The sequence below is a fragment of the Dendrobates tinctorius genome, unplaced genomic scaffold, assembly GCF_039654945.1.
Source record: "Dendrobates tinctorius isolate UK_male_01 unplaced genomic scaffold, ASM3965494v1 ptg000008l, whole genome shotgun sequence".
In the NCBI taxonomy this organism is placed as follows: domain Eukaryota; kingdom Metazoa; phylum Chordata; class Amphibia; order Anura; family Dendrobatidae; genus Dendrobates; species Dendrobates tinctorius.
The window spans coordinates 19,706,133-19,850,311 of record NW_027361676.1 but is presented as its reverse complement, the minus strand read 5'-3'; positions in this window follow the sequence as shown (position 1 = coordinate 19,850,311).

Below are 144,179 nucleotides of genomic sequence, written 5' to 3'. Positions count from 1 at the left end.
TGGATCAGCCTGTAATTTGATTTTCCACTTTGATTTTGAGTATCATTCCAAATCCAGACCTCCATGGGATATTCATTTTGATTCACATTGATAATTGTTACGTTTTATTGTTCTGAACACATTGTACTATGCAATGAATACAAATTTGCAACTGGAATATTTCATTCAGAGATATCTAGAATGTGGTATTTTAGTGTTCCCTTCACGCTCTCAGGTAGGCATTAAGTAGCAGGCAATGGAGTTTTGGTTCAAACAGTTTTTATTGTTTTTCCACAGGTTGCACAACACCAAAAACTTATCCAGATGCTGACTAAACAATAGCAGCTGGAATGTGTCATAAAATGTTTTGCAGTAACTGAGATATGTATTATGATGTTTTGTCACAGCTGAAGTGTGTAGTGTGAGGTTCTGCAGAAGCTGGAGTGTATAATATGAGGTTGTGCAGCAGCTGAGGCGTCCACTATCTATTCCAGACAATTTTGCTTTCCAAAATTCAAATGGCGCTCCTTTCATTCTGATCCCTGTTGTGCACCCAAATAATACTTTTTCACAACATATGGGGTATCTGCATACTCAGGAAGAATTGCAGAAAAAAATGGTGCAATTTTTCCTGTAACCCTTGTGAAAATGCAAAATTTTGGGCTAAAACAGCATTTTTGTGGGAAGAAATATTCATTTTTTCCTTCCCTGTTGCTTTAATTCCCGTGAAGCACCAAAAGGTTTAGTAAACTTCTTGAATGTGAATTTAAGTACCTTAAAGGGTGCAGTTTTTAGGATAGTTTCCCTTTTTGGTATTTTCTGTCATGTAGGCCCCTCAAAGTCACTTCAAATGTGAGGTGGTCCCTAAAAAATGGATATGGATTATAACTTCATAACAAAAATAAATTATGTTTCAAAAATTGTTCTGCTGTAAAGTAGACATGTGGTAAATGTTATTTGCTAACTATTTTGTGTGACATCGCACTCTGGTTTAAGGGCATAAAAATTCAAATTTTAAAATTTGCAAGCAATTTTCAATTTTATCCAAATTTTATTACTAACATGATGTACAATATGTCACTAAAAACAATCCCAGATAGTTTTAAGCACTCCATAATTATTACTTCTTAAATTGACTGTTGTAAAGATTTTTTCTCAAACAGCTCCAACTGTCATGGTGGCATCAGGATCTTTGGATTTCACAAATTCAGACAATATTCCTTGAGTCTCCATAGATAGTTATGGTCAGCACAGAGTGACTCAGGCATCGATTTCTAGAGCAACAGCTCCTAGGCAGGTTAGAAGGAGTTACATTTTTGCTGAACTTAACTTATTGATTGCCTCTGATCACATTCTGCAGGATAATTAGTCATGTCTGCTCTTTCCCTATTTAGTTGGCTCCATGAATCAATGGATGCCAGCAATAGTTTTCCCTCTACTGGTCTAGGAGAGGTGGGCACAGGTTGGTGTACTGGCATTACCAAAGTAATTGCGAGCGGTGTTTGGTTAACCCTTTCCTTTCCCCTTACAGTTTTTATATTACTTTGCTACCTCTCAGACTTTACACTTTATGTCCCTTTGTCTATTTCCCTGAGAGCTTACTGTGTGACTGTGTTTCAGGTATGCCCTGTCTGTCTTGTGTTGCATTTCCCCATACACGTTTTACACTATTGCTGCTTAGGATCAAAGTAAGGAATGAGGCTCAGGCATCTCCACCTTCAGGAGTAATCCTAAGTGCAGGGATAGTTAGAGGCCTCTATTCTGAGGGTCAGACTAGAAACACACTTAATATCCACCACCACCAGTCACACCATAACGATGGTCAGAATTTAAAAAAAATTGGCCTGGTCAGGATGGTAAAAAAAGGCTGGGAGTGAGGGGGTTAAAAATCCTAATTTTATTCATAAGATTATTGAATTTGTTTCTAATAAATAGTGGCAAAATATACACACAATTATAGAATTTATTATTGCCTCTCTTTCTGAAACTTTCTTAAGTTTGGAAATTGCAAGAACATTTTTGGTTCTGAAAATGATCTTGTCATTTCATGTGGTAAAGGTGATTGCTGTACAAAGATATTGAGATGGAAATATTAATGTTAGAGAAGAGTCTAATACAATCCTTAAGTGAAAGAGCATGATTTGTTTTGTGCTCAATGTCTACATAGAACAGTGAGGTAGAAGGTCATTTGTATCAACAATGAACATTGGTTAAATGTAGCACTGGGACATGTCCTTTTCCAGATAGTTCACAACGTAAAATGTTTAACTGTTTTCTTTGTTGGAAACTCTAAACTGGTATATAACAGACCACTGAAATCCCAAAATGTAGATAAAAAACATACAGATATTTACAAACTTAAACACTAACCATAACAATTGAGAAGCCATCCGAATAAGGCCCAGAATATGAGAGTTCTGTAACGCACTATAGAACATGCTTCATATAATTCTCCTTGCTTCCCAACTGGATTTTATGAGAAAAAGGTTCACAAAATCCCATTACACATGGGATTTGCACATTTTTTATGTCAAAACATGTCAGAGAACACCAAGCATTCTAATATTTATTTTTAATTTAGGAAATGTTATTTAATAGCTTTATTTAAAGGACCAAGTGAGGACCTATAGTAACCACAGAGATATTTGCTTTCTTTAATTAATCAGTTCTGGACAGCTAATTTTTGTTTAGTTGCTATGGTGACAAAGCAATGCACCAGTAATTAGTTATACATGACATATTTTAATAACAGAGAAGATAATTGATCCAATTTTAGTTTTTTGATTATCTTGTCTCCTTCTGCTCTGCAAATACTCTAAATTTTAACCCTTTGAAGCATTTGGACATGAATTATTGTTCCGGAAAGGGGTCTGCATATTTGTAGGGGAATCAGGAATTAAGCTCTCTCCGCACACAGCTGATGCTGGCTATACTGAAGTCTCCACATTCATACCTTCAGTATTTGGTGAGGTTTTTACCTCATTATTGGTAAGTCAAAACCAGGACACGGTAAAAAAAAATACAGAAGTAGTGACATGTTTCTATTATACTGCATTTCTCGGATTATAAGATGCACTTTTTTTCCCCAAAATTTGGGGTGCATCTTATAATGCAGATATACTTTATCGGCCCCAGTGGAACAAGGTCCCAGGGTTGCTGCTGGAGGAGGAAAGAGTGGCGCGTTCACAGGCTGGGATGAGGTGGTGTTCCGATGTGCGCCGCTGCGGGTGAAAATGACTGTGGTGCTCTGTGGTGTGAGAGGCTCCCCGGCATTTTGTGAAAGCCCGGAGCTCCCCGCATAACCATTACAGCGATGTGGTGGCCTCCGGGAAAATGGCCACTGGGTTCGGCGCATGCTGAGATTGAGATCTCGTTGCCAAGATCTCAATCTGAGAATGCGCCGCCCCCGGCAGCCATTTTCCCAGAGCCCCGTGCACATTCAGTACCGCAAAGCGGTGGCCTCCGGGAAAATGTCTGCCAGGGCGGCGCATGCTAAGATTGAGAACTCGGCAACGAGATCTTGGGAGACAAGATCTCGGCACCCAATATCTCGTTGCCGAGATCTTAATCTGAGCATGCGCTGCCCTGGCTGCCATTTTCCCGGTGGCCACCGCATCACAGTAATAGATATGGGGGAGCTTGGGCTTTCACAAAATATCAGTGGCGCACCCCACACCACAGAGCACTGCAGCCATTTTCACCCGCATCGGCGCACATCGGAACACCCTCTCATCCCAGACAGCAGCCTGCAGCAATGCACCACTCTTGCCTCCTCCAGCAGCGACCCTGGGATCCTGATTCACCTCAGCCACCACCCCCCATAAGCAATAAGACATGGATTACAAGAGGCACCAACATTTTAGTAAAAAAAATTTAATTTCCTATTTTCCTCTTCAAAATTTGGGGTGCATCTTATAATCCGCAAAATATGGTACTTTACCTTTGATTGTTCCACTCCTGGTTTTGGCTTACAAATACAGATGTAAAATACTGACCAAATACTGAACGTGTGACCGTGGCCTACTGTTTGCAGCAGGAGCCGAGCTATGGCCGTGGCTGTTAACCATTTAAATACCTCTTTGAACCTTTAACAACGACGAATAAGTGGAATGCTGGCCAGTTCAAATTCCCTAAGGGGACAAAAAAATAATGTAAAAAATCCAAAAAAAGTTTAAAAATATATGACAATTCAACCTCCCTTTCTCCAATTAAAATAAAGAAAGAAAAAAATAAACCATTTTTGCCACATTTGTAACAGTGTCAACTATCGGAAAATGGAATAAAGATCTCCTACAGTAAACACTCTATAGAACTAAAAATAAAAAAGCCAGAATTGCATTTTTTTGGTCACCTCTAGGGATGAGCGAGTATACTCGTTAGGATTCGGTACTCGGCGAGTAATGCGGTACTTGCGGTACTTGCGGTACTCGAATCCTGGTGAGTATTTAACTACTCGCCTCACAATATTCGGCACAGCCGTCAAAGTCCCCGCACAGCGCAGCACAGTCCCGCACAGCCTGGCAGAGTCCCCGCACAGCCCAGCACAGTCCCCGCACAGTCCAGCACAGTCCCACACGGGACAGCACAGTCCCACACAGCCCAGCATAGTCCATGCACAGTACCTGCAAAGCCCAGCACAGTACCACACAGGCCAGCACAGTCCCACACAGCCCGGCATAGTCCCCGTACAGTACCTACAAAGCCCAGCACAGTCCTGCACAGGTCAGCACAGTCCCACACAGCCTGGCATAGTCCCCACACAATACCTGCAAAACCCAGCACAGTCCCACACAGCCCAGCATAGTCCCCGCAAGTACCTGCAAAGCCCAGCACAGTCCCACACAGCCCGTCACAGTCTTCGCACAGGCCAGCACAGTCCCGCACAGCCCGGCATAGTCCCCACACAGTACCTGCAAAGCCCAGCGCAGTCCCACACAGCCCGGCATAGTCCCTGCACAGTACCTGCAAAGCACAGCACAGTCCCGCACAGCCTGGCACAATCTTCACACAGGCCAGCACAGTCCCGCACAGCCCGGCATAGTCCCCACTCAGTACCTGCAAAGCCCAGCGCAGTCCCACACAGCCCGGCATAGTACCCGCACAGTACCTGCAAAGCCCAGCACAGTCCCGCACAGCCCGGCACAGTCTTTGCACAGGCCAGCTGTTATGCTGGAGAACTGAGGGGAACCGGAAGTGAACCCGCAGGACCGCGACGACGAACCTCCTCGAGGCGAGCTGGCCAAGTGGACCACCCCCTATACAGGGAGCGTCTGGGACAAGCCTCGGAGAGACTATCGCCGCGGAAGCTGGTACCCGGGGACACAGTAGGGAGAGAACAGGGATAGCCACAAGGTTAGGTTAGGCAGGTACGGATCCAGGCAGACAGAGGTAGGCCCTGCGGCGGGAGCTGGAGACCGGTGACGAAGCAGACACTAGGGAAACAAAACAGAAGGAGCAATCACAAGGGGAGACTGGGCACAGAGGAAACAGGACAAGGCGCTAGGCAGGAGAAGTGCAGAGCAGAGGGGACCTGAATAAGCCATGCTAGGCACAATGGATAGTCAGGCACCGAACAGGAGGCGGAACTGCTAGATATAGGGCGGCAAGCAGCGCTTCCGGGTCAGGAGGGGACAGGGGGTGGAGCAGTGAAAGCAGGGTTAGTGGCGCGCAGTGCGCAGGCGCACCCGGCGGGCACGAAAGGCCGGCAGCGGCGGCGGAGGAGAGGACGCAGGAGGATGCGCGCGCCTACCGGGAGCGCGCCGGGAGCGGAGAGCGCGCCGGCGGTCGTGAGGCGGAGCAGAGGACGCGGCCACGAGCGTCACAGGAGGAGCAGCGGGGAGCGTGGCAGCAGGTGATGTAACAGTACCCCCCTCTTTACGCCCCCTCTTCTTGAGACTGGCAAGGAACCTGGCAAGAATGCGGGGAGCCTGGATGTTTTGCCGGGGTTCCCAAGACCTCTCCTCGGGACCAAAACCTTTCCAATCAACTAAGAAGAGGGTCTTCCCTCTGGATCTCTTTACGGCCAGGATGTCCTGGACCTCAAAGACATCCTGGCCAGAGACTGGCTGGGGAGAATGACCAACAGAGGCATGAAACTGGTTAAAAATGACAGGTTTCAGGAGGGACACGTGAAAAGAATTGGGGATTCGCAGTGAGGCGGGAAGTTTTAGTTTGTAGGCAACGTTATTAATGCGAGCCATGACCTCAAAAGGCCCGATATACCGAGGGCCTAGCTTATATGAGGGGACCTTGAGGCGAACAAACTTGGAGGACAGCCACACTTTATCTCCGGGATGGTACAACGGAGAATCCAGACGCCTTTTGTCTGCGTGTCTCTTCATTCTATCCTGCGCTAACTCGAGTGCAGACTTGGTTTCCTGCCAGACCCTGGAGAACTTCTCGGTCAGAAGATCGGCTGCCGGCACACCCGAGACAGGGGGTACCGGCAGAGGTACACTGGGATGTTGCCCGTAGACGATGAAGAAAGGAGACTTAGACGTAGACTCGTTGATGTGGTTATTGTAGGCAAATTCGGCCCACGGAAGCAGGTGGGACCAGTCGTTGTGGTGGGCGTTGGAGAAGTGGCGAAGATAGTTTATCAAAATCTGGTTCGTGCGCTCAGCCTGACCATTAGTTTGAGGATGGTAGGCCGAGGAGAAGTCCAAAGTGACATCCATGCGTTTACACAGGGCTCGCCAGAAGTGTGAAGTGAACTGAACTCCTCTATCCGAAACGATATGCTGAGGAAAACCGTGAATCCGGAAGACATGGGAAATGAAGATTCTCGCCAGTTCAGGAGCGGAGGGCAACCCAGGCAGGGAGATGAAATGTGCCATTTTGGAGAATCGATCCACAACCACGAGGATGACCGTGTGACCCGAAGACCGAGGTAGATCGGTAATAAAATCCAACGCGATGTGCTGCCAGGGAGCCGAAGGAACCGGGAGCGGGTGAAGAAGACCAGCGGGTAAGTGTCGGGGAACTTTATTCCTGGCACAAGACGGACAAGAAGCGACAAAACTTCGGGTATCTTGAGCAAGAGAGGGCCACCAGTAATAACGAGAGACGAAGGCGAGGGTTTTCTTGAGACCACCGTGGCCAGCTAGTTTGGAGGTATGACCCCACTGTAAGACTCGCCTCCTATTGTTCTCTTGAACAAACGTCTTACCCGGCGGCAATGAAGTTAGGTTTACAGGAGCAACCACCATGACCTTGCTAGGATCCACGATGTGCGAAGGCTCTTCGTCACAGTCGGTAACCAAAAAGGACCTGGATAGGGCATCTGCCTTGAGGTTCTTATCGCCGGGGCGAAAATGGAGTTCGAAATCGAACCGAGCAAAGAACAGAGACCACCTGGCTTGACGGGGATTGAGTCTTTGCGCAGTCCGGATGTACGCCAGGTTCTTGTGGTCAGTGTAGATCCTGACGGGGTGGACCGCTCCCTCGAGGAGGTACCGCCATTCCTCCAAGGCCAACTTGATGGCGAGCAGTTCTCTATCGCCAATGGTATAGTTTCTCTCCGGGGTGGAGAAGGACTTAGAAAAGAAGCCACAGGTGACCAATCGACCAGAGGGTGCCGTCTGGGAGAGAACTGCACCGGCTCCGATGGCAGAGGCATCTACTTCCAGAGTGAAGGGTTTGTTGACCTCTGGGCGATGGAGTACGGGAGCCGTTGCAAAAGCTTGTTTCAGGGAGCGGAATGCGTCTTCGGCCTCAGGAGACCAGAAGTGGGGATTAGCCCCCTTACGGATCAGAGCGGAGATAGGGCTGGTCAGGGAGGAAAAGTGTGGAATAAACTGCCGGTAGTAATTGGCGAACCCCAGGAATCGTTGGATGGCCTTCACTCCCTGGGGACGCGGCCAGTTTAATACGGCCGACAATTTTCCCGGATCCATCCGTAGACCGGTACTAGAAATGATGTAGCCCAAAAACGGTAGAGAAGACTGTTCAAAGGCGCATTTTTCAAGTTTGGCATAGAGACGATGCTCTCTTAGGCGCGACAAGACTTGACGGACGTCCTTTCTGTGAGAAGACAGGTCCGAGGAAAATACCAGAATATCATCCAGGTACACCACCACACAAGAATAGAGAAGGTCCCGGAAGACATCATTGACGAATTCTTGAAACACGGCGGGTGCATTGCATAAACCAAAGGGCATAACCAGATATTCATAGTGGCCATCGCGGGTGTTGAAAGCCGTTTTCCACTCATCTCCGGAACGGATGCGGATTAGGTTGTAGGCTCCCCGCAAATCCAATTTGGTAAAGATTTGCGCCCCTCGGAGACGATCAAACAGTTCCGGGATGAGAGGAAGCGGATATTTGTTTTTAATTGTAATATCGTTGAGTCCCCGATAGTCAATACAGGGACGCAGGGTTCCGTCCTTCTTCTTGACGAAGAAAAAACCCGCACCCGCGGGCGAGGAAGACGGGCGAATGAAGCCTTTGGCCAAGTTTTCTTGAACATATTCGGACATGGCTTGGGTCTCTGATGGTGACAGCGGATAAATCCGACCTCGGGGAGGAGTAGAGTCGGGAACGAGATCGATGGGACAGTCGTAGGAACGGTGAGGGGGCAGGGCCTCTGCCTCTTTCTTACTGAAGACATCCGCATAGGCCCAATAGGCCGAAGGTAAATCTGGAGATACCGAAGTTGGCCGAGAGGAGTCTCTTGGCTGGACGGAAAGCAAACACCCTCTGTGACAGAACTGTCCCCACCGTACGACGTCACCAGACCGCCAGTCTAAGGTTGGCTCGTGTTTTCTTAGCCAAGGAAGACCCAACAGGATAGTGTGTGATAGGGTCGGCAGCACATAGAAGGCAATCCTCTCCAGATGCAAGGCGCCGATCTGAAGGTCCAATTCTTCGGTGACCTGTGTAACGGACACCCGCAGGGGTTGGCCGTCAACCGATGCAATCTGCCGAGGAGTCTCCAGGGATCTGACCGGAATACGAAGCCTCCTGACTGCCTCAAGCTGAATGAAATTTCCAGCCGCACCTGAATCTATGTAAGCCCACTCGGAGAAACGCTTGGAACCAAGGTGCAAGAGAACAGAAAGAGTCAAGGGTAGAGAGGAGTCGTTGGTACCTAGGGAGGCCTCTCTTACCTGTCCTAGGCGGAGGCGTTTCCCGGACGCACAGGGCAGGAACGCAAGAAGTGTGATGCACTCCCACAATACAGGCAAAGACCCTGAGTGAACCTCTCCTGGCGGCGTTGCTCCACTGGCTTGAGGCGATCTATTTGCATAGGCTCAGGTGCGGGGGATGCCGACGCCAGGGCAGGGCGTGAGCGAGGTGGGCTGCGGGCAGCGGTTGGAACACGAGGAAACCTCCTATCCCTGGCGGCCTCTCGAGAACGCTCCTGGAAGCGCAAGTCGATGCGTATAGCCAGGGAAATTAGATCCTCCAACGAGGTTGGAGTGTCCCGTCCTGCTAATTCATCTTTAATTCGACCTGAGAGGCCCCGCCAAAAAGCTCCTACCAAGGCCTCATTGTTCCATCCAACCTCGGAGGCCAGGGTACGGAAGCGAATGGCGTATTGACCCACGGAGAGCGAGCCCTGTTGCAGGTTAAAAAGTGACTCGGTAGCAGAGGCTACGCGACCCGGCTCGTCGAACACCTTGCGAAAAGAGTCAAGGAAGGTGGAGAGTTGGGAGACCAAGGGGTCATCACGCTCCCAAAGGGGGTTTACCCAGGCTAAAGCCTCACCCTCCAAATGGGACACGACAAAGGCCACCTTGGCTCTGTCGGTGGGGTACTGTAGAGGCAATAGCTCAAAATGGAGCTGACACTGATTCAAAAAACCCCTGCACGACTTAGAATCGCCACTATAACGCGGGGGTTTTGCCAAACGGGGCGGCGGATGGGATACCGCTGCCTGGGCCGGAGTCGAGGCAACAGACTGCAGGGCAAGGAGACGATTATCTATGGAAGCCATATAATTCAATATATGGGCCTGGGTGTCTCGCTGCTGAGCCAGCTCCTGTTGGAGACTGCCCAGCTGGGAGGCGGTCCCAGGATCAGAGGCCTGTAGAGATGACAAGCGGGTCTCCATGGATTTAAGGAAGGACATTATCCTTGCCTGATTCTCCCTTAAGAATAGGAGCTCTTTTTGGGTTGGGGTCGGAGCACCAGCGGGGTCCATGGCCTGACTATACTGTTATGCTGGAGAACTGAGGGGAACTGGAAGTGAACCCGCAGGACCGCGACGACGAACCTCCTCGAGGCGAGCTGGCCAAGTGGACCACCCCCTATACAGGGAGCGTCTGGGACAAGCCTCGGAGAGACTATCGCCGCGGAAGCTGGTACCCGGGGACACAGTAGGGAGAGAACAGGGATAGCCACAAGGTTAGGTTAGGCAGGTACGGATCCAGGCAGACAGAGGTAGGCCCTGCGGCGGGAGCTGGAGACCGGTGACGAAGCAGACACTAGGGAAACAAAACAGAAGGAGCAATCACAAGGGGAGACTGGGCACAGAGGAAACAGGACAAGGCGCTAGGCAGGAGAAGTGCAGAGCAGAGGGGACCTGAATAAGCCGTGCTAGGCACAATGGATAGTCAGGCACCGAGCAGGAGGCGGAACTGCTAGATATAGGGCGGCAAGCAGCGCTTCCGGGTCAGGAGGGGACAGGGGGTGGAGCAGTGAAAGCAGGGTTAGTGGCGCGCAGTGCGCAGGCGCACCCGGCGGGCACGAAAGGCCGGCAGCGGCGGCGGAGGAGAGGACGCAGGAGGATGCGCGCGCCTACCGGGAGCGCGCCGGGAGCGGAGAGCGCGCCGGCGCTCGTGAGGCGGAGCAGAGGACGCGGCCACGAGCGGCACAGGAGGAGCAGCGGGGAGCGTGGCAGCAGGTCATGTAACACCAGCACAGTCCCGCACAGCCCGGCACAGTCTTTGCACAGGCCAGCACAGTCCCACACAGCCCGTCACAGTCCCGCACAGCCTGGCACAGTCTTCTCACAGGCCAGCGCAGTCCCGCATAGCCTGGCACAGTCTTCTCACAGGCCAGCACAGTCCCACGCAGCCCGGCACAGTCTTCTCACATGCCAGCATAGTCCCGCACAGCCTGGCACAGTCTTCTCACAGGCCAGCACAGTCCCGCGCAGCCCGGCACAATCTTCTCACAGGCCAGCACAGTCCTGCACAGCCCGGCACAGTCTTCGCACAGTCCACACCCAGCCCAGCACACACACACAGCCCATAACTCGTAATTCCCATAGACTTACATTGGACTTGCTACTCGTTACGAGTACCCGATTATTAGGAGGTACTCGTAACGAGTACAGCGAGTCTGAATACTTCACTAATCGCTCATCCTTGGTCACCTCACCTGCTTTAAAAAAAATTGCTCATCATGCAAAGACCTCACTTGTTACAGGTCTCAGAAACTGGTGACACAATGCAAAAATATTTTTTATAGTCTGAATTTATTTCAACACTTACAGAGGACCTTTTGCCAAATTTTATATGTTAAACTGGATGACACAGGGTGTAATAATAGCAGCTGCAGAGCGCAAATAAACATTTTTGTTTGTTTTTAATTTGTCTGTCTGTTGTGGAGATATTAGCAGTCACGGTATTTTGCACCTATTGAGTTAGCTTTAGCAAAGTGGGTGTTATGAGTGTTCACTGGAGGTGTATACTTCTTCTCCATGTTATGCCACGTTCACACGTTCAGTATTTGGTCAGCTTTTTACCTCAGTATTTGTAAGTAGTGTTGAGCGATACCGTTCGATACCCAAAAATATCGTATCGGATGGTATCGCCCGATACGAAAAAAATATCGGGTATCACCGATTCCGATACCGGAAGTTCCATTCAAGTCAATGGGACTTCTGGTATCGGAATTAAAAAAAGCCCTTTATTTCCTTGTTGGCTAATTCTACATAATTGAAAACAAATAAGAATCATGTAGAATGTATTGTGGGAGGTGGAGGAGACATTAAAAGCATAGTGGTTTATTCAAATCACATGGCATAGCATTAATTCCAATTTTTTTTTTCAATACGTTCGGAGTTAAAAAGATATTGACTATGTTAACCTTTTTTATATTTTGTCAGATATGTATGTTTCACAACTTCCATGCTCTTCACCTTCTTTTGTACTTCTCCCACACTTTCGCCTTCATGATCCGCAGCAGTAGCATTTTTTTCATCAACTTTTTCTTCACCTTATTCATCTTCATCTTCTTCATCTTCTACCCATTAATTTTTTTTTCCATTCTTCATATTCTTCTTATTCAGCTATTATTAATTTTAATATGCTATTTCTTCATCTTCTTCCTATTCTTCTTTGTCTTCATTTTCTTATGGTGACAGGCATTCCTGTAGTACTTATCTATAAAAGTTATAAGATTACACCTTACGTTCTGCCTGTCACAAAAGATTTACAACAGGCTTTGTCCGCGTTCAGTTTGGCCTGCAGCAGCAGGCATTTTCCAGGGGCACAACGAGGAAGAACGGACTCACCCCCATTTACTGCTTAGTCTTCTTCTGCTTATAATTTTGATTTCTTCTATGCTGATTTTTAGTCTTATGCTTAATGTTCTTCTGCTTTCTGTTCTTCTGCTTTTGCTTCTTCTGCTTCTTGTTCTTCTGTCTTTTGTTCTGTATCTTGGTGGTTGTCTTCATGTTCTTTGTCCTCTTGGTCTTATTATTTAGGGTCATATTTCTGGTCTTCTTTGGTGTGGTCTTCAGGGTCGTTGTCATCAGGGTCGTCGTCATGGAGATCAATAAGGATTACCAAAGACAATTTCAAAAAGCTTGATCTTGGAAATGTAGCAGAAGGTAGAAGAAGCCTGAGAAACTGGCGAGAACCAGCAGACAGTGCTGGCACCCGGATGGGTAACAGAAGGAACAAGAGCCAATGGCACTACCGAGGACCAACTGACGGTGCTGGACCACGGTTACTAAGCAGAAGGTACCTGTGCTAAAAAGCACTACCAAGGACCAGCTGACGGTGCTGGACCTCGGATACCGAGATGGAGGCACCTAGGCCAAAGGCTGTGGCGAGAACCAGCAGACAGTGCTGGCACCCGGATGGGTAGCAGAAGGAACAAGAGCCAATGGCACTACCGAGGACCAACTGACGGTGCTGGACCACGGTTACTAAGCAGAAGGTACCTGTGCTAAAAAGCACTACCAAGGACCAGCTGATGGTGCTGGACCTCGGATACCGAGATGGAGGCACCTAGGCCAAAGGCTGTGGCGAGAACCAGCAGACAGTGCCTACACCCGGATGGGTAGCAGAAGGAACAAGAGCCAATGGCACTACCGAGGACCAACTGACGGTGCTGGACCACGGTTACTAAGCAGAAGGTACCTGTGCTAAAAAGCACTACCAAGGACCAGCTGACCGTGCTGGACCTCGGATACCGAGATGGAGGCACCTAGGCCAAAGGCTGTGGCGAGAACCAGCAGACAGTGCTGGCACCCGGATGGGTAGCAGAAGGAACAAGAGCCAATGGCACTACCGAGGATCAACTGACGGTGCTGGACCACGGTTACTAAGCAGAAGGTACCTGTGCTAAAAAGCACTACCAAGGACCAGCTGACGGTGCTGGACTTCGGATACCGAGATGGAGGCACCTAGGCCAAAGGCTCTGGCAAGAACCAGCAGACAGTGCTGGAACCCGGGTGGGTAGCAGAAGGTACCCATTCAAAGCAAAGTAGCCAGGCCGCAAGCCGGCCACAGTTACCGAAACCCACAGTCCTACAGGGGGTCCATGTCCCATTGGCACTACGGATCCAGCCTTCAGTGCCAGTTCCCGCAGCCCACATAGGAGGCACCTAAACTGCAGGCACCGTAGAGTCGGCTAACCCGGCCGCAAGACGACAGGACAACGAATTGGTGGCATAGTGACCTTGACACTACCCGGAAACAGCAGGCATGCTGGAACCAGGCTGGGCAACAGGGAGTACCCATGCCAAAGACACTGCCGAGAACCAGCTGACTGTGCTGGAACCCAGATGGGTAGCAAAAGCTACAAGAGCCAATGGCACTACCGAGGAACAGCTGACGGTGCTGGACCACGGTTACTAGGTACCTGTGCTAGAAAGCACTACCAAGGACCAGCTGACGGTGCTGGACCTCGGATACCGAGATGGAGGCACCTAGGCCAAAGGCTCTGGCGAGAACCAGCAGACAGTGCTGGCACCCGGATGGGTAGCAGAAGGTACCCATTCAAAGCAAAGTAGCCAGGCCGCAAGCCGGCCGCAGTTACCGAAACCCACAGTCCTACAGGGGGTCCATGTCCTATTGGCACTACGGATCCAGCCTTCAGTGCCAGTTCCCGCAGCCCACATAGGAGTCACCTAAACTGCAGGCACCGTAGAGTCGGCTTACCCGGCCGCAAGACGACAGGACAACGGATTGGTGGCATAGTGACCTTGACACTACCCGGAAACAGCAGGCGTGCTGAAAACAGGCTGGGCAATAGGGAGTACCCATGCCAAAGACACTGCCGAGAACCAGCTAACGGTGCTGGAACCCAGATGGGTAGCAAAAGCTACAAGAGCCAATGGCACTACCGAGGAACAGCTGACGGTGCTGTACCACGGTTACTAGGTACCTGTGCTAGAAAGCACTGCCAAGGACCAGCTGACGGTGCTGGACTTCGGATACCGAGATGGAGGCACCTAGGCCAAAGGCTCTGGCGAGAACCAGCAGACAGTGCTGGAACCCGGGTGGGTAGCAGAAGGTACCCATTCAAAGCAAAGTAGCCAGGCCGCAAGCCGGCCACAGTTACTGAAACCCACAGTCCTACAGGGGGTCCATGTCCCATTGGCACTACGGATCCAGCCTTCAGTGCCAGTTCCCGCAGCCCACATAGGAGTCACCTAAACTGCAGGCACCGTAGAGTCGGCTAACCCGGCCGCAAGACGACAGGAAACGGATTGGTGGCATAGTGACCTTGACACTACCCGGAAACAGCAGGCGTGCTGGAACCAGGCTGGGCAACAGGGAGTCCCCGTGACAAAGACACTGACGAGCACCAACTAGCGCTGTTGGAGCCCAGGGACAATCATGGTGTAGGCCGAGGCCTACTTGGTGGTAGTATTAGATTGTTTGTAGGCTACAACAGACTGTCAACGTGCTCCAATTTGGCATCTGTCTCCACTCTGTTTCCAGGATTTCACGTGACCACCAACACCGCCAGTTTATGCGTACAGCAGCCGTCTACCCAATCAACACGTGTTCCTGAGTTACTGGGGTTCTGTAATGTCAGCATATCCCCTGATGAGTGTCTGCCACTGTCTCCTGCTCTGTCCACATTCCCACCGCTTGCAGTGGGAAGGTGGACAGTGCAGGAGACAGTGGCGGACACATATTGGGGGACCTGCTGACGTTACAGAACCCCAGTAACACAGGAACACGTGTGGAATGCGTGGACGGCAACTGTGAGCAGGAACTGGCAGTGTTGGAGGTCAGGGGAAATACTAGAGACAGAGTGGAGACAGAGGCCAAATCAGAGAATGTTTAAATCTGAAGTAGTTACAATTTGGAGGCAGCAGCACTTGACCCTCCACACAGCAGGGGATCAGCTGACGTTACCGACCCCCACTTTCACATGAACGAGTGTTTTTTTCTGTGTGGACAGCACTTCCGAGCAACAACTGACGATGTTGGAGCCCAGGGATAGTCATTTTGTAGGCTGAGGCCTACTTGGAGGCAGTTTAAGATAAGACGTTGTTTGAATTTGGAGGCAGCAGCAGTTTGCCCTCCACACAGCAGGGGATCAGCTGACGTTACTGACCCCCACTTTCACATGAACGAGTGTGTTTTTCTGTGTGGACAGCACTTCCGAGCACCAACTAGCGTTGTTGGAACCCAGGGATAGTCATTTTGTAGGCTGAGGCCTACTTGGAGGCAGTTTAAGATAAGACGTTGTTTGAATTTGGAGGCAGCAGCAGTTTGCCCTCCACACAGCAGGGGATCAGCTGACGTTACCGAACCCCACTTTCACATGAACGAGTGTTTTTTTCTGTGTGGACAGCACTTCCGAGCACCAACTAGCGTTGTTGGAGCCCAGGGAGAACCAGGGTGCAGGCCGAGGCCTACTTGGTGGCAGTTTTAGATTGTTTGTAGGCTACAACAGACTGTCAACGTGCTCCAATTAGGCATCTGTCTCCACTCTGTTTCCAGGATTTCACGTGACCACCAACACCGCCAGTTTATGCGTACAGCAGCTGTCTACCCAATCCACACGTGTTCCTGAGTTACTGGGGTTCTGTAATGTCAGCATATCCCCTGATGAGTGTCTGCCACTGTCTCCTGCTCTGTCCACATTCCCACCGCTTGCAGTGGGAAGGTGGACAGCGCAGGAGACAGTGGCGGACACATATTGGGGGATCTGCTGACGTTACAGAACCCCAGTAACACAGGAACACGTGTGGAATGCGTGGACGGCAACTGTGAGCAGGAACTGGCGGTGTTGGAGGTCAGGGGAAATACTAGAGACAGAGTGGAGACAGAGGCCAAATCAGAGAATGTTTAAATCTGAAGTAGTTACAATTTGGAGGCAGCAGCACTTTGCCCTCCACACAGCAGGGGATCAGCTGACGTTACCGACCCCCACTTTCACATGAACGAGTGTTTTTTTCTGTGTGGACAGCACTTCCGAGCAACAACTGACGATGTTGGAGACCAGGGATAGTCATTTTGTAGGCTGAGGCCTACTTGGAGGCAGTTTAAGATAAGTCGTTGTTTGAATTTGGAGGCAGCAGCAGTTTGCCCTCCACACAGCAGGGGATCAGCTGACGTTACTGACCCCCACTTTCACATGAACGAGTGTGTTTTTCTGTGTGGACAGCACTTCCGAGCACCAACTAGCGTTGTTGGAACCCAGGGATAGTCATTTTGTAGGCTGAGGCCTACTTGGAGGCAGTTTAAGATAAGACGTTGTTTGAATTTGGAGGCAGCAGCAGTTTGCCCTCCACACAGCAGGGGATCAGCTGACGTTACCGAACCCCACTTTCACATGAATGAGTGTTTTTTTCTGTGTGGACAGCACTTCCGAGCACCAACTAGCGTTGTTGGACCCCAGGGAGAACCAGGGTGCAGGCCGAGGCCTACTAGGAGCCAGGTGTAAATCGGAGTTATTTTGACTTTGGAGGAAGCAGCAGTTTGCCCTCAACACAGCAGGGGATCAGCTAACGTTACCGAACCCCACTTTCACATGAATGAGTGTTTTTTTCTGTGTGGACAGCACTTCCGAGCACCAACTAGCGTTGTTGGAGCCCAGGGAGAACCAGGGTGCAGGCCGAGGCCTACTTGGTGGCAGTTTTAGATTGTTTGTAGGCTACAACAGACTGTCAACGTGCTCCAATTAGGCATCTGTCTCCACTCTGTTTCCAGGATTTCACGTGACCACCAACACCGCCAGTTTATGCGTACAGCAGCTGTCTACCCAATCCACACGTGTTCCTGAGTTACTGGGGTTCTGTAATGTCAGCATATCCCCTGATGAGTGTCTGCCACTGTCTCCTGCTCTGTCCACATTCCCACTGCTTGCAGTGGGAAGGTGGACAGCGCAGGAGACAGTGGCGGGCACATATTGGGGGATCTGCTGACGTTACAGAACCCCAGTAACACAGAAACACGTGTGGAATGCGTGGACGGCAACTGTGAGCAGGAACTGGCGGTGTTGGAAGTCAGGGGAAATACTAGAGACAGAGGCCAAATCAGAGAATGTTTAAATCTGAAGTAGTTACAATTTGGAGGCAGCAGCACTTTGCCCTCCACACAGCAGGGGATCAGCTGACGTTACCGAACCCCACTTACACATGAGCGAGTGTTTTGTCTGTGCGGACAGCACTTCTGAGCACCAACTGGCGGTGTCGGAGCCCAGGGAAAATCAGGTAGTAGGCCGAGGCCTACTTGGAGCCAGGTGTAAATCTGAGTGTGTTTGACTGTGGAGGGAGCAGGACACTTTGCCATACACACAGCAGGGGATCAGCTGACGTTATCGAACCCCACTTACACATGAGCGAGTGTTTTGTCTGTGCAGACAGCACTTCTGAGCACCAACTAGCGGTGTCGGAGCCCAGGGAAAATCAGGTAGTAGGCCGAGGCCTATTTGGTGGCAGTTTGCGATTGTTTCTAGACTACTACTAACTGTCAACGTACTCCAATTAGGCCTGTGTCTTCACTCTGTTTCGAGTATTTCCTCTGGCTTCCAACCACGCCAGTTGCTGCTCCGAAATGCCGTCTGCACAACCCACACTTGTTCCTGTGTTACTGGGGTTCTCTAACAGCAGCTTCTCCCTAGAGGTGAGTCAGGCAATGTCTCCTGCTCTTTCCACTACAAGAGGCCCCAACACGAGCTGAAGAGGTGGTAGGTGCTGCTGAAGGTTGGCCTACATCTTCAGTGTGTCTGTGTAACTCCACCTCATGCTTGGTACGCACATGTTTCCACATATTTGTGGTATTGAGGTTGCTCACATTTTTCCCTCGTTTCACTTTCTGATGACACAGCTTGCATTTGACAAAGCAAATGTCATCTGCAACTGTGTCAAAAAAAGACCACGCACTGCAAGTCCTGGGAGCGCCCGTTTTTTGTTTTGGAAGAGGATTGCTCCTCACGGGTGCCAAAGTGGAGGCTACAGGCAACCAAGTCTGCCCCCGCCCTCTCCCTCCTCTTTTGGCCGTTCAGGGAATCTCTTCCCACCTCCCACCACCTTCCTGTGGCTGACGCCATGATGGGTCAAGGACCTCATCATCTCCACTCCCCTCTTCAAGCACCGGCTGGTCCTGGGTTGTCTGGCCAGCACCGTACGCACCAGAAATTGGCAACTGAGTCTCATCATCATAAGATGAGCACTGAGGTGTGCTGACAATAGGCACTGGCCCACCCGCCTCTTCAGATTCAGAGGGACAAAGCAGTTGCGCATCACTGCATACTCCCTCTTCTTCACGCTCTAGAATGCTGCTTGGCTGGCCACCTCTTTCCAAGCCAACAGATTCTGAGAACAGAAGTAAAGATTGAGATGGCTCCTGTCCAGGGCTCTCAGACTGCCTGGGCAATTTGGCAGGTGGTGAAGAGACAGATGGTTGCTCTTCAGTGCTCTGGCCTTGGGAGGATGCGGAAGTCATTGAAGTGGATGCGTTAGCTGCCATTCATCCGACAACGGCTTCAATTCGTTCGTCACGCAGCAGTGGGGTACGGCGAGGTCCTACAAAGCTGCGCATGAAGGACTGTTGCCTGGTAAAAGTGGGGGATGCCGGGTCACTGGTGGCCGCAGCAGACACCGAATCCCCACGTCCTCTCCCTGCTGAATCCCCCCGTCCTCTCCCTGCTGAAACTCCACGGCCACGACCACGTGCCTTACTCCCTGCCTTCTTCATCTTGGTAGACTGATAAAGATAGGCAGAAAAGTAAAAAAGGGGTGGCTTAGTGTTCTTATTCCTGAACACCTGCTAACCAGTATAAGAAACACTAATTTGGCTAAGAGTGTGTGTACTACATTTTAATATGATCTAATGTGGCCTAGACAACAGTAAAGTGGAGTGTTTGGTGAACTTTATTTCCTTTTTTTTTGGGGGGGGAGAAAAGGATGTAACCAAAGTTTGAAAGCTATAGTATCACAAACTTTTTGGAGCGATTACAATGCAGGAAGCTAACCTACAATGCAATTGATGAGGCTCCAAAAAATAGGGTGATACTAGTCTGGCTGGCCCTGAAGGGCACAAGCCAGCAAAAAGGCTCCTCTATCTAATCCCATATAGTGTTTGCAACCAACCAATGACAATGGATGCGGTTGGAAGCACCCTAATATAGGAGCAAAAATCTGGCTAAATTAGCAGCAAAAAAAGGACTATGTATGAGGCAGTGACGCACGCTGAGCGGACTACAGCTAGCGGTGGCTGTAGAACACACTGCAACGTGAGCTGCACTCACACACAGAGAGACCTATCAGACAGCCAAAAACAGTGCAGAGAAATGGGCTATAGCACTGAAAGGCTGCTGAAAGGCTCCGCTGTCCACTCCTTTAGTGTTTGCAACCAACGTATATGGATACGTATGGAAGCACACTATACAGGAGAAAAAAAAAGCAGCAATAAAAGAAAAATGTGTATGAGGCAGAGACACACGCTGGCCGGCCTACAAGCAGACGTGCCTGCAGGACACACTACACAGCGTGGGTCTGCACTCACACAGCCCTTGCAGACAGCTGTGAAAACAGCGCTGCTAGGGAAAAGCAAGCTACAGTGGTGGTTTATGTAGCCTGGGTTAAGCACTATATGTGTTTTGAGAATCGCTATTTCTAACTGTCCCTCACAGTCTTCAACAGCAGCCTGTCCCTAACTGAATTCACAGCAGAGTGACCAGAAATGGCGGCTGCAGCGGTTTTTATAGTGCATCATGACATCATTTCAGCAGCCAATCACAGCCATGCCAGTAGTTAACATGCCTACATGCCTAACAGGATGTGCCCACACTTCTGAGGATCCCCATTGGCTGAATCAAATCGAGCGGGCTCCTAGCATTATGGGAACTTCCGATTCCGGTATTCGATATGAAAAAAGTATCGGAACTAAGTATCGGAATTCCGATACAGCTAATATCGGCCGATACCCGATACTTGCGGTATCGGAATGCTCAACACTATTTGTAAGCTGAAACCAAGATTGGAACAGTTAAAGTAAAAGTATAATAGAAACATGTCTGTAATTTACTGAGGTAAAATACTCTGCAAATACTGAATGTGTGCACATGGCCTTAGATTTGCTGTCTGATAACACCCACTTGAACTTGACAAAAGTTAACTCATTATATGTAATTTCCTTGCAGAATTATTTTTAAAGTTCATGTTTAAGGCACAATAAATGCCGTAAAAAGAAAATCTGAAAAATCAAGGCAAAGCTGCAGTTATGTCACACAAAATACTTAATAAATAACATTTCCAACATGTCTACTTTACATCAGAGCAATGTTTGAAGCATAACTTTTTGTTAGGATTCTAGGAAGTTATAAGGTTAAAAAGCTGACAAGTGATTTGTCATTTTTCCAACAAAATTTACAAAACCAACTTTCTTAGGGACCACTTCACATTTGAAGTGACTTTGGGGGTCTATATGACAGAAAATACCCAAAATGACACCATTCTAAAAACTGCAACCCTCAAGCTGTTCAGCACCACATTCAAGAAGTGTATTAGCCCTTAAGGTGCTTCACAGGAACTGAAGCAATGTGGAAGGAAAAAATGAACATTTACCTTTTCTTCACAAAAATTTTACTTAGGATCCAATTTTTTTAATTTTCTCAAGGGTATAAGGAGAAAATGAACCCCATTATTTGTTGTACAATTTCTCCTGAGTATGCTGATACCCCATTTGTGGAGCAAGACAACTGTTTGAGCACACGGCTGGGCTGGGAAGGGAAGGAGCATCGTTTGACTTTTTGAACTTAAAATTTGTTGAAATCGAGATCGGACCCCATGTCAGGTTTGGAGAGCTCTTGATATGCCTAAACAGTAGAAACCCCTCCCAATTTTGGAAACTAGACCCATCCAGGAACTTATCTAGATGTGTGGTGAGCAGCTTGAACCCCACAGATTTTTATATCGTAGAGCTGTGAAAATAATAAAAAAAATTGCTTTTTTTTTCATAAAAGTGATCTTTTAGCACCAATATTTTTGTTTTCACAAGGGTAACAGGAGAAAATTGACTTCAAAATTTGTTGTCCAATTTCTCCTGAGTGGGTCAATACTCTATGTGTGTCACGCTGAGTGAGGAAGAAGAAAAGTGCACAACAACGGAGAGAGGGAGGGGGAAGCCCAAACACTAAGGAAGTGGGAGTGGAGACCCCTAGGCAGATCTAACAACATTCTGTCTGCCCTAAAAATCCCTAAATAGGTTCTGCACCTATTGACGAGCAGGAACCTAATCCCTGCCTGACCCTAGCAATAGGCCCTGGATGGGAGGGGATGTGCTGTCACTAGTCAGCTCCCACTGCAACTAAAGACAAAGAGATTGGACGAATGAGGGGATACACTTAGCGTGAGAAGATCATGAAGATGTCATGCCAGCAATTCTCCAAGAGTCCTCTGAGAAGACATAACCAACTGCTAGTACTTCCAACAAGACAGAGGCAAATTTGAGCTAACACCAGCACAATGCTGCAGAAACTGAATGTATTTAAACCTTCAACAAAGGTGTGTATTTAGCAGCAGAAGGTGGAGGTAACTGTTGGCTCCTAGAAGAAGAAGGATATTGCTCCATAACAGAGATGCAAAAATCAAGAAGGTTCTTGAGCTAATCGCAATGACGTTCTATAGCCAGATCAAGGATGACTGTCTGTCACATATGACACACCTGTTACAATGTGTGGGTGAAAGCTACTTGAGGCACAGTACAAAGCTCAGAAAAGACGAAGCACCATATTGGAGTTCAGATTTTGCTGGAATGGTTTGAGGGTGCCATGACACATTAGCAGAGCCCCTCAGGTGCCAGAACAGCAGAAACCACCCATAAGTTATGTCATTTACAAATTATACCTCTCAAAGAATTCATCTAAGGGTTCAGTGATCATATTGACACCACAGGTGTGTCACAGAAATTTATACTATTGGGTGGTGAAAAAAAATAATTACATTTCTTCTACTTAAAACATTGTTTTAGCCCCAAATTTTACAATTTTTCTATTGGCTAATAGGAAAAATGTACATCTCAATTTGTTGTGCAATTTCTCTTGAGTGCGCCAAAACTCTACATGTAATTGGGGGCTACTTTTGAGCCACAGGGCAAAGCTCAGAAGTGAAGGAGCGCCATACTATAGTGCAGATTTTACTATTATGGTTTGAGGGTGCCATGACCCACTGGCAGAGCCCCTGAGGTGCCAGAAAAGAAGAACTCCTCATAAGTGACTCCATTTTACAGAATTCTTGATGAATTAATTTAGGGGTGCAGTGATCATATTGACGCCACAGGTGTGTGACAGAATTTCATACATTTGGGCAGTGAAGAAAAATAATTACATTTTTACCACAAACATTTTGTTTTAACCCCAGATTTTACACTTTCATATGGGATAATGAGTAAAAATGGCACCAGAATTTGTCCTACAATTTCTGCTGAATGTAGAAATACCCCATATGTGGCATATAGTTTGCGGGCTCCGTATACACAGCCCCTACGTGCTAGAGAGCAGAATCCCCCCTCAAGTGATCCCATTTTGGAAATGATACCCCTGACAAACATGTGGACACTAAAGGTGGCTTATGCACTCTGGGGCTAGGGAGGGGGGGCATTTGGATTTGGGAGCGTAGAATTCGCTGAACTTGTTTTGAGGGGCAAGGAGCCATTTTGCTTTTCCAGAGCCTTTGCGCTAGGAGTAACGTGGAAGCCCCTATATTTCCATTAACAGATGATGGAGTTGAGTGTGGATGTGCTTCTTTTGTGGACTGAGTTGAAGCTTTCATTGGGTAAATGTCACGTTTGGGATCACATTTACCCTGCGCTCTATACTGAGCACTTACTTTGGGGTTTCCATCTAAATCTCCCAGTGACCTGATTCAAACGAAAGCCCTAGGGATCCAGTCACTATAATGAAGCATTGTCCCTCTTTTCATAGTTGCACAAAACTGTGGTAGGCCGTGCTTTTATGCACGCCTAAAAAGATGCACACTGCCGGATCTCAGGTCCTATGGCATCCACATTGCCTCCATCTGCCTCATTATAGGGAATCTTCCTATGGGAGTTCTGTCTAAATCACGTATTTCAGATATATACATGGAAACCCTGGTGTAAGTGTTCATGTACTCTTTGGGAGGCAGAATGAACAAATCCACAGCAGGTGAAGAATTGCTTATATTTATTTACTATGTTGTTCCCCCAGACACCTTAACTCGCTAAGCAGGGGAGTGTGGGCATGGCGTCTGCATTTCCATGCAAGTTCCCTGGCTTGTGCGTAACAGGAAAATTAAAGTCCTGGAGCGCTAAAAACCATCTAGTCACCCGGACATTCTTCCCTTTCCCTCATTCATCTCAGGGGAGCATGATCTGAGACTACGGTGAACTTTTTGCCTACCAAATAGTATCTCAGGTTGCCAATTGCCCACTTGATGGCCAAGCAGTCTTTTTCTACAATGGCATACTTTTTTTTCCCCAGAGAGTTTCCTACTCAGGTATAGGACTGGATGTTTGTCCCCATCTACGTCCTGGGACAACACTGCTCCCGCCTTGACATCAGAGGCGTCTGTCTGGAGCACAAACTTCTGTGAAATCCTGTGTGATAAAGACCAGCTGTCTGCACAGGGCGAGTTTCAACCCCTGGAATGCCATCTAAGCTTCAGAGGAGCATTTGACCATTGACGACTTTGTGCCCTTGATAAGATCCATCAGGGGGTCAGCTATCATGTTGAAATTCAGGATAAATCGCTGATAGTATCGCACAATTCCCAGAAATGCCCTGACCTGCTTTTTGGAGAACGGCTGTGGCCACTTGTGTATTGCCTCCACCTTGTCTACTTGCGGCTTTATCTCGCTCCTTCCCACGATGTACAGTAGTCCAAGTATTTTGCCTCTTCTTACCCCATGGTACACTTCTTTGGGTTTTTGCTAATCTTGTAACCTTGTCTTCAACTGTGGGGATCAACACCAACACCTGGTCTCCAGAGCTAAACTGTCTCAGTCTTGCCAACTGATTGCAGACCCTTGCTTGGGCCTCTTCGGTTGGAAGGAGGCTCTCCCTCCTACTTCGATGCGGTGTTACCCCTGCTTTGAAGGTCTCCTTTGCAATGTCCAGAAGTCCCCATGTGTGCCACCCATGCAACAGCTCAAATGGTGAGAACCCCATAGAGGCCTTTGGGATTTCACTAATGGAGAACAGTAGGTACGGTAACAGGCAATCCCATTCCCGGCCATCCTTTTCCACGACCTTCTTCAGCATAGACTTCAAGGTCTTGTTCAATCTTTCCACAAGGTTGTCCATCTGCAGATGGTATACAGATGTGCTGAGTTTGGTAATTTGGAGGGCTTTACAAAAATCTTTTATTAATAATAATAATAATAATAATAATAATAATCTGTATTTATATAACGCCAACATATTCCGCAGCGCTTTACAGTTTAACAGTTTTAAAGCACAAGCCATAAGTAACAACGTTAACAATACAATAATTAAAGCAAAATAAGACGACCCTGCTCGTGAGAGCTTACAATCTGCAATCAGGTGGGGGAGATACAAAGTACAGGTGTGTATTTACAGTGATGTATTTACAATGATGGTCCAGCCATCTTGAGGGAGTGAGGGATGGATGGAGATATTGAATGGGTTACTCATGCACACTTACACATAGAATGACTTTGATTAGTGAACGTGATAGGCCGCTCTGAACAAATGTGTTTTGAGGGAGCGCCTAAAACTATGCAAATTGTGGATAGTCCTAATTTCTTGGGGTAGAGCATTTCAGAGGATTGGCGCAGCATAGGAGAAGTCTTGGAGTCGGAAGTAGGAGGTACGGATTAGTGCAGAGATTAGTCGAAAGTCGTTTGCAGAGCACAGTGGTCTGTTAGGCCGATAGACAGAAATGAGGGAAGAGATGTAGGAGGGTGCTGCACTGTGGAGAGCTTTGTGGGTGAGAACAAGTACTTTGAATTGGATCCTATAATGAATGAGCAGCCAATGTAAGGACTGGCGAAGAGCAGACTCGTCCGAGTACCGATTAGCTAAATAGATGACCCTGGCTGCTGCATTAAGTATGGACTGGAGAGTGGATAGTCGAGTAACGGGGAGGCCAATTAATAGAGCGTTGCAGTAATCCAGGCGGGAGTGGATCAATTCGACAGTGAGGGTTTTTGTTGCTTCCATGGTGAGAAAAGGGCAGATTCTAGAGATGCTCTTTAGGTTTAGGCAGCAAGAGTGGGCAAGAGATTGTATATGGGATGTGAAGGAGAGATTGGTGTCAAACATAACACCCAGACAGCGCGCCTGCTGCCAGGTTGTTATTATAGTGCCACCCATGGAGAGGGAAATGTTAGATTTAGGGAGGTTAGTAGACGGTGGGAGCAGAAGAAGCTCAGTTTTGGAGAGGTTGAGTTCCAGATAGAGAGCAGACATGATGCTGGAGACTGCGGACAGACAGTCACTGGCGTTCTGTAGTACAGCGGGGGTAAGGTCGGGGAATGACGTATATAGTTGTGTGTCATCAGCATAAAGATGGTACTGAAAGCCAAATCTGTTTATAGTCTGTCCAATTGGGGCCGTGTAGAGAGCGAAGAGAAGGGGGCAAAGGACTGAGTCCTGAGGTACCCCGACAGCGAGAGGAAGAGGAGATGACGTGGAGCCAGAGAACAAAACACTGAAGGAGCGGTCATAAAGATAGGAAGAGAACCAGGAGAGAGCAGTGTCCTTAATGCTTAGTGACTGGAGCCTAGAGAGTAGGAGATGGTGCTCAACAGTGTCGAAAGCTGCAGATAGGTCAAGAAGAATTTTTTTTTACGTTTTGCTTTCAGAAGGGCGTTGGTCACTTTGAGTGCAGTTTCAGTCGAATGTAGGGGACAGAAGCCGGACTGTGAAGGGCCTAGGAGGGAGTGAGTGAAGAGGTAACGGGTAAGGCGTGAGTAAACTAGGTGCTCCAAAAGTTTGGAGATCAAGGGAAGATTGGAGACTGGTCTGTAGTTGTTTGTGCAGGATGGGTCGAGAGTGGGTTTCTTTAGAAATGGAGTAACGATGGTGTGTTTGAAGGAGGATGGGAAAATGCCCGAGGAGAGGGAGAGATTAAAGACTGTAATTAGGTGAGTTGTGACGACTGGCGAGAGAGACTGGAGGAGATGTGAGGGAATGGGGTCGGTAGTGCATGTGGTCGGATGAGAGGAAGAGAGGAGTCTGGAGACTTCTTCTTCTGCGATGGGATCAAATGTGGAAAGTGAGCCAGGGGAGATGCAGGAAGGGATGGGAGACACAGCACTTGGTGGTTGGGAGCAGATTTCCTGACGGATATTATCTATTTTTTCTGTAAAGTGGGAGGCCAGGTCATCTGCACAAATGTCTGTGATAGGGGCTTGTGCTTTTGGCCTGAGAAGGGAGTGAAAAGTGTCAAAAAGTTTCTTGGGGTTGTTGGCTAGTGAGGAGGTCAGGGTGGTGAAGTAGGTCTGTTTGGCGAGGTGAAGGGCAGCGTTATAGGTTCTTAACATGAATCTGAAGTGGATGAAGTCTTCTGGTGTGCGGGTTTTTCTCCATAGGCGTTCATCACTCTTAGAGCATCGCTGGAGAAGTTGAGTTTACAGTGTGAGCCAGGGCTGTTTTATTCTGTGGTTGGAGGTTCTGAGGGTGAGGGGAGCTACTAGGTCAAGGGTGCTTCTAACAGTGTCGTAGTGATGAACAGCCAGATCAGGACAGGAAAAAGAGGAGATTGGGGACAATGATGAGTGTAGGGAGTCTGAAAGTGTCTGAGGGTTAATGGCTTGTAGATTTCTAATTGTGTGGTAGGTAGGAGTGAGCTATGGTGGGCGAGGATTTGTGAAGGAGAGTATGTTGTGGTCAGAGAGTGTAAGTGGTGAGTTATTTAGGTGGGAGATTGAACAGAGCAGGACAAAGACCAGATCCAGGGTGTTACCGTCCTTGTGTGTCCAGAGGCTGAGAGCTGCGAAAGGCCTAGAGAGGTGGTTAGTGATAGAAGCTGTGATGCAGCTTTATTACCTTCCACATGAACGATGTTCCTTGGTCTGTCAGAATCTCCCTGCACAGGCCTGTCCGGGAGAAAATATGGACTAGCTCTCTGGCTGTATTCCTGGCTGAGGAGTTCCTCAGTGGTACCGCCTCCGGGTATTGTGTTGCATAATCTATGATCACCAAGATGTATTGTTGGCCTCGGGTGGACGTAACTATTAGTCCTACCAGGTCCATGAAAATCCAGTCAGTAGGGACCTTTATAGTGGGTAACGGAACTAGGGGACTGCAGAAGTGGAATACGGGAGCAGTTATCTGACAGGTAGGGCAGGACCGGCAGAAATTAACAATGTTTCTGTGACACCCAGGCCAGTAGAACATTTGAAGGACTCGCTCTTGTGTTTTATCTACAGCTAGATGTCCCCCCAAGACATGAGAAAGGGCCAGATCTAGTACCCTACATCTATAGGGTCCCTGGACTATCAGCTGCTCTAATACTTCCCCTTGCTTTTTAGTGACCCGATATAGCATCTCCTCATTAACTGCAAAGTACGGAAACCTGATGTCGGCCCCCGGCTCAGGGGCAACCCCATTTATCACAAACACATTTTCAAATGCCCTTTTAGGGTAAGATCCCGCATTTGAGCAGTTCCAAAAAAATTCCCCCAGAAACCCCCAGTTAATGAATATGGACCTCACTGGTAACCATCTCATTATTTTCACCAGCCAGAACACACAAAGGGAACTCATCTACCTCCGACTGCAATGTGGTTTAATCAGGGTTGAGCTGTCTCCTGTCTGCATCACTTGGTATCCCCTCCTTTCCCCACAAGTGCCGGAACAGGCTGAAGTCCTGCCCGATTATTATGGGGTGTAGCAAACCTTTGACTACCCAGACCTAATGGGACTCACTGCCTTAGCTCGATTTTATCACTCTGGTGATGGGGTAGTCTTTGACGTCCCATGGATACAGCAGACACTCACGGGTTTCCCTAAAATCAACTGAGGGGTGACTGTGGCCCTTATCAGGGTCACCAAGCTCCCTGAGTCTAAGAGTCCTAACACCAGCACCCCATTTATTGTCACTGGATATACCTGCAGCCCCAAAACTGGACTGATAATCGACACTGCAGGCGGGATAGGCATAGTACGAGAGTACGAGCAGCATCACCCTAGGCTGCCATCCATCACCTCGGAAAGCAAAGTACAATGAGTGACTATATGTCCCGAACTGCAACATCTCCAGCAGAGCATGTCTTTACCAACGGCTCTTGACAGTTTCTCAGCAACCCTTTGGGATCTAGGACTCACACAGTTGGTGGCTCTACTACCACTATTTTAGGACAAAGGCTCCCACTGGGTACCCCACTATTGGAATGCACCACCAGTTGGCTTTCTTAGGGTCCTCTTGACCACCTGGTATGACTCCATTAGGCCCACCAGTTTGTCCGCATTCCGGGGATCTCCCTGGGCAACCCAGGCCTGCACCAGCCTAGGAAGGGAGTGAATGAATCTATTCACGACAACTCACTCAACCATCTGGGCTGGAGTGGATTTTGGCTGCAGGAATTTTTGCCCAAGATGCAGTAGATCAAACATTTGGGATTGAGGCAGTTTTTCCACAAATACGCCCAGTGGTCAACCCTTTGTGCTCTGACTGACAGTCACTTCCGCTCATGTAAAAATTTCAGTTTTTAATTTTGTATACTTCTATGCATCCTGGACTGCCAAATCATAAAAAGCCTTTTGGGGCTGGCCAGTTATATAGGGGGACATCAACTCTGCCCACTGCTCTGGTGGTAACTTTTCACACTCTGCTACTCACTCAAACACAGTCAAAAATGCTTCCACATCATCAACCGGGGTCATATTTTGCATAGCTCTTCTGACCGCTTTCCAGGTGTATGTATCATCACCTGGACTTGGGGGAGGGGCTGACGGCCTTCCACAATCCGCCTCTGTGAGAAAAGTCAATCTGCTGCTGGTGCATCTGTTATATAAGCAGCTTACTTGTATACTGTTGTGCCATCTGTTGCTGCTGTAATTCCTGCTGATGCTGTTGATGCAGTTGCTTGTGCTATATGTTTGAGCAGGTCCTACATTTTGCTTGACATCATATGCTGGTTTGTGGCCATCACACATGTTCACTAGGAATGCTGCCTGCACTAACACCACCTGTGGTAGATCGACTCACTCGGCTGTACCCGTAGGTAGACACAGGAACACTGTCACTTTAGGAATGTCATTGGTTTAAGCCAAATCTAATAAATCAACATGAAGCATAAAGTAAACAAGTCCCTCTGGGCACAAAAGCATAACAAAACAAAAATGGTAGCACTAAGCACAGTCCTTGTATTAGCGGGTATCAACCAGCTCAGGGTTAGCAAGACCCATGGTTCAGGGATCAGCAGACCACAAACACCTCTCTGGAGTGTTCCTCTCCAGACATTGAACAACTGCTGCCTCTGGATGCCAGCTACTTAAGCCTCAGACCACAACCTGGGGTGAAGATAAAGTGGACATCCTCCCACCCACTCTGTGGATGTCCACATAAAATGCAGTCCATTATACAAATTACCTGCTAACACCTCACCACACTTAGTGAAGCTGGAGAAAAATATCTGGGTTTTATATCTCTGACACCATTAAGCATAGCACAACTTTGTTACAAGGCATTTCCACTGAAGTTGGATAGGCCTGAAATTTGATTTTCCACTTTAATTTTGAGTATTGCTCCAAATCCCGACCTCCATGGGATATTAATATTTATTTACATGAATAATTTTTATGTTTTATTGTTCTCAATGCATTCCACTATGTAATGAATAAAAATTTTGGAACTGGAATATTTCATTCAGTAATAACTACGAAGTGGTATTTTAGTATTATTTTTATTTTTTGAGCAGTTGTATTTAGCAAAAAATTTAGTACAGGGCTATTGGTGCAGTATATCATGATGCGGAACTCCACTTTGAATTTCACATAGGGCCCTAATTTGTCTAAACCTGTGTAACTAATAGTCCTTACTTCAGTTTGTCACTTATACTGTGAGACCATACCAATTAACCCTTTTCTATCTTATTAGTTTTCCTTTAATTTAAATTTTTCCTTATGGATGAATTGCATGACTGTGAGTATACATACCTTGCTGTATGTAAAGGTACACTAAAAATGCACAAAAAATGTATAAAATCCAGCACTTCACTAATATCCTCATTTTCATTGATCATATGTTGTCTAATATGATATATAACACTGAGAAGCACATTAAAAAATATTCTATGTGTCTCCGGAGCTCAGCCATGGCTTCTCCTCCTCCTTTTTCAAAGTTCAAATCACTACCCTTTCGCCCCATTCAAAATAAAACAATTTAAAAAAATACACAAATTTGGTATCGCCGCATTCAAAATCGCCCAAACTATCAATATATATATAAAGATTTCATCCGATCGGTAAATAATGTAAACAGTGTAAAGAGAAAAAAAAGCAAAACGCCAGAATTACGTTTTTTGGGTCACTGCAACATTGCAATAAAATGCAATAACGGGCGATCAAAAGATCATATGTACAGCAGAATGGTATTAATATACATGTCAGCTCCGCGCGCGGAAAATAAGCCCTCACATAGCCCCAGATCATGAAAAATGAAGACGCTACGGGTCTTGGAAAAATTTTTTATTTATTTTAACAAAATTTGGCTTTTTTTTCACCACTTAAATAAAAAAGGAACCGATACATGTATGTCATCTATGAACTTGTAATGACCTGAGAATCATAATGGAGGGTCAGTTTTAGCTTTTAATGAATTTGGTTAAAAAATAAAAACAAAAAACAGTATACTATTTGGTAAAACCGATCATGTCGTTCAAAAGTCCAACTCGTCCCGCAAAAAAACAAGCCCTCACATGGCCACATTAGCAGAAGAAATAAAAACGTTATGGATCTGAGAAGAAGGGGAGCAAAATCTGAGACGCAAAAATGGAAATACCCCTTGTCCTTAAGGGGTTAAGCAGCAGTTATTTAGGCGCGGTACCTTCTTTTTACATTTAGGCCGGGGTCACACTAACCAACGCAAAATACGGTCAGTATTTTACATGCGTAATACGGATGAATGGCCCCTAAACAGTGCTCCGTATGTCATCCGTAATCAAGGTGTGGTCGCGTATTTTGCGCATGTAAGCATCCGTATGTAATCCGTATGGCGAGATTTTCTCGCAGGCTTGCAAAATGGACATATAATGGAGCCCTATGACAGGGTTTCTAACAGAAACCAAAGAATAGATATAGACACATAGAATGCATATATATATATATTCTATATGTATTCTATGTGTCTATATCTATTCTTTTGTTTCTTTATTAAACCTGTCAGTGTGAGTTTACTGTATAGCGCACTGAATTGCCGGCTTTGCTAAAAGACACCGGGTGCGTATTTCTCGCAAGTCACATGTGTGGTCCCTGTGTAATCCGTATTTTTTGCGCACCCATAGACTTGCATTGGCGTACTACGGGCGTAGTACGCTGACAATCGCAGCATGCTGCAATTGGCACGGACCGTAGAATACGGATGAGAAATATACGCCTGGTGCGAGGGACCCCATAGAGAATCATTGGTCCGTGTCTAATGCGTGCTTTTAGCGCCTCTCACTCGGCCGTATTCCACGCCAGTGTGACCCCGGCCTTATTCACAGTCTATTTTGACAGTTTGAGCACAGATTCTGGCTAGTTACCAGCAGCCCGCTTCTTCTATTGGTCAGCGCCAGTGTATTTTTTTGTGATTCAGTTATTTAGGCTCCTCACTAATGTTAGAGGCAGGGGCCGCTGTATAACATACCATCAGCTATATACGAGGAGGTTCAGCTTCTGAGCCGGTTCTATACATCTGCACCTGACATGCACATCACATGAAGGGAAGGGGTTGATATGGTATGGTAGACAAACTGTAGCTGTTAGAAAAGATTTATTAGGAGGCCAGTTGTCTACAGAGAATTGTAAGGAGAAAGAGAAATGGCATTTTTACTGTGAGCAGTCGACAGCATCAGGATCGTTGAACCGAGATGGAAGCAACATAGAAGTGGTTGTCAATCCGGAGTGCAAATACTTTAATTTGACAGGAAAATAACGATACAATATAAGATGCAATAAAACCGCTAGAAAAATGATTGTGACTTAAAGATGTGCAGAATGTAAAGATTCAGGAATGTACAAGGACACGTATGCGCTTTACTAAATACATATGAGTATTCTAAACTACAGGACGTTGCGCAAACATGGTCACAGCAAGAAATGGGTTTTCTCTTTCCACTTTCGTTTCCAGGGCAAAAGTATCAGTTATTTCACTGCATCATATTTATTAGTGCTGAGCAGCATGCATCACCTAGTGAATGACTGGAAACAGTACACCCTTCCTAGAAGTAATTGTATTGTGAAGAATGACTTAAAATACAATCTCAGAGTTAGCCTTCGCATTCCTATATCGTTGGCAGGTTTGTTATTTTTTACTGCTGTAAGATTAGATGCGTATTATGTATGGATATGCATAAAACATTTAATTAAAGTATAATTAAATTCAAGTGATGATAAAATGTTATGCTTCCATCTTTCAAGAGGTCACATCAAGGGTGGACACACCATTGGTGCAATCTGCGAAGCTTCAACAGGGCCCAATAGGATTGGGGGCCCACTAACGTTCTAAAACAGTTTCCAATTATCAATTACATAAAGGCATGAGCTAATAAACCTCACAGCTCATCATTTTTTCTTTTTTATTGTTATAGAGAAATAATTCTGATTTATGATGAGCTATGGGATCAGAGGGCCCTTACAGTTCTTTACCATTGGAGTCTGCCCAAGATTGTCACATAATTCCATATTTACTGATATCAACAAAAGAAAGAAAGGCACACTATGCCGGCGATCACCCAAAAGAGTCCAATATATATTTCAAAAAAGTGCAAATATTTATTAAGAGCATATGCAGAAAAAACACACACTGTTTATTAACCGCTTCCTTGCCCCTGACGAAGCCACCTTGTATGTGGTGACACACGTTGGGCTCTTATGCCCCCGGACCTTCTTGGCACATCCATACAGTCTTTGGTATCTCCTTTGGTCATGCTCAATAGACGCTTTTGCATCTCTCCCCACTTGGATCATTTTTCCAGTGTGGTAGCTATTTTGCTCTGCAGCTTAACCCTTTGCTTTGTCTTATAGCTCCTAAATCTTGTCTGTGGGGTAGTATCTACTATATTTGTTGCACATTACTACATGGCTAATTTTTAGCCATTCTTGTAATTGGGCATATATTATTTCTTTACCCCATTGGTGAAACTTTATTCTTTATAAACGTTTAATATTGGTCTTACCATTACTATATTGCCTTATCATATGGTCTATAGGTTTTTGTAGGTGCTATTATCATATTGCCTTATTATATGGTGTATATTTTTTTGCAGGTGCCAAAAAATTGATAACAATATATACCCATTATGATTTGTATTTATTATGATATTTGAATCTAGGTCTGTGGGGCAAAACCCCATGTTTTCCTTTTTGGGCATTAGTTTTAATTGATTTTAATGGTGTGTTTTTTCTACATATGTTGTTAATAAGTATTTACACTTTTTTGAACTATATATTGGACTCTTTTGGGTGATCGCCGGCATAGCGTGCCTTTCGTTCTTTTGTTGATTGCAGTTATGTACATGCTATCGGCAGATCCCCTGCTTCTAATAGCTAATAATTCTTGATGGTGCCCTGCACTCTTTCTCTGATATATTTACATATTTACAGATATTTACAAAGTAACCCACTGGGTATTTTATTTTTATATGAATTAAACAACAAATTTACAGTTGCAAAAGGGCAATCTTGAGATCAGACGAAAGGTATTGCTGTAATTATTGAATGAAACCCATGTTTATGTTGGAATCTAGTTTTGATGTTTTGGTTCAGTTGGTATAAATGTCCTAGAGCAATTTCCAAGATTACCCAGAATGTACTCATTTTATAGCCACTCGGCCGCTACTGTATGCCCTAGAGAAAGGGTGTTCCGCACTGGACACAGACTGTCTAATTTAATACTTGAAAAGCAAAATAATACTGCCTGAAGGCCGTGTTTGGCACTACACTTGTAGACCTTATATTTGCCATATCTTACTACTGATTACTAGCCAAATTAACTTACTCATTGAATTTATAGTATTTTTACCAATCAGGTAACGAATCCCCTATGATGTCTTAACTGAACTGTTTACAGCCCTTATTGGATTCAGAGAAGCCAGGGCCACAAAACCATAGATTCTCTCACCTAAGAGAATCATGTTGATTATGTTAATGACACTCTGATCATACTCTGATCCGCATTTGATCAGAGTGTCAGCATAGTGTGATATGAATTTCTCAGATGAGAGTGTGGGGAGCAGATGGAGAACATTTCTCCATCATCTCTATTCTGTTAGTACACAGAACTACATCCGAGTAATCTCCGATGTTTTCCACACACCCATAAACTTGAATGGGTGAGTGTCTTCCTATTTCAGAGTGAAATCCCAGCATGCTACAGTGAAAAAAAAATTGGTCATCAGCGCTACCATTCAGTAACATTGGTCAAAGTGTTAACTACTAAAAAATTAGATAACTCCCGCAGGGCTGGCTCCAGGTTATTGTGGGCCCCTGGCAAAAAAGTCTCAGTGGGCCTCTTTAACACATACACTCCATAGTACTGTATGGAGGACTATACTGTTCAGGCTAAAATAATACATCTGCAGTTCTGCAGTCACTCTGTGTGCTGCAAGGACTCGCCAGTTTCTGAGCTATTGCAGAATTTACAATAGATATCACTCATATAATGTAAGAAGTGAGTTAAATCTTTGGCATTGTATTATGCATATACAGTTGTGGCCAAAAGTATTGACACCCCTGCAATTTTGTCAGATAATACTCAGTTTCTTCCTGAAACTGATTGCAAACACAAATTCTTTGCTATTATTATCTTCATTTAATTTGTCTTAAATGAAAAAGCACAAAAAGAATTGTCCTAAAGCCAAATTGGATATAATTCCACACCAAACATAAAAAAGAGGGTGGACAAAAGTATTGGCACTGTTCGAAAAATCATGTGATGCTTCTCTAATTTGTGTAATTAACAGCACCTGTAACTTACCTGTGGCACCTAACAGGTGTTGGCAATAACTAAATCACACTTGCAGCCAGTTGACATGGATTAAAGTTGACTCAACCTCTGTCCTGTGTCCTTGTGTGTACCACATTGAGCATGGAGAAATGAAAGAAGACCAAAAAACTGTCTGAGGACTTGAGAAACCAAATTGTGAGGAAGCATGAGCAATCTCAAGGCTACAAGTCCATCTCGAAAGAGCTGAATGTTCCTGTGTCTACAGTGCGCAGTGTCATCAAGAAGTTTAAAGCCCATGGCACTGTGGCTAATCTCCCTAGATGTGGACGGAAAAGAAAAATTGACAAGAGATTTCAACGCAAGATGTGCGGATGTTGGATAAAGAACCTCGACTAACATCCAAACAAGTTCAAGCTGCCCGGCAGTCCGAGGGTACAACAGTGTCAACCTGTACTATCCATCGGCGTCTGAATGAAAAGGGACTGTATGGTAGGAGACCCAGAAAGACCCCACTTCTTATCCCGAGACATAAATAATCCAGGCTGGAGTTTGCCAAAACTTACCTGAAAAAGCCTAAAACGTTTTGGAAGAATGTTCTCTGGTCTGATGAGACAAAAGTAGAGCTTTTTGGGCAAAGGCATCAACATAGAGTTTACAGGAGAAAAAAAGAGGCATTCAAAGAAAAGAACACGGTCCCTACAGTCAAACATGGAGGAGGTTACCTGATGTTTTGGGGTTGCTTTGCTGCCTCTGGCACTGGACTGCTTGACTGTGTACATTATGAAGTCTGAAGATTACCAACAAATTTTGCAGCATAATGTAGGGCCAGTGTGAGAAAGCTGGGTCTCCCTCAGAGGTCATGGGTCTTCCAGCAGGACAATGACCCAAAACACACTTCAAAAAGCACTAGAAAATGGTTTGAGAGAAAGCACTGGAGACTTCTAAGGTGGCCAGCAATGAGTCCAGACCTGAATCCCATAGAACAATTGTGGAGAGATCTAAAAATGGCAGTTTGGAGAAGGCACCCTTCAAATATCAGGGACCTGGAGCAGTTTGCCAAAGAAGAATGGTCTAAAATTCCAGCAGAGCATTGTAAGAAACTCATTGATGGTTACTGGAAGCGGTTGGTTGCAGTTATTTTGGCTAAAGGTTGTGCAACCAAGTATTAGGCTGAGGGTGCCAATACTTTTGTCTGGCCCATTTTTGGAGTTTTGTGTGAAATAATCAATGTTTTGCTTTTTACTTCATTCTCTTTTGTGTTTTTTCATTTAAGACAAATTAAATGAAGATAATAACACCAAAGAATTTGTGTTTGCAATCATTTTCAGGAAGAAACTGAGTATTATCTGACAGAATTGCAGGGGTGTCAATACTTTTGGCCACAATTGTATTTCTTATCTGTGCATCATGAATTGTGGTATGTGTTAAAGGGGTCCACTAAGACTACTTGGCCCGTGGCTAAAAAAAACCTGGAGCCGGCCAGGCTCTGAGGATCTTTTTCCATCAACTCGGCCGAAGCCACTGTACTCAGGTATTGGCTGCAAAGCTGTTGAGATGGCATCAACGCAGCAGACAATAACAAATGCCAGGAGCAGCAGTGGAGATTCAGAGTTGGAGACTGGGATTGGTGAGTAAAGCATATTTTTTTTAAACAAACTGCAGTCACAAGTCAGGTTTTTCTGAAACCAGAAAATTCTTTTAAATAAACAGGAGGATTTGCCTTCTTAAGCGTATGCAGATATCCTGACCACCCTGTGACTTAAAATGATGTAGGAAAGAAGAATTTCCACATACTTGATCTTTTAGTCTCATGGAGATAAGCCATCCCTAGAGATGCACATACTTTATCACTGTATATAAAATTTATAGTGCTTCAGCGTGAGTCTTTGCCTTGCTACATAATAAGTATGATTACACAATAAGTTAATAAATAGTTTTTTTATAGAAAATTGTAATATACAGTGTTTTTGTATTCATTTATCCTGTAATGCTTTTTTATGTTGATAGTAATATTATGTGTGTTGTAGCAGCTATTATTGATCACAGTGACTTCAACGTGTTTACAGGAACATCACTTCTTATTTGCATAGGCAACACCATGGTAGATTTCTTCTGTTAGCCCTATGTGGATATTTGAATCTAATGCCAACAGTGTGATGTGCGCAATCCTGCCTTTGCTTTAAGGTTTAATATGTTCAAGTTCTGTTTCTATAAAATTTTTATGGTAGAGGAAAATTTCAGATTTTATTAGCAAAATATTAATGTGATGTATGCATAACTAAGGCTACTTTCACACATCAGGTTTTCGGCGTCAGGCGCGATCCGGCGTCGTGCCGGAATGCCGGATCCGGCAAATGTTTTGTAAAACCTGATGTGCCGGATCCGGTTTTCTGCCGGATCCGTCTTGTTCTTGACAGACAAAACTGGATCCGTCTCATCCGGTTCATCCGTTTTTCTATCCGTTTTTCGACGGATTACGCCGGATCTGGTTTTTAAAATTGACCCTTGTGGCCTTCCGAACGGGATTGGCTACTGGAAAACTATATATAGCATGTTCCTACAGCCCTTCTTTGACAGGTTGTAGAGGAGAAAGTGCAGGTTGGAGAGAAGAGCAAGTTACTGGCGAAGATGGATGTTGTCATTGGAAATATTACCACTAGAAGTTCTGTGACGGTTTCAGTAATGAGGGACAATTTTGCACTATACTTTATGTCACCTCAAGGCAGAGTACACTGGCAGGATGACAGAGTGTGAAAGATTTGTGCCCTAACCAAAATTGTGTACCTTCTGGACCAACAGTATATACCTTTGCCAACCAAAGTTGGCTATCTTGTCATGGTCTTACTATTTTTACCTTTAGGCCACAGGTGTGTACCTGGTTGTGTTTTATGCAAAGTATTTCACCTTTTAACAAAAGTTGTGTACATTGTTAGGAAATCACCAACAATAAACACAACTTTTCAGGTGAAATACTTTGCTTCAAACACAACCAGGAACACAACTGTGGCAAAAAGCTAAAATTTACCCACAGTTATATACCTGGTTTTGAATACCTTTTTACCTTTTAAATACCCTGTATTTAACCTTTTTTTTAAACATATTTCGCCGCAGAAAGAAATGACAGACAACCAGTGTAAACAATAATTTAACTTTTATTTAAAATATTTTTTTTTGTGTAAACTGTTTTTAAAGTTAAAAAAACTTTTTTAATAAAGGTTTGAAACCAACCAAATGGGCATTTTTATTACAAAAAAAACATAACTCGGTGTAGTGTGGGGTGGAAATACTGCTGGAGGGGCTGCGGGACACTTCGACAATGGGAGTGTGGAGAGAGGACTGGGATCGTGGTGGGGAAGGAACAGTTAGAGGTGATGGTGTGGAAAAAGCTACAGAATGGGTGGACATGTGGGAGGCAGAAGAGGTGGTGGGCGGTGGAGTGGAGGGTTGGGCAGGGACTGTAGGAGCAGATGATGTTGATGGAAAGTTGTATGGGGAAGGAGTTTGGTACGGGGAAGGAGTTTGGTACGGGGAAGGAGTTTGGTACCGGGCAGGTTGCTGGAAGTGGGGAGATGTCTGGTACTGGGGAGGTTGCTGGTACTGGTGAGGTTGCTGGTATGTAATAGGAGGGGGAGGATGGAAAGTGGCTGGAGGGTGTGCAGATGTAATAGGAGGGGGAGGATGGAAAGTGGCTGGAGGGGGTGCAGATGTAATAGGAGGGGGAGGATGGAAAGTGGCTGGAGGGGGTGCAGATGTAATAGGAGGGGGAGGATGGAAAGTGGCTGGAGGGGGTGCAGGTGGAGGAACTACAGTGGTGGGAGGTGGAGGTTGGGAGGTAACCTGCTGTAGAGCACCGTGGCACGAATGCATTACATGCATCTGCTGGGTAGGAGATAGTGTTGCCATGCGCTCCACAACAGACCTGAAAAAGGTGTGGTTTGGCGAAGATCTTGCTTCTGAATGCATGGTTTGCAGAAGTGTCTTCACCTCCAGAATGCTGGAGTTGATCTGCTGAAAGCCTGCGGAGATTTGCTCTGACAAGACTTTTAGACAGTTCTGGAAAGATGCATTCAGATGCAAGAACTCTGGTGCATAACTCTTTTCCTGACCCCTCTGCCGCTGCCGCCCAGTACCCGCAGGTGTACTAGAGGTGGCAGGGGCAGATGGGTGGGGTAAAGGGAAAGCGATCTCCTCACCAGCAGCTTCATGTAATGTAGGCGGCCACGATGCTCCTGTGCTGGTGGATGGGAAAGATGGGTCGAATGTGTGGGAAGGCTGGGAAGGTGCAGATGTACCGGGGCGGTCGAAGTGTCCCTCGATGCCGGTCTCCTCAGGGATCGTCTCAGAAGGGTCCAATCGTGCTGCTCACCGTGCTGTGGAATAAAGAGAAAAAAAAACAATTAAAATACTGACATGGTATGGCCCTGGCTGAAAAAAAAAAGTTACATGTAACATTTTTTTTCACATGTGGTGTGTAATATTTACCTTCTAGTGACCATTGTTTCCCGGAGGAACGACAGGGCTTGTGCGTACTTGTACTTGCTCCTGCGTCCTCCAGATCCACTCGGGGCCCGCATCTCTTTATTGAACTCCTTCTTGAAACGATCCCTCACAGACCGCCACCGATTCACAATTCTGTTCCCTGAAACGAGAAAGGAGTGGTTAGTATACAACATCAGTGTTTCACAAACTCCAGTCCTCATGGTCCCCAGGGGTCATGTTTTCAGGATTTCCATAGTAAATAGAAATCCTGAACACATGATCCGTGGGGACCACGAGGACTGGAGTTCGGGAAACACTGGTTTACATCAAGCAACCGGTACTGTATATACTTACGCTCTTTAATCTGGGCCCGAACATCGAGGTCCTCCCAGCGGCCCACAAGGAGCGAACAGATTTCCTCCCAGAGTCGTCGGGTAACGATAAGGTCAGCGTGGCGGCGGTCAGCCATATTCCAGAGCGGCTCCCTTTCTCTGACGAGATCGATGAGGTGGTCCACATCGAGTCCTCCATCCTCACCGTCAGAGTCGGGAGCACGCTGTGAAGGCTGTTAAAGAAAAAGACAAAAATAACATAATTAGCCTCCACAAAAGAAATGAAATAAAAAGTGCAAAAAAACAAAGCAAAAATATTTATACTTACACGCTGGTGACCGCCGCGTTGCTGTCGCCGACGACCCTGGGAGGCACTGCGAGGACCTCTTGGCCGAGCACCAGATTGGGAAGACTAGAGAAGAAAACAAAAAATGTTATGTCTTTGGATGTAGGCATTTGTTTGCTGTGTGTGGTCTGCAGAACATTGTTTTCTATGTGTTGTGTGTAGTGTGATGTTGTGTTTCTGCGTTTGATGCAAAAAACTTACCAATTGTGAGCCCACTCCAAGTGTCTGTCCACCCCTTCCTTCTTCTTCTGGGAGCTCCTCTTCATCTTGTGAATCCTGTTTTGAAATAAAAGGCAATGAATAGACATATATTACAGAGATGATGGATTTTGGAAATAAAAACTTACCGTCAAACGCTGACGATGCGAGGGAGGGCTCCCAGAAGATGATGTGCTGTCTTCCTGGTGGCCACACTCCATGCCTGTGGGTGGTGTTCCAGCTGCTGCCATTGCTGCTGCTGCTGCTGCATCTATTGGGCGGCTGTTGAATAAAGAGAAACAAAGGACCAATGAATATCTTGATATTCAATAGCCCTAGTTTGGAGGAATGGGGGATTTGATAATTACCGTCTCTCATCTGCTGCTGGCCTCCCCTCCTCAGCATGTTCCATTTGCTGCTCCATTTGGGGTGGTGGTGGTGCTGATGGTGCTGAAGTGGTCTCCTGCCTTCTCCTGCTGCGCTTGGTTGCTTTCTTGGGTGGCATGTTGGGTGTGGCTGTGGGTCCCACTGTCTTGCTTTTATATATGTCTTGTGGGCAGAGCTACTGAGCATGCTCAGACCAAAAAAACCGGATCCGGCCACCGGATCCGGCTTTCGCCGGATCAGGCGCATTGCGGCGCTCATAGGCTTTCATTGTGTGAAAAAGCCGGACGCGCCGGATCCGGCGTGTCCGGCTTTTTCGCCGGAGACAAAAAACGTTACAGTAGCCGTTTTTTCCAGACGCCGGATCGCGACACATTGCCGGATCCGGCGAAAACCGGATGAAATGCATGGCCATCCGGCGCGATCCGGCGCAAATGCAAGTCAATGGGGGGGAAACCGGATCCGGCATTGCATTTCGCCGGATCCGGTTTCTGTCAAAAGCGCCGGATCGCGCCTGACGGCGAAAACCTGATGTGTGAAAGAGGCCTAAGAGAATTATAAAAAAGTCTAAAATATCTTTTACATATACAACCTATGTGATTAATTGTTTAAGTTCAACAAAGAAAACACAACATACTTATAAGCTATTCACCTGTTCTCACTAAAAATGAGTTGGCAGGTGGTATAAGAAGAGCTCTTTCTTTGATGGGAGGATGGTCGCCTGTGAGGATACAATGTTGAATCAGAGTAGGCTTACAAAAGTCCAATGATTGCTTACTGTAGGCTTGATGATGACACTTGGCAATGTTTAGAAATCCATTGATTCTCTCTACTGGAGAAATGGTATCTCCAACATTCATCTCAATCTACCAGGAGTTTGGAGAGGCCTTCTTACTGTGTTGGGCAGCTTCAGTGAAATGTTGATAAGCTGTTGCCACACAGGAGATGATGTATTCTGGTGAGAGCTGAGTAATTATACTACTGGATGAAATTTGTAGAGGTTAACAGGTGTCTCACTGAAGTTGATGAAACAAACTGGCATTCTTCCTTTTGAGATGGTTACAATGGTGCTAGAAGTTTTTACTATTGGCTGTACTAGCAGGATTCATTCGAGGAGATCCTGATAGTTTTGATTTTCAACACCTGGCCGAGCATTGGCACCATAACATGGTTTCTGAAATAGGCTGTAGTATCACAGTTTGGCTGACTCAGATTTAGCATTTGCTATTTGAAAACCTATACTAGGCGGTGAGCATACGGATGGCACGCTGAATGGTCCACTAGTCAGAAGATGCAGCTGTAGGGAGAGAGGCATGGCAGACAGACAATACTTTTGGACAATTTCGAAGAACACTCATGCCTAGAACTATTACAACAAAACCTTCATTCTCTAAAACAGTTATAATGACACCCTGTCTTGGAAGCATAATGTCCCCAACCTGAATAGTTGGCTCACAGTATGCCTGTTGAGGGGTGAATTAACAATTACTGGCTATAATGTTCATCCAGGCATCAACCTGTTTTTTTAAGTCACTAAAGTCCCAATTTTCAAGATATGCCCACTTATAAAAAGTAGCTACCTGTGAACCGGTGTCCACAAAAGCCTCCAGAGGAATAAAATTTACCAGGAAAGCTATGCACCGGCAGGGCGAGATGAAGCAGGGCACCCACATTGCTGTTCCATCTGGATCTTTCCTTCTTCCTCTTAAGGGTCAGTCCTCAGCCTCAGGGGTGGCTGTTTTAACTGAGAGCACTGTGCCTCGGTGTGTCCATATCTGTGGCAGTGCTGACAGAAAGGTCTCCTATGATTAGCAGCTCTGTCTGAAGTTAGAGAGAGTTCTGTTCCAGAATTGCTTGCTGGAGCGTGAAAGTCTAATCATCAGGTGTTTGACCTGCTGAGAGACTTTTCCGAGTCCTCTGGCAATGTTGTCTATACTGCCCTCAAGAGTTGCCTTGGAGTTTGCAGAAGGAGTCTGCACAGTTTATGTAACTTGCATGGTACCTGGAAATGTCATCCATAAAGATGGAGGGGTACCAGAAATAGACCCAGCTAAGGGAGCAAAAGTGGCAGAGTTTCCTGAGAATGTTCATTTCCCAAAGCACAAATAGCTAAGGCCTTCAAGTCTGCAAAGTGAACCTGGGATATTGGGCAGCAAGTATGTGGAGTTGGTTCTGCAAAAGTTCAGAACCCACCTCCTCTATGAAGTGGTCTATCAGGATCTTGTCAGAGTGCACACTTTCACAGGGGTCAACCTGTAGCATAATGGAGAAAGCCTCTTGAAAGGATAGAGCATAGTTCCATAAGGTCTTATCAGGCTGTTGTCATCTGGCGAAGAATCTAATCTTGACCTCGGAGATGGAAATGACATAAAAGGCATTCTTCAGTTTTGCAAGGATTTGTTCAGGAGTTTATTTTTTCTGATGGGGCCAGGAACGGACTTCCCTGGCAGCGGCACCCTCAAGCTGACCCAGCAGGATGTGCACTGGCTGTCCTGGAGAAAGATAATAAAACAGAAAGAGAGCCAGCAATTTTCATTGAAAGGTGTGTGGGTCCGTCTTGTAGCGTGGCATCCAAGATGACCCAGGATAAAACAGGACAGAGAAAGGAATGTTTCATGCTGTGGGCATACAAGGGTTTCTAGCACCAGCTTGGCTGGTGTGTATGGGGTCATTCATGATGTACAGTAGATACAGGGGTGACTGCACATAGATGAGACCTGTTTGTGATGCCAGAAATTGCGGTGAGCCATGGGGTAAGCACCAGATGTTGCAGTGGGCTAGCTGGGAGATATAGTTTCTTTAGCAGCGTATTTTAATGTCATATAGGTGAAGTGTGTTGATGGACTCCTATACATTTCCCTTATTTCTACAATTGACAGAAGTGGGATGAGGCACTTATGGAGATGGCATAGGAACTTCCAGGGGCTATTTTATAGAGGTGATGCTTGGGTGCAGGTGCTGGAATACCAGTGATTTTCGTGGAATTTCAAGCAGCAAGATATAAGTGTGAACTTGTAAACCTAACACTTTATTGAAGGAGAAAACAGAGTACAGTCTCTCACTTTAAGGCAAAGGGCGGTAATTTACATTATACATTACACGGCAAAATGTGCTCATGAAAGAAGATATCTTTTTCTCATGAAGAAAGCAAGTTTAGGGCCTCTCAGGGTGACTGGAGCGCAGTTCTTTTCACTTTTGAAAGGTCCCACTTTTTCCTATTAGCGAAAATATTATGCACAGTCCAATTAACGCTGCACTGATAGTGGGACCTTCACAGGTTAGCTCCCTGTGACGACAAACTAGTAGTAATAAAGAAAATTTGGCACTCAACTTCTAGAATATTTTTGGGATTTTTTAATGCAGCCAGAAAATAATATAGATGTTTCGGCCTCACTGGCCTTCATCCGTAACACTTAAAATGTGCCTGGTCATGCACTAGGCCCTGGGCATGGAGCCTGTATCAAATAGTACCTGGGTGGGTGGGGGTGCCGGCGTGCAGACATCAGTGACGCAGTATCCACTGCTGGTCAGCTGTAGTAGACATACTCATGGTTTTAGCCCTAACACTCCCTATTGCTGGGGTTAGGCCGGACAAAGTTCATGGAATGGCAGACACGATGGAAGTGGTTCTGGTTAGAAGCACATAGGAAAAACCAGTAAGCAGGAGAGCACTTGCTCAGCCATATCTTTCCTGACTGTTTAAGACTTCACTTCTTTGTGGAGTTGACTATGTGGAGGATGATGTCAGCTCAGCGTGGACTGGAATGGATCCAGGGAGCATTGGAGCTTCCTTACTGTTCCTTCCCTGGACTAAACAGGACTAGACTGGTTTGCTCCAGCTCACAGAAAGTGTTGCACTGAGCTGAGAGGCTCCTCCTAGCCATTTCCATGGTGGCCTTTTGGGAGGAAATTTATCACCTAACTTTCATACACATGCATTAACCAGTAGATGGCAGCAAACTGCAAATAACAGTGTACATCTATGAATCCTCAGTGTGCGCACATGCAATGTATTACATCTTCTAACTCACAGTGCCCACATTAGTTCTGGCACACTGGAACAAATCTACTGCCACACAACAACGGTTTCATGCAGCAGCAGTAGAACAGGTATCGGGATACCACATTATCAAAGAAGGGATCCTATGTTAACATATAACTTAGCCTTTTACAATATTTTTGACTAAAAAAACTTTTGATTTTAGTAACTGTGACCTCTTAATGCTGCAATTTCAACAAATGACCATTTACAAGCTATAAAATGTTTGGAAACTCTGTAGTGCATAATTTGGAACAGTGCATTTTGAGTTGCTTTAGTTTTGAAAAAATACTTATCGTTGGGAGGTTTGTACAATAACATTTGATTTATACTTTTAATGATTGATTATTCGATTTGAGAAAATTAGCATTTGCATAATAATTTAGAACCCCTTCTACTTCCTCCTGTTTTTAAGTAGATAAGTAAAGGTACTGTCACACTAAGCGATATCGCTAGCAATATCGCTATAACTTGTGACGTTATAGCGATATTGCTAGCGATATTGCTGTGTCTGATACTTACCTACGACCGGCTCCCCCGCTGGTTATCGCTGATCGCGCAAGAACATCCTGGACCGTTTCTCGTCGTCAGCTTCCTTGCGGCGCTTCCTGTGGAGAGACGAGCGACGCGTGGAGCCGGGCGGGAGGACGCAGGATCGCCTCGTCTGACAGGTAAGTAGCGACCCCCGTCCCCAGCGATGTTGCTGGTGAGATCTGCCTGTGTGGCAGCTCACTAGCGACCACTTAGCGATGCACCAGCGATCCTGACCGCGTCATATCGCTGGTCGGGATCGCTGGTACATCGCCAAGTGTGACAGTACCTTAACCTACGCTCTTCACAGTCCACGCATCAGATTTTTTTTTTAAATTACGTACAGGATTTAATTAATGCAGAGTATAGCTTGCGTCTGCTGACTATGTGGAAAATTTATATATAAATAGTAATTTTTAATGCCAGCAGTAGAGATTATATACAGTACAATATTATAAGGTTGTTGTGGACCAATCATGTTAATTCTCCATTAAAACAAATAATCTGTTTTGAACAAATAAATTCTTAAATCAATGGCATTGAAGCAATCTTTGTGAACAATCAGCCTGCCTAGAATAAAACACTCCACAGAGAAATCTCTGTAAATATAAAGCTTTCCTTTTCGAAACATACATTTGTTTTGAAAGAAAACAATTATGTTTTGTGCAACCTTATGCTTTTATCTTTGTGGTGGAAAATAATTAAAATTACATTGGTTAACCTGTCTGGATATTCGCTTCTCTGTTTACATGGATGTATTACATGTAAAACATGTTTAACTTGATTTTGAATTGAATCTGTTCAACTAAAGGGTTTGACCACTTTAAATTAACTTTAACTTATGTGTTGGGGGCATGTTATATGTTGCATTTACTAAAATTAAAATATTACAAATTCTTCTACTGCTTGTTAGTGCCGCCATCCTCACAGACGGTCAACAAAGTGGCTAATGATGGGGGAACATGTGACCAGATCTGTCCAGTTGCCTCCTCCAATAGAAAACATTGCACTTGAGAAAGCTGTTCTTCAATTTGAGGAGGCTGATGGGCAGATATGTTCACATGTGCCTCCATCAACAACCATTTTATGGACAGGGGATCTGTGCAGTCGTTGAGGAAGGAGGAGCTGACAAGTTTAGGAGGAGGACCTATATGAATCTCATGCACATGACCAATTTTCTTGTATAAGTGCTATCTACGATTTTCACTGACTCGTACATATGGTACTCTATGGGGCTGTGCACACATCCAATGTTTTTCTCAGACCAAGTGGTCTGCCCAAAAATTTAAAAAGGAAATAAAACTAGAAATACAAAAAGGTTCTTCTTATCCAGTTAACAAAGAATTAAGTAAAAGCAGAGTGTTCTCATCTGGTCGGGTTGTGACAGTCACAACCCTTTTTAAAAGCTTGTAAAAGGCTGCTGCAGAACCACCGAGTAAAATGGGATATAAATGCTGGTAGATGAGGATGGTGAGAATCCAAGCTACCAGGTAACCAATATAATGATGAGAAACCAAATGAAGTGATGATACAGTTTTTATTCGTCAACACTAGGGATGAGCTTTCCGATATTGAAATATCGGAAATTGGCCCGATATTTGCGATATAGGAATTCCGATTTCCGATTCTGATAATTTTTTCACATCGGAAATCGGAAATCCCATAATCCTTCAGCCTCTGAGCTTCTAACCCTAACCCTAATTATCCCTAACCCCTAACCCTTAACCCTTACCACTAATCCTAACCCTAACTAACCCTAACCACTAACCCTAACCCCTAACCCTTACCCTAACCCTACTAACGCTAAACCCTAACCCCTAGCCCTGCTAACCATAAGCATTACCATAACCCTAACCCTACTAACAATAAGCATAACCCTATCCATAAACCGTGACTCTACTAACCCTAACTAACCCTAACTCCTAACCCTTACCCTAACCTTACTAACCCTAACCCTAAACTCTAACCCCTAACCATAACCCTACTAATCCTAACCCCTAACCCTAACCCTACTAACCCTAACCCCTAACCCTACTAACCATAACCATAACCCCTAACCCTAAGCCCTAACCCTACTAACCCTAACCCCTAACCCTACTAACTATAAGCATAACCCTAACTGTAAATCCTGACTCTACTACCCTAACTAACCCTAACCCTAACTCTATCCCTAACCGTAACTAACCCTAACCCTACTAACCCCAACCCCTAACACTTACCCTACTAACCATAAACCCTAACCCTACCCCAACTAATCCTAACCCAAAGAAAAAACACCACTGTTAAGAAGATGGCGACCAGTTTTCCTGCTACAGCTTTCGCTCTGTGCATTTTTCTAGCGATTTTTTTGCTCCTCTGCCTCTGCAAACTCCTTGCCCATTATCCTGATGTGTTTTCCCCTCCATTTTATTCATTATATAGCACTGTAGTGATCATTTTGTAATTCCGATTTTTTTCTCCCATCTTGCATTGATATTGGAAATTGGAAAATCCGATATTTTCCAATATTGGAAATCGGAATTCCGATACAATATTGGGCAATATCGCTCAACCCTAGTCAACACGTTTCAAGGTATTCCAACCTCAGTCTTCTCCAGGAAAATTGTGGTTTGTATGATATAATGGTTCCCTTGTAGTGCGGATTCCCACCTGTTAGGCGTCAGATTTCTGCATCTGCTCTGCAGGAATCCAGAGGCTCACATTCTGCGGTCTCCTGTTGTCTTTCTACTGCAGAGGAGATTACTCCGACCGCTCCAGAGACTAAGTCCCTCCTACTGGGCATGCTCACAAGGCGATTTCCCATTGGAGATTGGGAGTCATGTGCCCAGGTCCTGCTCCAGATCTCATTGGTCCATCTTGGAGATCTGGAAGGTCCCGCACGGCTATAAAAAGCGCGCATGACCGTTCGGCCATGCGCTAGTATAGACTTTACTTGCTAGATGTGTGAATGGTGATGGATGTATGATTCTGGTGGCTGACTTATTATGATTCCCCTCCCTCTGATATTACGCATGTGGATAGGGAACTAGAGAGATAGTCAGTGCCAGTCAGTGGCAAGCCATAGGTCACACCGCACCTCTATACTAGTGTCCGATTGTGTCTCGTCTCATGGCACTATCTTAAAGCGATTGTGGTTACTGCTGCGCTGCAGTCAGCAGCACTTACCGGCATCCGCGGTAGTTATGCTGCACGCACGGTAGGTCTAGATGGACACCGACCTCAGCCTTGGTTCTGTGTCCTGTGACTGTATACCGCACGTGCAATTTAGCTGAGACCTGTGAGGCTAACAGGCTCGGCGTTCAAGTTTATGTTTATGTTACAGCGCCTCTGTGAGCTAACAGAGTTCCCTCAGTGCACATCGGGTGGCGTTTAACCCGTGCGCGTTATACCGCCATATAGCGCGTCTGCCATTTCTCAGCAGCAGTGATATCACCTTCTGCACGGTGGACCCCGAGCGGCGAACGCACTTTATTATTTAATTATTTAGTGCGTTCCGCCGTTCCTAACATTATACTAGCACCAGGGACTGGCTACTGATGGCAGAACAGCAGCAACTCTTACAGTATATTCGGCAGCTGAAGGGCCGGTTGGCTACTCTTGAGAGTGGTATCTCAGCTGTGAAATCCACTGAAGCTGCTGTACAGGCAATCACAGACGTGGTTTCACGTATGTCCACATCCTCCCACTCGCCGACAGTTACCCGCCTCCCGTTGCCAGATAAATTTTCTGGCGATGGCGCCTCCTGTAGGGGTTTCGCCAGCCAGTGCTCTATCCAGCTGGAGTTACTGGCTGCGCTATTCCCTACGGAACCGGCCAAGGTGGGGTTTATTGTTTTACTTCTGTTGGGCAAGGCGTTGGAGTGGGCTACGCCACTATGGGAGCATGGTGACCCAGAGGTTCGGACCGCTGCTCAGTTTTTGACAGCTATTAAGCAGGTCTTCCTGGGACCACGGGTCATGCACGACACCTCTCTTCAGCTATTTGCTTTGACTCAGGGATCCCTCTTGGTTAGTGAGTATGCCGTTAGTTTTTGGACACTGGCTTCCGAGCTGGAGTGGTCTGACAAAGCCCTCATCCCTCTGGTTTGGAGAGGTTTGGCGGAGCATGTTAAGGATGCAGGAACCAGAGAGGTTCCTGCAAGTTTGGAAGAGCTGATTGCCATTTCCACCCGCATTGATCTCCGTTTTTCGGAGCGCGGCCAGGAGCAAGCTCAATCCAAACGGAAGGTTACCTTGGCTCCCAACATTTTTCAGCCTCTGGAACCACCCGAGCCAGAGACTCCACTCCCAGTGCCCATGGAGGTGTCTCGCGCCGTTCTCGAGGTGCGTCCGGCACAAAACTCCATTTGCGGTTGCCATTGTCAACAGGCTGTTTCTCAGGACAACAGTGCCCCGCAATGCCCAAACTCTGTGCTGCCGGGCAAGACTTTTGTCCCCCCTCGCCTTTGGCCGAAGGTTCTCGCGTGGGCACACGTGTCCAGGGCAGGTGGTCACTGTGGCTACATGCAGACCACAAAACTCCTGGCAGGGTCGTATTGGTGGCCACACAGGGCTCGGGACATTAAAAAATATTTTCAGGCATGCGCTTCTTGTGCTCGGGTAAGCCTCCTTAAAGAGAGAGTGGAGACATCCGCCGACACACCACGGCGTCCCACTTCAACTTATGCTCCGGGCGGTTTTGTCGCTCCCGTTGTCTCCCACGTGTCCCTTCTTAAACCTGCCGATCTTGCCGCCTCTGATACCTTCCACGTGTCCCGGTTTTCCGTGTCACCTACCGGGACATGAGACTTGCCTTCAGACAAGTCTAAGGCCTATGCCTCTGATGGGCACAGGGTGGTGGATTGGAAGGCTCAGAGAGGAGGGGGCTCTAGGAGGGGGGTAATGTTAGGCGTCAGGTTTCTGCATCTGCTCTGCAGGAATCCAGAGCCTCACATTCTGCGGTCTCCTGTTGTCTTTCTACTGCAGAGGAGATTACTTTGCAGCAGACCGCTCCAGAGACTAAGTCCCTCTGAGCTCCTACTGGGCATGCTCACGAGGCAATCTCCCATTGGAGATCGGGAGTCATGTGCCCCTTTCCTGCTCCAGATCTCATTGGTCCATCTCAGAGATCTGGAAGGTCCCGCACGGCTATAAAAAGCGCGCATGACCGTTCGGCCATGCGCTAGTATAGACTTTACTTGCTAGATGTGTGAATGGTGATGGATGTATGATTCTGGTGACTGACTTATTACGATTCCCCTCCCTCTGATATCACACATGTGGATAGGGAACTAAAGAGATAGTCAGCGCCAGTCAGTGGCAAGCCATAGGTCACTGTGCACACCGCACCTCTACACTAGCGTCCGATTGTGTCACGTCTCACAGCACTATCGTAGAACGGCTGTGGTTACCACTGCGCTGCAGTCAGCAGCACTTACCGGCGTCCGCGGTAGTGACGCAGCACGCACGGTAGGTCTAGACGGACACCGACCTCAGCCTTGGGTCCGTGTCCTGTGACCGTATACTGCGCGTGCAATTTAGCTGAGACCTGAGAGGCTAAGAGGCTTGGCGTTCATGTTTATGTTTATGTTACAGCGCCTCTGTGAGCTAACAGAGTCCGCTCAGCGCACATCAGGTGGCGTTTAACCTATGTGCGTTATACCGCCATATAGCATGTCTGCCATTACTCAGCAGAAGTGATATCACCTTCTGCACGGTGGACCCTGAGCGGCGAATGCACTTTATTATTTAATTATTTAGTGCGTTCCGCTGTTCCTAACACCACCCACCCCATCTACCAGCTTCTATATCCCAAAAAATTGTACACATTTCCGATTTTGATCTGAGTGTCGGATCAAAATCACCAATGCAAGTCTATGTATCCATGAAAAAAATCGGACCTCACTCAGAATGGAGATGGTGGAGAAAACATCTTTTTTTTCTCTCTCTACATTCAGATCAAAATCCAATCAAATTGCGATTAAAGTTTGATCAGAATAGTTAAACTATTTTTCTGTGGAAAAATCGGTCATGTGAACCTACCCTAATTTTAACTGTAGATCATAGTTAGTGTTGCAAAATCATGTTTCCTATACAATTGCTAAAATAAAGATAAAATGGCTTACACCTTTCCATTGAAAAATAGAAAAAGTAAATAGATTAAACAAGGTAACAATCAAACTGTAGGAGTAAAGACAGGAAGAGTTATGCCAGTTCTTCTTTCTATCCTGTCAAAGCTTTTTGAAATGTTATAATATGTCATGATGATGAATGAATAAGCTACAATAGATAGACATGAATTATTTAGATAACATTAGCTTCATACCCAAGTGGCATCCAAAATCCTTTAAAAGCTTTTATTAGGTGCTTTGTGTCTGCAACAATAAACCTTGGATAATATTGTTATAAACGTAAAGGTGAACTAAAGCCAAAATGTGTTTTATATGCTGTACTAAAGAGCATAATGCATTGGCTTAACTTCCATTGCTGATCATTGATCTGTTTGCTTAAGAATTCACGATCCATCCATCCTGCTCAACAAAATTAGGCACCATAATGGGGTCATTCCATTTATGCTGAATATGTGTCCTTCTTATTGTTAACCAGTTGGAAAAATTTAGATGCCTTAATACTCGTCTCACTGAAAATTAGTAGGACTCCCAATATATAGTTGAAGGTATTTAACCAATATATTTAGGTTGAAGTCTTTAAAACTCATATTTCTCCCCACCACAGACTCCAGGTTAACAAACTATAGACTAAGGCTACTTTCACACATCAGGTTTTCGGCGTCAGGCGCGATCCGGCGTCGTGCCGGAACGCCGGATCCGGCAAATGTTTAGTAAAACCGGATGTGACGGATCCGGTTTTCTGCCGGATCCGTCTTTTTCTTGACAGACAAAACCGGATCCGTCTCATCCGGTTCATCCGTTTTTCTATCCGTTTTTCGACGGATCCGGTTTTTAAAATTGACCCTTGTGGCCTTCCGAACGGGATTGGCTACTGGAAAACTATATATAGCATGTTCCTACAGCCCTTCTTTGACAGGTTGTAGAGGAGAAAGAGCAGGTTGGAGAGAAGAGCAAGTTACTGGCGAAGATGGATGTTGTCATTGGAAATATTTTGAATAATTTGGCGGATTTTATAGCGGAGGCGAATCGTTTGAGGGTGATTGTTCTGGAGAAGGAGAGAGCGAGACAGCAGCGCATCAGGCATCGTAGACGACGTTTGTGGATCCACCCCATCACAGCCAAGAGAATGACGCGTGGGGTCTATTCTACACTCTGCATGGACCTTCGACGAAACCCGGAAAAATTTTTTGGATATGTTAGGATGAAAATGGAGAATTTTGATTACTTGGTGGAGCGCATTGCACACCTCATAAGAAAAGCGGACACCTATTGCCGCTTCTCTGTTTCACCCGCAGAGCGTCTGATGGTGACTTTAAGGTAAGCCACATTTATTGGATGTGATCGCATCAGAGCACACTTTCACTGCAATCTTGTTGGTGGTAGTTTGTATCTCCAAGTGTTATAGCTCAGTTTTGGTATGTAATGCTGTGATTTAAAACTAATTTATTGTTTTTTAATTCCCCACAGATTTCTTGCAACTGGAGAATCCCTTTCGTCACTGCATTTCCAGTACAGACTCGGGATTTCCACCATATCTGGAATTGTGAAGTACACATGCCGTGCACTGTGGGACTCCTTAGCTGAAGAGTTTTTACCAGAGCCCACAACAGAGAGGTGGATTGAAATTGCTGACAAGTTTCAACAGATATGTCAGTTTCCCAACTGCTTGGGCGCTGTGGACGGGAAACATATCCGCATTGTAAAGCCAGCTGGATCGGGATTGGAATATTTCAATTACAAGAAATATTTTTCAATTGTCCTCATGGCCATCGTTGACGCAGAATACAAATTTATTGCGGTTGATATTGGGGCCTATGGCCTCTCCAATGACTCTCAAGTTTTCAAACTGTCTGCCATGGGGCGTAAACTGTATGGAAACACCTTCCAGTTCCCACCACCTAGACCGCTGCCGCAAACATCTGGTCCACCTATGCCATTTGTCTGTGTAGGGGATGAAGCCTTCCACCTTTCAGAACACCTTTTGAAACCGTACTCTAGCAGAGGATTGACAAGACCAAAACGCATTTTTAATTACCGCCTCACAAGAGCAAGAAGAATGGTTGAATGTACCTTTGGTATTCTGACAGCCAAATGGCGGGTCCTATTGACTGCGATCAACCTCAAGACAGAAACTGTGGACGAGGTGATCAAAGCGTGCGTGGTACTCCACAATTTTGTTATCTGCAAGGAACCCATTTCCATTGAGGACACCTCTGAAGAAACCACCTTGCAAGATTACCATGACATTACCACTAGAAGTTCTGTGACGGTTTCAGTAATGAGGGACAATTTTGCACTATACTTTATGTCACCTCAAGGCAGAGTACACTGGCAGGATGACAGAGTGTGAAAGATTTGTGCCCTAACCAAACTTGTGTACCTTCTGTACCAACAGTATATACCTTTGCCAACCAAAGTTGGCTATCTTGTCATGGTCTCTATTTTTAGCTTTAGGCCACAAGTGTGTACCTGGTTGTGTTTTATGCAAAGTATTTCACCTTTTAACAAAAGTTGTGTACATTGTTAGGAAATCACCAACAATAAACACAACTTTTTAGGTGAAATACTTTGCTTCAAACACAACCAGGAACACAACTGTGGCAAAAAGCTAAAATTTACCCACAGTTATATACCTAGTTTTGAATACCATTTCACCTTTTAAATACCCTGTATTTAACCTTTTTCGCTTCAGAAAGAAATGACAGACAACCAGTGTAAAATAAATTAACTTTTATTGAAAAATGTTTTTTTTAGTAAACTTTTTTAAAATTTTAATAAACTTGTTTAATAAAGCTTTGAAACCATAAAACTGGTCATTTTTATTTAAATACACACATTATAAATCTGTGTAGTGTGTGGTGGAAATACTGCTGGAGGGGCTGCGGGACACTTCGACACTGGGAGTGTGGAGAGAGGACTGGGATCGTGGTGGGGAAGGAACAGTTAGAGGTGAAGGTGTGGAAAAAACTACAGAATGGGTGGACATGTGGGAAGCAGAAGAGGTGGTGGGTGGTGGAGTGGAGGGTTGGGCAGGGACTGTAGGAGCAGATGATGTTGATGGCAAGTTGTATGGGGAAGGAGTTTGGTACGGGGCAGGTTGCTGGAAGTGGGGAGATGTCTGGTACGGGGCAGGTTGCTGGAAGTGGGGAGATGTCTGGTACTGGGGAGGTTGCTGGTACTGGGAAGTTTGCAGGTACTGGGGAGTTTGCAGGTACTGGGGAGGTTGCTGGTACTGGGGAGGTTGCTGGTACTGGGGAGGTTGCTGGTACTGGGGAGGTTGCTGGTGCTGGGGAGGTTGCTGGTGCTGGGGAGGTTGCTGGTGCTGGGGAGGTTGCTGGTGCTGGGGAGGTGGATGGTATGTAATAGGAGGGGGAGGATGGAAAGTGGCTGGAGGGGGTGTACATGTAATAGGAGGGGGAGGATGGAAAGTGGCTGGAGGGGGTGCAGGTGGAGGAACTACTGTGGTGGGAGGAGGAGGTTGGGAGGTAACTTGCTGGAGAGCAGCGTGGCATGAATGCATTACATGCATCTGCTGGGCAGGAGAGAGCGTTTCCATGCGCTCCACAACAGACCTGAAAAAGGTGTGGTTTGGCGAAGATCTTGCTTCTGAATGCATGGTTTGCAGAAGTGTCTTCACCTCCAGAATGCTGGAGTTGATCTGCTGATAGCCTGCGGAGATTTGCTCTGACAAGACTTTTAGACAGTTCTGGAAAGATGCATTCAGATGCAAGAACTCTGGCGCATAAGTCTTTTCCTGACCCCTCTGCCGCTGCCGCCCAGTACCCGCAGGTGTACTAGAGGTGGCAGGGGCAGAAGGGTGGGGTAAAGGGAAAGCGATCTCCTCACCAGCAGCTTCATGTAATGTAGGCGGCCACGATGCTCCTGTGCTGGTGGATGGGACAGATGGGTCGAATGTGTGGGAAGGCTGGGAAGGTGCAGATGTACCGGGGCGGTCGAAGTGTCCCTCGGTGCCGGTCTCCTCAGGGATCGCCTCAGAAGGGTCCAATCGTGCAGGCTCCCGAGTGCTGCTCACCGTGCTGTGGAATAAAGAGAAAAAAAACAATTAAAATAGTGACATGGTATGGCCCTGGCTGAAAAAAAAAGTTACATCTAAACATTTTTTTGTCACATGTGGTGTGTAATATTTACCTTCTGGTGAGCATTGTCTCCCGGAGGAACGACAGGGCTCGTGCGTACTTGTACTTGCTCCTGCGTCCTCCAGATCCACTCGGGGCCCGCATCTCTTTATTGAACTCCTTCTTGAAACGATCCCTCACAGACCGCCACCGCTTCACAATTCTCTCCCCTGAAACGAGAAAGGACAAAGTGGTTAGTATACAACATCAGTGTTTCCCAAACTCCAGTCCTCATGGTCCCCAGGGGTCATGTTTTCAGGATTTCCAAAGTAAATAGAAATCCTGAACACATGATCCGTGGGGACTGGAGTTCGGGAAACACTGGTTTAAATCAAGCAACCGGTACTGTATATACTTACGCTCTTTAATCTGGGCCCGAGCTTCGAGGTCCTCCCAGCGGCCCACAAGGAGCGAACAGATTTCCTCCCAGAGTCGTCGGGTAACGATAAGGTCAGCGTGGCGGCGGTCAGCCATATTCCAGAGCGGCTCCCTTTCTCTGACGAGATCGATGAGGCGGTCCACATCAATCCCTCCATCCTCACCGTCAGAGTTGGGAGCACGCTGTGAAGGCTGTTAAAGAAAAAGACAAAAATAACATAATTAGCCTCCACAAAACAAATGAAATAAAAAGTGCAAAAAAAACAAAGCAAAAATATTTATACTTACACGCTGGTGACCGCCGCGTTGCTGTCGCCGACGACCCTGGGAGGCACTGCGAGGACCTCTTGGCCGAGCACCAGATTGGGAAGACTAGAGAAGAAAACAAAAAATGTTATGTCTTTGGATGTAGGCATTTGTTTGCTGTGTGTGGTCTGCAGAACATTGTTTTCTATGTGTTGTGTGTAGTGTGATGTTGTGTTTCTGCGTTTGATGCAAAAAACTTACCAATTGTGAGCCCACTCCAAGTGTCTGTCCACCCCTTCCTTCTTCTTCTGGGAGCTCCTCTTCATCTTGTGATTCCTGTTTTGAAATAAAAGGCAATGAATACACATATATTACAGAGATGATGGATTTTGGAAATAAAAACTTACCGTCAAACGCTGACGATGCGAGGGAGGGCTCCCAGAAGATGTGCTGTCTTCCTCATGGCCAGACTCCATGGCTGTGGGTGGTGTTTCTGCTGCTGCCATTGCTGCTGCTGCTGCTGCTGCTGCTGCATCTATTGGGCGGCTGTTGAATAAAGAGAAACAAAGGGCCAATGAATATCTTGATATTCCATAGCCCTAGTTTGGAGGAATGGGGGATTTGATAATTACCGTCTCTCATCTGCTGCTGGACTCCCCTCCCGTTGTTCAGCATGCTGCTCCATTTGGGGTGGTGCTGATGGTGCTGCTGCTGCAGATGTCTGCTGCCTTCTCCTGCTCCTGGTTCTTGGCTTGGGTGGCATGTTGGGTGTGGCTGAGGGTCCCATTGTCTTGCTTTTATATATGTCCTGTGGGCAGAGCTACTGAGCATGCTCAGACTAAAGAAACCGGATCCGGCTGTCGCCGGATCAGGCGCATTGCGGCGCTCATAGGCTTTCATTGTATGAAAAAGCCGGACACGCCGGATCCGGCGTGTCCGGCTTTTTCGCCGGAGACAAAAAACGTTACAGTAGCCATTTTTTCCAGACGCCGGATAGCGTCACATTGCCGGATCCGGCGAAAATCGGATGAAACGCATGGCCATCCGGCTCGATCCGGCTCTAATGCAAGTCAATGGGGGGGAAACCGGATCCGGCATTGCATTTCGCGGGATCCGGTTTTAGTCAAAAGCGCCGGATCGCGCCTGACGCCGTAAACCTGATGTGTCAAAGAGGTCTTAGAAAGCTGTTTTGGATATTTACTTTGTACGTGAAATAAGCAATTTTTTTCAGCAAATGTTTATTAACAAATTGTTTGACCTATAATACACTATGTAAAAATTCAGTTTGTCAGAAATTTACAATGGGAATATTGCGTTATAAAGCATAGAACAGTTTGCTCGGACATTGACTATATGTCATCCTATGGATCTATGTTTGTTTTTAAATATTTTAACTTTTATGGATATGTAAAAAGCAGGGCTGTCATAGCTGAAGGTCGTATTTGTTTCCGCCATACCACAGAAAAAATAAGATACCGGTAGTGTTGAGCGATACCATGCGATATTGAAAAATATAGGATCGGATTGGATCGGCCGATATCCAAAAAGTATCGGGTATCGCCGATTCCGATCCCGGAAGTCCCATTCAAGTCACTGGGACTGAAATATCGGAATTAAAAAAAACCCTTTCTTTCCTTGTAGGTTAATTCTACATGAAGAAAAACAACTAATAATAATGTAGAATGTATTGGGGGAGGTGGAGGAGACATTAAAGCAATAGAGGTTTAGCCCAATCAAATGGAATAGCAGGAATAAATTTTTTTTTAAAGACGTTCGGAGTTACAAAGATATTGACTATGTTAACCTCTTTTATATTTTGTCAGATATGTATGTTTCCCTACTTCCATGCTCTTCACCTTCTTTTTTACTTCTCCCACACTTTCTCCATCATGATCCTCAGCAGCAGCAGCATCTTTTTCATCAACTTCTTCTTCACCTTATTCATCTTCACCTTCTTCCTATTATCCTTCTTTTTTACATTCTTCATATTCTTCTTATTCAACTATAATTCTTCTTCATATTCTTCTTCATCATATTCTTATTTGTGACAGTCATTCCTGTAGTTGTTATCTATAAAAGTTTGAAGATTACACCTTCCGTTCTGCCTGACACAAAAGATTTACAACAGGATTTGTCCACGTTCAGTTTGGCCTGCAGCAGCAGGCATTTTCCAGGAGCACCACGAGGAGGAACGGACTCACTCCCATACACTGCTTAGTCTTCTTCTGCTTATAATTTAGATAATATCATTTGCTCAGATTTTTAGTCTTATGCTTAATATTCTTCTGCTTTTGGTTTTTCTGCTTCTTGGTCTTCTGTCTCTTGTTGTTCTGCATCTTGGTGGTTGTCTTAATGTTCTTTCTCCTCTTGGTCATCTTCTTCAGGGTCATCTTTTTGGTCTTCTTCGGTGTGGTCTTCAGGGTCGTCGTCAGGGAGATCCAGAGTGAGAACCAAAAACCATTTCCACAAGCTCAAACTTGGAAAAGTAGCAGAAGGTACAAGAAGGCTGAGGAACTGCTGAGAACCAGCTGACGGTACTGGAACCCGGATGGTTAGCAGAAGGAACAAGAGCAAATGGAACTAGCGAGGACCAGCTGACAGTGCTGGAACCTGGAGGGGCGCATAAGGAACAAGAGCCAATGGCACAACCGTGGACCAGCTGGCGGTGCTGGAACACGGTTACCAAGCAGGAGGTACCTGTGCTAGAAAGCACTACTAAGGACCAGCAGACGTTGCTGGAACTCAGATACCGAGAGGGAGGCACCTAGACCAAAGGCACTGCCGAGAACCAGCTGACGGTGCTGGAACCCAGATGGGTAGCAGAAGCTGCAAGAGCAAATGGAACTAGTGAGGACCAGCTGACGGTGCTGGAACCCGGAGGGGCAGCAGAAGGAACTAGAGCCAATGGCACAACCGTGGACCAGCTGACGGTGCTGGATCATGGTTACTAAGCAGGAGGTACCTGTGCTTGAAAGCACTACCAAGGACCAGCAGATGTTGCTGGAACTCGGATACCGAGAAGGAGGCACCTAGGTCAAAGGCACTGCCGAGAACCAGCTGACGGTGCTGGAACACGGATGGGTAGCAGAAGCTGAAAGAGCCAATGGAACTAGCGAGGACCAGCTGACGGTGCTGGAACCCGGAGGGGCAGCGGAAGGAACAAGAGCCAATGGCACAACCGTGGACCAGCTGACGGTGCTGGAATATGGTTACTAAGCAGGAGGTACCTGTGCTACAAAGCACTACCAAGGACCAGCAGGCGTTGGTGGAACTCGGATACCGAGAAGGAGGCACCTAGGCCAAAGGCACTGCCGAGAACCAGCTGACGGTACTGGAACCCGGATGGGTAGCAGAAGGTACCAATGAAAAAGACAAAGTTGCAAAGCCGCGAGCCGGCCGCAGTTGCCAAAACCCACAGTCCTACACAGGTTGCTTGTCCTATTGGCACTACGGAACCAGCCTTTAATACCAGAACCCGCAGCCCACATAGGAAGCACCTAAACTGCAGGCACCATAGACTCGGCTAACCCGACCGCAGCACGACAGGACAACGAGTCGGTGGCAAAGTGATGTTGATACTACCCGGAAACAGCAGGCGTGCTGGAACCAGGCTGGGCAGGAGGGAGTACCCATGCCAAAGACACTGCCGAGAACCAGCTGACGGTGCTGGAACCCGGATGGGTAGCAGAAGCTGCAAGAGCAAATGGAACTAGCGAGGACCAGCTGACCGTGCTGGAACCCAGAGGGGCAGCAGAAGGAACTAGAGCCAATGGCACAACCGTGGACCAGCTGACAGTGCTGGAGCACGGTTACTAAGCAGGAGGTATCTGTGCTAGAAAGCACTACCAAGGACCAGCAGACATTGCTGGAACTCGGATACCGAGAAGGAGGCACCTAGGCCAAAGGCACTGCCGAGAACCGGCTGACGGTGCTGGAACCCGGATGGGTAGCAGAAGCTGCAAGAGCCAATGGAACTAGCGAGGACCAGCTGACGGTGCTGGAACCCGGAGGGGCAGCAGAAGGAACAAGAGCCAATGGCACAAGCGTGGACAAAGCTGACGGTGCTGGAATATGGTTACTAAGCAGGAGGTACCTGTGCTACAAAGCACTACCAAGGACCAGCAGACGTTGCTGGAACTTGGATACCGAGAAGGAGGCACCTAGGCCAAAGGCACTGCCGAGAACCAGCTGATGGTACTGGAACCCGGATGGGTAGCAGAAGTTACCCATGAAAAAGACAAAGTTGCAAGGCCGCGAGTCGGCCGCAGTTGCCGAAACCCACAGTCCTACAGGGGGTGCTTGTCCTATTGGCACTACGGAACCAGCCTTTATTACCAGAACCTGCAGCCCACATAGGAAGCACCTAAACTGCAGGCACCATAGACTGGGCTAACCCGACCACAGCACGACAGGACAACGAGTCGGTGGCAAAGTGACGTTGACACTACCCAGAAACAGCAGGCATGCTGGAACCAGGCTGGGCAGGAGGGAGAACCCATGCCAAAGACACTGCCGAGAACCAGTTGATGGTGCTGGAACCCGGATGGGTAGCAGAAGCTGTAAGAGCAAATGGAACTAGCGAGAACCAGCTGACGGTGCTGGAACTCAGAGTGGCAGCAGAAGGAACAAGAGCCAATGGCACAACTGTGGACCAGCTGACGGTGCTGGAACACGGTTACTAAGCAGGAAGTTCCTGTGCTACAAAGCACTACCAAGGGCCAGCAGGCGTTGCTGGAACTCGGATACCGAAAAGGAGGCACCTCGGCCAAAGGCACTGCCGAGAACCAGCTGACGGTGCTGGAACCCGGATGGGTAGCAGAAGGTAAACAAAGTTGCAAGGCCGCGAGCCAGCCGCAGTTACCGAAACCCACAGTCCTACAGGGGGTGCTTGAACTATTGGCACTACGGAACCAGCCTTTATTACCAGAACCCGCAGCCCACATAGGAAGCACCTAAACTGCAGGCACCTTAGGCTCGGCTAACCCGACCGCAACACGACAGGACACCGTATTGGTGGTAAAGTAACGTTGACACTCCCCGGGAACAGCAGGCGTGCTGGACCCAGGATGGGCAGGAGGGAGTACCCATGCCAAAGACACTTCTGAGCAGCAACTGGCGATGTTGGAGCCCAGGGTCAATCAGGGTGTAGGCTGAGGCCTAATTTCATCAAGTTTAATATCTGTTGTAGACTACTACTGATTTCAAATGTGCTTCAACTAGGCCTCTGGCTCCACTCTGTCTCTAGTATTTCCCCTGGCCTCCAACCCTGCCAGTTGCTGCTCAGAAGTGACATCTGCAAAATCCACACTTGTTCCTGTGTTACTGAACCCCAGTAACACAGGAACAAGTGTTGATTGTGCAGATGCCACTTCTGAGCAGCAACTGGCGGGGTTGGAGGCCAGGGGAAATACTAGAGACAGAGTGGAGCCAGAGGCCTAATTGGAGCAAGTGTGAAATCAGTAGTTGTGTGAATGTGGAGACAGCATGAGATATTGTCGTCCACACAGCAGGGGAGCAGCTGGCGTTACTGAACCCCACTAACACTGGAGCATGTGTTTCTCTCTGTGCAGACGGCACTTCCAAGCAACAACTGGCTGTGTTGAATCCCAGGATCAGTCATGGAGCAGGCTGAGGCCTAACTGCAGCAAGTTTTATAGGTGATGTAGTTTGAATGTGGAGGCAGCAGGAGATATGGCCGTCCACACAGCAGGGGAGCAGCTGGCATTACTGAACCCCACTAACGCTGGAGCATGTGTTTCTCTCTGTGCAGATGGCACTTCCAAGCAACAACTGGCTGTGTTGAAGCCCAGGATCAGTCATGGAGCAGGCTGAGGCCTAATTGCAGCAAGTTTTATATAGGTTGTAGACTACTACTGATTGTAGCCGTGCTCCACTTAGGCCTCTGGTTCCACTGTCTCTAGTATTTCCCCTGGCCTTCAACCCCGCCAGTTGCTGCTCAGAAGTGGCGTCTGCACAATCCACACTTGTTCCTGTGTTACTGGGGCTCAGTCACGTCAGTTGATCCCCTGATGTGTGTCCGGCAATGTCTCCTGCTCTGTCCACATTCCCACTACTAGTTATGGGAATGTGGACAGAGCAGGAGACATTGCCGGACACACATCAGGGGATCAACTGACGTGACTGAGCCCCAGTAGCACAGGAACAAGTGTGTATTGTGCAGACGCCACTTCTGAGCAGCAAGTGGCGGGGTTGGATGCCAGGGGAAATACTAGAGACAGTGGAGCCAGAGGCCTAAGTGGAGCACGGTTAAAAATCAGTAGTAGTTTGAATGTGGAGGCAGCAGGAGACTTTGCCATCCACACAGCAGGGGAGCAGCTGGCGTTACTGAACCCCACTTGCACAGGAGCTAGTGTTTTTCTCTGTGCGGACAGCACTTCCGAGCGACAACTGGCTGTGTTGAAGCCCAGGATCAATCATGCAGCAGGCTGAGGCCTACTTGGAACAAGTAGAAAATCGGATGTTGTTTCAATGTGGAGGCAGCAGGAGACTTTGCCGTCCACACAGCAGGGGAGCAGCTGACGTTACTGAACCCCACTAACACAGGAGCTAGTGTTTTTCTCTGTGCGGACAGCACTTCCGAGCGACAGCTGGCTGTGTTTATGCCCAGGATCAATCATGCAGCAGGCTGAGGCCTACTTGGAACAAGTAGAAAATCGGATGTTGTGTCAATGTGGAGGGAGCAGGAGACTTTGCCGTCCACACAGCAGGGGAGCAGCTGGCGTTACTGAACCCCACTAGCACAGGAGCTAGTGTTTTTCTCTGTGCGGACAGCACTTCCGAGCGACAACTGGCTGTGTTGAAGGCCAGGATCAATCATGCAGCAGTCTGAGGCCCAATTGCAGCAAGTTTTATATAGGTTGTAGACTACTACTGATTGTAACCGTGCTCCACTTAGGCCTCTGGCTCCACTGTCTCTAGTATTTCCCCTGGCCTCCAACCCCGCCAGCTGCTGCTCAGAAGTGGCGTCTGCACAATCCACACTTATTCCTGTGTTACTGGGGCTCAGTCACGTCAGTTGATCCCCTGATGTGTGTCCGGCAAGGTCTCCTGCTCTGTCCACACTCCCACTACTAGTAATGGGAATGTGGACAGAGCAGGAGACATTGCCAGACACACATCAGGGGATCAACTGACGTGACTGAGCCCCAGTAACACAGGAACAAGTGTGGATTGTGCAGACGCCACTTCTGAGCAGCAACTGGCGGGGTTGGATGCCAGGGGAAATACTAGAGACAATGGAGCCAGATGCCTAAGTGAAGCACGGTTAAATATCAGTTGTAGTTTGAATGTGGAGGCAGCAGGAGACTTTGCTGTCCACACAGCAGGGAAGCAGCTGGCGTTACTGAACCCCACTAACACAGGAGCTAGTGTTTTTCTCTGTGCAGACGGCACTTTTGAGCAACAACTGGCTGTGTTGAAGCCCAGGGATTACAGTTCAGGTGGTAGAAACATGAACACAACAGGAGACTTGGATACTGTTGTCAACCAAATATTTATTCTGGAAGAGGACTGGCAAATTCTGGTGAGATCCAGGCCTTGTTTATTTTCAGAAAAGTAAGCCTGTCAACGTTATCGGAGGATAGTCGCGTGCGATGGTCTGTTAGTACACCACCTGCGGCACTAAAGACGCGTTCCGATAGTACACTGGCAGCAGGGCAAGCCAGCACCTCCAATGCATACTGGCTAAGCTCTGGCCATGTATCCAGCTTAGAGACCCAAAACTTGAAGGGGGAAGAGCCGTCTGGGAGTACACTGACAGGGCAAGACATGTAGTCTGTCACCATCTGACGGAAACATTGCCTCCTGCTGACTGGAGCCATCTGTGATGGTGTAGACATTTGTGGCAGACACAAAACTTTGCCACATTTGGGCCATACTGGTCTTGCCTTGTGCTGAGGCGCTGCCTCTGCTCCCTCTTTGTGCAGAGCTTCCTCCACTGCCTCAACGCACAGAGCTGCTTTGTAAAGCACTAGCAGCACTGCTCTCGGGTGGAATGGAGAACATGATGGACTGCACCAGTGTGTCTTGGTACTCCCGCATTTTACGCTCCCGCTTCAAGGGTGTTACGAGGCTTTGTAAGTTGTCCCGGTAGCGAGGATCTAGGAGGGTGTACACCCAATAATCAGCCGTGTTGAGAATGTGGGCGATGCGGCGGTCATTTTTCAGGCACTGCAGCATGAAATTAACCATGTGCTGCAGACTCCCAAATGCCCAAGAAACGCTGTCCCCTGCTTGAGGCATCATCTCTGCCTGCTCTGCATCACCCCACCCTCGCTGTACATACTGACTAGAGCATTGTGTACCTCCCTCCTCTGGAGAGATGTCTTCCTCTTCCATGGACTCCTCCTCATCCTCCTCACAAAGTGTCCCCTGCCTAGGCCTTTGTGAGGAACCACGTAGCGCAGACTGTCCAGAAGCAGATGGCATTTGTGACTCCTCATCCGCCACCTCTTCCAAAACCTCCTCCCTTAGTGCTTGCAGTGTTTTTTGAAGCAGGCAGATAAGGGGACAGTCATGCTGACTAGTGTATCATCTGCACTCGCCATCCGCGTGGAATCATCGAAGGCATGCAAAACGAGGCAGATGTCCATCACAGAGGCCCACTCAGTGGTGCTGAAGTGTGACCGGCGCACAGTGCGACTTGTTTGCGCCTGATGCAGCTGGTACTCCATGACTGCTGCCTGCTGCTCACACAACCGCTCCAACATATGTAACGTTGAATTCCACCTTGTGGGTAGGTCACATATGATGCAATGTTCCAGAAGGCGTAATCGGCGCTGCAGAGCTGCAAGGCATGTTCTTGCCGTGCTGGAATGCCGCAAGTGAGTGCACTCTATGAGGACCTTGTGCAGCAGTGCATCAAGATCCGGATAGTCCCTCAGAAAGCTCTGCATGACCAAGTTCAGCACATGTGCCAGACATGGGATGTGAGTGAGGTTGCCTAGGCCCACAGCTGCCACCAGATTTCGGCCATTGTCACACACTACCAAGCCTGGCTGGAGATTCGCTGGCAGAAACCACACGTCACTCTCCTGCTTGATGGCATTCCAGAGCTCCTGCGCTGTGTGGCTTCGATTCCCCAAAGAAATTAATTTCAGTACGGCCTGTTGATGTTTGGCCATGGCTGTGCTGATATCAGTCGTAACAGGCTCCTGCAGCGCTGATTCTGAGGAACTTGAGTAGGAGGAGGAGTCAATGTGCACAGACTGGATTCCTACAATCCGTGGAGTTGGCAGAACATGTACAGCGCCACTCTCCAGATCTGTACCCGGCTCCACAACATTGACCCATTGGGCAGTGAGGGAAAGGTATCGTCCCTGTCCATGGTTACTGGTCCACGCATCGGTGGTCAGGTGGACCTTGCTACTGACGGCGTTTAGTAGCGCATGTTTTATTTTTCCCTCCACATGCTTTTGCAGGGCAGGGACAACTTGCCTGCTGAAATAAAACCGGCTGGGCACGGTGTATTGTAGGACTGCCAATGCCATGAAGTTCCGGAAGATGTCAGTCTCCACCAGCCTGAATGAGAGCATTTCAAGGGCCAGTAGTTTGGCAATGCAAGCATTCAGAGCCTGTGCTCGGGGATGGTTTGCCGAGTATGGCCTCCTTTTATCCCATGCCTGTGCTACTGATGGCTGTAGAGTGGCCTGGGAGTATGAGGATGACTGGGAACGTGGTCCTGTGGGTGGAATGTCACTGGGTCTCTGGACAACAGTGCCAGAGGTTCTTTCTTGGCGATTCTGTGAGGAAGCCGAACCAGCTGTGTATGAGTTGGAGGAAGAGGCCCCAACACGAGTTGAAGAGGTGGTAGGTGGTGCTGTACATTGGCAAACGTCTTCTGTGTGTCTGTGTAACTCCAGTTCGTGCTTGGTCTGCACATGTTTCCACATATTTGTGGTATTGAGGTTGCTGACATTTTTCCCTCTTTTGACTTTCTGATGACACAGCTTGCATTTGACAAAGCAAATGTCATCTGCAACTGTGTCAAAAAAGGACCACGCACTGCAAGTCTTGATAGCGCCCGTTTTGGCTTTTGGAAGAGGAATGCTCCTAACGGGTGCCGAAGTGGAGGCTACAGGCAACCAAGTCTGCCCCCTCCCTCTCCCTCCTGTTTTGGCCGTTCGGGGATTCTCTTCCTCAGAGCTGCTCCCACCACCTTCCTGTTCCTCACGCCATGATGGGTCAAGGACCACATCATCTACACTCCCCTCTTAAAACACCTGCTTCTCCTGGGTAGTCTCGCCAGCACCGTACGCACCAGAAAGTGGCACCTGAGTCTCATCATCATCTGATGTGTACTGAGGTGTGCTGACCATAGGCACTGTCCCACCCACTTCTTCAGATTCAGAGGGACAAAGCAGTTGCGCATCACTGCATACTCCCTCTTCTTCACATTCTTGAATGCTGCTTGGCTGGCCCCTTCTTTCCAAGCCAACAGATTCAGAGAACAGAAGTAGAGACTGTGATGGCTCCTGTCCAGGGCTCTCTGACTGCCTGGGCACTTTGGCAGGTGGTGGAGAGACAGATGGTTGCTCTTCAGTGCTCTGGCCCTGAGAGGACGTGGAAGTCATTGAAGTCGATGCGTTAGCTGCCATCCATCCGACAACGGATTCAATTTGTTCCTCCTGCAGCAGGGGGGGAAAAACAAGGTCCTACAAAGCTGCGCATAAAGGACTGTTGCCTGGTAAAACTGGGAGATGCTGACTCACTGTTGCCCGCAGCAGGCACAGAATCCCCACGTCCTCTCCCTGCAGAATCCCCACGTCCTCTCCCTGCTGAAACTCCACGCCCACGCCTACATGCCTTACTCCCTGCCTTCTTCATCTTAGTAGACTGATAAAGATAGGCAGGAAAGTACAAAGGGGGGGCTTAGTGTGCTTATTCCTGAACAGCTGCTAACAGGTATAAGAAACGCTAATTTTATAAAGTGTGTGTGTGGACTACACTTTAATATGAGCTAATGTGGCCTACACAACTGTCAAATGGAATGTTTGGTGAACTTTATTTTGGGTTTTTTTTTAAAAAAAAAACAAAAAGGATGTGACCAAAGATTTGAAAGCGATAGTATCACAAACTTTTTGGAGCTATTACAATGCAGGAAGGTAACCTACAATGCAAAAGATAAGGCTCCAAAAAATAGGGTAATATTAATCTGGCTGCTGCTGAAGGGCACAAGCCAGAAAAAAAGCTCCTCTATCTACTCCTATACAGTGTTTGCAACCAACCAATGTAGATGGATACGGATGGATGCACACTAATAGGAGAATGAAAAATGAGCTGCAATAAAAGAAAAATATGTGTGAGGCAGTGAGGCACGCTGAGCGGCCTACAACCAGATGTAGCTGTAGGACACACTACAGCGTGAGCTGCACTCATACACAGAGACCTCTCAGACAACCGTGAACAGTGCAGATAAGTGGGCACTAGCACTGAAAGGCTGCAAAAAGGCTCCGCTGTCTACTCCTATAGTGTTTGCAACCAACGTATATGGATACGGATGGATGCACACTAATAGGAGAATGAAAAATGAGCTGCAATAAAAGAAAAATATGTATGAGGCAGTGACACACGCTGAGTGGCCTACAACCAGACGTGGCTGCAGGACACACTACACAGCGTGAGCTGCACTCACACAGACCTTGCAGACAGCTGTGAACACTGCTGCAAGGCAAAAGAAAGCTACAGTGGTTGATTATGTAGCCTGGGTAAAGCACAATGTGATTTTGAAAATTGCTATCTCCAACTGTCCCTCAGAGTCTTGAACAGCAGCCTGTCCCTAACTGAATTCACAGCAGAGTGAACCCGAAATGGCGGCGGCGGCTTTTATAGTGCATCATGACATCATTTCAGCAGCCAATCACAGCCATGCCATTAGTTAACATGCCTACATGCCTAACAGGATGTGCCCACACTTCTGAGGATTGTCATTGGCTGAATCAAATCAAACTGGCTCATAGCATTATGGGAACTTCCGATTCCGGTATTCGATATGCTAAAAGTATCGGAACTCAGTATCGGAATTCCGATACAGTGAATATCGGCCGATACCCGATACTTGTGGTATTGGAATGCTCAACACTAGATACTGGCTGGGTAACAGCCCACTGTTACCTTAGTGATATGCCACTGCAGACCACATGCTTCCGCTTGGCATGGCAGGCCAGGAACCAATCAAGTAGAGATAAACGAGAGAGACCAGAGTCTAAATATAAACTTTTCTTTTCTGAACAAACTGATGAGAAGTATATACATCAGATAGCAGATATAACAATTAAAGAATATATCTTCTGCACAAACCAGAGGCAGGATCTTCATGACATATGACTGTACTTTACTTCTGCTACATGTTGCACTACACCAGCAAACCCCAATGAGAATCTCCATCTTCTCTTCGTATGAGGACTTCAACAGCTCAGGTTCATTTATACAACTCCTCACAACTATTTTAAAAGTCTACTTTATGTGGTCCACATGCACCTCAGTGTGCCGCTGCATCTTCAATTCACCGTAGCAGAAAACATGTCACAGACTGATGGTCTTCTCTTCTATAAACCTACCGCTCTCGCAAAAATTAAGAGACCACTGCAAAATTTTCAGTTTGTCTGATTTTTCTCTTTATAGGTATATTTTTTAGTAAAATGAAATTGCTCTATTATTCTATAAACTACTGACAACATGTCTCCGAATTTCCATGCACTAAGTTTTGTATTTATTTTCAGAAAATGAGAAGTGGTCAAAATAACAAAAAAATGCAGTGCTTGCAGACCTCAAATAATGCTAAGAAAACTGTCTCGCCGTTCTGTCTGTACCAGGTTGTCGGCGTCACAATGCATGTCTTTGCTTTAACCCTTTGCTCCTTTCCCCTGATTGAGCTGGAATAATGTTGGCTGTTACCTGTATCCAGGTTGTCCTATTGCAAGAGGATTGTGAACACCACAGAAGGGTTTTTTATACTTTCCTTTGTTAAATAAGATTTGGTTCAGGTGATCACCTAATCAGAAGCACATTAGGTAGAATGAGGTGTACTCTGGTTGGAATTCAACTGGCACTGGAATGGAATGTCTGTCAGACATGTAGAGAAGCTGATTTTTATAAAACTGTGCAGTGGTCTCTTAATTTTTGCCAGAGCTGTATGATGGGGCTAGACTACCACTTCTTATCTAGTATAGATAACATTTGCTGTAGACCCTCACTTGCCTGAGGTAATGAATCCATCTGCCACATCATCTTTGTTGGCTTCAAAACATGTAATCTGACTATGATCTCCCATCTAGGCACACAATACCAATGCAGGTCTGGTAACATTAGGACCATAGGTTCTTCTCCTTTCAGTAGTCTTGTCTATCTGCCTAAAAGCAAACTGAATTTCCTACTACTCCCACTTAACTCCTCCCTTCATGTCAATTCATAATATAACCACAAGATCTTAACAATAATAACAATAATTTTATTTCTATAGCGCCAACATATTCCGCAGCACTTTACATTATAGAGAGGAGTTCTACAGACATTAGACATTACAGCATATCAATAAACACATAGATCAAAACAGATACCAAGAGGAATGAGGGCCCTGCTCGCAAGCTTATGTGGCGCCCCTGAGGCTCAGTTGCCACAGAGGTACTGCACCTTCTCCTGAGGTGTGGTGTCTCACCATCCAGGTAAGTTGGAGGCTCCTGACCACACTCCAACATCTGCATCCCACACAACACAGTAGTTCAGCAAAGCCACATTGCAGCTCCCTGCTTGGAGTGTAGCAGAGCACCTTTGGTGGCTCCCTGCTTGGAACACGAAATGTGCTGGGAGGCGGGTGGAGTTGGAATACATAAAAGAGCGGGAGGGTTTAGGATTACAGGTCAGTCAGTCAGAGAGTCACTCAGAGAGGAGTGAGGACAGAAGATCCCTGGGAGAGGGATGGAGGAAGGAGGTGCTGCAGCAGACCTCAGTGACCTGGGTCTGCTGGCACGGGAAAGGAAAGAAGGAGAAAGACATTGAACTGAAACCTGATCTTCCATGAGGAGAGATTAGTACGGAACGAAGGAGTAAAAGGGAACAGAGGACGTGGGTTAGAGGAGAACCCTGCCTAGAAGTTCTAAGCGCAAGGCCGGGGCCCGGACCCCGAGGTGGTATGGATGCTAATGGTCCTGCAGCAGACACCGGTGGAGTAGTGGGCTGCAAATGCACTACTCCCATCTAAGACTTGGGGGCACAACAGCAACTTAGATAGTGAGCCGGGACTCAGGAGTAAGGAGTCCCCGAAGCAGGCAACAGCTGTCTGCCGTACAAGTAGAGTTCTTGGGAACATCTGTCAGGAGGCACTCCAGTGTAAGTCAGTACTGGGAGTACTTCACACTTAAAGGCGCTATAAGAGGAGACGTTCAGAAAGGTATATGTTGGCGGAGCGTTGGAAGGGAGCATTCCATCTGATCTGGAGGTTGATTGAGCCTCTGACCTGGAGGACACAGTACGGAGGCAGGCACCTGTGTGTACTACAGACTGTGAGTAAAGCTTTGGAACTACAAGCCCTGGTGTCCTCCATTGATTCTTGCGCCAACACACCCAGCACTGCTACATCTGGGTACCCGCTGCTTCACCGCTTGTGCCTCTCCTCTACCCATACATCGACACTGCCCTGGGGCTACAGCTTCACCTGCGGGGAGCTTCACCATCTTGGCTGCAACACACCACCAGCCACAGAGGATCTGCACGCAGCGTTGGCTTAACATCTCACTTGCCGAACACCACAGGTGGCGTCACGAACGATTCCATTAACTACATTCCACCATTCAATCTTCCCCTGTTAATTGGGCGCCCAGGGCCACGGACCGGGTCACTGCTGCTGTGACACAACCTGCCGACACCGGCTCAGTACCGAGTACCCCACGGCCCTGGGAGGGCGACCCACTTATAATCTATAAGGAAAAAAGGGAGACACGAAAGGTAGATTGTTATGATGAGTCACCGAAGGAGGAAAAAACAAAATACCAGCTAAGTCGAGAAAAACCAGAGAGGTTGGCAGCTATCGGATTGCAGACCCCTGAACCTATGCACAACAACTAGCAGTAGCCGTGGGGGGTTCCTACGGTGCCCTAGACCCCTCGATCACAGCCGGAGAACTAAATAGCCTAAACACAGAAAGGGGAAAAACTAAACTGCCCCAGAGCAGACCCCAAAGCAATAGGCAGCCCCCAACATATAATGACGGTGAAGCAAGATGAAAACACTAACACAGATAGAAAGATAGGTTGAGCAAATGATGGGGCCCAAGCTAACTACATAGGACAGGATAGGAAAGCTGCTGTCTGCCATCCGCAAAAACCCTATCAAAATGAGCCAACCGACTGATAGGAAAAACAGGCCCTGAAGTCGCTAGGCTTCAAAAGACTATATCAGCACTCAGGTATATTCTGAAGACAGAGCAAAAGAACAACAGATCAGAGACAAAAATGGAATTCAGCTCACCCCGGGCCGGGGATGGCAGAACTCCCAAAAAACAAGGCAAAACAAAAACAAAACAGAAGAGTACAAAGCAGAGCAGAAAAACTTAGCTTTGAGATGCAGGAATCAGACTGGTCTCCAAGAATCCAGCAGGAAAATCACCAGCCAGGAAGAAGGGCGTCGGCAGCCTTATATCCAGTCCTCAATTACAGCCACCCAGTCATCATCTAGCTGCCCAGGTGTTTGGTAATCAGCCTCACTACCTTCCTTCACCAGAGTAGGGAGTTCATCAGACCTCAATGGTGAAGGGAAAAATGAACACAACAGTACCTCCCCCTTGAGGAGGGGTCACCGAACCCTCATCCATGCCACCAGGGAGATCCGGGTGAGCCCGATGAAAGGCACGCACCAATCTTTCGGCATGAATATCAGAAGCAGAGACCAAGGAATTATCCTCCTGACCATAACCCTTCCACTTAACCAAATACTGGAGTCTCCGTCTATCCAGACGGGAATCCAGTATCTTCTCTACCTCATATTCCATGTTACCTTCAACCAATATAGGGTGAGGAGGTGCCACCACAGGAACTACTGGTTCAACAAACCTCTTCAACAAGGACTTATGAAACACATTATGAATTTTAAATGTGACAGGAAGAGCCAACCGAAACGAGACCGGATTAATAATCTCCAAAATCTTGTAAGGTCCAATAAATCTAGGCTTAAACTTAGGAGAAGCCACCTTCATAGAGATATTTTTTGATGACAACCAAACCATATCACTCACCTTAAACTGGGGACCAACGGTCCTACGCCGGTTGGAAAACCGCTGGGCCTTTTCCTGGGAGAGAGACAACTTATCCACTACTTGGTCCCAGATCTGGTGCATTCTCTCCACCACAGTGTCAACACCTGGGCAGGCAGAAGGCTCCACCTGCCCTGAAGAAAATCGAGGGTGAAAACCAAAGTTACAAAAAAAAGGTGACATCAAAGTGGCAGAACTAGCTCTATTATTTAAAGCAAATTCGGCCAAGGGCAAAAATGAAACCCAATCATCCTGATCGGCAGAAATAAAACATCTCAAATACGACTCCAAAGTCTGGCTTGTTCTCTCCGTATGCCCATTGGTCTGAGGGTGAAACGCAGAGGAGAAGAACAACTGAATTCCCAGCTTGGAACAGAAAGTCCTCCAAAATCTAGACACAAACTGAACTCCTCTGTCAGATACAATGTTCTCAGGAATCCCGTGCAAGCGAACCACCTGTTGCAAAAACAAGGGCACCAACTCAGAGGAAGATGGTAACTTAGGGAGTGGTACAAGATGGACCATCTTAGAGAATCTATCACAAATCACCCAAATAACAGTCATTCCCTGAGAGACAGGCATATCAGAGATAAAATCCATTGAAATATGGGTCCATGGCCTCCTGGGCACCGGCAAAGGCATCAACAAGCCACTAGAGCGAGAACAAGGTTTAGACCGGGAGCAAGTCCCACAGGACTGCACAAAATTCCTGACATCATGAGACAAGGCGGGCCACCAAAAAGACCGACTCACCAGATATCTAGTACCAAAAATACCTGGATGACCAGCCAATGCAGAGCAATGAACTTCAGACATCACTCTCTTCCTCCACTGGTCAGGGACATACAACTTTCCACTGGGACAAGGCTCAGGTTTGTCCTCCTGAAACTCTTCCAGAGCACGTATCAAATCGGGCGAGATGGCAGAAAGAACTACCCCCTCGCCTAAGATGGTAGCAGGCTTAGTCAGAACAGGAGAATCAGCAAGGAAACTCCTAGAGAGGGCGTCTGCCTTGACATTCTTTGTGCCCGGAAGAAAAGAGACCACGAAATCAAAACGTGTGAAAAACAAGGCCCACCTAGCCTGTCTAGGATTCAAGCGCTTGGCCGACTCCAGGTAAATCAAATTCTTGTGGTCAGTAAGGACCACGACTTGGTGTTTGGCACCCTCCAACCAATGTCTCCACTCCTCAAATGCCCATTTCATGGCCAACAGTTCCCGATTCCCCACATCATAGTTGCGTTCGGATGGGGAGAACTTTCGGGAAAAGAAAGCACAAGGATTCATTTTAGATGTCACAGGATCCTTTTGGGACAACACCGCTCCTGCACCAATCTCAGAAGCGTCCACCTCCACCTGAAATGGGAGTGAGACATCAGGTTGCCGCAAAACCGGAGCAGAAGTGAATCTTCGCTTCAGCTCCTGAAAGGAAGAAACAGCCTCCGGAGACCAATTCAGCACATCAGCACCCTTCCTAGTCAAATCCGTTAATGGCTTGGCAATACCAGAAAAATTAGCGATAAATTTCCGATAAAAATTAGCAAAACCCAAAAACTTCTGGAGGGCCTTCAAAGAAGTGGGCTGAACCCAATCATAAATGGCCTGAACCTTGGCCGGGTCAATTTCAATAGTTGACGGAGACAAAATAAATCCCAAAAATGAAATCCTCTGTACCCCAAAAAGGCATTTCGATCCCTTGACATACAGGGAATTCTCCCTCAAAATCCGGAACACAGTCCGAACATGTTCCACATGAGAGTCCCAATTCTTGGAGAAGATCAAAATATCATCCAGATAGATAATCAAAAATTTATCCACAAAGTCTCGGAATATATCGTTCATGAAGCACTGGAAGACAGAAGGGGCATTAGTGAGCCCAAAAGGCATCACCAGGTACTCAAAATGTCCCCCCGGAGTATTAAACGCCGTCTTCCATTCATCCCCATGCTTAATGCGAATAAGATTATACGCCCCCCTGAGGTCAAGCTTGGTAAACCAGCAAGCACCTTTAACTCTGGAGAATAGATCAGAAATCAGGGGTAACGGATACTGATATTTAACAGTAATTTTGTTGAGGGCGCGATAGTCAATACAAGGCCTTAATGAACCATCCTTTTTAGCCACGAAAAAAAACCCAGCACCTAAGGGTGAAGAGGATGGTTTAATATGACGCTTCTCCAATGCCTCCTTAATATAGGATCGCATAGCCTCGTGCTCAGGTACAGATAAATTGAAAAGCCGACCCTTGGGGAATTTACACCCCGGGTTCAGCTCAATTGCACAGTCATAACTCCTATGAGGAGGCAAAGATGCAGACTCATTCTCACTATATACATCATAAAAGTCAGCCAAATAGTCAGGAACATCATGCGACTGGGGAGAGGTGGAGAAAACAGGAGCATCACTAAGGGCACACCGACAACCCCAACTCACCATAGACAAAGATTTCCAATCCAGAACTGGATTATGGATTTGCAACCAGGGAAACCCAAGAACTATGGTATCATGCAAACTATGCAACACCAAAAATCTGCAATTTTCTTGATGGTCTGGGGCGACCCACATTACCACCTGGGTCCAAAACTGAGGTTTATTCTTCGCCAAAGGAGTAGCATCAATACCCCTCAAAGGGATAGGCGTCCGCAGAGGTGTCATAGGAAATCCACAACGTTTAGCAAAATACAAGTCATCAGGTTCAGAGCTGCTCCTGAATCCACAAATGCCTTGGCGGAAAATGTGGACAGGGAGCAGATCAGAGTAATTGCCAGAAGAAACTTAGGTTGAGCACCACCCACAGAAAACGTGTGAGCACAACGTTTCTCTCGTTTAGGGCAGACAGAAATAATATGCGAGGCATCTCCACAAAAAAACACAGCTTATTACGCCTTCTGAACTCCTGACTTTGCTCCCTGGACAAAACTCTATCACATTGCATAGGTTCAGACATTTGTTCAACAGGTGGCAACATCTCTCGTGTAGTTTTGCGTTCACGTAAACGCCGATCCACCTGAATGGCTAATGACATAGAATCGTCAAGACCAGAGGGAACAGGAAATCCCACCATAGTATCTTTTACAGTTTCTGACATACCCTTCCGAAAGAGGGCTGCCAAGGCAACATCATTCCAGGTAGTAAGGACCGCCCACTTTCGGAATTTCTGACAGTACAACTCTGCCGAATCCCGACCCTGGCTTAAAGCCAACAGGGTCTTTTCAGCCTGATCAATAGCATTAGGTTCATCATACAACAACCCCAAGGCTTGAAAAAATGCGTTCACATTATTCAGAATAGGATCATCAGGTTTCAAAGAGAGAAAAATTCCCCCTACGGCCTCAGAGATATAGAGGAAAAAATATGCACACAAAAAAGAAAAAAAATTCTGACACTTTTTTTTTTTTTTTTTTACAATTCTCTCCTGCTATTGAGTACCCTAGGATCTGCGGTGTGGCTGGTGATTCTGTTATGATGAGTCACCGAAGGAGGAAAAAAAAAAATACCAGCTAAGTCCAGAAAAACCAGAGAGGTTGGCAGCTATCGGATTGCAGACCCCTGAACCTATGCACAACAACTAGCAGTAGCCGTGGGGGGTTCCTACGGTGCCCTAGACCCCTCGATCACAGCCGGAGAACTAAATAGCCTAAAGACAGAAAGGGGAAAAACTAAACTGCCCCAGAGCAGACCCCAAAGCAATAGGCAGCCCCCAACATATAATGACGGTGAAGCAAGATGAAAACACTAACACAGATAGAAAGATAGTTTGAGCAAATGATGGGGCCCAAGCAAACTGCATAGGACAGGATAGGAAAGCTGCTGTCTGCCATCCGCAAAAACCCTATCAAAATGAGCCAACCGGCTGATAGGAAAAACAGGCCCTGAAGTCGCTAGGCTTCAAAAGACTATATCAGCACTCAGGTATATTCTGAAGACAGAGCAAAAGATCAACAGATCAGAGACAAAAATGGAATTCAGCTCACCCCTGGCCGGGGATGGCAGAAATCCAAAAAAACAAGGCAAAACAAAAACAAAACAGAAGAGTACAAAGCAGAGCAGAAAAACTTAGCTTTGAGATGCAGGAATCAGACTGGTCTCCAAGAATCCAGCAGGAAAATCACCAGGCAGGAAGAAGGGCGTCGGCAGCCTTATATCCAGTCCTCAATTCCAGCCACCCAGTCTTCATCTAGCTGCCCAGGTGTTTGGTAATCAGCCTCACTACCTTCCTTCACCAGAGTAGGGAGTTCATCAGACCTCAATGGTGAAGGGAAAAATGAACACAACAGTAGATGGTAACAATTGCTTTTATTTTTTGGACCAGCCATAGTGTAAGAATCGGGTGTTCCTGTTGCTGCATGAACCAGATAACAGTCTAAATATGTAACAGTTCAGACACAGAGGGCTATTAAATGCATAACACATGTGAGAACATAATGCGAGGAACCTGGTTATGGTAAAATTTTTGAATGAGCCACAAATGGATATTTAGGTTAATTGTTGTGAACTCATTTTCTGGTCTGGTTCTGGTTTCTGGTGAGGAGCTGGTTGTCCTGACAGAGGAGTTGTGAGTTCTCTTTCCGGGCTCCCTCTGGTGGTGGCAGGAGGTAGTGAAGCTGATCTAATTAACAGAGACCTGCCACCTGATAATGAGGAAGAGGAGTGGACATCTGGAGTCTCAGACTGGATTTAAGACAGCCAACTCCCTATTCCCATGCTGGTGTTTTATGAATGAGACACCGGAGGAGGAAAAAACAAAAATACAAGCTAAGTCCAGAAATCCGGAGAGGTTGGTAGCTAGCGGATTGCAGACCCCTGATCCTATTCACAACAACTAACAGTAGCCGTGGGGTGTTCCTACGGTGGTCCTAGACACCTCGTTCACAGCCGGAGAACTAAATAAACCTAAAGAAAGAAAGGGGAAACCTAAACTGCCCCAGAGCAGACCCCAAAGCAATAGACAGCCCCCAACATGTATTGACGGTGAAAACAGATGAAAACACAAACACAGACAGAAAGACAGGCTGAGCAAACGATGGGGCCCTCACTAACTAGAAAGAAAAGCAACTGTCTGCAATCACGCAAAAACCCTGCCAAAAGTAATGTCCAACACGTCTGATAGAAAAAGCCCTGAAGTCACTAGACTTCAAAATCACTATATCAGCACTCAGGTATATTCTGAAAACAGAGCAAAGAGATCAACTGATCAGAGAAAAAAAAAGGAGTTCAGCCAGTCCCAACCAGGGCTGGCTGAACACAAACACTAAGTAAACCAGACAAAATCTCATGGAACAGTAGCAGAGCAAAAACTTAGCTTTAGTAGACAGGACTAGACTGGAGGCCAGAGCTCAGAGCAGAGAGGATCACCAGCAACCCAGCAGGGCATCGGCGGCCTTATATCCACTCAGAGATTCCGGATATCCAATCACACTCCACCTGTTCAGATGACAGGTTTTTCCCATCCAAATCAATTTCACTACCTCCTTTCACCAGCAGAGGGAGTTCATCGGACATCAAAGGTGAAGGAGAAAATGAGCTCATAACAGTACCTCCCCCTTGAGGAGGGGTCTCCGAACCCTCATCCATGCCACCAGGGTGATCAGGATGGGCCCGATGAAAAGCACAAACCAATCTTTCGGCATGAATATCGGATGCAGAAACCCAAGAATTATCCTCCTGGCCATAACCCTTCCACATAACCAAATACTGGAGTCTCCGTCTAGCCAGACGAGAATCCAGTATCTTCTCAACCTCATAGTCCACATTACCTTCAATGAATACAGGGTCAGGAGGTGCCACCACAGGAACTACTGGCTCAACAAACCTCTTTAACAGAGACTTATTATGAAACACATTATGGATCTTGAAAGTAACAGGAAGAGCCAATCGAAAAGAGACCAGATTAAGAATCTCCAAAATCTTGTAAGGTCCAATAAATCTAGGTTTAAACTTTGGAGAAGCCACCTTCATAGAGATATTCTTTGATGACAACCAAACCATATCACCCACCTTAAACCGGGGACCAATGAATGGTCCTATGCCGGTTGGAAAACCGCTGAGCCTTTTCCTGGGAGAGAGACAACTTATCCACCACTTGGTCCCAGATCTGGTGCATTCTCTCCACCACAGTGTCAACACCTGGGAAGGCAGAAGACTCCACCTGCCCTGAAGAGAATCGAGGATGAAACCCAAAGTTACAAAAAAATGGTGACATCAAAGTGGCAGAACGAGCTCTATTATTTAAAACAAATTCGGCCAAGGGCAAAAATGAAACCCAATCATCCTGATCAGCAGAAATAAAACATCTCAAATAAGACTCCAAAGTCTGGTTTGTTCTCTCCGTCTGCCCATTGGTCTGACAGTGAAACGCAGAGGAGAAGGACAACTGACTTCCCAGCTTGGAACAAAAAGTCCTCCAAAATCTAGAAACAATCTGAACACCTCTGTCAGACACAATATTCTCAGGAATCCCATGCAAGCGAACCACCTGTTGCAACAACAAGGGCACCAACCCTGAGGTACATGGCAACTTAGGGAGTGGTACAAGATGGACCATCTTAAAGAATCTATCACAAATCACCCAAATAACAGTCAATCTTTGAGAGACAGGCATATCAGAAATAAAATCCATTGAAATATGGGTCCATGGCCTCCTGGGCACCGGCAAAGGCATCAACAAGCCACTAGAGCGAGAACAAGGTTTAGACCGGGAGCAAGTCCCACAGGACTGCACAAAATTCCTGACATCACGAGACAAGGTGGGCCACCAAAAAGACCGACTCACCAAATCTCTAGTACCAAAAATACCTGGATGACCAGCCAATGCGGAGCAATGAACTTCAGACATTACTCTCTTCCTCCACTGGTCAGGAACATACAATTTTCCAATGGGACAACGCTCAGTTTTGTCCTCCTGAAACTCTTCCAGAGCACGTCTCAAATCGGGCGAGATGGCAGAAAGAACTACCCCCTCAACTAAAATTGTAGCAGGCTTGGTGACAATAGGAGAATCAGCAAAGAAACTCCTAGAGAGGGCGTCTGCCTTGACATTCTTAGTGCCTGGAAGAAAAGAGACCACAAAATCAAAACGTGTGAAAAACAAGGCCCACCTAGCCTGTCTAGTATTCAAGCGTTTGGCCGACTCAAGGTAAATCAAATTCTTGTGGTCAGTAAGGACCACGACTTGATGTTTAGCTCCCTCCAACCAATGTCTCCACTCCTCAAATGCCCATTTCATGGCTAACAGCTCCCGATTCCCCACATCATAGTTGCGTTCGGATGGGGAGAACTTTCGGGAAAAGAAAGCACAGGTATTCATTTTAGATGTTACCGGATCTTTTTGGGACAAAACAGCTCCTGCACCAATCTCAGAAGCGTCCACCTCTACCTGAAACGGGAGTGAGACATCAGGTTGACGCAAAACCGGAGCAGAAGTGAACCTCCGCTTCAGCTCCTGAAAGGAAGAAACAGCCTCTGGAGACCAATTCAGCACATGAGCACCCTTCTTAGTCAAATCAGTCAATGGTTTGGCAATACCAGAAAAATTAGCTATAAATTTCCGATAAAAATTAGCAAAACCCAAAAACTTCTGGAGGGCCTTCAAAGAAATGGGCTGAACCCAATCATAGATAGCCTGTACCTTGGCCGGGTCCATTTCAATAGTTGACGGAGACAAAATAAATCCCAAAAATAAAATCCTCTGTACACCAAAAAGGCATTTCGATCCCTTAACATACAGGGAATTCTCCCTCAAAATCCGGAACATAGTCCGAACATGTTCCCCATGAGAGTCCCAATCCCTGGAAAAGATCAAAATATCATCCAGATAGATTATCAAAAATGTATCCACAAAGTCCCGGAAAATATCATTCATGAAGCACTGGAAGACAGAAGGGGCATTAGTGAGCCCAAAAGGCATCACCAGGTACTCAAAATGTCCCTCCGGAGTATTAAACGCCGTCTTCCATTCATCCCCATGCTTAATGCGAATAAGATTATACGCCCCCCTGAGGTCAAGCTTGGTAAACCAGCAAGCACATTTAACTCTGGAGAATAGATCAGAAATCAGTGGTAACAGACACTGATATTTAACAGTAATTTTGTTGATGGAACGATAGTCAATACAAGGCCTTAATGAACCAACTTTCTTGGCCACGAAAAAAAACCCAGCACCCTAGGTTGAAGAGGATGGTCTAATATGACCCTTCTCCAACGACTCCTTAATTTAAGATCGCATAGCCTCGTGCTCGGGTACAGATAAATTGAAAAGTCGACCCTTGGGAAATTTACACCCAGGGCTCAACTCAATTGCACAGTCATAACTCCTAGGAGGAGGCAAAGACGCAGACTTATTCTCACTAAATACATCATAAAAATCAGCCAAATAGTCAGGAACATCATGCGACTGGGGAGAGGTGGAGAAATCAGGAGCGTCACCCAGAGCACACTGACAACCCCAACTCACCACAGACACAGATTTCCAATCCAAAACTCGATTATGGATTTGCAACCAGGGAAATCCCAGAACAATGGTATCATGCAAATTATGCAACACCAAAAATCTGCAATTTTCTTGATGGTCTGGGGCGACCCGCATTACCACCTGGGTCCAAAACTGAGGTTTATTCTTTGCCAAAGGAGTAGCATCAATACCCCTCAAAGGGATAGGCATCCGCAGAGGTGTCATAGGAAACCCACATTGTTTAGCAAAATCCAAGTCCATCAGGTTCAGAGCCGCTCCTGTTGTGAGTTCATTTTCCCCTTCACCATTGAGGTCTGATGAACTCCCTCTTCTGGTGAAGGAAAGTATTGAGGCTGATTACCAAGCATCTGGGCAGGATGAGGATGACTGGGTGACGGGAATTGCTGACTGGATATAAGGCAGCCGACGCCCTTCTGCCTTGCTGGTGATCTCTCTGACGGATTCTAGGAGACCAGTCTGATTCCTGCTCCTCAAAAGCTAAGTTTTCTGCTCTGTTTTTTGCATTTGTGTTTTGTTTTTGTTTTTCCTTGTTTTTCTGGATTTCTGCCATTCCCTGCTGGGGTGTGCTGAATTCCTTTTTTGCTCTGTCTTCAGAAAATACCTGAGTACTGATATAGTCTTTTTGAAGCCTAGCGTCTTCAGGGCTTTTTTCCCTATCAGCTGTTGGCTCTTGTTTTGATAGGGTTTTGGCGGATTACAGACAGCAGCTTTTCTATCCTGTCCTTTGTAGTTAGCTTGGGCCCCATCGTTTGCTCAGCCTATCTTTCTATCTGTGTTAGTGTTTTTTCATCTTGCTTCACTGTCATTATATGTTGAGGGCTGCCTATTGCTTTGGGGTCTGCTCTGGGGCAGTTTAGATTTCCCTTTCTGTCTTTAGGCTATGTAGTTCTCCGGCTGTGATCGAGGGGTCTAGGGCACCGTAGGAACCCCCCACGGTTACTGCTAGTTGTTGTTGATAGGTTCAGGGGTCTGTAATCCGAAAGCTGCCAACGTCTCTGGTTTTCTGGACTTAGCTAGTATTTCTGTTTTTGCCTCCTACGGTGACTCATTCATAACACGCTCCCGAGTCCACAAAAGCTTTAGCGGAAAATGTGGACAGGGAGCAGATGAGAGTAATTGCCAGAAGAAACTTAGGTTGAACACCACCCACAGCAAATGTGTGTGCAAAATGTATCTCTCGTTTAGGGCAGACAGAATCATATGAGAGGCATCTCCACAGAAAAAACACAGCTAATTATGCCTTCTGAACTCCTGACATTGCGCCCTAGACAAAACTCTATCACATTGCATAGGTTCAGACATTTGTTCAACAAGTGGCAACATTTCTCGTGTACTTTTACTTTCACGTAAACACCGATCAACCTGAATGACTAATGACATAGAATTGTCAAGACCAGAGGGAACAGGAAATCCCACCATAGTATCTTTTACGGTTTCTGACAAACCCTTCCGAAAAAGAGCTGCCAAGGCACCATCAATCCAGGTAGTAAGGACCGCCCACTTTCGGAATTTTTGACAGTATAACTCTGCAGAATCCTGACCCTGGCTCAATGCCAACAGGGCTTTCTCAGCTTGATCAATAGCATTAGGTTCATCATGCAACAACCCCAAGGCTCGAAAAAATGCGTCCACATTAGTTAGAATAGGATCATCAGGTGTCAAAGAAAACACCCAATCCTGGGGATCGCCGCGCAGCAAAGAGATGACAATTTTAACCTGCTGCGCAGAGCTCCCCGATGAGTTAGGCTTCAAGGCAAGAAATAATTTACAACTATTCTTAAAATTCAAAAATTTAGACCGATCCCCAAAAAACACATCAGGAGTAGGAATCTTTGGTTCAGCAGCATGTGAATGAGCAAGATAGGTGGAAATTCCCCGCACTTCAGCAGCCAGCTGCTCCACACGATCAGACAATTGCTTAATCTCCATTAAGAAAATTCCTCCTACGGCCCCAGAGAAAAAGAGGAAAAAATATACATAAAAAAATTCTGACACTTTTATTTTTTTTTTTTAAATTCTTTCCTGCTATTGAGTACCCTAGAATCTGCGGTATGGCTGGTGATTCTGTTATGAATGAGTCACCGGAGGATGAAAAAACAAAAATACAAGCTAAGTCCAGAAAACTGGAGAGGTTGGTAGCTAGCGGATTGCAGATCCCTGATCCTATTCCCTAACAACTACTAACAGTAGCCATGGGGTGTTCCTACGGTGGTCCTAGACACCTCGTTCACAGCCGGAGAACTAAATAAACCTAAAGAAAGAAAGGGGAAATCTAAACTGCCCAGAGCAGACCCCAAAGCAATAGACAGCCCCCAACATGTATTGACGGTGAAAACAGATGAAAACACAAAAACAGACAGAAAGACAGGCTGAGCAAATGATGGGGCCCTCACTAACTAGATAGGACAGGAAAGAAAAGCAACTGTCTGCAATCACGCAAAAACCCTGCCAAAAATAATGTCCAACACGTCTGATAGAAAAAGCCCTGAAGTCACTAGACTTCAAAATCACTATATCAGCACTCAGGTATATTCTGAAAACAGAGCAAAGAGATCAACTGATCAGAGAAAAAAAAGGAGTTCAGCCAGTCCCAACCAGGGCTGGCTGAACACAAACACTAAGTAAACCAGACAAAATCTCATGGAACAATAGCAGAGAAAAACTTAGCTTTAGTAGAAAGGACTAAACTGGAGGCCAGAGCTCAGAGCAGAGAGGATCACCAGCAACCCAGCAGGGCGTCGGTTGCCTTATATCCACTCAGAGATTCCGGATGTCCAATCACACTCCACCTGTTCAGATGATAGGTTTTTCCCATCCAAATCAATTTCACTACCTCCTTTCACCAGCAGAGGGAGTTCATCGGACATCAAAGGTGAAGGAGAAAATGAGCTCATAACACTGGTGATATTTTCCTGCCTCCTGAGGTCTTAGTTTCCAGCTCAGTTCCTGCCATCTCAAGCTAAGTTGCCCTTGCAAATGTTCACATTTGATTTGGTTTGGTCTATTCAGTTCTTTGTGTGGTCAGCCAACCCCGGAAGTGTTGGACATTTTTGCAGGGTTTTTGGGGCGTGATAGCAGACAGTATCTTTCCTTTCCTGTCCTTTTTAGCTAGTGTGGGGCCCATCGTTTGCTCAGCCTATTTTCCTACCTGTGTTTGTGTTTTCATCCTTGTCTCACCGTCAATACATGTGTGGGGGCTGTCTATTCCTTTGGGGTCTGCTCTGGGGCAGTTTTAGATTTTCCCTTTTCTTGCTTTAGGCTTATTTAGTCCTCCGGCTGTGACGAGGCATCTAGAATCATCGTAGGTACGCTCCACGACTGCTGTTAGTTGTGTGGTTAGGATCAGGGGTCTGCAATCTGCGTAGTTACCAACCTCTCTGGTTTTCTGTGACTTGGCTTGGTCTTATTTTCCTCCTCGATGACCCATTCATAACAGTTAATGCATTGAGATGATAGGCCAGTCTGAACAAATACGTTTTTAGGACAAGCTTAAAACTGTGGGGATTGGGGATTAATCAAATTAATCTGGGTAGTGCATTCCAAAGAATTGGCCCAGCACGTGAAAAGTCTTGGAGACGGGAATGGGAGGTTCTGATTATTGATGATGTTAACCTCAGGTCATTAGCAGAATGGAGGGCACGGGTAGAGTGGTAGGGTGACATGAGGGAGGAGATGTAGGGTGGTGCTGAGCCATGGAGGGCTTTGTGGGTGAAGGTAATACGTTTATACTGAATTCTGGAGTGGATGGGTAGCCAGTGTAAGGACTGGCACAAGGTAGAGGCATCAGTACAATAATTGGTGAGGAATATGATCCTAGCTGCAACATTCAGGACAGATTGGAGAGGGGAGAGTTTGGTAAGAGGGAGACCGATTAGTAGAGAGTTACAATAGTCCAGACGAGAATGAATAAGAGAAACAGTAAGAGTTTTTGCAGAGTCAAAAGTAAGAAAAGGGCGAATTCTAGAAATGTTTTTGAGGTGCAGCTAACAAGAGCGAGCCAGTGATCGGATGTTGGGGGTGAATGAAAGCTTGGAATCAAGTATGATCCCAAGACAGCGGGCATGTTGCTGGGGAGTAATATAGGAGCCAAACAAGGAAATGGCAATGTCGGGGATAGGTAGGTTAGTAGAGGGAGGAAACAAGAGGATTTAAGTTTTTGACAGGTTCAGTTTCAGATAGAGGGAGGACATGATGTTAGAGACAGCGGTAAGACAATCACTGGTGTTTTCCAAAAAGGCAGGCATGATATCAGGAGAAGAAGTGTATAATTGGGTGTCATTAGCATACAGATGGTACTGGAACCCAAATCTACTGATTGCTTGACCAATAGGGGCAGTATACAAAGAGAAAAGGAGGGGGCCTAGAACTGATCCTTGAGGAACCCCAACAGTAAGGGGAAGATGAGAGGAGGAGGAGCCAGCAAAAGATACAGTAAAGGAGCTGTAAGAGTGATAGGAGGAGAACCAGGAGAGAACGGTGTCCTTGAGGCCGATGGAGCGGAGCATAATGAGGAGGAGCTGATGATCCACAGTGTCTTCAAGGAGAATGTCGACAGCTTCTCCAATATTTACAGATGTACAAAGTATGTCTACTCAGGGCTTTATAGTTGCATTTAATGCATATTATTATTTGATTCTGTACTGATTTCTTTTTCTATATGTTGTGTGATCGCTTTTTTGAACTTTGTAGTTTTCCAAGGAATTAAAGTTTTGAGACAGTTTTGAGACTATCTATGAGAGGGGATTTGGATTAAAGGGATCTTCAGAAAAAAGCTCAACAGATATTTAAATTAAAATCAGTAAATTCACAGAGCCCCAAGCAAGTCATTTCGTACATTCGTTCCACTGAGGTCAAATTCAATTTCCAGTAGAATTTCAAATAGGAAGGTATAATTTACATACAAATTTGGGTGTATAATTATAGTTCAATATCTGTATACTTACCATAGGGGAAACTGTATTTAAACAGTTGTATAGAATCCTTGGGAAAAGCTGTGACTGTCAGAACCATAATAAACTGTGCTATTTTGTGAAATCTGCATCAGTTATTTCCTCCTGTTATTCCAAGAGTCATAACTTTTTTTATTTTTCTGTCCTTATAGACGTATGTGGGCTTATATTTTACAGCACCTCTTGTACTTTTGAATGACATAATTCAATTTACCACATAATGGAAAACATCCTGGAAAATAGGGAAAAAATAAAATTACGGTTAAATTGAAAAAAAAACCAACACATTTGTGAAATAGTTCTTTGGGAATTATTTTTACCATGTACAATGTGTGGTAAAAGTGATTAGAAAATAGTATTCTTCTCATAAGTACGATTACAGCGCTGCCAAGCTCATCTACTTTTTTATTATTTTAGTGGTGGAAAAAAAAATCTGATTTTTTTTATTGTTGCTATTTTCGGAGACCATAGTGCTTTCACGTTTCTTTCAATAGAGCTGAGTGAGGGCTTGATTTTTGCGGGTGAGCTGACGTATATATACATACAATTTTGGAATAGATATTTCAGCATTGTTGTAACAAAAATGCAATTTTGGTTTGAGTTTTTTTCTGCGGTGTTTACCAGGGATGAGCGAACATGCTCGGTAATACTCGGTTATCACTCGAGTATCACAGTGCTCGAATGTGCTCATTACTCAGTGAGTAATGGGTGGTGCTTGATGTAAAACTCAAATAACCTCCCTGTATCTTTGGCTCCTCTTATGCAGCTAATAAGTATGTGGGGATTGCTGTGAGTTGCTGTAATGATGTAGCCATCTTGGTTGTGGGATTATTGTGATTGGCTGGCTGTGTGACATCATCCGAGGTTATAAAATACAGGCACTGCCTTGCTCGGCACCCTGACACCATTGCAAAGCTCTGTGACACTTTGTATTGGAGGGAAAGAGTGCTTGTCTAAACCTGTGTGCACAGTATAACGAATCGGAGGCCTGTAGTGTAGATACTGGTGCTGAAGCTGAGCCATTATATTAACAGCCCTTCTAAAGGCTAATTGTATCATATACAATCTGCATTGAACCTAGGGAGGGAGAGAAAGATGCAGGAGAAGCGAGAGTGACAGAATCCAGTCTGTAGACAGGGATTAGGCCTGTGTAGTCCGTTTAACTGAAGTTTTTTTGTTGGTGCTGGAAAAATTTAATGTTTTGACCCATCAAGTATTATGTGCTTTAAGATCTTTTTTGTGTTGTATAAGACACCCAAAAATCATTGACAAAAATCATTGAAACATTTTCCTGTTCTACATTTATCAGCCATACATTATTCTGTAGTGTGGGGTAAAATTCTGTGATTTCAGAGAACAAAAGCTTATAAAAATTTTGGAGGCCTCAATTTCTCAAACATACAGTGTTACATGGCCACAGAAGACTAGTAATCTCACACTAGGACACTTTGAGGAGCTGTTTACCACAACATTTCTTGATTGAGGTCTCTCAACCTGCATGCTACAAGAAGGACAAGTCAACATGGTGTTTAGTGATGCACAAAACTTAGAGCAGCCACGGCCACAAAAACATCAAGATGGGAAACAGAAAATTTTGGCTAAGGAGGAACATAACATAATGATGAGATACAGTTGCTGCTAAGTCTTGTTGTTAAGTCACAAAGTCAGGAGGACCAGGGTGCGTGGGGTGGAAGACGAGGTGGGGGATGAGGAAATCACTGGACCAAACTGGGAAGCTGTCATGCAGAATGAGGTCAGCAGCACTGAGGAGGAGAGATCGGCAGCACCGAAACACAGAGGAAGAAGCAGTGGATTGACCAGAGGAAGAAGGTTGTCAACTGTTCGCAGAGCACAGACAGTCCTGAATTTCTCTGTCACAGAGTCAGATGTTCCTCAGTCTGGGACTTTTTAAAGAGAGTTCTGAGACAAACAAAATGGCAATTTGCTACCTGTGCCATGCAAAAATGGGCAGAATGCCTGGGTACACGAATGGTGCCATTGATTGATACCACTGCTTCTTCCGCTGTGCTGGGTGCTTCCCAATCCCCAGCCCAAAACTCTGGCACAGATGTCTCTCATCCTAATAATAATAATAATAAATTTTATTTCTATAGCACCAACATAATCCGCAGCACTTTACATTTCGTAGGGGATTTGTACAGACAATAGACATTACAGCATAACAATAATCACATAGATTATAACAAATACCAAGAGGAATGAGGGCCCTGCTCGCAAGCTTACAATCTATGTTGGAAAAAACTGGAGACACGAAAGGTGGGTGGTAACAGTTGCCCTGATTGTATGGACCAGCCATAATGTTAAGTGTGTATCAGTACAGACACAGAGGGCTAATGGATGCATAAAGCATGTGGGAACATGATGCGGGGAACCTGGTTATGGTAAAACTTTTGGCTGTGCCACACAGGGATAGATTAGGTTAATATATTGATGCGATAGGCCAGTCTGAATAAATGCGTTTTCAGGGCACACTTAAAATTGTGGGGATTGGGGTCTAATCGTATTGACCTGGGAAGTGCATTCCAAAGAATTGGTGCAGCACGTGTAAAGTCTTGGAGACGGGAGTGGGAGGTTCTGATTATTGAGGATGCTAACCTCAGGTCATCAGCAGAATGGAGGGTGCGGGTTGGGTGGTATACTGAAACAAGGGAGGAGATGTAGGGTGGTGCTGAGCCATGGAGGGCTTTGTGGGTGAGGGTAATAAGTTTATACTGAATTCTGGAGTGGATGGGTAGCCAGTGTAATGACTGGCACAAGGTAGAGGCATTGGTGTAACGATTGGTGAGGAATATTATCTTGGCTGCGGCATTCAAGACAGATTGGAGAGGGGAGAGTTTGGTAAGAGGGAGACCGATTAGAAGAGAGTTACAATAGTCAAGACGAGAATGAATAAGAGAAACAGAAAGAGTTTTTGCAGACTCAAAAGTAAGAAAAGGTCGAATTCTAGAAATGTTTTTGAGGTGCAGATGACAAGAGCGAGCCAGTGGTCGAATGTGGGGGGCAAAGGAAAGCTCGGAATCAAGTATGACCCCAAGACAGCGGGCATGTTGCTGGGGAGTAATAGTGGAGCCACACACAGAAATGGCAATGTCGGGTATAGGTACATTAGTAGAGGGAGGAAACACAAGGAGTTCAGTCTTTGACAGGTTCAGTTTCAGATATAGTGAGGACATGATGTTAGACACAGCGTTTAGACAATCGCAGGTGTTTTCTAGAAAGGCTGGCATGATGTCAGGAGAAGAAGCATATAATTGGGTGTCATCAGCATAGAGATGGTACTGGGAACCAAATCTACGGATTGCTTGACCAATAGGGGCAGTGTACAAGGAGAAGAGGAGGGAGCCTAGGACTAATCCTTGAGGAACCCCAACAGTAAGGGGAAGGTGAGAGGAGGAGGAACCGGCAAAAGATACAGTAAAGGAGCGGTCAGAGAGTTAGGCGGAGAACCAGAAGAGAACGGTGTCCTTGAGGCCAATGGAACGGAGCATAGTGAGGAGGAGCTGATGATCCACAGTGTCGAATGCTGCAGAGAGATCCAAGAGAATTAGCATGGAGTAATGACCATTAGATTTAGCTGTTAGTAGATCATTAGAGACTTTAGTGAGGGCAGTTTCAGTAGAGTGTAAGGAGCGGAAGCCGGATTGGAGAGGTTCGAGAAGAGAGTTATCAGAGAGATAGCGGATAATACGGGAGTGGACCAGGAGTTCCAGGAGTTTAGAGATGAAGGGAAGATTAGAGACAGGTTTATAGTTAGCGGCACAGGTTTTGGTCGAGGGATGGTTTTTTAAGTAGTGGATGTATGATGGCATGCTTAAATGAGGAGGGAAAGATACCAAAAGAGAGAGAGAGGTTAAATATTTTAGTTAGGTGAGGGGTGACAGCAGGGGAAAAGGACTGGAGGAGATGTGACGGAAATGGGTCACTGATGCAAGTGGTTGGGCGAGAAGATGTAAGGAGCTTGCTTACACCCTGCACTTATCCTTGCAAATTCTGACATAACATCATCAGGGACTTCCAAATCCTTGTCCCAGACCATCATTCAGCTGTCCCTACCCCAGGTGTTGTGAGTTCATTTTTCCCTTCACCATTGAGGTCTGATGAACTCCTCCTCTGGTGAAGGAAGGTAGTGAGGCTGATTATCAAACACCTGGGCAGCTAGATGATGACTGGGTGGCTGGAATTGAGGACTGGATATAAGGCTGCCGAAGCCCTTCTTCCTGGCTGGTGATTTTCCTGCTGGATTCTTGGAGACCAGTCTGATTCCTGCTTCTCAAAGCTAAGTTTTTCTGCTCTGCTTTGTACTCTTCTGTTTTGCTTTTGTTTTGCCTTGTTTTTTGGGAGTTCTGCCATCCCCGGCCGGGGGTGAGCTGAATTTCATTTTTGTCTCTGATCTGTTGTTCTTTTGCTCTGTCTTCAGAATATACCTGAGTGCTGATATAGTCTTTTGAAGCCTAGCGACTTCAGGGCCTGTTTTTCCTATCAGTCGGTTGGCTCATTTTGATAAGGTTTTTGCGGATGGCAGACAGCAGCTTTCCTATCCTGTCCTATGTAGTTAGCTTGGGCCCCATCATTTGCTCAACCTATCTTTCTATCTGTGTTAGTGTTTTCATCTTGCTTCACCATCATTATATGTTGGGGGCTGCCTATTGCTTTGGGGTCTGCTCTGGGGCAGTTTAGTTTTTCCCCTTTCTGTCTTTAGGCTATCTAGTTCTCCGGCTGTGATCGAGGGGTCTAGGGCACCGTAGGAACCCCCCACGGCTACTGCTAGTTGTTGTGGATAGGTCCAGGGGTCTGCAATCCGATAGCTGCCAACCTCTCTGGTTTGTCTGGACTTAGCTGGTATTTTGTTTTTTCCTCCTTCGGTGACTCATCATAACACCCAGGCCTTGGATCAAAAAAGAAAGTTCCCAACTGCCTACCCACAGGCCCAAATGCTAAACTGGCACATTAACAGGCTGCTTGCCATGAAAATGTTGCCAATTAGGCTGGTAGACATGGAGGATTTCAGACGACTAATGGCGCCAGCCGTCCCTCAGTACTCAGTCCCCAGTCGACACTTTTTCTTACAGTGTGGCGTCCCTGCCTTGTCCTGGAACATTACTCATGCCCTTACCAATTGACTGACTGGCATTGTCCACTTAGCAACCTACACATGGTCAAGCACTTGTGGTCAGGGACACTACATTTCCCTGACGACACACCGGGTGAACATTATGGTGTCACACCCTGGCATGGCGCATGTGCTCCTGACATTGAGGATTGCTTTCCCTACTTCTATAAGGGTTTCTTCCACCCCTTACAGCAGTTCCTGAATCCCGTCCTGCTCCTCCTAAACCTCCATATTTGATGTGGTATCTCAGAGCACATCATCCACATCAGCTGAAAACTGGAAGCTCTGCAGTACTGCCTCAACAAAGAGGCAGCAGGCTCTGCTGAAGCTAATTTGTTTAGGAGACAAATCACACAACTTAACAGAGTTACTTAAAGGAATAACAGTCCAGACAGATCTGTGTTTTTTGCCCCTGAATCTGGTTGTGTGTGATAATGGGTGTAACCTTGTGGCGGCTGTGAATCTTTGCAAACCCACACATGCATCATTCTTGGCACATGTGTTCAACTTGATAGTTCAGCGGTTACTAAAAACATAACCAATTTTGCCAGAGCTTCTGGAAAAGGTATGCTGTGTCAGCTCCCATTTCCGCAAGCCGGCTACAGCTTCAGCTGCTCAGCTGCTCAAGCATCACGTTGTCAGGAAAACACCAACGCTCTCTTTGTTAAATTCCATCTCCTCAGTTCCGTAAGTCCCCCCAGCACACACCCCCATCACTCGGTGTAACAAGATAGTTTAGTGAAATCAGATTTCAGCACATCAAAGGTATCATTGCAAATGACACTTAGCACTCCCAGATTTGGAAATTTTCCCTGCCTGCGGTGTGCATGTTGTGGTGATATGATTTAGGGAGACTCATTCTATCATCCACATTCTGGAATGAAATACACACTAAAAGAGAGATATACGTGTTCATCAAGTTTTGTTGTATATATGATTTCATGCCCTTGTGGGCTAGTATATGTGGGGGAGACCACTATAGAAATTAGAGCTCATGTAAGTAAACATAAAAGTACCATCAGGATTGGACATACCGATTTACCTGTTCCCAGACATTTTCTGGGTAAAAGGCATTCAGTAAACCAGTTGAGATTTATGGTCATTGATAGTGTCCCTGTACAGAGAAGGGATGGTTATAGGCAGAAAATGTTGAAAAAAAAGGAATTGCAATGGATTTTTGAATTGGGGACTTTGCAACCCAAACGTTTGAACATTGAATACAATCTGTTTAATAGCCTGCCTGAAATTCACCCTCTCTTACTTTTGGTTGTCATCAGGATATTTTTAACATTCATTTTTTTCTTTTATTTTTAAATGGCTCCCCTTTGCAGAAGTGAACTGATATGGACTAAGGTTCGATGATGGAGCGTGAATGACATCATTGGATAGAGATAATGCATTTGTGATTTATAGTATGAATGCTGGTCAATATGCAAATTTCATGATTGTTGCTATGTCTGTATTCTTTCTCCTCCTCAAACTTTTTTCTTTCTCATTCTCTGTTTTGCACAAAAATCCCCTTTGTAAATTAGGTTGCCATGGGTTATAACACAATACATATCGCCTGCTTGCATTAGGACCTGGCTGGATTGATCTGTGATTGATCGGTGGCCGTAGCTCTCCTGTGATCACTTGATCGCAGCTTAAGGGACTGGGATTGGAAGGTGAGGGGACCATGCTTACCAGGATTAGGGGGTGAGGGGACCATGCTTACCAGGATTGGGGGGTGAGGGGACCATGCATATCAGGATTCGGGGGTGAGGGGACCATGCATACCAGGAAAGGGGGGTGAGGGGGACCATATATACCAGGAAAGGGGGGTGAGGGGGACCATGCATACCAGGAAAGGGAGGTGAGGGGTCCATGCATACCAGGAAAGGAGGGTGACGGGACCATGCATACCAGGAAAGGGGGGTGAGGGGAACCATGCATACCAGGAAAGGAGGGTGACGGGACCATGCATACCAGGAAAGGGGGGTGAGGGGAACCATGCATACCAGGAAAGGGGGGTGAGGGGACCATGCTTACCAGGAAAGAGGGGTGAGAGGACCATACATACTAGGAAAGGGGGGTGACGGGACCATGCTTACCAGGAAAGAGGGGTGAGAGGACCATGCATACCAGGATTGGAGGGTGAGAGGACCATGCATTCCAGGATTGGAAGGTGAGCGGACCATGCTTACCAGGAAAGATGGGTGAGAGGACCATGCATACCAGGATTGGAGGGTGAGAGGACCATGCATTTCAGGATTGGAAGGTGAAGGGACCATGCTTACCAGGATTGGGGGGTGAGGGGACCATGCTTACCAGGATTGGGGGGTGAGGGGACCATGCATATCAGGATTCGGGGGTGAGGGGACCATGCATACCAGGATAGAGGGGGAGGGGTACCATGCATATCAGGATTGGGGGGTGAGAGGACCATGCATATCAGGATTGGGGGGTGCATTACTGCATTATTATTAAAACTTCTTAAATGAACTACATACATAGTAACATAGTAACATAGTTTTGAAGGCTGAAGGAAGACCTTATGTCCATCTAGTTCAGCCTATCTTTAGTGCAGCTGTTCTGCATTGTTGATCCTGGGGAAGGCAAAAAACCCACAGAGTAGAAGCCAATTTTCTCCAAAGGGAAAAAAATTCCTTCCCCTAAGCTGGGTCAACCATCTACCTATAATATTATGTTATTCGTAACCTTCTATACTGTTACTCACAAGAAAAGCATCATTCCTTTCTTAAATTCATTCAGTGAGTTGGCCATCACCACTTCCTCAGGAAGAGAATTCCAGAGCCTCACTGCTCTTACCATGAAGAACCCTCTTCTATGCTGGTGCAGAAATTGTCTTTCCTCCAAATGAATAGAATGCCCCCTTGTTCTTGTCACAGTCCTTGGTACAAACAGTTCATTGGAGAGATCTCTGACCTCTGATATACTTGTACATATATATTAGGTCTCCCCTAAGTCTTCTCTTTTCTAGAGTAAATAGACCTAATTTTGATAACCTTTATGGGTATTGTAGTGAACCAACTCCATTTATCATTTTAGTAGCCCGCATTTGAACCCTTTCAAGTTCAGTAATGTCTTTCTTGAGCACCGGCGTCCAAAATTGCACACAATACTCCAAGTGTGGTCTGACGAGGGATTTGTACAGAGGGAGAATTATGTTTTCATCCCCAGACCTCTTCTAATGCATCCCATAACCCTATTTGCTTTGGCGGCAGCTGCCTGACACTGGGCACTCCAATTTAGCTTCTTATTGACTAAGATGCCTAAGTCTTTTTCCATGTCTGATTTCCCCAGCAGTTTCCCATTTAGTAAGTAATTGTAGCATATTCTAGAATACCTGATGCATTAGAATCGGGCCACCATCTAGTCAGGGGTGGATTAAGGGTAGCCAGGGCCCGGGGCAGTTCAGACTCTGTGGGCCCCCCTCGTCACGTGACTGGGGTCACGAATCGTAGAGCCACACTCTACATAGAGAATAATGGGGCCTCCAGCACCGACCTCCACCCGCAGAGCCACACTCTACATAGAGAATAATGGGGCCTCCAGCACCGACCTCCACCCGCAGAGCCGCACTCCACATAGAGAATAATGGAGCCTCCAGCACCGACCTCCACCCGCAGAGCCACTCTCCACATAGAGAATAATGGAGCCTCCAGCACCGACCTCCACCCGCAGAGCCACACTCCACATAGAGAATAATGGGGCCTCCAGCACCGACCTCCACCCGCAGAGCCACACTCCACATAGATAATAATGGAGCCTCCAGCACCGACCTCCACCTGCAGAGCCGCACTCCACATAGAGAATAATGGAGCCTCCAGCACCGACCTCCACCCGCAGAGCCGCACTCCACATAGAGAATAATGGAGCCTCCGGCACCGACCTCCACCCGCAGAGCCACACTCCACATAGAGAATAATGGAGCCTCCAGCACCGACCTCCACCCGCAGAGCCGCACTCCACATAGAGAATAATGGAGCCTCCAGCACCGACCTCCACCCGCAGAGCCACACTCCACATAGAGAATAATGGGGCCTCCAGCACCGACCTCCACCCGCAGAGCCGCACTCCACATAGATAATAATGGAGCCTCCAGCACCGACCTCCACCTGCAGAGCCGCACTCCACATAGAGAATAATGGAGCCTCCAGCACCGACCTCCACCCGCAGAGCCGCACTCCACATAGACAATAATGGGGCCTCCAGCACCGACCTCCACCCGCACTCCATATAGAGAATAATGGAGCCTCCAGCACCGACCTCCACCCGCAGAGCCGCACTCCACATAGAGAATAATGGAGCCTCCGGCACCGACCTCCACCTGTAGAGCCACACTCCACATAGAGAATAATGGAGCCTCCAGCACCGACCTCCACCCGCAGAGCCGCACTCCACATAGAGAATAATGGAGCCTCCAGCACCGACCTCCACCCGCAGAGCCACACTCCACATAGAGAATAATGGAGCCTCCAGCACCGACCTCCACCCGCAGAGCCACACTCCACATACATGGCTGCTCTCTGTGCTGTGCGCACAGGACCTGTGATGAGGTCACAGGAGGGGAGGAGACAGGGGTCACATGATCGGGGGCCCTGACACCTTACCTTCTGTGATCTCATCACAAGCCTTTGCACGCTACCAGCAGCATCAGCGTTCACGCTACTTGTAGATGCTGCTGGTAGCAGAGCACATAATGCCGCCCCCACGGTCACTCACTTTTAGGTGGGGAGAAGATGGAGTGCCATTGCAGCAGCCAGCAGGAATGTGGTGGGGGCCCCCTTAGAAGCTCTTGTGGTGGGGGCCCCGGGGCTGAAGCCCTGCCTGCCCTGCCTATAATCCGGCCCTGCGCGGTGGCGGATTATAATGGGGCAATTTACTGGCCTGGACTGTGGGCCCCTTAACCCCACTGGGCCCGGGGCAACTGCCCAAATTGACCTCATTATAATCCGCCACTGCATCTAGTACTTAATAAAGACCTATGACAGGTCAAAACATTGTTACATGATGGCGGAATATACTTCAACACTTGAAGTACATCACACTGGACTGGACTCTGTTTATTTTTCTTTATGTTGTTAATCTTCCAAGTATGTTCCTTGGAATTTTTGAACAAATGTCCATTATAATGAGTTCTGTCAGCCTTCCTTTTATGTGTGATTATTAGTGTTGAGCATTCCGATACCGCAAGTATCGGGTATCGGCCGATACTTGCTGTATCGGAATTCCGATACCGACTTCCGATATTTTTTCAATATCGGAAGTCGGCATCGGAATCAGAAGTTCAAAGTTGATTGACAGCCAGACGTCATCATGATGCGCGGTGTGTGCGCATCATGATGCGCCGTCATTTCGGGCCTTCCGGGGGTCTCTGCCGGCCTGCCGGGGGGCTGTGCCGGCCTGCCGGGGGGCTGTGTGGACTGCCCGGGGTCTGTACCGGCCTGCCGGGGGGCTGTGCCGGCCTGCCGGTGGTCTGTGCACCCTGTGGGGGTCTGTACCAGCCTGCCGGGGGGCTGTGCTGGCCTGCCGGTGGTCTGTGCACCCTGTGGGGGTCTGTGCCGGCCTGCCGGGGGGCTGTGCCGGCCTGCCGGGGGGCTGTGCTGATGTCCAGGGGTCTGTGCAAGCATCGTCCGATGGGACTACAAGTCCCATCTGGCGATGCCTGCTACCATGACAGTGATTGACACATTAGCCAATGATGGGACAGTAGTAGTCCCATCATCCGGCTAATGTGTTAAATGTTAAAAAAAAAAAAAAATACTACATACATACTACATACATACTACATGCATGCTACATACATACTACATGCTACATACATACTACATACATACTACATACATATCACATATATACCACATACATACTACATACATACTACATACATACTACATACATAACACATATATACTACATACATACTACATGCTACATACATACTACATACATACTACATACATACTACATGCTACATACATACTACATATATACTACATGCATGCTACATACATACTACATGCTACATACATACTACATATATACTACATACATACTACATACATACTACATGCATGCTACATACATACTACATGCTACATACATACTACATATATACTACATGCATGCTACATACATACTACATGCTACATACATACTACATATATACTACATACATACTACATACATGCTACATACATGCTACATACATACTGCATGCTACATACATACTACATACATACTACATACATACTACATACATACTACATGCATGCTACATACATACCACATACATACTACATACATACTACATACATACTACATGCATGCTACATACATAACACATATATACTACATGCATGCTACATACATACTACATGCTACATACATACCACATACATACTACATACATACTACATACATACTACATGCATGCTACATACATACTACATGCTACATACATACTACATGCATGCTACATACATACTACATACATACTACATACATACTACATGCTACATACATACTACATATATACTACATGCATGCTACATACATACTGCATGCTACATGCATGCTACATACATACTACATACATACTACATGCTACATACATACCACATATATACTACATACATACTACATACAATACATTCATACAATACATACATAGACATACAGTACATATAACATAGAGTAACATACTTACCAATACTTGTCACATTGTTCCCCGAAGCCATTGTCTTTTACGGAATAAATATTAACATAACAAACCACAAAAATACTCACCCACGATCCAAAGCAGTCCACGAGTGTGTCCCACGACGATCTTGGGTAGAGAACTGCAGCATCAGCTGTTGCTGCCGTTCTCTACGGGCTGCAGGAATCCAATGACGGAAGGTAGGTATCCTTCCGCACTGTATTCCTCCGCCACTTAAAAAAAAAACAAGTCCCTAGTCTCACTTTATGCCATTGCTGCGTGGGAATTTCCCACACAGCAATGGCATAAAGTGAGACTAGGGACTTTTTTTTTTAAAGTGGCGGAGGAATACAGTGCGGAAGGATACCTACCTTCCGTCATTGGATTCCAGCAGCCCGTAGAGAACGGCAGCAACAGCTGATGCTGCAGTTCTCTACCCAAGATCGTCGTGGGACACACTCGTGGACTGCTTCGGATCGTGGGTGAGTATTTTTGTGGTTTGTTATGTTAATATTTATTCCGTAAAAGACAATGGCTTCGGGGAACAATGTGACAAGTATTGGTAAGTATGTTACTCTATGTTATATGTACTGTATGTCTATGTATGTATTGTATGAATGTATTGTATGTAGTATGTATGTAGTATATATGTGGTATGTATGTAGCATGTAGTATGTATGTAGTATGTATGTAGCATGCATGTAGCATGCAGTATGTATGTAGCATGCATGTAGTATATATGTAGTATGTATGTAGCATGTAGTATGTATGTAGTATATATGTGGTATGTATGTAGCATGTAGTATGTATGTAGCATGCATGTAGTATGTATGTAGCATGCATGTAGTATATATGTAGTATGTATGTAGCATGTAATATGTATGTAGCATGCATGTAGTATATATGTAGTATGTATGTAGCATGTAGTATGTATGTAGTATGTATGTAGTATGTATGTGGTATGTATGTAGCATGTAGCATGCATGTAGTATGTATGTAGTATATATGTGGTATGTATGTAGCATGTAGTACGTATGTAGCATGCAGTATGTATGTTGCATGTAGTATATATGTAGTATGTATGTAGCATATATGTAGTATGTATGTAGTATGTATGTAGCATGCAGTATGTATGTAGCATGCATGTAGTATATATGTAGTATGTATGTAGCATATATGTAGTATGTATGTAGCATATAGTATATATGTAGTATGCATGTTGCATGCATGTAGTATATATGTAGTATGTATGTTGCATGTAGTATATATGTAGTATGTATGTAGCATGTAGTATGTATGTAGTATGTATGTAGTATGTATGTGGTATGTATGTAGCATGTAGCATGCATGTAGTATGTATGTAGTATATATGTGGTATGTATGTAGCATGTAGTATGTATGTAGCATGCAGTATGTATGTAGCATGCATGTAGTATATATGTAGTATGTATGTAGCATATATGTAGTATGTATGTAGTATGTATGTAGCATGCATGTAGTATATATGTAGTATGTATGTAGCATATATGTAGTATGTATGTAGCATGTAGTATATATGTAGTATGCATGTTGCATGCATGTAGTATATACACTCACTGGCCACTTTATTAGGTACACCATGCTAGTAAGGGGTTGGACCCCCTTTTGCCTTCAGAACTGCCTCAATTCTTCGTGGCAGAGATTCAACAAGGTGCTGGAAGCATTCCTCAGAGATTTTGGACCATATTGACATGATGGCATCACACAGTTGGCGCAGATTTGTCGGCTGCACATCCCTGATGCGAATCTCCCGTTCCACCACATCCCAAAGATGCTCTATTGGATTGAGATCTGGTGACTGAGGAGGCCATTTGAGTACAGTAAACTCATTGTCATGTTCAAGAAACCAATCTGAGATGATTCGAGCTTTATGACATGGCGCATTATCCTGCTGAAAGTAGCCATCAGATGTTGGGTACATTGTGGTCATAAAGGGATGGACATGGTCAGCAACAATACTCAGGTAGGCTGTGGCGTTGCAACGATGCTCAATTGGTACCAAGGGGCCCAAAGAGTGCCCAGAAAAAATTCCCCACACCATGACACCACCACCACCAGCCTGAACCGTTGATACAAGGCAGGATGGATCCATGCTTTCATGTTGTTTACGCCAAATTCTGACCCTACCATCCGAATGTCGCAGCAGAAATCGAGACTCATCAGACCAGGCAACGTTTTTCCAATCTTCTACTGTCCAATTTCGATGAGCTTGTGCAAATTGTAGCCTCAGTTTCCTGTTCTTAGCTGAGAGGAGTGGTACCCAGTGTGGTCTTCTGCTGCTGTAGCCCATCTGCCGCAAAGTTCGACGCACTGTGCGTTCAGAGATGCTCTTCTGCCTACCTTGGTTGTAACGGGTGGCAATTTGAGTCACTGTTGCCTTTCTATCAGCTCGAACCAGTCTGCCCATTCTCCTCTGACCTCTGGCATCAACATGGCATTTCCGGCCACAGAACTGCCGCTCACTGGATTTTTTTTCTTTTTCGGACCATTCTCTGTAAACCCTAGAGATGGTTGTGCGTGAAAATCCCAGTAGATCAGCAGTTTCTGAAATTCTCAGACCAGCCCTTCTGGCACCAACAATCATGCCACGTTCAAAGGCACTCAAATCACCTTTCTTCCCCATACTGATGCTCGGTTTGAACTGCAGGAGATTGTCTTGACCATGTCTACATGCCTAAATGCACTGAGTTGCCGCCATGTGATTGGCTGATTAGAAATTAAGTCTTAACACACAGTTGGACAGGTGTACCTAATAAAGTGGCCAGTGAGTGTATGTAGTATGTATGTTGCATGTAGTATATATGTAGTATGTATGTTGCATGTAGTATATATGTAGTATGAATGTAGCATGTAGTATGAATGTAGCATGTATGTAGTATGCATGTTGTATGTATGTAGCATGTAATTTTTTTTTTTTTTTTTACATTCAACACATTAGCCGGATGATGGGACTACTACTGTCCCATCATTGGCTAATGTGTCAATCACTGTCATGGTAGCAGGCATCGCCCGATGGGACTTGTAGTCCCATCGGACGATGCCTGCACAGACCCCCGAAGCCTGCACAGCCCCCCGGCAGGCCGGCACAGCCCACCGGAGCCTGCACAGCCCCCCGGCAGGCCGGCACAGACCACCGGAGCCTGCACAGCCCCCCGGCAGGCCGGCACAGCCCCCCGGCAGGCCGGCACAGCCCACCGGAGCCTGCACAGACCCCCTGGCAGGCCGGCACAGCCCCCCGAAAGGCCCGTACAGACCCCAGAGAGGCTGTACAAGGGAAAAACAGGATTTTTCTTATTCCGATACCGGAAGTCCCATAGACTTGAATGGGACTTCCGGTATCGGAATCGGCGATACCGATACTTTTTTTTAAGATCGGCCGATCCATTCCGATCCGATACTTTGAAGTATCGGACGGTATCGCTCAACTCTAGTGATTATGCATCATTGTTCAAATTCTTGAACCCTAGAGAGGTGATAAAGAAATTGAACCTATTAAGAAACAAGGACCACCTGGCCTGTCTGGGAGTTAGCCATTTAGCTTATTCATTGTAAGCTAAATTCTTATGATCAGTGACCACAGTAACCTCATGAACCATCCCACCAAAAAATGTCTCCATTCCTCACAGACTAATTCTAGAAAAAAATATACATGTAGGTAGAGTTGAGCGAAACGGGTCGGTCAAATTAAAAAATAGCCGACTTTAGCTAAAGTCGGGTTTCGCCGATCAAAACCCGACCATAGCGTGAGGTCGGCCATGAGTCACGTTTCAAATAATGCTTCCAGTGCCTTTTCTCAACCAATGATGGAGGACGCACACTGTGGGTAACGCGATGACATGGGCAGTGGCCAACACCATCTTAGAGAAGGGCATAGAAGTTATTGGCTGGCTTTCTGTGGCTTCACAGTGGGTATAAAAGGCTGTGACCGCCGACCATCATCTTACTTCTGCCGATCTTAGAATAGGGAGAGGTGCTGCTGCTGATTCTGAACAGGGAGAGCGTTAGGCAGGGAAGAAGAAAAAAACTGCTTCTGCTGATAGCGCTTTTCACTGTACAGTTAGTGTGCAGTGAAAGGGGAGGATTTTTGTTGTGTGCAGCAATGCTGGTGGTGATTAGGCTGCCTTTTAAGGCTACCTGCTAGCTGCATTGCTGTGTGCACACTGCTGTTCCAACTGCTTTTTTCAAAGCACTCCAATTTGTATTATTTTGTCCTGGTGAGTTACTGAGCGTTCATTTTTTCACACACCATATAGCGGTGTACTCTCCTCACACACTACCGTGTACCGGCTGGTATCACGGACAAATAGAAGCTATCTGGGTGTGACTCTGGAAGAACAAGCCGAGGAGTTTTTCCATTTTTCCAGATCTACACCTTAGAGTGCTGTCCGCTTTTCAAACAGTTTCGTATATCTGCTGATTGATTACGGTCGAAACTAGACAGAGACAGCGTGTGTCAGTCCCTATACAAATAGACGGAGATTGACAATTTTCCATACACACACCGTATAGCGCTGTCTGATTCTCAAACAGTATTGTATATCTGCCGTTCGCATTACAGTCACATCAATACAGAGTCAGTGTGTGTGTGTGACACTCCGTAAATACATATACGGAGCTTGTTAGTTACACAAAAAAACGTATACAGCTGTACACTTCTGATACAGTTCCGTATATCTGCTTGTTGGATTACGGTCCAATACATACTGTGAGAGTGTCTGTGACTAACAAAATATATATGTAGATTTAATTTTTTTAATACACCTTACACAGCTGAACGCTCCTCATACAGTACCATCTCTCTGCTGGTATTTTTGGTACATTTTCCCAAACATGAGGAAGTATGGTGGAAGAGGGCAGACGTGGGCAGGGGGGCGCAGCTGGTACTGATGGTGGTTGGTGCATCGGCTGGTTCTGGCAAAAGCACAATATTAGCTAAGGCGGGTGGTGTTGAGCCTGCGTCATCATCTGGCCCAAGAAGGTCTGTAAGGTTGCCTTTTCTTGGAGTAGGAAAACCACTTTTAAAGCCGGAGCATCAGGAACAGGTTTTGACGTACATTGCCGAAACAGCCACCAGCTCTATTGCCTCCTCTTAAGAATGTTCGAAACCTGCAAGCACGGAGTCATCAGTGCAGGGTGCTGGTCAGGAAAAACACCTTTCCTTGTGTCCTTCTCCCCCACCAAAAGTTAAGGATGCGGCAGCCCACACTTCAGATTACTCTATGGAGCTCTTTTCACATACCATGCCTCAGTTATCCAGTCAAATCCAGAATTCCCCAGTCCAAGATGAATCTGACATGGAGTGCACTGATGCACAGCCACTGCTAGATGATTTTGCTGGTACATCGACCCAGAGCACTACATTGCCCTTGCAGTCTATTGAACCAGAATCTGACCCTGATGAAACTCAGGTGCCCCTTCCCGCATACTATACCACCTTACACAGTGACACAGGAAGGTAAAGAGGAAGGTGCAGATGACTTTGAAGAGGAGGTGATGGATGACCCAGTTCTTGACCCGGATTGGCATCCATTGGAGGAGGAGAGTGGTGCTGGCAATAGTTCAGATAAGGAGAAGGATCCGCAGCAGGCATTGACATCTCAGCAGTGGTTATCTGCCAGGCCCGTAGCTGTCCAAAAACGTGGAACAAAAACTAAAAGAGTTGCAGGACAGCTTGGCCAGACGGTCAACTTAGCACAGCGTGCAAGGCCAGAAAATGTATACCATAGTAGGAAGAGTGCAGTGTGGCACTTCTTTGTCCAAAATCCTACTGATGAGGCAAAGGTTACCTGTAAGAAGTGCACAAGGACCTTTAGCCGAGGTAGACAACTCAGAAATTTGAATACCAGTTGTGTTGAGAGTTCATTTTCCCCTTCGTCACTGAGGTCTGGTGAACTCCCTATTCTGGTAAAGGAAGGTAATGAGCCTGATTATCAGGCACCTGAGTCTAATGAGGATGACTGGCTGAGTGGAGTCACGGACTGGATATAAGGCTGCCGACGCCCTTCTGTCCTGCGGGTGATTTCTCTGTGGACTTCTAGGACACCAGTCTGATTCCTGCTCCTCTAAAGCTAAGTTTTCTGTTTTGCCTGTTAGCATTTTTGTTTTGTTTTTTGTTTTCCTTGCTTTTCTGTATTCTGCCATTCCCTGCTGGGGTGAGCTGAATCTCCTTTTGCCTGTAGCTCTGTCTTCAGAATATTCCTGAGTACTGACATAGCTTTTTTGAAGCCTAGCGTCTTCAGGGCCTTTTTCACTGTCAGTCTGTTGGCTCTTATTTTCATAGGGTTTTTCACGGATTGCAGACAGCAGCCTTCCTGTCTTTTTCTATCTAGTTAGCTTGGGCCCCGTCTTTGCTCAGTCTATCTTTCTGTCTGTGTTAGTATTTTCATCTTGCTTCACCGTCATTATATGTTGGGGGCTGCCTATTGCTTTGGGGTCTGCTCTGGGGCAGTTTAGATTTCCTCTTTCTTTCTTTAGGCCTATTTAATTCTCCGGCTGTGATCGAGGGGTCTAGGGCATCGTAGGAACCCCCCACGGCTACTGCTAGTTGTGTTGATAGGTTCAGGGGTCTGCAATCCGATAGCTGCCAACTTCTCTGGTTTTCTGGACTTAGCTAGCATTTCTGTTTTTGCCTCCTATGGTGACTCAATCATAACACAGTTGCATGCTTAGACATTTAAACAACATGCACTTGCAAGCATGGACGGACTACAAAACCTCAGGTACCACATGTGCACCTGCTCCGACTGAAGGTAGCCAGCAACGCTCCATCGCTTCCCCCACTGTAAGACCACCGCCACTGTTAAGCACACCGCCAGCACTAATTGTGGAGGTGTCGTCGCAAGGCCAAAACACTCAGGGAATCACAATGGTTTTGCAACACAACACTGAATCTAGGCCATCACCACCAATACCATCACCAACCCCCTTTCACTCCATCCGGTCCACCGCTACTTCCCCCATATGCAGCTCTCCAGTCCAGCTTACCCTACCAGACACTCTGAGTAGGACAAGAAAGTACTCATCCTCTCATCCTACATTGCCAAACTAATCTCATTATGCCCTACCGTTTGGTTGAAAGCGAAGCTTTCCACGACCTCATGGCCTACAATGTCCCACGCTATGACCTACCCAGTCAGCACTTCTTTTCTCGAAAAGCCATCCCTGCCCTCCACCGGCACGTGAAAGACCGCATTGTCCATGCACTAAAACAGTCAGTGAGTGGAAAGGTGCACCTCACAACAGATGCATGGACCAGTAGGCATGGCCAGGGCCGTTACGTGTCCATCACTGCGCACTGGGATAATGTGGTGGATGCAGGCTCCAATGGGGACAGCGGTGGTGGAATAGTGCTGCCTAGCCCACGGTATAGGAAACAGTTGGCTGTAGGCTTTCGATCTTCATCCTCCTCCTCTATCAGCGAAAGCTCGTCCACAGAGAGCAGTCGCAAGAGCACTCCACCCGCAGCTGGCAATGTTGCACACGAGGTGTCCCACTATCGAACAGCTAGTGGTAAGCATCAGCAGGCTGTGTTAAAGATGATGTCTTTGGGCGACAACAGACACACCGCGGAGGTACTGGCCGACTACTTGCAGCAACAAACAGAGTCATGGCTGGGCAGTCTACATCTTGAGGCAGGCAAGGGAGTCAGTGATAACGGCCGTAATTTTGTGGCAGCCACAGCCCGTGCAAAACTCACAAACCTTGCCTGGCTCACGCTTTGAATCGGGTGGTGCAGTTCTTCCTTAATAATTATCCGGAGGTAACATCCCTGCTCCATAAGGTGCGAAGACTGTGCTCCCACATCCATCGCTCAAATGTCCATTCCACTCGTATGCAGAAGCTGCAGCTATTGCTCCACCTCCCCAAGCACTGCCTAATCATAGACGTTGCAACAAGGTGGAACTTCACCCTGCACATGGTTGAGAGGCTGTGCGAACAGAGGCAAGCTGTAATGCATTTGTGGGAGGATACACGGGCAGGCACTTTGAGGGAAGATATGGAATTGTCGGGTGTGCAGTGGTCAAAGCTGAAAGACCTCTGTAAAGTCCTTCAGTGTTTTCAGGAATGCACATGGCTGGTAAGTGCAGACGACGCCATCATAAGCATGAGCATCCCACTTATGCATCTGCTCATGCAAAGTTTGACGCACATTAAGGATCAGGCGTCTGCATCGGAGGAGGAGGAGCAGGGAAGCCTTGATGACAGTCAGCCATTGTCTGGTCAGGGAACTGTCCTGCACGAGGTGGAGGAAGAAGAGGAAGAGGAGGAGGATGAGGTGGATGATTATTTTGGGCAGGAGGATGCTTCTCAGGGGGCAAGAGAAAATGTTGGCGTTCCAAGGTCAGGTACAGTGTTTGTGCGTGACTGTAGGGATGTGGATTTTTCAGAAAGTGCTCCTCCACCCACCACTGGCAGTGCATCATTGACACCTGGAACATTGACCCACATGTGCGATTATGCCTTGCGGATCCTAAAAAGGGACCGCCGCATTGCCAAAATGATGAGGGATGACGACTACTGGCTGGCCAGCATCCTCGATCCATGCTACAAAGGCAAATTACACAACATCATGCCACAGGAGAACCTAGAGATAATATTGGCTAACAAACAAGCAACTCTGGTAAACCGCTTGTTTGAGGCTTTCCCAGCACAAAGCAGCAGTGCTGGTTCTCCCATGAGCCGTAGTGGGCACAATGGAAGAGGTGTTCATAGTGCACACAGCCGAAGTGGCATTGGAGACCGGAGCAGCACGGTGGCTCAGTGGTTAGCGCTGCAGCCTTGCAGCGCTGGGGTCCTGGGTTCGAATCCCACCAAGGACAACATCTGCAAGGAGTTTGTATGTTCTCCCTGTGTTTGCGTGGGTTTCCTCCGGGCACTCCGGTTTCCTCCCACACTCCAAAGACATACTGATAGGGAATTCAGATTGTGAGCCCCATCGGGGACAGTGATGAAATGTGTGCAAACTGTAAAGCGCTGCAGAATATGTTAGCGCTATATAAAAATAAAGATTATTATTATTATTATTTAATGACCATGTTGTGGAATGATTTCTCAAGTACCGCTCACACGACTGCTAATACTGCATCGATGGAAAGTGACAGGAGGCAGCAGTTGTCAACTATGGTTACAAACTATTTTCCCACATCGATGTTCTCCCTCACAGGTCATTCCCCTTTGACTATTGGGCCTCTAAACTGGACACCTGGCCTGTATTGGCACAATATGCCTTACAGGAGCTCGCTTGCCCTGCTGCTAGTGTGTTATCTGAAAGAGTCTTCAGTGCTGCTGGATCAATCCTGACAGAAAAAAGGACCCGTCTGTCTACCCAAAATGTTGATGATCTAACCTTCATTAAAATGAACCATGCATGGGTTTCAATGGATTTTGTCCCACCTTCCCCTGATGACACATAGGTTGCCATAAATCTGCCTCGCTTTTGTCCTCCTCTTCCTCGGACTTGCCCATTCCGCCCTTTACAGCAGCTGAATGTCCAGCCAACACATCAACATATGCCATTTTTTAAACCTCCCTAAGTGGGCTCCCCCCCAATGGCTGGGGTCAACACCTGGTGCACCCGGGCAAGTGCCGTTGCTCTGAACAGGTGGATGGTCCCACAGATGGCCGACGGCACTGGCACAGGGCCCCGTTGTGAATTCCCTTTCTGGCCTACCTCTGGTTGCTAGTGAAGGTAGTGGAGCTAGTTTTATTGACAGAGGAGTCATGAGTTCTCTTTCCGTGGTCCCTCTAGTGGTAACAGGAGGTAATGAAGCTGATCTAATTGACAGAAGCCAGCCACCTGATAATGAGGATGATGATTGCACATCTGGAGTCTCTGACTGGATTTAAGACAGCCGACTCGCTCAATCACCTGCTGTTGAACCAAAAATCCATACTCCTGATGTGTTTCCTGGGGATCGGTCTAAATTTTTGAATTTTAAGAATAATTGTAAATTATTTCTTGCCTTGAAGCCTAACTCATCGGGGAACTCGGTGCAGCAGGTTAAAATTGCCATCTCTTTGCTGCACGGTGATCCCCAGGATTAGGCTTTTTCTCTGACACCTGGAATTCCTATTCTGACTAATGTGGACACATTTTTTCAAGCTTTGTCGTTGTTGTATGATGAACCTAATGCTATTTATCAAGCTAAGAAAACCCTATTGGCATTAAACCAGGGTCTGGATTCTACAGTTATACTGTCAAAAATTCCAAAAGTAGGCGGTCCTTACTACATGGAATGATGGTGCCTTAGCAGCTCTCTTTCGGAAGGGTTTATCAGAAACCATAAAAGATGTTATGGTGGGATTTCCTGTTCCCTCTGGTCTTGATGATTCTACGTCATTAGCCATTCAAGTTAATTGGCGTTTACGTGAACATAAAACTACACGAGAGGCGTTGCCACCTTTTGAACGAATGTCTGAACCCATGCAATGTGATAGCGTTTTGTCTAGGGTGCAATGTCAGGAGTTAAGAAGGCGTAACAAGCTGTGTTTTTTCTGTGAAGACGCCTCTCATACTATTTCTGTCTGCCCTAAATGAGAGAAACGTTTCGCACACACATTTGCTGTGGGCAGTGTACAACCTAAGTTCCTTTTGGCAATTACTCTGATCTGCTCCTTATCCACATTTTCCACTAAGGCTTTTGTGGATTCAGGAGCAGCTTTGAATCTGATGGATTTGGACTTTGCTAAACGTTGTGGTTTTCCCATGATGCCCCTGCGGACACCTATTACTTTGAGGGGTATTGATGCTACTCCTTTGGCGGAGAATAAACCCCAGTTTTGAACCCAGGTGATAATGCGGGTCACCCCGCACCATCAAGAAAATTGTAAATTTTTGGTGGTGCACAATTTGCATGATACTATTGTTCTGGGTTTTCCCTTTTTGCAAACTCATAATCCTGTTTTGGATTGGAAATCTGTGTCTGTGGTGAGTTGAGGTTGTCAGTGTATTCTTAGTGACACTCCTGTTTTCTCCACCTCTCCCAAGTCTCATGATATTCTTGATTATTTGGCTGATTTTTCTGATGTATTTAGTGAGAATAAGTCTACGTCTTTGCTTCCTCATAGGAGTTATGACTATGCAATTGAGTTGATGCCCGGGTGTAAATTTCCCAAGGGTCGGCTTTTCAACTTATCGGTACCCGAACATGATGCTATGCGATCTTATATCAAGGAGTTGTTGGAGAAGGGTCATATTAGACCATCCTCTTCACTAGAGTTGAGCGAAACGAGTCGAAAAAATTCAAAAGTCGCCGACTTTTGGCAAAGTCGGGTTTCATGAAACGAAACCCGACCCTAGGATGAGGTCGGCCACAAGGTCGGCGACTTACGCGCCAAAGTCGCGTTTCAAAAGTTTGTTTTGCGCTCTTTTTCAGCCAATCAGGATCCACGGACACTGTGGGCAATGTGATGACATAGGCACGGGTCACCACCATCTTTCAGAAGGGCATGCAAGTGATTGGCTTGCTTTGGTGGGCGTCACAGGGGGTATAAAAGGGCGTGCACGCCGACCGCCATCTTACTTCTGCCGATCTTAGTATAGGGAGAGGTTGCTGCTGATTCTGTAGGGAGAGCGTTAGGCAGGGAAGAAGACAAAAAAACTGCTTCTGCTGCTGGCGATTTGGCCTGCACAACACACCAGTCACTGTGTGTGCAGTGCAAGGGGAGGCTATATAGTGGTGTATCAGTGGTGTTGGTTGTTGGGCTGCCTTCTAAGGCTTCCTGACATTCCTGCATTGCTGTTTACCCACTGCTCCGCAAACTGCTTTTTTAAAAGCAATCCCAATTTTTTTTTTTGTCCTGCTGAGAAGACAAAAAAACTGCTTCTGCTGCTAGCAATTTGGCCTGCACAACACACCAGTCACTGTGTGTGCAGTGCAAGGGGAGGCTATATAGTGGTGTATCAGTGGTGTTGGTTGTTGGGCTGCCTTCTAAGGCTTCCTGACATTCCTGCATTGCTGTTTACCCACTGCTCCGCAAACTGCTTTTTTAAAAGCAATCCAATCTCCCTTATCCTATAGTCACTTTTGTCACAGCTGTGCCATCGAGCCTGTCACATAGCGCTCAGATATTCATTGGGCCTCACACAATCCAAAAGTGTCCAGTGTCCAAAAGTGTGTGCAGAGATTCAAAATCTTCCTTATCCTCTAGTCACTTTGGTCACAGCTGTGCCATCGAGCCTGTCACATAGCGCTCAGATATCAGTGGGCCTCACACAATCCAAAAGTGTCCATCCAGTGTCCAAAAGTGTGTGCAGAGATTCAAAATCTCCCTTATCCTCTAGTCACTTTGGTCACAGCTGTGCCATCGAGCCTGTCACATAGCGCTCAGATATCAGTGGGCCTCACACAATCCAAAAGTGTCCATCCAGTGTCCAAAAGTGTGTGCAGAGATTCAAAATCTCCCTTATCCTCTAGTCACTTTGGTCACAGCTGTGCCATCGAGCCTGTCACATAGCGCTCAGATATCAGTGGGCCTCACACAATCCAAAAGTGTCCATCCAGTGTCCAAAAGTGTGTGCAGAGATTCAAAATCTCCCTTATCCTCTAGTCACTTTGGTCACAGCTGTGCCATCGAGCCTGTCACATAGCGCTCAGATATCAGTGGGATTCACACAATCCAAAAGTGTCCATCCAGTGTCCAAAAGTGTGTGCAGAGATTCAAAATCTCCCTTATCCTCTAGTCACTTTGGTCACAGCTGTGCCATCGAGCCTGTCACATAGCGCTCAGATATAAGTGGGCCTCACACAATCCAAAAGTGTCCATCCAGTGTCCAAAAGTGTGTGCAGAGATTCAAAATCTCCCTTATCCTCTAGTCACTTTTGTCACAGCTGTGCCATCGAGCCAGTCACATAGCGCTCAGATATTCATTGGGCCTCACACAATCCAAAAGTGTCCAGTGTCCAAAAGTGTGTGCAGAGATTCAAAATCTCCCTTATCCTCTAGTCACTTTGGTCTCAGCTGTGCCATCGAGCCTGTCACATAGCGCTCAGATATCAGTGGGCCTCACACAATCCAAAAGTGTCCATCCAGTGTCCAAAAGTGTGTGCAGAGATTCAAAATCTCCCTTATCCTCTAGTCACTTTGGTCACAGCTGTGCCATCGAGCCTGTCACATAGCGCTCAGATATCAGTGGTCCTCACACAATCCAAAAGTGTCCATCCAGTGTCCAAAAGTGTGTGCAGAGATTCAAAATCTCCCTTATCCTCTAGTCACTTTTGTCACAGCTGTGCCATCGAGCCTGTCACATAGCGCTCAGATATTCATTGGGCCTCACACAATCCAAAAGTGTCCAGTGTCCAAAAGTGTGTGCAGAGATTCAAAATCTCCCTTATCCTCTAGTCACTTTGGTCACAGCTGTGCCATCGAGCCTGTCACATAGCGCTCAGATATCAGTGGGCCTCACACAATCCAAAAGTGTCCATCCAGTGTCCAAAAGTGTGTGCAGAGATTCAAAATCTCCCTTATCCTCTAGTCACTTTGGTCACAGCTGTGCCATCGAGCCTGTCACATAGCGCTCAGATATCAGTGGGCCTCACACAATCCAAAAGTGTCCAGTGTCCAAAAGTGTGTGCAGAGATTCAAAATCTCCCTTATCCTCTAGTCACTTTGGTCACAGCTGTGCCATCGAGCCTGTCACATAGCGCTCAGATATCAGTGGGCCTCACACAATCCAAAAGTGTCCATCCAGTGTCCAAAAGTGTGTGCAGAGATACAAAATCTCCCTTATCCTCTAGTCACTTTGGTCACAGCTGTGCCATCGAGCCTGTCACATAGCGCTCAGATATCAGTGGGCCTCACACAATCCAAAAGTGTCCAGTGTCCACAAGTGTCTGCAGAAATTCAAAATCTCCCCTGTCCTATAGACACCTTGTAACTTGTTTTACATTACTATATAGTTTGTTGGATTTTGTCTACATTTCTACCAAAAATGAGGAAGGCTGGTGGAAGAGGCCGTGGAATTGGGCGGGGGTTGGCAGCTGGTAATGATGGTGTTGGTGGTGGATCTGATGGTAGTGGCAAGAGCAAAATAGGACCGAATGCAGGAGGTGCTGACCCTGCGTCATCGTCTGGCTACATAAGGCCTCGAACGCTTAGTTTTCTAGGAGTTGGCAAACCGCTTTTAAAGCCAGAGCATCAGGAAAAAGTTTTGTCTTACATTGCTGACTCAGCCTCCAGCTCTATCGCCTCCTCTTCTTCAGTTGTAAAAAGTAAAAGCACTGAGTCGTCATTGGAGGCTCATGTTCATGAACCACACCTTTCCTTGTGTCCTTCACCCCAACCAAGATTGAAGGATGACGCAGGCCATACTACTGATTACTCCATGGAGCTGTTTTCACATACCATGCCTGGATTATCAAGTGAAATGGTGAATTACCCAGGCCAAGATGAATCTGACATGGAGTGCACTGATGCACAGCTGCTGATGGATGCTTCTGCTGGTACATTCACTCAGAGCACTACATTGTCCTCGCAGTGTACAGAGCCAGATTCTGACCCTGATGAGACTCAGGTGCCCCTTCCCGCACACTATACCACCATACACGGTGACACAGAGGAAGGTGCACATGACATAGAAGAGGAGGTGATGGATGACCCAGTTGTTGACCCAGATTGGCATCCATTGGGGGAAGAGGGTGCTGCTTCCAATAGCTCAGATGAGGAGCATCCACAGCAGACATCGACATCGCAACAGCTGTTATCTGGCAGGCCCGGAGCACTCCAAAGACAGGTTCCAAATATCATAAGAGTTGCTGGACAGCTTGTCCAGAGGGTCAAAAGATCACAGCGTGCTAGGCCGCAAAATGTCTGCCAAAGTAGGAAGAGTGCAGTGTGGCACTTTTTTGAACAAAATCCTCATGATCAGGCCAAGGTTATCTGTAAGAAGTGCGCAAAGACCTTTAGCCGAGGGAAAAATCTGAAAAATTTGAATACCAGTTGCATGCTTAGACATTTAACCAGCATGCACTTGCAAGCGTGGACACAACACCAAACCTCAAGTGCCACATGTGCAACTGATCACAACGAAGGTAGTCAGCAACGCTACATTGTTTCCCCCACTGTAAGCCCACCGGTTAGCACAGCAGCAAATGTTGAGGTGTCTTTGCAAGACCACAGCAGTCAGGGAATCCCACTGTTATATCAACGAAAGACTGATTCTAGGCCATCAGAAAGAACACCAACTCCATCACCATCATCAACCCTCTCTCAGTCCGCCCTGTCCACCGCTACTTCCACCATATGCAGCTCTCAAGTCCAGCTCACCCTCCCAGACACTATGAGTAGGTCAAGAAAGTACTCAGTCTCTCATCCGCCTACACTGGGTTTGAACGCCCACATTGCCAAACTAATCTCGTTTGAGATGATGCCCTTTCGGTTGGTGGAAAGCACAGCTTTCCGCGAACTCATGGCCTATGCAGTACCACGCTATGACCTACCCAGTCGCCACTTCTTCTCTCGCAAAGCCATCCCAGCCCTCCACCATCATGTGAAAGACCGCATTGTCCATGCACTCAAGCAGTCAGTGAGCGGAAAGGTGCACCTCACAACTGATGCATGGTCCAGTCGGCATGGCCAGGGCCGTTACGTGTCCATCACTGCGCACTGGGTTAATGTGGTGGATGCAGGGTCCACAGGGGACAGCGGTGGTGGGACAGTGCTGCCTAGCCCACGGTATAGGAAACAGTTGGCTGTAGGCGTTCCACCCTCCTCCTCCTCCTCCTCCTCCAGAAGCGAAAGCTCGTCCACAGAGCGCAGTCGTACGAGCACTCCATCTGCATCTGCCACTGTTGCACACGATGTGTCCCCCTATCGAGCAGCTAGTGGAAAGCGTCAGCAGGCTGTGTTGCAGATGATGTGTTTGGGCGACAGACACACCGCCGAGGTGCTGGCCGAGTACTTGAAGCGACAAACTGAGTCATGGCTGGGCAGTGTACATCTTGAGGCAGGCAAGGTAGTTAGTGATAACGGCCGTAATTTTGTGGCAGCCATAGCCCTTTCAAAACTCAGCCACATACCTTGCTTGGCTCACACCTTGAACCTGGTGGTGCAGTGCTTCCTCAAAAATTATCCGGAGTTAACAGCCCTGCTCCAGAAGGTGCGAAGACTGTGCGCACACATCCGCCGGTCGCCTGTACACTCCGTTCGTATGCAGAAGCTGCAGCGATTGCTCCACCTTCCCAACCACCGCCTCATTATCGACATTGCAACAAGGTGGAACGCCACCCTGCACATGGTGGAGCGGCTGTGCGAGCAGAGGCAGGCCATAATGCATTTGTGGGAGGATACACGGCCAGGCACTTTGAGAGCAGACATGGAGTTGACAGGTGTGCAGTGGTCGAAGCTGAAAGACCTTTGTAAAGTCCTTCAGTGTTTTGAGGAATGCACACGGCTGGTAAGCGCAGACGACGCCATCCTAAGCATGAGCATCCCACTTATGCGTCTGCTCATGCAAACTTTGACGCACCTTAAGGAGCAGGCGTCTGCAGCCAATGTTGATGAGGAGGAAGAGGAGGAGGGAATCCTTGATGACATTCAGCCATTGTCTGCTCAGGGACCTCTCCTGGACGAGGTGGAGGAAGAAGAGGAGGAGGAGGATGATGATGGGGATGATTACTTAGGGGAGGAGGATGCATCTCGTGGGGCAAGTGAAAATGTTGGCGTGGCAAGGTCTGGTACAGGGTTTGTGCGTGACTGGAGGGATGTGGATTTGCCAGAAAGTGCTCCTCCAACCAGCACTCGCAGTGCATCATTGACACCGGGAACATTGGCCCACATGTCAGATTATGCCTTGCGGATCCTAAAAAGGGACCCCCGCATTGCCAAAATGATGAACGATGACGACTACTGGTTGGCCAGCATCCTGGATCCACGCTATAAAGGCAAATTACAAAACATCATGCCACAGGAGAACCTTGACCTAATATTGGCTAATAAACAAGCAACTCTGGTAAATCGGTTGCTTGAGGCATTCCCAGCACACAGCAGCGGTGATGGTTCTCACACGAGCCGTACGGGCCGGGGGCAGCTTGGCAGAGGTGTTCGTGGTGCACACAGCAGAAGTGGCGTTGGAGACAGGGGTTTCATGACAATGTTGTGGACTGATTTTTCAAATACCGCTCACACAACTGGTAATACTGCATCGATGGAAAGTGACAGGAGACAGCAATTGTCAACTATGGTTACAAACTACTTTTCCTCCCATATCGATGTTCTCCCACACAGGTCATTCCCCTTTGACTATTGGGCCGCTAAACTGGACACCTGGCCTGAATTGGCCCAATATGCCTTACAGGAGCTCGCTTGCCCAGCTGCAAGTGTGCTATCGGAAAGAGTCTTCAGTGCAGCTGGATCAATCCTGACAGAAAAAAGGACCCGTCTGTCAACCCAAAATGTGGATGATCTAACCTTCATTAAAATGAACCACGCATGGGTTTCCAAGGATTTTGTCCCACCTTCCCCTGATGACACATAGGGTGACAGAAAAATGGCTTGCTTTGGTCCACCTCTTCCTGGTACTTCACCTATTTCGCCTTTTGCATCAGCTGAATGTCCAACATCAACATATGACACTTTCTAAAACTCCCTAACTGTGCTGCCTCCCCCCCCATGGCCGGGGTCACCACCTAGCGCACGACACCGTGCGAGTGCCGTTGCCCTGGACAGGTGGGTGGGACGACTCTTGGGCGCGGGCACTGGCACAGGGTCCCTCATAGTGCAATCAAGTGTCTCTGACGGTGGTGGTGCACACCCGCCATCAGACACACCGCTGTACTATGAGGGGCCCAGTGCCATTACCGACGCCCACGAGTGGGCCCCCCTTGCTTGGGCAGGGCCCCAGCATTTGCAATCTTTACCTCTCCCTGCTCCTCCGCTGTGTAATCTGGGCCGTCAAATCCATACTGTGCCTGACACCGTCTGAGCCTGCCTCCTGATGTATTGACATATATTTTGAATGTGTACGCTATCCATACATGTTATCCGGGGATACGGTACCCTTTCTAACCTTTGTGCAATCACGTGCAATCCATACTGGGCCTAACACCGTCTGAGCCTGCCTCCTGAGACATATATTTTGAATGTGTACGCTATTCATACATGTTATCCGGGGATACGGTACCCTTTCTAACCTTTGTGCAATCACGTGCAATCCATACTGGGCCTAACACCGTCTGAGCCTGCCTCCTGAGACATATATTTTGAATGTGTACGCTATCCATACATGTTATCCGGGGAAACGGTACCCTTTCTAACCTTTGTGCAATCACGTGCAATCCATACTGGGTCTAACACCGTCTGAGCCTGCCTCCTGAGACATATATTTTGAATGTGTACGCTATCCACACATGTTATCCGGGGAAACGGTACCCTTTCTAACCTTTGTGCAATCACGTGCAATCCATACTGGGCCTAACACCGTCTGAGCCTGCCTCCTGATGTATAGACATATATTTTGAATGTGTACGCTATCCATACATGTTATCTGGGGATACGGTACCCTTTCTAACCTTTGTGCAATCACGTGCAATCCATACTGCGCCTAACACCGTCTGAGCCTGCCTCCTGAGACATATATTTTGAATGTGTACGCTATCCATACATGTTATCTGGGGATACGGTACCCTTTCTAACCTTTGTGCAATCACGTGCAATCCATACTGGGCCTAACACCGTCTGAGCCTGCCTCCTTTTGTATAGACATATATTTTGAATGTGTACGCTATCCATACATGTTATATGGGGATACGGTACCCTTTCTAACCTTTGTGCAATCATGTGCAATCCATACTGGGCCTAACACCGTCTGAGCCTGCCTCCTGAGACATATATTTTGAATGTGTACGCTATCCATACATGTTATCCGGGGATACGGTACCCTTTCTAACCTTTGTGCAATCACGTGCAATCCATACTGGGCCTAACACCGTCTGAGCCTGCCTCCTGAGACATATATTTTGAATGTGTACGCTATCCATACATGTTATCTGGGGATACGGTACCCTTTCTAACCTTTGTGCAATCACGTGCAATCCATACTGGGCCTAACACCGTCTGAGCCTGCCTCCTGAGACATATATTTTGAATGTGTACGCTATCCATACATGTTATCCGGGGATACAGTACCCTTTCTAACCTTTGTGCAATCACGTGCAATCCATACTGGGCCTAACACCGTCTGAGCCTGCCTCCTGAGACATATATTTTGAATGTGTACGCTATCCATACATGTTATCTGGGGATACGGTACCCTTTCTAACCTTTGTGCAATCACGTGCAATCCATACTGGGCCTAACACCGTCTGAGCCTGCCTCCTGAGACATATATTTTGAATGTGTACGCTATCCATACATGTTATCTGGGGATACGGTACCCTTTCTAACCTTTGTGCAATCACGTGCAATCCATACTGGGCCTAACACCGTCTGAGAATGATAGATGGGGCCCACCATACACTGGAACATTCCAAAGGTGGACATTAGACACTGGAGCAGCATTTACAGGGCCCATTATACACTAGAGCATTAGAAATGGGGCCCATTATGTTTGGAGCATTATTTGGGCCCATAAGACAGTAGAGCTTCATCCATGGGGACCAACATATACTGTAGCATTATGTGGAGCTCATGATATGCTGTTTCAAACATTATATGGGACCAATGATTCTGTATGGAGAAATAGATGGGCCTCGTCATGAGATGTAAAAAGTGAGGTATTTTTCATTGTACTATACCGCTATTTCTCTGCCGTATCGGAGCATGATGAGTTGTGGTATGTGTTAAAGGGGCGCTCTTTCACCCAGGGCACATGAAAACCTGGAGCCAGCCCTCCCCCCCCACAGTCTGTAGCCAAATAACCCCCATTTTTCAGTGCGTAACTTGTATTATGAAGTTAATTAAGGTTGACAAGCTTAAGTAAGAAGAATTGATGCTTTTGGCATTCAAATGGGCACTGTTGGTGTGTTTCCTGTCCTCCTCTCACTGCCGACTTTTATTCCCCATTGATTTACATTGGGTTTCGTGTTTTGGGACGACCCCGACTTTTCCCTATAATCGGACGATCTTGCTCGACCCGACTTTTGGAAAAGTCGGGTTTCACGAAACGAAACGCGACCCTAAAAAACCAAAAGTCGCTCAACTCTACTCTTCACCCTTAGGTGCTGTTTTTTTTTGTGACAAAGAAAGATGGTTCATTAAGGCCTTGTATTGACTATCGTTCCCTTAACAAAATCACGGTTAAATATCAGTACCCGTTACCTCTGATTTCTGATTTATTTTCCAGAGTTAAAAGTGCCTGCTGGTTTACCAAGCTTGACCTCAGGGGGCGTATAATCTTATTCGCATCAAGCATGGGGATGAATGGAAGATGGCGTTTAATACTCGAGAGGGACATTTTGAGTACCTGGTGATGCCTTTTGGGATCACTAATGCCCCTTCTGTCTTCAAATCCTTTCTGAATGATATTTTCCGTGACTTTGTGGATAAGTTTTTGATCATCTATCTGAATGATATTTTGATCTTTTCCAGTGATTGGGATTCTCATGTGGAGCATGTCCGGACTGTGTTCCGGAATTTGAGGGAAAATTCCCTGTATGTTAAGGGATCGAAATGCCTCTTTGGTGTACAGAGGATTTCATTTTTGGGATTTATTTTGTCTCCGTCGGCTATTGAAATGGACTCGGCCAAGGTACAGGCCATTTATGATTGGGTTCAGCCCACTTCTTTGAAGGCTCTCCAGAAGTTTTTGGGTTTTGCTAATTTCTATCGTAAATTTATAGGTAATTTTTCTGGTATTGTCAAACCACTGACTGATCTGACCAAGAAGGGCGCTGATGTGCTGAATTGGTCTCCAGAGGCTGTCTCGGCATTTCAGGAGCTTAAGCGGAGATTCACTTCTGCTCCGGTTCTACGGCAACCTGATGTCTCACTTCCATTTCAGGTGGAGGTAGATGCTTCTGAGATTGGTGCAGGAGCTGTTTTGTCCCAAAAAGATCCAGTGACTTCTGAAATGAATTCCTGTGCCTTCTTTTCTCGAAAATTCTCCTCATCTGAACGTAACTATGACGTGGGGAATCGGGAATTGTTGGCCAGGAAATGGGCATTTGAAGAGTGGAGAAATTGGTTGGAGGGAGCTAGACATCAAATTGTGTTCCTCAGCGACCACAAGAATTTGATTTATCTTGAATCAGCCAAACGCTTGAATCCTAGACAGGCTAGGTGGGCCTTGTTTTTCACGCGTTTTAATTTTATGGTCTCTTTTCTTCCGGGCACTAAGAATGTTACAGCGGATGCCCTTTCTAGGAGTTTCTTTGCGGCTTCTCTTATTGTGACCGAGCCTACTGCCATCCTAGGTGAGGGGGTAGTTCTTTCCGCCTTCTCGCCCGATTTGAGACGTGCCGTGGAGGAATTTCAGGAGGACAAACCTGAGCGTTGTCCTATGGGAAAATTGTATGTTCCTGACCAGTGGAGGAAGAGAGTGATGTCTGAAACTCATTGCTCCGCACTGGCTGGTCATCCAGGTATTTTTGGTACCAGAGATTTGGTGAGTCGGTCTTTTCGGTGGCCTGCCTTATCTCGTGATGTCAGCAATTTTGTGCAGTCCTGTGGGACTTGTTCTCGGTCTAAACCCTGTTCTTGTTCTAGTGGGTTGTTGATGCCCCTGCCGGTGCCCAAGAGGCCATGGACCAATATCTCAATGGATTTTATTTCTGATCTTCCTGTCTCTCAGAGAATGACTGATATCTGGGTGATTTGTGATAGATTTTCTAAGATGATCCATCTTGTACCACTCTCAAAGTTGCCATCTTCTTCAGAGTTGGTGCCTTTGTTTTTACAACAGGTGGTTTGGTTGCATGGGATTCCTGAGAACATTGTGTCGGACAGAGGAGTCCAGTTTGTTTCCAGATTTTGGAAAGCTTTTTGTTCCAATCTGGGAATTCCGTTATCTTTCTCCTCTGCGTTTCATCCTCAGATCAGTGGGCAGAATGAGAGAACAAACCTGACTTTGGAGTCCGATTTGAGATGTTTTATATCTGCTGATCAGTATGACTGGGTCTCATTTTTGCCCTTGGCCGAATTCGTGCTAAACAATAGAGCTAGTTCTACCACTTTGATGTCGCCCTTTTTCTATAACTTTGGGTTTCATCCTCGATTTTCATCAGGGCAGGTGGAATCTTTGACCTGCCCAAGTGTGGACACTGTGGTAGAGAGAATGCAGCAGATTTGGGACCAAGTGGTGGATAAGTTGTCCCTCTCTAAGGAAAAATCCCAGTGGTTTTCCAACCGGCATAGGACCATTGGACCATTGGACCCCGGTTTAACCCCTTTTCATACAATGTACGTAGTATTCCGTCCATGTGACCTGGGACCTAAGTCCTAAGGACAGAATAGTACGTCTAGTGCGATCAGCGGCGCCCACGTGGTGAGCGCCGCTGATCGGGGCCGGGTGTCAGCTGATTATCACAGACCGGACCGCCCCAACACGTTAACCCCTTGCACACCGCGATCAAACACGATCGCGGTGTACCGGGGGTTAAGGGGAAGCATCGGCAGGGAGGGGGCTCCCCCCGTGCTTCCCTGAGCCCCCCACAGCAGCGCAATGTGCACCGCTGCGGGGGGCTCCTTTCCTGCAGGTCCCCGGATCCAATATGGTGGCGGGGACCTCTGGGGGCCTGCAGGATGCTGGCTTCCTCACTGCCCGCAGAGCGCAGGCATGAGGAAGCCTGCAGCAGTGCCTGTGATAGATCGCTGTCCCCCCTGGGACATTGTAATAAAGTAGAAAAAAAAAAGAGTAAATATAATTTTGAAAAAATCGCTAAATAAATTAAAAAAAAAAATATTCCCCAATAAATTCATTTTTTGGAAATAATAATAAAAAATAAAAATAAAAGTACACATATTTCGTATCGCCGCGTCCGTAACAACGCGCCCTATAAAAGTGTCCCATTAGTTAACCCCTTAAGCGAACCCCTTAAAAAATAAAAATAAAAAATGAAGCAAAAAATAATTATTTATTTTCATACCGCTGAACAAAAAGTGCAATAACGCACGATCAAAAAGACACATATAAATATCCTTGGTACTGCTGAAAACATCATCTTGTCCCACAAAAAACGAGCCATCATACAGCATCATCAACGAAAAAATAAAAAAATTATAGCTCGCAGAATAAAGCAATGCAAAAATAATTATTTTTTATATAAAATTGTTTTCATTGCATAAAAGCACCAAAACATAAAAAAAGACATAAATGAGGTATTGCTGTAACCGTACTGACCCGAAGAAGAAACCGCTTTATCAATTTTATTGCACTCGGAACGGCGTAAACTCACCACCCAAAAGAAATTCATGAAACGCTGGTTTTTGTAAATTCTGCGTCCCAAAAAACGAAATAAAAGACGATCAAAAAACGTCACATGCCCGAACATGGTACCAATAAAAACGTCAACTCGTCTCACAAAAAATAAGACCTCACATGGCTCGGTGGGTCAAAATATGAAAAATTATAGCTCTCAATATGTGGTGATGCAAAAGCTATTTTTACAATAAAAAGCGTCTTTTAGCGTGTGACAGCTGCCAAATATAAATACCGCCATAAATAGTAAATCAAACCCCACGTTATCACCCCCTTAGTTAGGGAAAAATAATAAAATTAAAAAAATGTATTTATTTCCATTTTCCCATTAAGTTTAGGGCTAGGGCTAGGGTTAGGGCTAGGGTTAGGGTTAGGGCAAGGGTTAGGGTTAGGGGTGTGTTGGGGTTAGGGTTGGTGTTAGAATTGGAGGTTTCCAATATTTGCGCACATCAGGTGCTCTCCAAACGCAACATGGCATCTGATCTCAATTCCAGCCAATTCTGCGTTGAAAAAGTCAAATGGTGCTCCTTCCCTTCCAAGCTCTGCCAAGCTCTGCCATGCCATGCAGTGTTTTACCCCTTCATATGGGGTATCAGCCTACTCAGGACAATTTGCAAAACAACTTTTGGGGTCCTATTTCTCCTGTTGCCCTTAGGAAAATAAAAAATTGGGGGCAAAAATATCATTTTTGTGGAAAAAAAATATGATTTTTTTATTTTCACGCCTGGGCGTTCTAAACTTCTGTGAAGCACTTGGAGGTTCAAAGTTCTCATCACACATCTAGATAAGTTCCTTGGGGGGTCTAGTTTCCAAAATGCGGTCATTTGTGGGGGATTCCACTGTTTTGGTATATCAAAGGCTTTGCAAACGCGACATGGTGTCCGGTCTCAATTCCAGACAAAAAAGTCAAATGGCGCTGCTTCCCTTCCGAGCTCTGCCATGCGCCCAAATAGTGGTTTACCCCCACAAGTGGGGTACCAGCGTACTGAGGACAAATTGCACAATAACTTTTAGGGTCTTGTTACCATTGGGAAAATAAAAATTGGGGTGAAAAGATCATTTTGTGGAAAAAATATGATTTTTTAATTGTACCGCTGTACGTTATAAACTTCTGTGAAGCACTTGTGGGTTCAAAGTTCTCACCACATATCTAGATAAGTTTCTTGGGGGGTCTAGTTTCCAAAATGGGGTCACTTGTGGGGGGTTTCCACTGTTTAGGTACATCAGGTGCTCTCCAAACGTGACATGGCGTCCGATCTGAATTCCAGCCAATTTTGCATTGTAAAAGTCAAACGGTGCTCCTTCCATTCTGAGCTCTGCCATGCGCCGAAACAGTGGTTCCCCCCACATATCAGGTATCAGCTTACTCAGGACAAATTGCACAATAATTTTTGCAGTCCAATTTCTCATGTTACCCTTGGTAAAATAAAAAAAATTGAACCTGAAGTATTTTTTTTGTGAAAAAAAGTTAAATGTTCATTTTTTTTTAAATATTCAAAAAATTCCTGTGAAGCACCTGAAGGGTTAATAAACTCCTTGAATGTGGTTTTGAGCACCTTAAGGGGTGAAGTTTTTAGAAAGGTGTCACTTTTGGGTATTTTCTATCATATAGAACCTTCAAAGTGACTTCAAATGTGATGTGGTCCGTAAAAATAAAATGGTGATGCAAAAATGAGAAATCGCTGGTCAATTTTTAACCCTTATAACTTCCTAACAAAAAAAAAATGTTGGTTCCAAAATTGTGCTGATGTAAAGTAAACATGTGGGAAATGTTACTTATTAAGTTTTTTGTGTGCCATATCTCTGTGATTTAGGGGCATAAAAATTCAAAGTTGGAAAATTGCAAAATTTTCAACATTTTCGTCAAATTTCCGTTTTTTTCACAAGTAAACGCAAGTTATATGAATGAAATTTTACCACTATCATGAAGTACAATATGTCATGAGAAAACAGTGTCAGAATCACCGGGATCCATGGAAGCGTTCCAGAGTTATGGCCTCATAAAAGGACAGTGGTCAGAATTGTAAAAATTGGCCCGGGAGTTAACGTGCAAACCACCCTTGGTAGTGAAGGGGTTAAAGTGGGTGATATGGTTTGGTTGTCATCAAAGAATATTTCTATGAAGGTTTCATCTCCAAAGTTCAAGCCAAGATTCATTGAACCTTATATGATTTTGGAGATTCTTAATCCTGTTTCTTTTCGATTGGCTCTCCAGCTAAGTTTAATATCCATAACGTGTATCATAAATCTCTGTTGAAGAGGTTTGTTGAGCCAGTAGTTCCTATGGCAGCACCTCCTGACCCTGTATTGGTTAAAGGCAATGTGGAATATGAGGTAGAGAAAATATTGGATTCTCGTTTGGCTAGACGGAGATTCCAGTACTTGGTCAAAAGGAAGGGTTATGGCGAGGAGGATAATTCTTGGGTCTCTGCTTCTGACATTCATGCCGATAGATTGGTTCGTGCCTTTCACCGGGCCCATCCTGATCGGCCTGGTGGCATGGAAGAGGGTTCGGTGACCCCTCCTCAAGTGGGGGTACTGTTGTGAATTCACTTTCTGGCCTGCCTCTGGTTGCTACTGAAGGTAGTGGAGCTGGTTGTATTGACAGAGGAGTCACGAGTTCTCTTTCCGGGCTCCCTCTGGTGGTTACGGGAGGTAATGGAGCTGATCTAATTGACAGAGGCCTGCCATCTGATAATGAGGATGACGATTGGACATCTGGAGTCTCTGACTGGATTTAAGACAGCCGACTCCCTCTATCCCAGCTGGTGATTTTTCCTGCCTCCTGAGGTCTTAGTTTCCAGTTCAGTCCCTGCATGCTCAAGCTAAGTGTTCTTTGCTATTGTTCACATTTGATTTGGTTTTGTGTATTCAGTTTTGTGTGGTCAGCCAGCTCCGGCTGGGGCTGTGCTGAATTTCCATCCTTATGTAACTATTTTTGTCAGTTTGTTTTTTTGTCCCTTATTAGATTGGCCTCTTTTTGCTCTGCTTTCAGAATATGCCAGAGTGCTGATATAGTGGGAGAAGTTTAGTGACTTCAGAGTTTTTGCTATCAGAAGTGTTGGACATTTTTGCAGGGTTTTATGTGTGTTTGCAGACAGTGTCTTTCCTTTCCTGTCCTTTCTAGTTAGTGTGGGCCTCATCGTTTGCTCAGCCTATTTTCCTACCTGTGTTTGTGTTTTCATCTTGTCTCACCGACAATATATGTTTGGGGGCTATCTATTCCTTTGGGGTCTGCTCTGGGGCAGTTTAGATTTCCCCTTTTCTTGCTTTAGGCTTATTTAGTTCTCTGGCTGTGTCTAGGCATCTAGAATCATCGTAGGCACGCTCCACGGCTACTGCTAATTGTGTAGATAGGATCAGGGGTCTGCAATCCGCTTAGTTACCAACCTCTCTGGTTTTTTGTAGCTTAGCTTGGTCTTGTTTTCCTCCTTGGTGACCCAATCATAACAGGGCCCCTCAAAGTACAATACAGTGTCTCTGACTGTGGGGGGCCCACTCGCCATCAGACACAACAGCGTACTATGAGGGGCCCTGTGCCAGTACCGTCGACCATGAGTGTGCCCCCCTGCTTGGTTATGGCCACAGCACTTGCAACTTGCAATACTTACCTCTCCCTGCTCCACCGCTGTGTAGTCTGGGCAGTTAAATCCTTCACAGGGACGGCCACTAGAAATTTGGTGTATTGATCAATGATGGTTAAGATGTAGCTATGCCCTGTCCTGCTGGTCTCTACCTTCAGATGATCAATGGCTACCATTTGTAATGGACGTCAACTTACAAGCAGATGCAGTGGGGCTTTATGATCACCTTTCACAGTTGTGATAGTCACAGACGTGTGACATTCCTGCCACCATTTTTCAATGTCTCCTCTCATGCCAATCCAATAGAATCGCCTATGGTCTGTGGCTTCTGTCTTTTGCACTCCAAAATGACCAGACACATCATGATAGGCAGTGAGGACCATGTCTACATCTCTCCCTGTGATCCCAATTTGATGGAGACGAGTAATGGTGATGTGATCCACGCTACTGCGATAAAGCAATCCTTTCTTCACAAAGAACCATTTTCACTGTCACCACAGACACAGTAATTGAGGGTCTGCATCGCCTCTGCAACATCTACCGGGAAGTTTTCCCGCGATGAGTAATTTCCAAATTTCTGCTAACACTCGACTTTCTGTCTGTACTTTTATCCATGTAGTTTCCAGTAGCGGAGAGTCTGGACTGGCTTACTGAGATTGAAATATATGTGAAGATTTAAAAGTACCACAACACTGTATACTGGTGTACGCTTTGAATACCTTTCCCTTTTTTTGCTTGTTAAATTCTGGTGTAATACACACTGAGCCTGTGAGTGTCTGTGTCTGACTCCGGAAGTATAGATGGAAATTTACAATTACCCCTAGACTGGATACACCTGGTGTGTGCTGATACAGTACGTTTGTTCAAAATTTTGCATTACAGTATCATCCATAGTGAGTGAGCGTGTGTGGTTTATGCCTTCTATAAATAAGGTGAATCTGAGATACCAATTTTTATCCTATACTCGATACAGCTTGTATCTTGTTATACAGTACCTTTGTTCGACTTTTAGTATTACGGTCAAATCCATACTGACTAAGCGTCTGAGACTGACTACGGGACTATGTATACAGAGATTTCAATTGTACCCTATAATATATATACTTGCTATCCTGTTATCCAGTACCTTTTTTACAACATTTTTTATTATGGTCAAATCCAGACTGAGTGAGCGTCTGAGGGTGATTCCGGAAATATATACCGAGATTTCAAATTTGGCCAACACTGTATACAGCTGTACGCTTGTGTTACATTACCCATTTACAGCTTTTCATATTCTTGTGTAATCCATACTGGGCCTGAGAACGTTTGTGTCTGCCTCCTGAAATGTATACGGAGATTCAGAATGTTTACACTATGCTATATATACCTTGTATCTGGTGATACTGTACCCTTTTTCACCTTTTCATTTTATTGGGTAATCCATACTGAGCCTGTGAGCGTCTGTGTATGACTCATGAAATATATACGGAGATTTACTGTTATCCCTAGACTGTATAGAGCTGTACACTTCTGATACAGTAGCATATATCTGCTGGTATTTTGGGTCAATTTTCTAAAAGATGAGGAAGTATGGTGGAAGAGGACGTGGACGTGGGTGTGGGGGGGCACCTGGTACTGATGGTGGTGGTGGTGCATCTGCTAGTAGTGCCAAAAACACAATAGCAGCTAAGGCAGGAGGTGTTGAGCTTGCGTCATGGTGTAGCTCTGGAAGGCCTGTAAGGCTCCATTTTCTGGGAGTAGGTAGACTGCTTTTAAAGCCGAAGCATCAGGATCTGTTTTTGGTTGACATTGCTGAAACAGCCTGCAGCTCTATCGCCTCCTCTTCTGAAGTTTAATAAAATGCAAGCACTGAGTCGTAAGTGCAGGCTTCTGGTCAGGAGCAACCACTTTCCTTGTGCCCTTCACCCACACCAAAAGTGAAGGATGCGGCAGCACACACTTCAGATTACTCCATGGAGCTCTTTTCACATACCATGACTGGGTTAATTAAAAATGGGGCCCATCATATACTGGAGCATTCAAAATGGGGGACATCTGACACTGGAGCATCATCCATGAGGCCCATCATATACTGGCGCATTCTAAATGGGGCAGATCAGACACTGGAGCAGCATCTATCGGGCACATGATACACTGGAGCATTAGAAATGGGGCCCATTATATATGGAGCATTATTAAGGTCCATAAGACACTGGAGCATCATCCATGAGGCCCATCATACACTGGAGCATCATCCATGAGGCCCATCATATACTGGAGCATTCCAAATGGGGCACATCAGACACTGGAGCAGCATCTATGGGGCACATGATACACTTGGACATTAGAAATGGGGCCCATTATATATGGAGCATTATTAGGGCCCATAAGTCACTGTAGCATCATCCATGAGGCCCATCATATACTGGAGCATTCCAAATGGGGGACATCAGATACTGGAGCAGCATTTACCAGGCCCTTTAAACACTGGAGCATTACAAATGGAGCCCATTATATATTGAGCATTATTAGGGCCCATCATACACTGGAGCATCATCCATGAGGCCCATCATATACTGGAGCATTCCAGATTGGGGACATCAGACAATGTAGCAGCATTTATGGGGCCCTTTATACACTGGAGCATTAGAAATGGAGCCCATTATATGTGGAGCATTATTTGGGCCCATAGCACACTGGAGCATCGTCCTTGGGGACCATCATATACTGTACCATTATGTGGAGCTCATCATATACTGTATGGAACATTACATGTGGCCAATTATTCTGTATGGAGAAATATATGGGGCTCATTATTCTGTATGGTGCACAATGTGGTGGCCATAATACTGTATGGAGTAATATACTGTCCTTTTTTGAGCTATTGTACAGTTTAAAATAGATCAGTCATGTCATATAAGCAGTGAAGTATTTGTCATTGTACTATACCCATATTTCTGTGCCATATCATAGCATCATGAGTTGTAGTATGTGTTAAAGGGGTGCACTGACACTCTTTGGCCCAGGGCACACGAAAACCTGGAGCCAGCCCTACCCCCCCACAATTTTAGCCAAATAACCCCATTTTCAATGCGTAACTATTATTATGAAGTAAATTAAGGTTGACAAGTTTCAATAATAATAACTGATGTTTTTGGCATTGAAATGGGCACTGTAGGTGTGTTTACTGTCCTCCACTCCCTGCCTACTTTGCTTTCCCATTGACTCGCATTGTGTTTCGTGTTTTAGTCGGCCTCCGACTTTTCCCTATAGTCGTCCGATTTCATTCGACCCGACTTTTGAGAAAGTCGGGTTTCATGAAACCCGACTCGACCCTAAAAAAGGCAAAGTCGCTCATCTCTTCATGTAGGCAATTGGTCAGTGTATTGAACACCTGAAATAATAGAGCACCAACTTTGACCTCTGATGCATCCCTTTCTGCATTGAATAGTTCCTGATGATCGGGTTGGATTAAAAAAGAAGTAGATATGAAACATTCTTTCAATTCTTTAAAGGCCGTAATTGCATCCAGGGACTAAACTTTGGGATCTTCCCTCTTATGTTTGAAGTCGGTAAGAGGTTTAGCAATCTGAGAAAAACCCCTAATGGATTTCCACAATTGTTGGCAAATCCTAGAAAATGTTGAAAATGGTTTAAGGTCACTAAGTTGAACCCTATCTTTAATGTCCTGCATCCTCACAGGATCCATCTTAAACCCTCTAGCCGATAAGGTAAGGAGCAAAATTTCTTGAACATAAAATTAAATTTCTCTAATTTAGCAAACTATGAGTTCTCCCTCACATTATGTAATGCCACATGGACATGTTCCTGGTGAGAATCCAAATCAGGTAAAAAAAATTAAAATATCGTAAAAGTAAATCATAATAAATCTACCAATGAAATCAACAAAAATATCATTCATAAAGGTTTGAAATACAGTTGGTGCATTGGTTAACTCAAATGGCATGACAAGATCTTCAAATTAACCCTCAGAAGTTAAAAACGCCATTTTCCATTCATCACCGTTCAGGATTCATATCAAATTGTAAGCCTCTCTAAGATGAAGTTTAGAAACTGTCACGCTCGCACCTTGGCTGAATGACGCGAGCCGGGGGGTTGTGGCCCCACTGTGCCACAAACCAGACTACCCTGGAAGGGGCGTAGCTACGGCAGCTACCTTGGTCTTCACTGGAGCCTCTGATGGTGAGGTCAGGCTTGTTCGGCAGATAGCTGCCGGGTGCCACTCCAGGGTGGTGTCTGGCTGTGGCTGCTGATCCCACTCGGGAACAGGACACCTGGACAGGTGCGAGTGACAAGCAGGCTGAGACACAGGACAGGCGGGCATGGCTTGGAGACACAGGACAGGCGGGCACGGCTTGGAGACACAGGACAGGCGGGCACAGCTTGGAGACACAGGACAGGCGGGCACGGCTTGGAGACACAGGACAGGCAGGCACGGCTTGGAGACACAGGACAGACTGACGTGGTATGAGAAGCGGCAGATAGGGACCTGTTCACACAGCAGGTGTAGGCAGGAGGGAGTGGTGTATGATGGAACAGGATTTGGACCTGTTCACACAGGAGGTGCAGGTATGGATACAGGCAGGAGTGTGGAGTAGGCTGGGCGGCAAGAGAGCCGAGCAGGCAGAGCGGCTAAGGAGCCGAGCAGGCAGAGCGGCTAAGGAGCCGAGCAGGCAGAGAGGCTAAGGAGCCGAGCAGGCAGAGCGGCTAAGGAGCCGAGCAGGCAGAGCGGCTAAGGAGCCGTGCAGGCGCACAGATAGGGAGGACACAAGGAGAGACATGGCAGAGAAGGAACCACAGACAAGGAGACTGACAGACAGAGGTAAAACTGAGTTCAGACAGAGACTCAGGGACAAAGACACAAGGACCAGGATATTCTGCCTCCTGGCAGGCGGACAGAGTACAGACAAGGTACTGGGAACAAGACTCAAGGGCCATGATATTCTGCCTCCTGGCAGGCGGACAAGGTGCAAAGCGAGACAAAGAGTATTCCTACAGAGAAGGAGGAAATACACAGAACAGGGCCTGGCTTCCTCAGCAGCAAGATACTGATTATAGACATTGCACAGGCAATGTTCCAGTGGGTGTGGCAGGGTAAAATAGCCCAAGGCTCCAAGTGATTGGTCAGGGACCCATTAGCCAGGTGCAACCAGACTGCATAAGAACCAGAGAGTTCAGGCGCCGCCCCCCTATACACACAGTCAGGAAACATGGAGAGCAAGCAGGAAAACAAGAGGCATAGCACATGAGGCTCAGGGCAGGCAACAGACAGAATTCACAGCATGGCTTGAAGCAGAAAGTAAGTTGGGGTGCGGGGGATGGGAGGCCATGCAGTGATGCCAGCAGGGTTGTTACAGAAAGCACTTAATAGGTCGAGGATTATTGGAAGTGGGTATGTATTCTTTACCATGATTTTCTTCAATTCTCTAGAACTGAGTTAAGGATTGAGATCCCTATCTTTTTTTTTTTTTTTTTAAGTCTAGCAGCTACATGAAAGGAGGGAGGACAGATATGACCCTTCCGTAAACTTTCACTCACATAGTTTTTCATGGCAGTATGTTCAGACTCAGACAAGTCGTAAAGGCGAGATTTAGGTACTTTGACATTAGGGACAAGATTAATAGCACAATCATAGGGACAATGGGGATGTAGTTTCTCCACCTCTCTTTCAGGTACATAGGTAGACCCTTCAGACTAGTGTAGCATATTTGTACTGAACGTAGATATTTCTTATGACAATTAGGGCTTCATTGAACAATTTCCTTTTTACACTAATCAATAACAGGAACTTGAATAAACAGCCATGAAAGTCCCAGTACCATCCAAGCAGGCAAATTATACAAAATAAAACAAGATGGATTCAGACTGAGATGCACTTGGAACATGTATTCCACCACTATACAATTGATTCAATTCTGAAGAAACCGTGTCTTGTCAATGGCAAACATTTGAATGGGTGTTTCCAAACTGTCCCTAATCCTAACTTCAAAATTAGCCCTGATTAAATAAAGTTAGCTGCAGACTTGCAGTCAGAGAAAGCCAATGCTGATTAAAACTGATTCTTGAAGGATAGCACTGCATTAAGCAGTACTTGATCAGAGGAGAAAAAAGGTATCTGAAAATCTGGGTGACCTCCTCGACACTCAACCAGACCTAAGCATTTCCCAGTGACTTGCTTGCTAGAGGAAGAGTTGGGCAGTTGTTTAGAAAATGTACAGCCAGGCCACTGTAGAGACAGCATCCTAGATGGTGCTGACATTTCCTTTCCACAGCACAAGTACTGGTGACTCCAACTTCCATCTGCTCCACCTCAGGTAAACTTATATGCTCAGGGGGAATATAAATGCCAACGTGCTGCTCACTACATCTCTCAAAAATTTTGCAGTCCATTTGTATGGCCTGGGTCATGGCCTTCACCAAAGAACAAGGGGGAGCATGATGTACCAGAGCGTCCTTAAGAACTTCGGAAAGACCCCTATGGAATTTTCACCTGAGGGCCACATCATTCAACTGAACCTTGGTAGACAATTGTCGGATTTTGGTATTATGGCCCTCAATGATGTAGCTCCCCTGTGTCAAATTCATTATCTTAGCCTCCGCGACCTGGATACTATCATTTTCCACATAAATTACAAGGAATTATTACTAGCCACTGCTGGGCCTCATCCCCTGAAGACCGAGGTCGCAGTGTAAGAAGGAGCATACAGCACCCTGAATTGGTTTTACTCTCTTGAAAATTTTTCAAGAAGGACAAGGAGGCCGGGTGTGCTTCTGAAATAAAAAGATGAGAAAACCCCTTTAAAGTCACCCTATAAATAAAAGCTTTGAGGAAACAGGAAATACACATTTTACCAGTGAATTGTTCCTCCTATGTCCCTGATACACCATATTTTATTTATAACCAATTAATTATGACTTTAGGTGTTTTTATATACAGTGGAGAAAAAGGTATTTAGTCAGCCACCAATTGTGCAAGTTCTCCCACTTAAAAAGATGAGAGAGGCCTGTAATTGACTCTCAACTATGAGAGTCAAAATGAGAAAACAAATCCAGAAAATCACCTTGTCTGATTTGGCAAGATTTATTTTTCAAATTATGATGGAAAATAAGTATTTGGTCATTAACAAAAGGTCATCTCAATATTTTGTTAATTATATATCCTTTGCTGGCAATGACAGAGGTCAAACATTTTCTGTAGGTCTTCACAAGGTTGGCACACAGTGTTGGTGGTATGTTGACCTATTCCTCCATGCAGATCTACTCTAGAGCAATGATGTTTTGGGCCTGTCGCTGGGCAACAAGAGCTTTCAAATCCCTCCAAAGGTTTTCTATGGGGTTGAGATCTGGAGACTGGCTAGGCCACTCCAGGACCTTGATATGCTTCTTACAAAGCCACACCTTAATTGCCCTGGGGGTGTGCTTGAGATCATTAGCATGCTGAAAGACCCATCCATGTTTCATCTTCAATGCCCTTGCTGTTGGAAGAATGTTTGCACTCAAAATCTCATGATACATGGCCCCATTCATTCTTTCATGTACACGATCAGTCGTCCTGGTCCCTTTGCAGAGAAACAGCCCCAAAGTATGATGTTGCCACCTCCATGCTTCACAGTAGGTATGGTGTTCTTAGGATGCAACTCAGCATTCTGTCTTCTCCAAACACGACAAGTTTTGTTTCTATGTAGGGAGGTGGACCTGACAGAGAGATCTGCTTTTAGTGAGAGGCAGAGGAATAGCTCAGTGTAAGAATGGAAAACAATGAGATGAAGAAGAATAGGGTGCCATACTGAGTGTGGCCATTAGAGGGCAGTGAGGAGCACAGAAGAGAGTGGTTACATAACTGCCAGGGGTCAAGGCCACCGTGATTGGTCAGAGGTCTCTGCCAGGTGATAGTGGGCGGAGCTACCTGGGCTAATAATGTAAAGGCTGAGGGAAGTTTCCAGAAGCTTCAGTCAGCCAGGGGAGCTCACTAGAAAGGAGGGTCTGCTGTTAGGAGGAAGGCAGCAGCGAGCCCTCAGAGAGAGCCTGACAGTGAAGACGGTCACGGGGGTGACCCAAAGGACGGTGAAAGCAGACAGTGACACCCTGAGAGTGATAACAACGGTGTACTCTGAATGGTGAAGCGCTGTGGTGGAAGTGCCTAGGACAGCCACAGTGAGGAGAACTGCAGGAGACACCACGACGGTGACACAGAGATAAAAAGAAGGTACCCGGGTCTGCTTAAAAAGCAAATTGTCAAAAGTCCTGTCAGGGTTTGTGGAAGTTGACAAGGAAGTTGATGAATAAAACACGGACCTGTTGAATACGCTTTCCTGTCTCAGTCTCCAGTCTGTCTGCGTTAAGAAGTGGGCAGATCCCCCCCAGATCTGTGGGATCAGCACACCTTCCCTGCCTATCAGCATCAATATCACATCAGCAGCACCACCTAATTACCCATCCCCGCCACCACCCTACATCTACAAAACAGGTCTACTTTGGTTTCATCAGACCATTTGACATTCTCCCAGTACTCTTCTAGATAATCCAAATGCTCTCTAGCAAACTTCCGACCGGCCCGAACATGTACTGGCTTAAGCAGGGGGACACGTCTGGCACTGCAGGATCTGAGTCCCTGGTGGCGTAGTGTGTTACTGATGGTAGCCTTTGTTACGGTGGTCCCAGCTCTATGCAGGTCATTCACTAGGTCCTCCGTGTTTTTCAGGGATTTTTGCTCACCTTTCTTGTGATCATTTTGACGCCACAGGGTGAGTTCTTGCGTGGAGCCCTAGATCGAGGGAGATTATCAGTGGTCTTGTATGCGTTCCATTTTCTTATTATTGCTCCCACAGGTGATTTCATCACACCAAGCTGCTTGCCTATTGCTGATTCAGTCTTCCCAGCCTGGTGCAGGGCTACAATTTTGTTTCTGGTGTTCTTCGACAGATCTTTGGGCTTCACCATAGTGGAGCGTCTTAAAGAAGAAGTTACAGGTCTGTGAGAGCCAGAAATCTTGCATGTTTTTATGTGATAAAATGCTTATTTTACACCATAATTTGCAAAACAAATCTTGACAAATCAGACAAGGTGATTTTCTGGATTTATTTTCTCATTTTGACTCTCATAGTTGTGGTCCACCTATGATGTCAATTACAATTAATGGCTGACTAAATACTTTTTTCCCCACTGTAATAAGCATCTTTGAAAATCTAGGTCAATACTCATTGTGTTTCCACAAAAGCAAATGTCCATAACAATGGAGTTTAATCATTAGATAAGTATACACAAAATAGTGTGCTATGTTTTATGGCACACTCATCATGAACAGAAATTACAGTAAATGGATAGCCACTACTATGAGTATGAGGTCTAACCATTGTATTAATTACTGAATGAATCTATCAGCTTTTAGTCTATTTGTGATGTCTCCTGATTAATTGCCCTGCTACAGGGGTTAGAGAAACCCGTTGAGAGGACAGATGACCAAGCTTAGGGACTAATGTTTATGGAAGCAGCGATATTTTCAATTAATTGCGTGTGTTAGTCAGTTCTTAGTGGCAGTACTGCTTTGAGTAATTGATGAAAAAGGAAGTGAAATGCAGACAGAACAAAATTGATTATACTGTAGTTACAGTCCCCTAAGTACATCATAAGTTTTATAGCTATCTGAGGACATCTATCTAATCAACGAGGACAGGCAAAGCATCATTGTTATCTCAATTGTTGCTGACTGATGCCCCAGTTAATATGTGTTAAAGTCTATTTTTAACTTTTAATAGCAAATAAAGGTTATTTTTCAATTGAGTCTGGATTCTTCAAATATATTTTAGGGAATACATACTAGGAATAAATGCCAGGAATTCAGGAAAACTGAGATTTAATTAATGTGGTTATGGTGTATGTAAATTATGAGTTCAACTGCATATACAATACTGTGAACAAAATTTAAGGCAGGTGTGGAAAAAATTCTGTAGGTAAGAATGTTTTAAAAAATAGAAGTGTTATTTATATACAGGTGTTTCTCATAAAATTAGAATATAATTAAGTTATTTTATTTTTGGTTCTTCAATACAAACAGTGAAACTCATATATTATATAAAGTCATTACAAACAGAGTGATCTATTTCAAGTGTTTATTTCTGTTAATGTTAATGATTATTGCTTACAGCTAATGAAAACACAAAAGTCATTATCTCAGTAAATTAGAAAACTTTATAACACCAGCTTGAAAAATGATTTTAAAATCCGAAATGTTGGCCTACTGAAATGTGTGTTCAGTAAATGCACTCAATACTTGGTCGGGGCTCCTTTTGCATCAACTATTGCATCACTGCAACGTGGCATGGAGGCAATCAGCCAGTGGTACTGCTGAGGTGTTATGGAAGCCCAGGTTGCTTTGATAGCAGCCTTCATCCATTTGCATTGTTGGGTTTGGTGTCTTTGATCTTCCACTTGACAATACCCCATAGATTCTCTTTGGGGTTAAGGTCAGGCGAGTTTGCTAGCCAAATAAACACAATGATACTGTTGTTTTTAAATCAGGTATTGGTGCTTTTGGCAGTGTGGGTAGGTGCCAAGTCTTGCTAGAGAATGAAATTTCCATCTCCAAAAAGTTTGTCAGCAGAGGGAAGCATGAAGTGCTCTAATATTTCCTGGTAGACGGCTGCGCTGACTTCGGTCTTGATAAAACACAGTGGACCTACACCAGCAGATGACATGGCTCCCCAAACCATCACTGATTGTGGAAACTTCACACTAGACCTCAAGCAGCTTGGATTTTGTGCCTCTCCACGCGTCCTCCAGACTCTGGGACCTTCATTTTCAAAATAAATGCAAAATTTACTTTAATCTGAAAACAACACCTTTTACCACTGAACAACAGTCCAGTTATTTTTCTCCTTGGACCAGGTAAGACACTTCTGGCATTGCCTATTGGTCATGAGTGGCTTGACACAAAGAATGCAACACTTGTGGTCCATGTCCTGGATGCGTCTGTGTATGGTGGCTCTTGAAGCAATGACTCCAGCAGCAGTCTACTCCTTTCGAATTTCCCGAAAATTTTTGAATGGCCTTTTCTTAACAATCCTTTCAAGGCTGCAGTTATCCCGGTTGCTTGTGCACTTTTTTCTTTGTAATGATTTGATATCATATTTGAGTTTCACTTTTTGTATTGAACAACTGAAATAAATTAACTTTTTGATGACATTCTAATTTTATGAGAAGAACCTGTATTTTATCAATTACAAAAGTAAAACTGAAATAAAGCACCACTGCAGTGATTTTTTTTTCATTGTAGCGCTAGAGTGGTGTTTCTAATCTAAGGTCTCTGCCCTTACTTTCATGCTTTCCTGCCACCATCTAAATCTAAATTAAATCAATATTTGGTGTAATTTGGTGCATTATTGATGTACATTAATGATGATCAAGCACTAAAATACTCGGGTACTTGTTATTTGAGTCAAGCAAATCGTAATGCTCAGGTACTTGAGTCGAGTAACATTTGTAATGTAAGTCAATGGGACACTAGAGCACTTTTTTGATGCCCCCACCCTCCCCCGGAGGTCTCAAGAAGGAAAAAAAATTGTTGAAATCGATGTAAACAGCGCTAAAATGGCATGGGAACAGCATGAGGAAGACCCCTGGAGCATCTCTGAATCCCTCGTCTCCGCTGGAAACATGTTGTCAGACTATTGCGCCAGTTTTACATACTGACAATAAAATATACACAACCAAAGTTAAAATGAATTATATTGAAAAAAATGTTAAGAAAAATTCTTTCCAAGATAAAAACTTATATATGTCTAAATAAATAAAAGAAAGAAATGCTTCTCAACACATTGGTCTATGTTTACACATAATGTTTTTGCTGCGTTTTTGCATGTTTGCATTGCTTTCCTTGGTGAAAAAAAGTCACCAGAAAATGTAATTGTGTGTGGTGTGTGAGACATGATCAGACACATCCTGCTTAATTTATGAAGGAGGGACTCTGAAAGTCAGAATTTTTTTCTTTTCAGGGCCATCAGGTGACCCTTACTATTGTTAGAAGGACAACAGTCATCTCTCACTATTGTTTGAGGACCAGCAAGTGTCACTCACTATTATCAGAGGGTCATCAAGCGGTCTTCACTCCAATTATAGAGAGCCAGAAGCCAGCTATTGCTAGTGCAATATAATTTTTACATCTGAGATGTAAATTTTTATTTTTCATATTAATACTGTAAAGTTTGAAACTGCAGGCATTATTTTTAGCAGGTCAGCAGGCATCTTGTGGACAAATGAGACCAAGATTTTGGTAAAGCTGAGATTAAAAATCATGGTTATTCTACAAAATATTGATTTCTGAACTCTTCCTGAGTTAGAACATTAGTATTGTTGTTTCTAAATGACTATGAACTTTTTTATTTGCATTATTTGAGGTCCGAAAGCACTGTCTTTTGTTTTTTTTTTAAATTTTGACCATTTCTCCTTTTCAGGAAAAAAAAAAAATATTGCTTGGAAATTCAGAAATATAATGTCAGACGTTTGTAGACTAAAAGAACAATTTACATTTTGCTAAAAAATATACCTATGAAGAAAAAAATCATACAAACTGAACATTTTGCAGTGGTCTCTTTATTTTTGCCAGAACTGTACATATCAAAAAATGTTAGAAGTAGGCCTCTCAAAATTGTTAATGCAGGCATTATAAACACCCTTAAAAAAATTAAGGGTAGCATGATCACCCTGTTTATATGGTGGTGGAGGAGGAGGAGAAGGAAGAGGGTGACACAAAAAGACGAAATCCTGAAGCATATACCCATGTTTGGCTGGGAAGTGGTGCATGGGAATAGACTAGAAAAAAACCCACGGAATTGCAGTTTATGTTCTGCTGCTGTCATCCGGTGGTGTTGAGTAGTCTGGGCCAATCCAGCCCTTGTTCATTTTGATAAGAGTCAGCCTGTCGGTATTTTCAGTTGACAGGCAGATGCACCTATCGGTTGTAATACTCTGGTGGCACTAAAAACCCACTCTGACAAAACGTTAGCTGCAGGGCATGCCAGGACCTCCAAGGCGTAGCAAGACAGTTCATGTCACGTGTCTATCTTGGATACCCAATAGTTGTAAGGCACAGAGGACGCTGGTACGGTCAGGAAGGTACTCCTTCAGCATCTTCAAAAACTTTTCCCTCCTTGTCAGAGTACCCCGGCATCAGGGCCTGGGCAATGGGAGTGTCTGAGAAAACGGTCCCATACATTTGATAGTGTTCTCCTGCCTCTGGTGCATCTGGTGTGCGTCTCCCTCGTCTTTACTAGTTGGTCAAGGAACTGTGACCTAACCTGCCAGCATTGTCAGATGGGAATTTTTTAAAATAATTCTTCAACCAGGGCCTTTTGGTGCTGCAACATTATATTAGACCTTTCCGCCATGGGAAGGAGAGATAGAAAGTTCTGTTTGTAGCAGTAATGTGACCAACCAGTAATTAGTGTTGGTCAAAACAGCCTAGACTTCAATATCTCGACCAAGAGGCTGACTGTCCATCTCCTCTTTCTCGTCCTCCCTCTCCTCCTCATCTTCAGGCCATCCATGCTGAAAAAGACGGGATTAAGGTAGCTTGGGTAGTACAATCTGTAGCGTAGGCACCCATCTCCTGTTCCCCCTCCTCATTATCACCCAATCCGCGTTGAGAAGATGAGATGAGACTGGACTGTGTATCATGCTATATAGTTTCTTTCTCTATCTCAACTTAATCCGCCTGCAAAGCCTCGTCTTTAATTGTGATTAGCGAGCATTCGGAAACAAAAAAGGGGGATGGTTATGCTGATTACTGTGTCATTGCTGCTCACTATCTTGGTAGAGTCCTCAAAATTTTGGAGAACCGCACAGATCTCAGACATCCGTGCCCACTCACCAGCTCTTATGTGTGGAGGCTGACCGGAATGTCGATGGGCATGTTGCAGCTGGTATTCAACTACTGTCCTCTGCTGCTCATCAAACCTTGCCAACATGTGTGATGTTGAATTCCAACATGTGGTGACATCACACACCAATCGGTGAGCTGGACGTTGCAAACGCTGCTACAGCTGTAGCTGACTTGCGGAAATGGACACACACAGCTTACTTCCATAAGTAGTTCAGGAAGATCTGGGTAGATTTGAGAAACCGCTGAACCACCAGGTTGAGCATGTGGGCAAGGCATGGTATGTGTGGCCTACTTTACATCCCTTGTATCTTCTTATCCCACAACCCCAAACAGTTGTTTAACACTTCTAACTCCCTCCTACACCCACTACTGCCCCCTCTAACTTCTCTAATCTCTGCAGAGGACTTTGCCATACACTTCAAAAATAAGATAGACCAAACAAGGCAAGTCTTTGTTGTCTGACCACCACAACCCTTCTGTATACCAGACCAATGCCCTAACCCCATAACTTCCCTCTCCAAAATCACTGAAGGAAAACTTGTTCATCTTCTCTCCAAATTACACCTCTCCATTTGTTCACTTGACCCCATCTCATCCCACCTCCTCCCATACCTCACCACCACACTTACCCCATCCCTAACCCATCTCCTCAACCTATCACTAACTTCTGGTATCTTCCCCTTTGCTTTCAAACATGCTACAATCACTCCTATCCTCAAAAAGCCTTCCCTTGACTGAAGCCTTATGTCCAGCTATCGCCCCACATCGCTGCTCCCATTTGCTTCCAAACTCCTTGAGCAGCATGTCCATGCTGAACTTTCCTCTCACTTTGCATCTAACTCGCTCTTCGACATCCTACAATCCACTGAGACTGCCCTGACCAAAATTACTAACGACCTACTTACAGCCAAAGCTAACAGACAATTCTCTATACTTCTCCTTCTAGACCTGTCTTCTGCCTTCAACACAGTTGACCACTGCCTCCTACTACAGATCCTTTCTTCCTTTGTTGTCAAAGACCTTGCCCTATCCTGGATCTCTTCATACCTTACCAACCGCAAATTTAGCGTTTCCTACTCCCACACTACCCCCTCATCTCACCCCCTCTCTGTTGGTGTCCCTCAAGGCTCTGTCCTAGGACCCTTTCTCTTCTCAATCTATACCCTTGACCTGGGACAACTCATAGAGTCCTATGGCTTACAGTACCATCTATATGCTGATGACACTCAGATCTACCTCTCTGGCCCAGATGTCACCTCTCTGCTCTCCAGAATCCCAGAGTGTCTATGAGCCATATCCTTCTTTTTCTTCTCCTCTCGCTTCCTCATGCTCAATATGGACAAATCTGAACTAATTATCTTTCCTCCATCTCGCATACCTTCTGTCACGGTCCTGCCAGCGCCGGCATGCAGCCACAGTGGAGCAAGGACTCACCCACACTGCAGAGGGGCCCGAGGTCAGACATGGCCGGATAGTTCAAGCAAACAGGACCTGGAGAAGCTAAAGTCAGTGAGCAGTGAAGGACCTACAGTCATGTAGCAAGGGGGCGGGGCTTAGCATCCTGCTGTCAGAGGTAGGCAAAATACTATACAGGAATACTCAAAGTCAGACAAACCAGGTCATACACAGAGATAACAATAAAGTACCAGGGATGAGACAGAACGGATAGTTGGGGACAGGCAGTGGTTAAAGCCAAACAGACATAGAAGGTACCAAGCAGAATCCAACAAGCAGTATCCAGAGAACAGACCAAGTCTTATACAGAGTATCAGATAAACAAGAACACAGCACCAACACACTCAGGGGTCACCACACAATGCCAAGGGCGAAAGTATAACTGACGGGGATGGGAGCATCCTGAGGCTATAAGAAGCTTTCCCAGAACCAGGGAGAGGCTACAATCATAAGCCCCACGTGTGCAGGTAAGTCTGCACTGGGATCACAACCTTTAACCCCAGAAATGCCAGTCATCAGCACTGGTTCCAGACATTAACCCCACATATGCAAGTTAAACCCGCACTGAGATCATGACACCTTCCCTACCTGATCTATCTATCACAATAAATTAATTCACACTTTCCTCGTCCCGGAAATCCGCTGCCTCGGAGTAACCCTTGACTCTGCCCTGTCCTTAAAACCTCACATCCAAGCTCTCGCCACCTCCTGTCGCCTCCAGCTCAAAAATATTTCCAGAATCCGTCCTGACCTCAACCCTCACTCTACTAAAATGCTTGGGCATCCCCTAATCATCTCCCGCCTCGACTACTGCAACATCCTCCTCTGTGGCCTATATTCTAACACTCTTGCACCCCTCCAGTCCATCCTTAACTCTGCTGCCTGCCTAATCTCTCTCCTCGCTACACTCCTGCTTCCCTTCTTTGCAAATCCTTTCACTTGCTCCCAATTTCCCAGCGTATCCAGTTTAAAATACTAACACTGACCTACAAAGCCATCCATAACCTGTCTCCTCCGTATATTTCCGAACTAATCCCTCAATATATTCCCTCACGTAATCTCCGGTCCTCCCAAGACCTCCTTCTCTCCACAACGCTTATTCGCTCCTCACCCAATCACCTCCAAGACTTCTCTCGAATGTCCCCCATCCTCTGTAATACTGTGCCCCAAAACATCCGGTTATCCACCACATTTGGATCCTTTAGATGGAACCTGAAAACCCATCTCTTCAAAAAAGCTTACAACCTGTAATGACCACCTTAACACCATTGGAGCTACTGCAACCCCTGACCTACTGTCTCCTTCCCCCATAATCCTGTAGAATGTAAGCCCACAAGGGCAAGGTCTTCTTCCCTCTGTACCAGTTTGTCATTGTCAGTTTGTTTACTGTAAGTGATATTCTGTATTTTGATGTAACCCTGTTTCATGTTCAGCGCTATGGAATTAATGGTGCTATATAAATTATTAATAATAATAAAAATGTGTGCGAGTTTGCAAGCTTCAGAGCCGCCACCAGGTTATGTCCATTATCACACACGATCACTCCCGGTTATAGGTTCAGAGGTGAGAGCCACAGATCTGTTAGACCTTTCAACAACTTTGTGGTGGTGTGTGGTTTGTTACCTAATCAGATTAGCTTCAGCAGAGCCTGTTGCCGCTTGGCCAAGGCAGTGATGCAGTGCTTGCAGCTTGCGACTGATGTTGATGTTTCAGAGATGGAGGGAGAGGAAAGGAAAGAGGTGTAGGACCTGCTGTAGAAGGTGGGGGAAACCTTGATTGAACCAGAGCCCACAATCCTCGGTCTCGGTAGCACAAGCTCCATCCCAGAGCCTGACTGAGTCCCAGCTTTCACAATGTTTAGCCAGTGTGCCATCAGCGAAATGTAGAGCCCCTGGCCACAAGCACTTTTCCACATGTTTGTGGTTAAGTGGATCTTCCCAGTAACAGTGTTAGTCAGGGCTGGTAGTTGTGCTGCCCCTACTAATGCTGGCATGGCAGATGTTGCAAAAGGCCTTTTTTGAGTTAACTGGACTGTCTTTAAAAAAGCACCAGAGTCGAGAACACCTAACCCTTGGCCAGGCAACCTAACTCTGAGGAACAGTTGCCCGCCTTGTGTCTTTGGCCAACTACTGCCTCTTCCTGCCTGTAGTGGTGCTGTGGATCCCTCCTTCTTTTCGCTGCTGTCCTCGCTCTACATGTCACCTTCCCATGTTGGGTCAGTGACTTCATCGCCCTTCACCTCTTCTCCCACTTCCTCATGCTGGTCCTTCTCCTGATTTACAGACTTAACAACATCACTTGTTGGCAATTGTGTCTCATCATCATTCACATCTTGTGACAGTAATTGCATTTTCCCTCCATCGCATTCTTTGGATTGTAGCTGCTCAAATATTTGGGCATTGTTGCATTCGTTTAACTCCTCATCTCCCACTTGAAACGGGTAGGGCGAGAGGCCATGATCTATAAATGGAAATGTGAACAGATCTTTGGAGTGTCCAAGTGTGGGATCACTTGTTTCCAGGCATTTGACATGGTGAGAGGAATGAGGATCAGGGTGAGGATTATGTGGTCCAGAATAAAGTCTACTGAGACTGGACTATGTGGAAGACAGGGTTTTGCTGGCAAACTGACTGGGAGCATTATTCTCTATCCATCCAACAACCTTTTCTATTGTCTCCATTACTTTTGTACTCCTTTCTCACTGCTGAATAAGATTGTCACATTCAAAATACCAAATAGTAATACACCTAAAAAAGTTATCAGTAAAGAAATACAAGGGTGCAATAGGGTCTTATCCAGGTTAAAAGTTAAATGAATGAAAGGTAAAACTACTCACCTTGTGAGACAATGTAATCAGGTTGCGGGAAGCAGTGATGCAAGGGAGGCAGAGCAAGGGTTAACAGATTAACAATTTAATTGGAACACTAAAGGAACTCCTGGCATGAAAAAAACATTTAAATTGAAAAGGAGAAATTGCAAAGTAACAACAATCCAGTAATCAAACTTATTGTGTCTTTAGGTTCCTCAGCCGCAGGTGATCCTTTGGGGGGTTGTAGTACTGGCAATGGCTGGTGTAGTGTCCTCAGATGGGGTCCCACAAATAACGGTCCAACTTCTGGTGGCAGTGGACTGTCTCCCGTTTTACCCGCTGAGCTCCTAGTCCATAAGCCTGTGCAGCTAAAGCAAAGAGAGCTGCAAAACTCCTGGTGTCAAGCGTGGACTGCTGCGTGCTGGCCTGCAGAGGGGACCGCAACTTAGTGTCCTGCAAACATCCCACATTTCCCTGCATGAGCGCGGTCTTGCTTTTAGCCAGGCGCACGGCGCTCTCCACTCTCACCGTCCTGCTTGAGTGTCCAGGAGATGTGGGCCGCAGTATGTCTTGGCGCTAATGCTCGGGGTTCGGAGCGTGCTGCTTACCCTCCTGCACTCTCTATGTTGGTCGGAAACTGCTTGCTGCT